At 37.4% G+C, this 113,061-nt stretch overlaps 5 protein-coding genes and 1 long non-coding RNA gene across 7 annotated transcripts; 5 read left to right on the top strand and 1 right to left on the bottom strand.

The window, feature by feature from the left end:
• The first annotated feature begins 32,648 nt into the window (after positions 1–32,648).
• On the top strand, positions 32,649–35,072 carry LOC148698437 (putative F-box/FBD/LRR-repeat protein At4g03220). The gene is made up of 4 exons (XM_088678091.1): positions 32,649–32,810; positions 32,987–33,499; positions 34,386–34,565; positions 34,737–35,072. The coding sequence occupies exons 1-4, from the start codon at positions 32,649–32,651 to the stop codon at positions 35,070–35,072; spliced, it is 1,191 nt and encodes a 396-aa protein (XP_088534217.1).
• Positions 35,073–38,210: 3,138 nt separating this feature from the next.
• On the top strand, positions 38,211–41,711 carry LOC137747963 (replication factor C subunit 3-like). The gene is made up of 11 exons (XM_088678088.1): positions 38,211–39,068; positions 39,170–39,280; positions 39,376–39,408; positions 39,611–39,782; positions 39,901–40,079; positions 40,199–40,335; positions 40,432–40,527; positions 40,848–40,917; positions 41,002–41,079; positions 41,180–41,306; positions 41,635–41,711. Exons 1-11 carry the CDS (start codon positions 38,211–38,213, stop codon positions 41,709–41,711), a joined length of 1,938 nt encoding a protein of 645 aa, XP_088534214.1.
• A 722-nt stretch (positions 41,712–42,433) lies between these two features.
• On the bottom strand, positions 42,434–51,531 carry LOC137747367 (protein transport protein SEC23 C). The gene is made up of 11 exons (XM_068487466.2): positions 50,513–51,531; positions 49,305–49,466; positions 48,137–48,279; positions 47,097–47,172; positions 46,843–47,018; positions 46,665–46,746; positions 46,050–46,127; positions 44,441–44,602; positions 44,067–44,330; positions 43,084–43,188; positions 42,434–42,736 (listed from the first exon to the last, which is right to left on the bottom strand). Exons 1-11 carry the CDS (start codon positions 51,407–51,409, stop codon positions 42,596–42,598), a joined length of 2,286 nt encoding a protein of 761 aa, XP_068343567.2. The 5' UTR covers positions 51,410–51,531; the 3' UTR covers positions 42,434–42,595.
• A 19,807-nt stretch (positions 51,532–71,338) lies between these two features.
• On the top strand, positions 71,339–79,354 carry LOC137748653 (MLO-like protein 1). Of its 2 annotated transcripts, none has more exons than XM_068488822.2 (13): positions 71,339–71,549; positions 74,414–74,945; positions 75,867–75,983; positions 76,096–76,156; positions 76,406–76,497; positions 76,851–76,925; positions 77,032–77,120; positions 77,271–77,320; positions 77,463–77,503; positions 77,813–78,022; positions 78,119–78,186; positions 78,307–78,367; positions 78,793–79,354. In XM_068488822.2, the coding sequence occupies exons 2-13, from the start codon at positions 74,517–74,519 to the stop codon at positions 78,898–78,900; spliced, it is 1,401 nt and encodes a 466-aa protein (XP_068344923.2). In that variant the 5' UTR covers positions 71,339–71,549; positions 74,414–74,516; the 3' UTR covers positions 78,901–79,354. The 2 variants fall into 2 exon arrangements, 1 of the variants encoding a protein (XP_068344923.2); XR_015955271.1 differs by lacking the exon at positions 78,307–78,367 and adding an exon at positions 78,416–78,486 and having other exon boundaries at positions 71,397–71,549; positions 78,793–79,011.
• A 5,786-nt stretch (positions 79,355–85,140) lies between these two features.
• LOC148698436 (uncharacterized) lies at positions 85,141–86,098 on the top strand. Its single transcript, XR_015967065.1, has 3 exons — positions 85,141–85,582; positions 85,683–85,897; positions 85,980–86,098. It is a non-coding gene; the product is annotated as an uncharacterized LOC148698436 (long non-coding RNA).
• A 7,067-nt stretch (positions 86,099–93,165) lies between these two features.
• LOC137747046 (UTP--glucose-1-phosphate uridylyltransferase) lies at positions 93,166–99,422 on the top strand. The gene is made up of 20 exons (XM_068487047.2): positions 93,166–93,900; positions 94,006–94,094; positions 94,186–94,276; positions 94,432–94,492; positions 94,604–94,681; positions 94,759–94,809; positions 94,941–94,996; positions 95,372–95,444; positions 95,623–95,680; positions 95,805–95,851; positions 95,938–96,000; positions 97,158–97,190; positions 97,421–97,458; positions 97,540–97,615; positions 97,691–97,747; positions 97,838–97,921; positions 98,035–98,133; positions 98,218–98,322; positions 98,731–98,802; positions 98,893–99,422. Exons 1-20 carry the CDS (start codon positions 93,272–93,274, stop codon positions 98,917–98,919), a joined length of 1,887 nt encoding a protein of 628 aa, XP_068343148.2. The 5' UTR covers positions 93,166–93,271; the 3' UTR covers positions 98,920–99,422.
• The last annotated feature ends 13,639 nt before the right edge of the window (positions 99,423–113,061 follow it).

The following is a 113,061-nucleotide window of genomic DNA, read 5'->3' as shown; positions in this document are numbered from 1 at the left end:
AAGAACAATATTTAAAAAAGTATAAGACATATGATATAGGACTGTATAGAATTTCAGATGAAGAGAAGAAAAAAATTAATTTTAGAAATAGGAGTAGAACATATTTTAGGATTAAAAGAATATAATAATTTATTAGAATTGAAAGTAGAATGTAATCCAATAGAAGAAAGTACTACATCAGGAGTAGAAAATCTAGGATACATAGGTAGAACTAATCAACAATTTTTGAGACCAACAAATGAACAATATAAAGAAAAAGCAAGAGTAGATTACATAGAATAAAGTGTGATGAAACCGCCTAGAAAAAATAGGACTCCATATTTCAGAGGATTAGAACAAATTAACATAGTAGGAAATATATTAAATCTACATAATATAGATCCAAAAGATTGGGAAAAAAACTATTGAGAGATTGGAGAAAGGTTGTGTACATGCAACATTAATGTTAAATTTTAGTAATTCATAAAATATGTTGGATTACTTTGAGCATACTTTAGATTGTTTAGTTTTCGATTATTTTCAATCATGAAAAATTCAAAATCTAAAACAGCATCAGGTAGCTAAAACACATTTGAATATTGATGATTTTGTTACTTTGATTAAATAAGAATTTTTAGATCATAATATGACACACCCCGACCCAGAATGTCCATTTGGACCCTGAATCGAGCTGTGCTGCCCGACATCTGGAGGGTGACGAAGCCATAAAATGTGATAGTGTATAAAAAGTGAATAAATTTGAATCTAAAAGTGCCTAAGTACTAGAGTGCGCTACGAGTGGGAGCGAACCCATTTCACACGCGATGTCAGAGCATAAGTAAGGTACAATAGTGTGGGTAAGAATCATACCCTTAAAAGTAGTAGCCACCAATACTAAGATTAGCTATATATCCTCGTCGATACGAACTCAGCAGTTAAAACCTGAAGGGGTACAAAACAGAAAGTGTGAGTAAGCAGTAAAACCAAGCTTCCCAAAACTATTACCTTTCTAACCGTAATAACCCCTCACTGTAATTCCCTTATCGTTTTCTATAGGACAGTACAACATATATACATATATCCAAACCATACTCAGAAATGACCAAAGCCACGGTTTGCCATCAACTTCACCATACATTAATAAGTAGGCCAAATGAACTTAATCAATACAAAGTGATATATCAGTCAGAGTCATCTAAAATGACATGTACAACTTATCCATATCTCATCAATCATGGCTAGCATATAAGTCGGAGTCACCTATAGTGACCTGTACAACTTATCCATATCTCATCAATCCTGGCTAGTATATAAGTCGGAGTCACCTATAGTGACCTGTACGACTTATCCATATCTCATCAATCATGGCTAGCATATAAGTCGGAGTCACCTATAGTGACCTGTACGACTTATCCATATCTCCTCAATCATGGCTAGCCAATAGCTCAATAAGTATACCTGCACACGAGTCGGAACCACCTAAAGTGGTCTGTACGATAGAACTGGGTGTAAATAAATACGCTCAAGTGCTACGATCACGTGAAGACTGTGCGAATAATCGCGGGTCACCTACGAGTTGGAACCACCTAAAGTGGTCTGTACGACAGGATTGTGCACCTACCTTGGATCCAAGGTGAGCATAAGGTGCGGGAGGTGAACATCACGTGAAGGACTGTGTCCTGGCCACGGGCGGGAGCACTAACACCGGGGTGCAGGTTTATGAGCTCTCAATGCATCTCAATATAACATGTGCAACTCATGGCAACCAGTACGACAGTATCGAAGTTGCCTAACACATAACTGTAGTCATGTTACAACGCAATCGATTTAACTAATACCATAAACTCACCTGAACTTACTTGGGTGTCCTGAGTTCACCTTTGCACTTGAAAGCATTCCCAATAATTATATGCAAGTAATATACCTAATCAATTTAAAAGTGTCGATAGAACTCTTAATAATATGTACGATAAAAAGGAAAAGATCCACTCACCTGGAGTCCACGCTATGATCCTCTAGCGTACGTATCGAGGCGTCCTGAATGATCGGTCCCTGCCACGAAGTCCAAAAGTGGACGGAAGATGGTCAATTTTGCCCACAAAGCCGGCGGGTGCCTAAAACTTCCCGACGTCGATTCGTCATCTACGGTGGTCCAACGGGGTCAAGGTTGGTTGGGTTTTGCTCCTGGGATGATGAGCTACAAAGCCCAAGTGGTGCATCAACCATCGCTTTGTCGATTTTCCGGAAAATCGAAAAGGGTGGCCGGAGCACTATTGATTTTCGTCAAATTTCGTGGCCTCAAACCGCCACATACCATGGTTAATCAAGGTGGTTCTTGGGTGGGTTTTGAAGAGGGGAATGAGAGCTTCAAGATGGTGGTGGTGGCATCGAAAAACTTCACCGGAGTTGACCGGAATCGGCCTTGGAAAATGGGAACTCGTGGTGGTGCGGGTGGACGGGAAGCCACTTCCTTTTCCCTTCTTTCTTTTTTTTTTTTTTTTTTTTTTTTCTTTCCTCCATTTCTGATTAGGCTTCACCCCACAAAGTGGGGATTTAATTTAAATAAACACTAAATCTTGAATAACCAATTTCGAACGTCCGTAACTATACCATTATAATCCGGACTCGCAAATGACTTTCGCCTATACGTTCATACCAATGAGTACTACGAGGATATGCTAAAAGAATAAGTCCCACATCTCTCAAGTCGATGATCAACGGAAGTCAAAGTCCTTACCTCTAGGGTAATTTCGTAAATTCACGCTTTTAAAATAAAATAAAAACGTAAAATTTGGAACGGGTTGTCACAATCTACCCACCTTAAGAAAATTTCGTCCTCGAAATTTAAAATCATCAGTCCAATGTAGAATACTCAAAATTAAAGAGATATATGTATGTAAATACATACACGAGGAAGACATCAAGTTATAGCGACTACATAAAAGAGGATGACATTCCGTCATGATCGGAGTGAAGTGACTCTTCTTTCATGCCTCCAAATTCCTACTTTCCTTTTTCATAAACGTGTTCAAAGCATAACGCACTTCGAAATTAAGCATGTAATATTTTTGGGTCAAGCCCAAACAACAATTAACGAATTAAATAAGTAAATACAAATATTAACGTAGAATAATTTACTTGTTTACTTGCTTAACAACCCAACGAATAAGTTATCAATATTACGGTCTCCACCCCACAAAACCGACAATTCACTGTTGTCTTGATAAGCAAGTAACAATTCCCGAGGGTGCAATATTACCATCTTGCCCCCCAATGGGAAATACACATACTAGCCTCGATCGTACTCATTCACTACCTTCTGAGGCAACATCGTCAATAACATAAATTTTCTACATCACAATCTCAATCAAATATTTGTTCGCAATAATCTCTGTAAATCACAAGCTACACATACAATATTTGTATTATATTTCGAAGGATACCATACTCCTAAACAGGAATGTAATCGTAGTTACCCATAATTCTAACAAAAGTATGCGTCCATTAAATATGCGCTGCGCGTAAAATCTCCATACATCAACTCCAATGATATCATAGTTAACCCGAAATTGTAACTGTGGTTACAAGTGACTAGAATGGAGATAAGGATATACTGCAACCATGCTACTGGTGGGACAAACAAGATGCAACTCGTCTACAAAGGTCTGAGTAACTCATTTCAAACTAATCGCTAATCTAGGGGTAGATATGCAATACTAAACAACTTCTAATACTCAAAACCTTCATAACGACTTCCAAAGGCTTGGAAATGAAACATGTAACACGATGAAATATAATTACACCAAGATGATAATCTTGTCAGGTTTCTGTTTGCTGAATTTGTATAGAAGTCTAGGAGTACTTTTCTAAAAAATTCATCGTCCTCTGGACGCAATTAGAAAATTGTAGTTGCCCAAGGAAGTTTGAACTCCATATCCTCAATATCCCCACAACATTAATAAAAAGCGAGGTGCATCTAGAGTGAGGATTCATTTAGAACACATCAAAGGGAGCCTCGATTTTATCTTTTCCCTACTTCCACATTTGATCACGTCACAAAGAGAACTTCTAGATCACATCACCCAAAGAGGTTGACTACATCCCACTTCTATCTTAGTGGTTTTCACAAGTGTCTTGTTGTTGAAATTTCAACACCCATTTTAAGGAAATAACTATTGCCAATACTTCAGTTTTTTAGAGCAAGAAGAATATTGTTTTCTATTTACGTAAACAACCACCACTTGGAACATCATATAAGCGTATCATTGGTTTAGCATCATGAATAATGAATGTCCGCTAAACCAATAAACAAGGAGAGCTTTAAGCGATATATGAGGAATTTATGGTGCCCTAAAGCGCATGTGCTGATATTCAATCTCGAAGACGATCGCTTTGCTTTTAGATTCAACTCTCCTTATGAGCGAACCACCATCCTGAGGGGGGGCCTGGCTGTTTAATAAACAGGTCATTTTGGTTCTTGTGGAGGCAGGTAACATGACCAATCCAACTAGGGTTTCGCTGTTTCATCAAGAATTTTGGATTCAAGTGATGAGACTATTATTCTGTTATGTGACACACCATATGGAGAAGTTTTTGGGCAACCACTTAGGGGATTATTATTCACTGATCAGAGTACAAAGGAGGAACAGTTTGGAAGCATTCTCAGAATTAGGGTCCGACTGGATATTCGAAAACGGTTAAGACATTATGTGGCATTGCAGTTAGAAAGTCGGACGTTGAATGTTGAAATTTGATACGAAAAACTGCCAATCACTTGTTTCTTCTGTGGCATGATAGATCATGTGGAGGATCAGTGCAAAATATCATGGACGGCAGGACAATGACAATGCTAAACCTTATGGGAGGTGGTTTCAAGATGATGTGCTAGGAAAGGACTACAAAAAGCCTATTGGTAAATAGTATGGGCTATGACCTGATGATGGTTGGACTTTACAGGGGCAATCGTAGATTACATGGATGATATTATGAAAGAACATGTAGGGGCTGAGGACAAGTTTGGTGAAGGCAATTAGGATGGTGCTTCTTCCAAAGTACATAAGTAGTGGAATAGGGGCACGAATGAAGATAGTTTGGGATTGAACACGCATGTTAGTAATGTGTCTGAATGAAGGCAGTTACACTAGCTTATTCTTGATCTTAATGAAGAAGCTATGGTGGAGGATGATGTTATGGCAATCTTGCCATATGTGGCACTTAGAGAGCCTTTATTGAGTTCACGTCAACCATTGCTTTTGTTTGGTACTAAGATCCTGACGTCAAATGTAAAACAAGGCGTCTTTATTGAGCAAGGTAATTCACCTCAGAATATAATGAGTGTTTGGCGTTTAGGAGATAATGATGTTAGGGACATTGGGAAGGAAAGTTATGATCACCATGTTGAACCTACACTTTCGTTGGGATCTTATCCTTTCAACCTAGATCCATTCATTTTTGGAACTGGAAATTTGGTTAGAAAAAATTTAAAACAGCGTCCGGGGTGTAATACAAGAAGTAGGAGGCTGCACCGTAGCAAGTTTGTTCCTCCTGAACTGGGGAAACGTATGGATTAGGAAAATGATTATGTTAGAACATCCCATGCCACAAAGAAATGTGCTTCTTCGAGTTCAATGAATTTTACAACGGTTGAGGCTGACGAGGTTCAGCCTCACCGAATGCAATGCGTTGTACCAGTTGGAATTGCAGGGGGCTTGGGAACCTTCGTGCAATTTGAGCGCTTAAGAGACTCGATCTCTTTAAAGATCCCGCGAGGATTTTTCTGTGCGAAACTAAAAGCTCTAGAAAACATATGGAGAAGCTAAAATCACAGTTAAAGTTTGATTGTGTGCTTACGGTACCGAGTTCTGGTCAGCCTGGTGGCCTGTGTGTTATGTGGAAAGAGGAAGCCTTGATGCGAGATTTATACGCACACAAATTAAACCCTCTTTTTATCAATTGTAGTAAGTATGTAAGTAGGGATCGTTCTGGACCGGGGATTAGGAGGGATTGTTAATCACTTGGATTTGACTCAAAAACGTAAAAACACAATATAAAACACTATACTAGACTCAAAGAATGCAAAACTAAACTTTAAAACACTAAAACAAATCAAAAGACTCAAACATCACCCAAAACACTCAAAACTGCCTTAAAATCACTTTCTGGGCAGTTTTGAGCACTTTGGTGAATTTGGACGAATTTGTGTAATAAATTGAATCAAAACACTTAGAAACATAAACTAAGATACTTTCTAACTAAATTGGACAATAAAGTAAAGGGGGATTGAGTTTTGGACGAAATTAAAATAAATGAACAAATTCTAATTAAAACAGAATGTAAATATGAAAATGATAAAATGGAATGAATGGATGATAGAATAGCTAAGGGGTTCATCTCCACACATGTTACACTTGCATAATAAAATGATTTCCAATTGCATTTCAATAAACCATGAATTCTCAACGCTCCAAGTTAATTAGGTCCGCTTAAATTAACTTTCAAATCTTCCTAACGTTATTGAATTGGATGATTGCATACGACAACCCAAAACATTCCCCACAAGTCCCCTACATGATTGCATAATAGAGATACAAGCAAGAATCATTACGCTCTATGAAAATTATAAGTGTTGACGAGGCATTCGTTACTATGGAATACGCATGAAACTTATGCCAAGAATTCGTTTAACGCGATTGTTTATAAGCAACCTCCACTACTTGTGAATATAAGTTCGTAACTATTAGGTGAAACTCACTTATATTCTAGCGTCATATTCTTGCATGAAAATTAAGTGTGCACTCTCAATAAACATACATAAATAAGCTATCAATCAAACAGTTAAACGAATTAAATCCACAACTTATGAAACGCAATTAGAAGTAATCAAATCAAAATGCAAGCATAAACATATATTTCGAATTCCCCCCTAGCCAAGGGGGGTTTAGTTGAATTTAAACATTGGAATCAAAGAAACACCTAAACATTCCAACAACTCAAACTTGAATTGTATGAACGTTTAGGCCCTCTTATCTTCCTCTTCGTTGTAGCACAAGGTCTAAGGATAGTTTGATGGTGTGAATGGTTTGGGGAGTGGTTGGAGTGGCTGCAATGGAGGAGAAAAGTGTTTTGGTGGCTGCTGCAAGGGTGTGGAGAGGTTTTGACGAATTTCTGGAATATGGAAGAGTGAATGAGAATGAATGAATGTTGTGTGAAGTGTGTATGGTATTTATAGGGAGAAAGAGAGGGAACATGACAGCTAGGAACTTGGTGGAAATCTGAAATGGTGATGGGAGATGCATGTGGCTGATTTATGCATGTGATTAAAGGGTGGGAATGCATGTGCTTTGACAGAAATGAAAGGGAATGCATGTGCAATGAGTGTGGAGTGAATGATTGAATGCATGTGGCTGATTTATGAATGATTATGGTTGCATGTGGGTGGAAATGCATGTGGGAATTAAAACTAGAGTGAATGATGATGAATGCATGTGGATTAAAGAGAGAGAATGTGGTGTAATGATGAAGTGGAATAAGTGCATGTGGATGTGGCTGATTTGATTTATGGAAGATGCATGTGGATTAAAGATGAGTGAATGATTATGGGTGCATGTGGATGAATGTGCATGTGCAAGGTTGTTGTTGTGATAAGTGATAAGTGTATGATATGATAAGTGAATGATATGATAAGTGAATGATAAGATAAGTGAATGATATGATAAGTGGATGATAAGATAAGTGAATGATATGATAAGTGGATGATAAGATAAGTGAATGATATGATAAGTGGTGAATGATAAGATAAGTGAATGATATGATAAGTGGATGATATGATAAGTGGTATGTTGGAATGTTATGCACGGCTAAGGATATAGGAAAGGTTTAAATGTCCTAAAACTAAAGGGAACAAGGTTCCAACACTTTGGTCTTCAATTAGGTCTTCAATTTCGTCCAACACTTTGGCTCCAAGCATAAGCTATCCATCCTAAGCCCAAAAGTGCTCCAAAAGTCTCCAAAATGCATCTTTTTGCTCCTTTAGCCCTTTGGACCTACAAACACACGAAAATAGCTTAAAGTACTAAAATAACTAAAGAAACATAACGTAAATGCACGAGAACAAGCCATTTAAGTCGCATGAATATGCTCCTATCAAATACCCCCACACTTATCATTTGCTAGTCCTCGAGCAAAACAAAACAACAAAAGAACACGAAACTAGACAAAACGAACAAAACACAACCTACACCTTCCAACAATCGTCTCACGGATTTCCAATGCACATGACAAGTTAAAAATCATTAGTCCCATAGATTTTAGTCATCTTCACACTTAAGTACATTCTTAATCATAGTCACCACATACTATTTCACAATTAAGCATTTAAAACCATGTTTTGAATGTAGTAACATGCCTTAGAGAATTTGCTCAAATCCTTACAAGAATGCACTCTATTTTCACACAGATTTTCTGACTACACACCCTACACTAGTTATATGTGAGAGATTGATGTAAACATGAAAGACTAGTATCTCACATATGTTATAACAAAGAAAGCATTTTCTGGATTTACGATAATGACATGAATATGATCTCATGAATAGAATGCTCCTACTTAGAATGAGAACCAGTGATTCCATAAGCTCATATCAATTCCAAACTCCACATTATTGAACACATAACGATCAAGATAGAAGTCAAAGGGGTGTAACGGGGCTAAAGGTGTTTGGCTAACAAAGAAGGGATATGGAAAACAAAGGTTCTTAAAGAAATAGCGAGCAAAGCATTTGAATTAACTTAGAATTCACTTTTGAATGAAAACTCAACTTTTGAACAAAAAGGGAGAACAAGCTCTTTTTTCTTTCTTTCTTTCTTTTCTTTTCTGTTTTTCTTTTTCATATGTTTTTCACAATTTTTTTCTTTTCTTTTGACTCTCAAAACATACATAAACGCTTAAGAATAAAACATTCTCCCCCACACTCATTTTCTTTCATAATGTACTCAAAAGGAATTCATTTAAGTCATGCTCACTATCATTTAAGAACAAGGGTGTGGACTGTCCTACACTAGGCTAGGTGAGGATAATGTGGGTAAACAAAGAATAAAGGCTAAACAAGGCTCAACGGGGTTAAAACTTACAACAAATACGAAAATGGGAAGTAAGGTTATTTGGCTATGGTGGCAACTACACAACTTCATCTTGATATATGTTATGCAATTCAATGTCATGCTTTGAATGAAACGGATATAAGTTCTAGCATTTAGTTTTATCATGATACAATTGCATTCTAAGTAGCAACCAAGCAAGGAATAATGAGATCATGCAACAACTTTAGAAAACAAAGAATCACAGAAAATAACTCTCCAAAGAAGGTAATGGCTCGAGTCTCACAGGGTTGTAGCGTTTGTTTGAGTTCCTTCCTTCAAGCATGTTACAAAAACGAATTTTTCTTTTATGATTGCATGTGAAGTCATACATTATAACCATATCCAAGCATATACCAAGAGTAAATCAAACTTTTCTCTATGTTTATAACTCTTTTTAACCGTCATGCAATTACAAACCAAATCCTTATCATTGTGTTGGAAGGTACCCTAAGACACAAACACACAAAAACGACTCAAAACACTCTTTTTAGGCTTTTTAAAACATGTTTTTCAAATTTTTATGTGATTTTCGGAGTTATAAAAACAAAACATACTAAAACACTCTAAAACAACTTAAAAACACCTTAAAACAGCAAGGAACAACATTTGAAGTTATGGGTGATAAAATCCCACGAATTTGCATTAAATATACTTAGTTACCCCCCACACTTAAATCAAACATTGTCCTTAATGTTTTAAGCATAGATTCACACAAAACATAAGTAAACACACAAAAAGCAACTAAACATACTAAACATGGCAGAATGTAACTAACAAAGAGAAGAGTTTAGGGACGCAAATCTGGTTATGGAGTGTAAATTCCCTCTTCTCCTTGATGATTGCATTGAGGCTTTGATCTTTGTGATTCCACAGGCTTACTCTTGAACTGGTTTCCGCCCATCGTTGATTTTCCTTTGTGCTACTCTTGAACTGGGCAGCAGGATTCTTTTGGTCTTCCCCGAAGGTCTGAGCTTACCCCTTTGGTCTGTTTCTTTGTTCAATCTTTCCAATTCGTATTGAAAAGGGTTGGAGGATAACTCAGCCTATGTTTGTCTCCACATGCTTCAATGTATCATTTTCACTTGCCTTACTCACTCCCCTTTGCAGAAGTGGTCCCTTCTCTGAAAGTGTATCAACCGTTGAAGATGACTACTCGAGAGCAACGCTAGGTAAGCAATCAGGAATAGATTCCAGGCAGTTGGCTCCAGATCGGAAGACTGACTCCAAGTGCCGGCTGATTGCTTCTTTTACTTTGCCATGCGAGTAAGAACAAGGACAAAGAAAAAGACAGGGAAAGAGCATGATATGAGATACTTTTGTTTTTGACCTTGATGATATGAGATACCTTTGCTTTTGAAGAAGCGGTGAATGAATCAGCACACTTCAATCCGCCGTTTCCTCCTGGGTCATCTGTACTTTAGGCATCTAGTATCATCTTTGGGGAAGAAGAAAGCATTGAGTATTTCGAAAGGCTTTGCTGGGAGTGCGCCCTCAGAGGTGAGGGAGAGTTGGGCATTTTCTTCAGGTTTGCCTTGCCATAAAAGATGAAGGTCGACATATATAGAGATAATATCAAGTGGTGGTATTGTTCTTTTACCCTTGTCGACAAACGTTTTGATCCCGCAAATCCGGCTTTTTGAAATAGTGGCGCCTCATCGATTTCTGAACGACGCCCCTTCGATTTCTGGGCAGGCGCCCCTTTGCTTTCTGAACGACACGTAGTAGTGCGGATGCGGCTCCTTTTGACAAAGCTGCACGCGTTTTCTGAAAAGCAGAGAAAGCGTCGCCGAACTTTGCGCTTGTCGGCTAAAGATGTGTAGTTGCGATGATGGCCTCCACGTGTTGTTTGAAAAGAAGAAATCTTTTGACAAAGTTGAACGCGTCTTCTGAAAAGCCGAGAAAGCGTCGCCTAACTTACGCCGGAAATTTCGGCTTTTTGAATCGGTGGACGCGTCGCCTTGGCTTTTTATAGAGCTATCGATCACCACAACAAACACACTCTGAAGATTTCCTATTCTTGAACATCGTCTCCGGCCCTTTGAAATTTAACTCCATCCACCCCTTCTCTTTGAACACTTTTGAAAAATGGCAAACCCATCGAACCTTAGCTTGGAATTGAGCCTTAGCAGTGATACGGGCGCGCCGCGTCAAGGTAACGTATGGCGCCCTTCTTTCTTATCTTCTAACGGTCCTCTTATAGGTGAAGACTCTGTGATGCAGGATGCCACAACAGCTACAATAGTAGCTAGGAACCTCCTCACTCCAAAAGATAGTAGGCTGCTGTCAGGACGGTCCGATGAGTTGGCCGTTCAAGAGTCCCTCGCACTTAGTGTTCAGTGTGCGAGTTCTGTGTCCAACATGGGCCAACGCCTGCTTGCCCTCTCCCGTCAGGTGGAATCATTGATGGCAGAGGTGGAAAGTCTTAAGCAAGAGATCCAGCAGCTTAAGTACGAGAATAGAAGTTTGCATGTGCTTGCAAATAACTATTCGTCGGGCATGAAGAGGAAGCTTGATGAGCTGCAAGAATCTGAAGGTCGGATTCAAGGTGACCGTCAAAGGCTTGCGGCTTATCTCCAGAGGCACCTTTTTCCTGGGTCATCCAGCGTTTGGCCAAGTATTGAGGCCTGGAATGCTCTAGCTCCGATGCCTCCCGCTACGATGCCTTCCGCTCCTATGTCTTCTGCTCCGATGCCTTCCGTTTCGATGTCTTATGCTCCTACGCCTTCCGCTTCAAGAGTATTGCCACGTAGTGGGGCTTCAAGCAAACAACCTATGTGAAGGCTACATCTGCTTTATTTTATTTTTATTTTTATTTTTTTTTATTCTGAATCAATCGGCATGGAATTTATCTTTGAATGGGCGGTGATACTTGAAATGATCCGGTAATGGTTTAAATTCAAGATTGGATGCCTGAATCATTAACAATATGTTAGTATAAAAGAAAATTGAAATTGGAGGAGGTGGCTTACTTATGTGCTCCGACATGAACTCAAGGATAAACACATCTTCTTTGAACATTTCAGGAACTTTGCCCTTGGACAGATTTGATGTGAGGATTGGTCCTTGTCTTGTGTCATAAAATTCAACTTCTTTGGGGTTGTTTGCCTCAAGAACGTCCTCTTTGATGAATTCATGATATTCCCTACTTTGCACCTTTGGAAGGGCTTCCAAGATGTCTTTTTCACTTTCTTCTTCCTTGGAATTCATGAACCTGCAAGGAATAGGGATATTTGTTGGAATGGGGTTAGAACTAATTAAATTTGGAACAACCTTGCTTGAATTAGATGGCGTAGGAGCAATAGGTGCCTCCGGCAAAGGTGTTTCCATCCTTGCCGTGGGTTGGGTGTATTCCTCTTCCTTGTGGTTTGATTTTGATGGTTGAGGGTCCGTTCCAACCTCCTTGTCACTTCTCAACATGATTTCCTTGGCAGTTTCAAATTCTCCCTTCGGATTTGCAATGGTTGAACTAGGGAGTTCGCCTTGGTCTCGAAACTGTCCTACGAACTCCGCGATCTGCCCAATTTGCTTTTCCAAGTGGTCCAACCTTTTGTCTTGATTTTGGCCCTCCTTGACTTGATTTTGTGAGCCCTGCACCAAACAAATTAATTCATTAAGCTTTTGATTATAATCTATTGACGAACTTGAGTTTGGTTGGGCATATTGAATATGAGGTGGCTGCCAATATCCTTTTTGTTGAACATTTTGAGGTTCCCACCACATAGAAGTTGAATGATCACTCCAATCCGAATTGTAAGTATTGGAAAACATATTATTCCTTGATTGAAGATCAAATGTACCAACGTTTTGCATTTGGGACCTTTCCATGAGCTGTGACAAAAGAGAAGCATTATCAAGTGCCATGTTGTGCTTCTCTAGTACTTAAAATCAACAAACAAAACACAAATCAAAAACTAAAACTAAAATACATAACAGAAACGAACAATCCAAGAGATTAGCAAATTTACTAATCCCCGGCAACGGCGCCAAAATTTGATGCGAGATTTATACGCACACAAATTAAACCCTCTTTTTATCAATTGTAGTAAGTATGTAAGTAGGGATCGTTCTGGACCGGGGATTATGAGGGATTGTTAATCACTTGGATTTGACTCAAAAACGTAAAAACACAATATAAAACACTATACTAGACTCAAAGAATGCAAAACTAAACTTTAAAACACTAAAACAAATCAAAAGACTCAAACATCACCCCAAAACACTCAAAACTGCCTTAAAATCACTTTCTGGGCAGTTTTGAGCACTTTGGTGAATTTGGACGAATTTGTGTAATAAATTGAATCAAAACACTTAGAAACATAAACTAAGATACTTTCTAACTAAATTGGACAATAAAGTAAATGGGGATTGAGTTTTGGACGAAATTAAAATAAATGAACAAATTTTAATTAAAACAGAATGTAAATATGAAAATGATAAAATGGAATGAATGGATGATAGAATAGCTAAGGGGTTCATCTCCACACATGTTACACTTGCATAATAAAATGATTTCCAATTGCATTTCAATAAACCATGAATTCTCAACGCTCCAAGTTAATTAGGTCCGCTTAAATTAACTTTCAAATCTTCCTAACGTTATTGAATTGGATGATTGCATACGACAACCCAAAACATTCCCCACAAGTCCCCTACATGATTGCATAATAGAGATACAAGCAAGAATCATTACGCTCTATGAAAATTATAAGTGTTGACGAGGCATTCGTTACTATGGAATACGCATGAAACTTATGCCAAGAATTCGTTTAACGCGATTGTTTATAAGCAACCTCCACTACTTGTGAATATAAGTTCGTAACTATTAGGTGAAACTCACTTATATTCTAGCGTCATATTCATGCATGAAAATTAAGTGTGCACTCTCAATAAACATACATAAATAAGTTATCAATCAAACAGTTAAACGAATTGAATCCACAACTTATGAAACGCAATTAGAAGTAATCAAATCAAAATGCAAGCATAAACATATATTTCGAATTCCCCCCTAGCCAAGGGGGGTTTAGTTGAATTTAAACATTGGAATCAAAGAAACACCTAAACATTCCAACAACTCAAACTTGAATTGTATGAACGTTTAGGCCCTCTTATCTTCTTCTTCGTTGTAGCACAAGGTCTAAGGATAGTTTGATGGTGTGAATGGTTTGGGGAGTGGTTGGAGTGGCTGCAATGGAGGAGAAAAGTGTTTTGGTGACTGCTGCAAGGGTGTGGAGAGGTTTTGACGAATTTCTGGAATATGGAAGAGTGAATGAGAATGAATGAATGTTGTGTGAAGTGTGTATGGTATTTATAGGGAGAAAGAGAGGGAACATGACAGCTAGGAACTTGGTGGAAATCTGAAATGGTGATGGGAGATGCATGTGGCTTATTTATGCATGTGATTAAAGGGTGGGAATGCATGTGCTTTGACAGAAATGAGGGAATGCATGTGCAATGAGTGTGGAGTGAATGATTGAATGCATGTGGCTGATTTATGAATGATTATGGTTGCATGTGGGTGGAAATGCATGTGGGAATTAAAACTAGAGTGAATGATGATGAATGCATGTGGATTAAAGAGAGAGAATGTGGTGTAATGATGAAGTGGAATAAGTGCATGTGGATGTGGCTGATTTGATTTATGGAAGACGCATGTGGATTAAAGATGAGTGAATGATTATGGGTGCATGTGGATGAATGTGCATGTGCAAGGTTGTTGTTGTGATAAGTGATAAGTGTATGGTTATGATAAGTGTATGATATGATAAGTGAATGATATGATAAGTGAATGATAAGATAAGTGAATGATATGATAAGTGGATGATAAGATAAGTGAATGATATGATAAGTGGTGAATGATAAGATAAGTGAATGATATGATAAGTGGATGATATGATAAGTGGTATGTTGGAATGTTATGCACGGCTAAGGATATAGGAAAGGTTTAAATGTCCTAAAACTAAAGGGAACAAGGTTCCAACACTTTGGTCTTCAATTAGGTCTTCAATTTCGTCCAACACTTTGGCTCCAAGCATAAGCTATCCATCCTAAGCCCAAAAGTGCTCCAAAAGTCTCCAAAATGCATCTTTTTGCTCCTTTAGCCCTTTGGACCTACAAACACACGAAAATAGCTTAAAGTACTAAAATAACTAAAGAAACATAACGTAAATGCACGAGAACAAGCCATTTAAGTCGCATGAATATGCTCCTATCAAGCCTAGCTTTCACTCCACTTATATTCTTCGAATCATATTGATTTTGAGGTGGGCAGGTGGGAGATGCCTTTCACTAGAGAATTACGTTCTTTTATGGCCATCCAGTTGAATCTGAGTGATACAAATCTTAGGAGTTGCTTCAACGTCTCAAGGAAAATTCGTCAATACCTTGGTGTTGTTTGGGGGATTTCAATGAATTTCTCCAAGCTATTGAACATGAGGGTGGTGATGTACGAAGCAAAAGGCAAATGGAAGGATTTCAGAATGCATTGATGAATTCTGAACTAAAAGACATGGGTTTTGTTGGCAACAAGTTTACTTGGGTAATGAAAACGGGTGTGGTATTAAGGTTTTCCTTGATAGAGCGCGCCACACAGAAATGGATTGATTTGTCTTCGGGTTTCAAAGTTGTCCATATGAAGCCTACGTCCTCGGATCATATTTTGATCATGTTGGAGTGGGAGGTCAGGAAAAGAGCAAAGTTTAAGAAAAGTTTCTGATATGAAGATGGTTAGTCAGTGCGGGAGGGTTGTGAAATAGTGGTACAAGCAGGATGGTCTACAAATTGCATTGGATCCCCTATGTATTAAGTTACGAAGAAGATCAAGGTGACGAGGGTGCATCTGTTAAAATGGGTAAAGGACACTGAATGTTCAATTCCTGGTGAAATAATGGCAACGAAAGATAAACTACAAGCTTTATTTGGTAAGGCGTTCACTAAAACAACTATTGCTCAATGGCATGATTTGTATACTCGTTTACACTCGCTATTGGGACAAGAAGAGGCATTTTGGTGTCAACGGTCCAAAGAGAATTGGCTGCATCTTGGGGATCAAAATATTAGATATTTTCATCAAAAAAAATCTCGACGACAACGAAATGGGCTGCACAATTTGTTTGATGAAGTATGGCAGTGGCATGAAAGTAAGGCTGGAATGGAATCAGTAATTGTGGATTATTTTCAAAAATTATTTGACTCCACGGGTGTAGCAGATGCTTCTGCAATTCTAAGCGCGATTACACAGAAAGTCACAGCCTAGATGAGGCAGAGTTTTCTGTTACCATTTTCTGAGGAAGAAATAAAGTCTGCTTTGCTTCAAATGCACCCTACCAAGGCGTCCGAACAAGATGGAATGACTCCTGGGTTTTATCAGAAACATTGGACAATTGTTGGCCATGATATCTGTAATGAAGTACGCTATCTTCTTTCATCGGGGAGTATGCTTTGGAAAGTTAATTTTACGCATGTAACTCTTATACCCAAGAAAGCAGACCCAACCTCCATGACTCAACTCTGGCCAATAAGTTTGTGTAATGTGATATACAAAATTTGTTCCAAAGTGGTCACGAATAGATTGAAGCTTATTTTACCGAATATCATTTCGCCATCCCAAAGTGCCTTTTTTTACTGGAGATTAATATCCGACAATTGTTTAGAAATTGCTCACTTTATGAAAAAAAAGAATTGGTTAGAATTATGTGATGGCGCTGAAATTAGACATCAATAAAGCTTATGATCGCATCGAATGGACGTTTTTAGAACAAATGATGAAAAGATTGGGGTTCGCCAAGGAATAGATTACTTGGATAATGATGTGTGTCACTTCAATTTCTTATTCATTCAAGCTTAATGGGGAACCAATGGGATTCGTACAACCTAAAAAAGGTATTTAGCAAGGGGATTCATTGTCTCCATTCATGTTTGGGATTTGTGCAGAAGTTTTTCCAGCTTTGTTAGATGTGTGGGAGGCTCAAGGACGATTACTAGGGATCAAGGTATGTAATGGTGTGCCTAGTATTCATCATCTACTCTTTCTAGATAATAGCTTTATTTTGCCAGAAGTACTTTGCAGGAATGTTGTGAACTGAAGGAGTTGTTAAGATCTTATAAGTTGGCTTAGTTGTGTGGCGTTCAGTGCAAATGTGACTGATGTGGATGATCAATTGCTTGCCGATTGCCTTGGTATAACCCAAGTGGATTACCGTGATCATTATATTAGGTTGTCGGTTTTCATTGGTAAATCCAAGAAGACTATGCTCGCATATATCAAAGATCAGCTCTGGAAAAAACTACGTAGATGTTATGGGAATCTTCTAAGTAGTGCTGGCAAAGAGATTTTAATTAAAACCGTGGCCCAGGCAGTCCCTTTATATACCATACAGGCCTTTTTACTTCTGAAGACATTCTATGATGAGTTAAATTAAATGGTTGCACAATTTTGGTGGGGGAAAAAAGTTGGTAAATGACGTATTCACTGGGTGAGTTGGCAGAAGATGTGTAAGCCTAAATGTGAGGGAGGGTTAGGCTTTAAAGATTTGTACGCTTTCAATCTAGCTTTGCTTGCTAAGCAAGGTTGGCGTATTATCCATCAACCACACTATCTTATTGCCTAAGTCTTTAAAGCTCATTATTTCCTTCCAATGGATTTTCTACAAGCCATGGTAAAGCCAAATTTGTCCTATTATTGGAAAAATATAGCAGCATCTAGAGTGTTGATTCAGCATGGAGCTCGATGGCAGGTGGGTGATGGTTTGAATATTAAAATTTGGGGTGACAACTGGCTACCACGAGATAATTATGCAAAAGTGCTCAGTCCTTTACTTGTAGGAGTACATTCTAATCTTACTGTGAGATCTCTTATGGTGGACTCGAATCGTGTTCGATGGAATACGCATTTGGTATCTCAAATGTTCTTTGAAGAAGAAGCCAACCTTGTTATGAGTGTTTGTTTAGTCCACCTGATGAGTTGATTTGGATTAAAGACCCCCCAAAGGAAATTTTATGACTAAGAGTGCATATTTCGTTGCTCGGACTTGTAGTGAAATTTGTGGTGATGTATCGATTAGTTCAATGATGACGGCAGAGATCAAGTTTATGTGGAAGGCTTTGTGGCATGCTAAGGTACCAGGTAAAGTCAAAATTTGTATATGGAGGGGTTGTTTGAACGCTTTACCGACTAGAGTCAATTTGAAGATAAGAAAGGTACTTGTGGGTGATTGTTGTCTCTCCTGTGATAACAAACCTAAAACGATTAAGCATGCTCTTGTATTGCTCTTGAACAACGATGACATGGTTCTCTAGCCCCTTGGGACTATAAACTATGCAGCACAGAGATGTTGGGTTACAAGATTGGTTAGCTCGTTTGGCTTATTCTCTCTTAAGGGAGAACTTTGATTTAGCGCTTGTTTTGATTTGGAATATTTGGAAAGCTCGTAATGAACTATTATGGAAAGGCTCGATGTTACCACCACAGGAAATCCAGTTGCAAGCTCACGCTTGGTTGTTGGAATTTAAGAAGTGGAATGAGGTGCAATCAATGACCAAGGCTGACAATGTGCTGAAATGGAGGAAGCTGGGGGAAGGATGAATTAAATGTAATTTTGATGGAGATTGGGATGAACATAAGGTAGTGGGAGGCGTTGGTGTGGGTATCAGGAATGTGGTTGGGGGTTTTATTGCACTCACAATTTTGAAGTTGGCTGGTATTACATCACCTATGCTTGCGGAGATTACAGCTGCTCCTGAAGCTGCTTTAGTTGTTCAACAATTGCAGACTGAACAGATGATATTGGAAAGAGATGCTCTATTGGTGATAGTTGCAATCCAAAATAATATGGCGGCTAATCATGGGCCATTTGGGCATTTGATGGATGATACATGAAGGATCCTACAATCTTTCCAACTGTGGAAATCAAACTTTATGCAAAGAGATGCCAATATAGTGGCTCATCAGTTAGCTAGACTGAGTTTAACTTGGAAGCATCCCATCTCTTGGTTTGAAGAACATCCTCATGTAATTTATGATCTTATTTTGGAGGATAATTTTACTTATTAAGTTTGATGGTGCAGGACACTATTTTTCCCTTCAATCGGGTTGATTCTCGAGAAGGTTTTTATTGAGGCCCATTGTTAGCACTATTTCATCTGATTGTATGTTGTTCCCATTATGAAATGAATATCGTACTTGAATTTCTAAAAAAGTATACCCCAAAATAAGAGCCTAATAACAAAAACATTAGTACATTACTACAGAATACCAAATGTTCAAGGATATGCAAAATGAAGGGAGTTGCGTTTCATGAGATTTGGAGGGTTTTAAAAATCTAAACGACCATGTAACCATCGTCTAAGCGTAAGGCATGCAATTATTAGCGTTTATAAATTATATGTGATTTCACATTTTTCAAATCTATACATTAATGGTTATTCATGAGTGTTTGTATGGTTTTAAATTACTTGATATTTTTATTTTTAATGTGTTTTATAATTTTTTTTAATCTCACACTTTGCCTATATTATATTATATAAATAAATGAAAATTAAATTTTTTAAATTTATATATAATAATAATACATATTTAACATACAATATATATATATACACACACATTATGATTATTGTATTTTATAATATGTTATTTTAGTAGTTTAAAAAATTAAAATATATTGTTGTACTAAAAAAAATTAAAATCATCAAAATAACTTATTTTTTTAACGTGTTGAAATGGGTTATTCACATATCACTCTCGCGGTAACCTGTTAAGGACCCGTTATTAACTGGTTCTTATCGTATGACCTGACCCGATCAGTTATTGTGTTAACCCGAAATATGTTATTTTCGTGTCATTTACATGTCCTGTTAATGGATCGTGTAACAAATTGTCAAGTCTAAAATTTACGTGCAAATTTTGTCTTTCAAAGAAATCTTCCATACTTCCAATGTCTTAATTTAAAGGATTGGAATGGATAGTCAAATGATATTATGGTCAAATGGTAGGTTTGAACTTGTGAATAAATGGTCCCCCAACTTTAATCAAATTGGAGCAATGGTCCCTCAACTAAAAATCTATTACAATTGGTCCCTCAACTCATCAAAATGTGTAGCTATGATTATTTTCATCAACTTCATTAGAATTTTGTCAAAATGACTTATGTTGGAAGAACCATTGCTACAATTAGGGTCCCTCAACTCATCAAAATGTGTAGCTATAGTCATTTTGTCAAAATGAGTTATGTTGGAAGGATCATTGCTACAATTGGGTTAAAGTTAAGGGACCATTTCTCCAGTTGGATTAAAGTTGACAAACCAATGGTAATGGATTTTTAGTTGAGTAGGGGTGCAACTTGGGTTGGGCTAATCCGAACCCGTCCATGTCCAACTTGACTTTAAACCCGAACAAGCGGGGTTTTTTTAGCTATAACCTGCCCGAACCCAATCCAATTTCAACCCGTTCATTGATTGAGTTGAGTTGAATTGATCATTTCCCGTCCATCCCCAACCCAACCTAACCCGATTAACCAAACCTAATCTCACCAGATTGTAACCCATATCAATTAATGCTCATACTACACCCGAGTGTGCCAAGTCCAAAAACCAACGCCCTTACTAATAATTTTTTTAATAAATTACCCTTTATAATTACTTAAGCTATTAGGGAATAAGAGGTTTTGATTAGTCAGCCCATATTCGTAGTCTCTAAATCCTAAAGCTTTATAGTAGATTGATTTATGAAATTAGAGTTAGCTAGCTTTGATGCTACTTGGCTTATTTTTTTAGGAATTATTGGAAACTAAGTTGTTACAAGATTAAACTTGTAAAAGTTGGGCAATCCAAACCCAACCCAAGTAAACCGTAACCCAATTAAACTCGAGCCCAAATGAACCTCAATGAAACCTAACCTGAACCCGAACCTGAATTGTAAAAGTTGGATTAGATTGAGTTAACATTCCAACCCGCTCGACTCGAGTTATACCCCTATAGTTGAGGGGCTAGAGTTGCGAGTTTTGATGAGTTTAAGGACCAATGATAATGAATTTTTAGTTGAGAGACCATTATTCTAATTGAGTTAAAATTAAAGGATCATTACCACAATTTACACAAATTATTAAGATGACGTGACTTACCTCAAATTCTGAACCTACATATATATATATATATATATATGTTGTAAAACTGGCGATGTGTGCAGTGGAATAAATAAACAAGACACAAAATTTACGAGGTTCCTCTACAGTCAGTGTGACTGGAGTACTTCCTCGGGGCAACAGTGGTGCTTTCATTATAATATGGAATAATAAGATTAAAAAGATAACTTTGTCTATTATCTCCTCCCTTCTTCCTCCCTTCTTTCTTCCTCTACCAGTCGTATGTCTATCTGTGCATATTTTCTCTCCTTGTTCTCATCCATTTTATAGACATGGCTTTAGATAAAGTTGTGGTGGGATAAACAGTGGAATAGGTGGCCATCCACAATGAATGGTTTGTGAATTACAACACTCCCCCTTGGATGGCCATAAGTTTTCAATTGACTTGTTAAAATCTTGATCTGTTTTGGATGCTCCCCCTAATGAGTATCTCCCCCTAATTTCAAATTCTTTAGGTTGATCATTGATCCTTCTGCTTTAGTCTTTTAGCGGGGAGAGTTGCCAAATAAAGTGTTTTACTTGTTGTTAACTTTCCACAGGTTTTTTCTTGAACTAAGCTGTAGGACTTTCTGCTAGACTTACACCAAAGGTCTGAATTTACTCCTTTTATCTGGAGCGGAATTTGATTCAAGGGTGGTGGCCACCACTTGATCTTGAATCAGACTTGTGTTTTCTTTAAGATCCTTAGGACTTGTCCTTGAATGAAATGGAACCACGAGCAGCTCCACATGACAAGTGATATTCAGCTCCGTCGGGGATGAATCAATTCATGTTTTGTTGTGCTTGTCTCCACATGCTTCAATGTATCATTTTCGCTTGCCTTATCTGTTCCCCTTGCAGAAGTGGTATTTTCCTTATGCAGGTTTGGCATCTTCTCTTGCTGTATTTGTCCTCTGATGCAGGAGTGGAATGTAAACTGTGCATTTGAAAAGTCCTTCAGAACATCACTTCTCAACGACTCATCATGCTTGGCAGCTCTAATCATTATATCAGTAGCTTGAAAATGAGTACTCAAGAGCAATGATAGGTAAGCAATCAGGAATGTTTCCAGGCAGTCGATTCTTGACTGGAAATTTGATTTCAAGTTCCGACTGATTGCTTTATTTCTCCTTAGTCCTCCAAGTGAGAATAAGGACAAAGAAAAGGATAGGTAGATTGCATGATATGGGATACGTTTGCTCTCGCCCCTGATGATATGAGATATTCTTGCTCTGGTGTGACTTATTTGAAAAGGTATTCTCGGAGAGGAAGAAAATTGAATATTTCGAGATGCTTTGTTGAAGATGCATTCTCAGAGAGGAAGAAGAGTTAGATATTTTTGTAGGTCTGCTTTGTTATGGAAGATAGAGATTGACATATATAGGGATTTCCCAATAACAGACAGTGGTGTTGTGCCTTTACTCTTGTTAGCAACTATGGTGTAATTAGAACAATAAGATTCATGCGTTTTCAACTTTATTAGAAATCTTTGACAAAATTGCACGTGATATCTAAAAGCTGAGATTGTGTCTGAGAAATGTTGACGAACTTTATCCTAAAAATCTGGCTTTTGAAATTCGGAGAGCGTTGTCTCTTCGATTTTTGAACAAGTGACCATGTTGCTTCTTCTTTTATAGAGACATTAATTGTGCTCAAAATGTATGCTAAAAAAACTACTGCATGTAGAATTTTCCCTTTCTTGCACTTTTGAGATTTTATCTGACCTTCTTTTTCTTTTATCATTTCTGAAAAATGGCTTGCCCATCTAACATTTGCTTAGATTTGAGTCTTAAGAGTGGTACAAACGAGCCGCGTCAGGATAATATATAGCGCCCGTCCTTCTTATCTTCTAATGGTCCTCTTACGGTTGTGGACTCTATGATGAAGAATGACCTAACCGCTACAGTGGTAGCTAGGAATCTTCTCACTCCCAAGGATAACAGAATCCTTTCAAACTGGTCTAATGAGTCAGCCGTTCAAGACTCCTTGGCTCTTAGTATTCAGTGTGCGGGCTCTGTTTCTAATATGGGTCAATGCCTACTTGCTCGAACTCACCAAGTTGAATCATTGATGGCTGAGGTGGCAAGTCTTAAATAAGATATTAGAGGGCTCAAGCACGAGAATAGAGTGTTACACATGCATGCAAATAATTACTCGACAAGCATGAAAAGAAAGCTCGACCAGTTACTAGAATCCAAAGGTCGAACTCAAAATGACAATCAGGGGTTCGAGTCTTTATTCCAAAGACACCCATTGTCTCACCCGTCTGGAGTTTCACCAAGTACTGAGGCTCCAAATGATCAACCTCTGGTGCCTTCCCCTTCTGGGGTACTTCCGAGTACTGATGCTTCACATAAGCAACCTTTGTGAAGGTTCCCTTCTGTTTGTTTGTTTTAACTCATGTGTATATAATTTCTTGGAGATATTAATAGATAAGCTTTATTTCATTTAATGTATTATACCAAATACAATAAAGCATATACTTCACTAAGATGTGGTACTTCTAGACCAAATATCAATTTATCTTGACCTTCACGAAGATAAATGATCATTTTTAGTGTCTAAATAATTTGAGTATTCAACTCATAATCTTCAATCCATATGATTCTTTATAAACATCATGGATAAGATTCGTGTTGGCGTATTGTTTGATTCTGCAGTTCAAGACAATATCTCTCTCAACACTTTATAAACTTTCTAAACTTTTCAGGAGTCTAAATCTAATATTATCGACTCTTGCAAGAGATTTTAGTATGTTACAACAATATCATAATGATAGTACTTACTAAGTCAATTTATATCATTCATTGGTGTTTAAGTACATATTTTATGCTTTACCCTTCCAAGGTTTTCTTCCAATCTGAATCCTTCAGGGATTTTCTACACTTCATGACATATTTTCCTTTGTAATTTATACAAAGAAACTTGCTTCCATGTATATTTGAGGGATTTATTTATGGAGATATGATGTGGGCGACTCATAACCCTTCGTATATAATTCTCCATTCATATGAACTTGTTTATAAGAGCATAATTTCAGGTTTCAATTAGTAACCTTGTGTCATATCATGTGTGTAATTCACTGTATTACAAATGTCCATATGTAATCTCATTTGGTTCAACATCTTTTGGCTATTTGTATTATACACACAGACACACACACACACACACACACACACACACACACACACACACACACACATATATATATATATTGGTCCATTTTTCCACGTTCTTACAAGATTGTAATGGGATTGCCTTTCTTCATTTTTGGCAAATAATATTTCCTTTTGGCGACGAACAAAAGAACGTGACTCAATATCAATACAGCTCATTGATGAATTTAGTAGCTACTTGTAAAAATCAAAATTACCATTGGTTGTCATCAATCATTGATCCCATATTCTCATGTGCAGGCACATGCATAAAAGCTTTTCTTTTCTTTGGATATCCATTACCTTTTCAAGGGCATTACACTATTTCTTCCAAGATGGTCATAATTTAGAGAATGCAGATCATAACCTCCTCTAGAGCGTTATATAACTGGGATTTTAATCTCCACTTCCAGGAGTTGAGTCATTGGAACCTATACGTCTATCATGCTTCATGCATAAGACATCAACATTTCCATGTCCGCAGATTGTCCTTTTTGGAACATGTATCCATACGGTGACTGTCATGCTTCCAGCATGCAACAGTTATGCTTTGGGAATGCAATAGTTCAGTAGTGTCATATTCTTCTTCTTTCGAAGTACTGAACCTTTTGAATCTAAGGGTCTGTCACGCTTCAGGCTTGTAACAGATTTGTTACCACATTATTTTGTCCAACAGGAACATCAATTGATGTAGGCACATTTGCAACAAGTATATATGATTTTATTACTTTCGTTGCATCATTAAATGCATCTGACATTTGATTTGCATATCGTTGCATTGTTCAATTATTCTCACTTCGTTTTTATATTGATTGCTTCATGAATCAAAATAAGACAAATTCTCTTCGTTCTTCTGGAATAGTCTTTTCTCATCATTCTTCTGGAATGATATTTTCTCATCATTCTTCTGGAACGATGTTATTTTCTCTTCCTAACGGCAGGAAAATTGTCTTACCAAAATCCTAGTCTGCAAGTTGCGCGGTAAACATATTCCCAGTCAAAGGTTCCAAATGTCGAATGATAGATGGTGAATCAAATTCAACATAAATTTCTAGTTTGCCTTCAGGCCTCATTTTTAGTACATTGTGGCAGTGCAATAAGCACATAGATAACATAATAAAAAAAACTTGTACATGTGTAATGTTTGGCTAGTGCTCAAATACGAGTTGTACTAAGAAATATTGATAGTTGATAACTGGTCTTAACCAAACTTAATAGTAAATTATGTATAATGGTATGTCCACATGTAGAAAAACTTGCAATCTCGTTTTCATGAGCAGAGCGTAGGTAATCAATTTCATCCGCTTAATAAATGCTTCTGCTAAATCATTATAGTATGAACATGAGGAACATGGTGTTCAACATCAATGCCTAATGACATGCAATAATCATCAAAACTTCGAGATGTAAACTCTCTAGCAAAATGTATCATACATCAAGGAACTTCTGGTCTTTATTTAATAGCCTATGAATTGGGACTCTCATGGCCTTTATTACAATTAAGTTGTGGCACTTTAGCTCTTTAAACTTAAGATACTTATCAAGAAACTTCATGTCTGATCTTGAGGATGTAAGGACTTCATTCCTGATCTTTTTGCATGATGGAACTTCGGGTCTAATCATTTTATGTGATGAGGATTAAGAAACTTCAGGTTCTTATTTGATCAAGGAACTTCGGGTCCAGTATGTACTCATCGTAACAAAAAAAAAGAAGTAAAATAAATAAATTAAAGCAATAGGCGGTAATTCCAACCATGATAAATAAATTGCTTTAAATAAATAAAACTTGTGATAGGGCTTTAAACCAACAATATGCCGAAACAGAAAATGCAATGATTAAGTCCTTATCTTTTGCTTTTTTCTTTTTCTTGGTCTGCCATTTTCTTTTATTTCATCCCTTTTACTTTCATTATTATTTCACAGTTCGAAGTCATTTTAGTTATCCAAGAAATAATAGTAACACTAATTTCCAATTGGTGTTCCTCCTTTGGTGAGTTTCGAAAAAATCGAAACAGTTCCCATAAGTTTTGAAGTCAAGAGTGTCTGTAACTTATGAGAAGATCAAACTGTTATATTTAGTTCAAATTTTAGTATGATATGCATAAGAGGATACTGAACAACTTTCGTGTAGAAACAATTTTGATCTGAGCTACCGAAATGGATTTTTGGTACTCATAAGGTGCCTGTCCAATTTTTTGCGGAAATTGGAAACTGGTTTGGTATTTCAGGCATCTATGATGATCGCACCGTTGGAATTTTTTGAAAATGTGATATGTTGTAAGTACTGGGCGGATGAACAACTTTGAAGAAGAAAGTATTTCAATCCAAGGTCTACAAGTTGGAGTTCCGAGGTTGTTTACATGGCTTCAGATTCTTTACGAACAATGGCGTAGCCACCTACAAGGCTAAGATGGGCTGTAGCACAGAGAGGTTTTCTGTAAGGGTAATGCTATCCATACACTCATTTTTACTTTTTACACACCTCTCTTAATTGCCGGTTGTTCGAATCGAATGAATTAAAAATGATTACTAACAAAATATTAATAAGGCTGTGTTGGAAGTAAAATGGGTTTGTGAATAGATCTATTCTTTTGTAAACTCATGCTTATAGCCTACTCAATTTCAATACAAATTATTATTTAATGTATATTTAGTAGAGGAAAGGTAGTAAATAATACGTTTTCTGCTAAAAATTATAAATTAGTTCTATCTCTAGTCCCCCTTTATTCTATTCTTTAAAGAAAAAATCATTTACCCTATGTAATGTAGCTTCTGTGTTTCTTACTTAAGAAAATATTAATAAAGTTCTTTAAATACACAATTAAATCCCTATCTCCGCAATTCTTGACTTTCCGTTGCAATTTTCCAATGAATGTCACCTTTGGTATGATCTTAATCTCTTTATTTACTTATTCTTGATTTAATTAGTAGGTTAATTATTTATATGGTCCTTAAATTTATCGGTTAGGATTATGATTTTGAGAATAGTTTATATTATATTGTTGTTCATTTATATTGATTATTATATAATTTTATATAAGCAAAAAAATAAACATATAATTTTATGGTATTATTTTGAGCTAGCCCGCCCAAGAAAAAAATCATGGTTTTGCCCTTGTTTACGAATTTTGAGTTTGTACTCTTTAGTTTCTGCCAAGGATGATATACAATCATACAACATATATATATATATATATATATATTTGCTTCAGGGAAATCAGTAGTACAAAGATTTTATGATGAAATGAAAAGATTTTCTAATCTGTGAGATTCCAGGCAACATAGGTGAACATGATTTGTGGCTTTGTGCTTTTCTACTGACACGAAAGCTTCTCGTGCTGATAACGTGTTGTAAAACTGATGATGTGTGCAATGGAATAAATAAACAAGACACAAAATTTACGAGGTTCCTCTACAGTTAGTGTGACATGGAGTACGTCCTCGGGGCAGCAGTGGTGGTTTCATTATAATCTTGAATAATAAGATTATAAAGATAACTCTTTCTATTATCTCCTCTCTTCTTTCTTCCTCTACCAGCCGTATGTCTATCTGTGTATATTTGCTCTCCTTCTCATTCATTTTAAGATAAGGCTTTAGACAAAGTTGTGGTGGGATGTCGGACTTCGATAAAGGTAGGATGGTGACTCGAAAGGCGGGCAAGTGGGCTCGGGGCGGTGGCGGCTGGCCTTCAACAGCCGCAGGCCAGCCATGAGTTATTTCTTCTGGAACTGTCGTGGGCTAGGGTCGGACACGACAGTCAGGGCTCTCGATGGGCTTATTCGTAAAAAAAGACCCTCTATGATCTTTTTATCGGAGACTAAGATGAAAGATCATAGAATGCTAGGGGTGAGGAGGAGATTGGGTTATGTTCATGGCTTTGATGTTCCGCCAGTTGGAAGTTCTGGAGGATTGAGCTTGTGGTGGGAGAACAATCTGGAGGTTAATATTATATTTTCGTCCAAGCATATTATTGATGCTGTGATGAGAATTAAAGGGCAAATACATTGGAGTCGGATTACGGGTGTGTACGGAACGCCGTATAGAGTTGAGAAAAGTCTGTTTTGGGAGTGGATGGTTAACCACTTTACCCCTACGGACATTCCTTGGATTTGTGGCGGGGATTTCAACGAATTCCTGTGGGATCATGAGAAGTCTGGAGGAGTGGAGGTTTTGTACAACAGGCCAAGGTTCCTAGAAGAGTTTCTGTCTTCCTCTCAGTTGATGGACTTGGGTTTTAATGGGCCGGCCTTTACGTGGAGAGGGATGAGAAAAGGGGATTGGGTGGAGGAAAGGTTAGACAGGGTTATAGCGAATGAGAAGTGGCAGCAACTCTGGCCGAACTCCCAAGTTATGCATGAAACGGTCTTAGCATCGGACCACTGCCCCGTTATTCTTAATTCTAATATTGAAGGGCAGAAAGGAAGGAAGATGTTCAGGTTTGAGGCGTATTGGGTCTCGGAGGAAGAGTGTAAGAATTTGGTGGAGAAGTGCTGGGAGCGGCGGCATAATGGCAGCCCTGTCAATAGGTGGGTGAGTGCTTTAAACGATTGCCGTTATCGTTTAAGCAGGTGGAATCGCACTAAGTTTATGGGGCGAGGTAGCAGGATCCAGGATCTTCTTTCCCAGTTGGATTTGCTCCAGCGGGACTGGGGACCAAACTATGATGAGATAAGGGAGATTTCTAGGCGGATTGATGAGCTAAGACTCCAAGAGGAGAGTTATTGGTGCCAGCGATCGAGGGTAAAATGGTTGAGGGAGGGGGATGCTAACACTCAGTTTTTTCACTCTTCAACCCTTCAGAGGCGGAGGAGAAATAAGATAGTGAAGCTTAGGGATGAGAATGGGAACTGGGTGGAGAGTCCGTCTCAGGTGCGCCAATTGGTGGATAATCACTTCACTTCAGTTTTTAGCTCGGCAGGGGACCGCAATTGGGGGTCGTTGCTAGATTGCATTAATCCCTCGGTTTCGCCAGATATGAATGAGGCGCTAATTGCACCAATCACGGAAGAGGAGATAAAGGTGGCGGCTGGGAGTATGGGAGGGCTAAAGGCTCCTGGCCCCGATGGTTTCCAGGGGATCTTTTATCAGACATACTGGGAGATTGTGAGGGAGGGTGTTTCTGCTTTAGTTAGAGATTTGATTCAGGATGCGGCGGGTTCGAGTTTGATTAATCAGACCCATGTGGTGCTGATTCCCAAAGTCCCGAATCCGGAAGTTGTGTCGCAATTCAGGCCGATTAGCCTGTGCAACTACTCGTACAAAATCTTGTCAAAGATTCTTGCTAACCGGTTGAAGGTATTATTACCTAAAATTATCTCTCCTTCTCAGAATGCTTTTGTGGCGGGTAGACAAATTCAGGATTGCATTGGCATAGCGCATGAAATGTTTCATTATTTGAAGGGAAGGAAAGCTCGGAATAGATTGGAAATGGGGATTAAACTTGATATGCAGAAGGCGTATGATAGGGTTGAATGGGATTTTTTGAATGCGGTAATGGAAAGAATGGGTTCTTGCAGTAGCTGAAGATCGTTAATTAGTGGCTGTGTTTCGTCTGTGAAGTTCGCTGTTCTCCTAAATGGGCAGGCTGGCAAGTCTTTTGTGCCCTCGCGGGGTCTACGTCAGGGGGATCCTCTTTCTCCTTATTTATTTATTTTGGTGGGGGAACTTCTATCCAAAATGATTCAGGGTGCGGTTGACCAAGGTAGGTTGGATGGTGTTAAGATGGGTGGATCCGGACCCGTGATTTCTCACCTCTTCTTTGCGGATGATACCCTTCTGTTTTTGCGGGCTGATATGAAAAACTGCCGGAATTTGAGACACCTGCTGGACAATTTTTGTGTGGCGTCGGGGCAGAAGGTAAATTTGGAGAAATCTAATGTATATTTTGGGGCTAACGTTCCGAAGGTGAATGCTGATTAGATGGGGAACGCTCTTGGTATGACAGTTGTAATCAATCCGGGAACATATTTGGGGGTCCCTGCCATTTGGGGTCGGTCGAAAAAGCGTGGTCTTGCCTATGTGAAAGGAAGAGTAATGGAAAAGCTACAAGGGTGGAAACAAAATACTCTTTCCCGTGCCGGTAAAGAGGTTTTAATTAAGGCTGTTATCCAAGCTATCCCGGCATACCCAATGTGCATTTTCAAATTCCCAGCCGCTGTTTGTAAGGAATTGGATGCGTTGGTGGCTGGGTTCTGGTGGGGATGTAAGGAGGGAGCCCACAAGATTCACTGGGTTTCAAAGGAGGTTTTGGGTTTGCCCAAAGATATGGGTGGTTTAGGCTTCAGAAATTTTCAGGAATTTAATGATGCTCTGCTTGCTAAACAGTGCTGGCGGTTAATCACGGAACCGGATTCGTTGTGGGCAAAGGTGATTAAGGCTCGGTATTTTCCACATTGCTCGATCTGGGATGCGAAGAAGGGTGGACGGGCCTCTTGGGCGTGGAGCAGCCTCATCTGTGGCAGGGAAGTGATTAGGGAAGGCTCCCATTGGCAGATCTTGGGTGGCCAGGAGGTGCGGGTGTGGCAGGATAGGTGGCTTCCATCCTTGCCCCTTGGACACCCGGTGCCGGTAGGCCAGGTTGCGGTTACTCCCAGTTTAAGGGTCAGTGCACTTATCTGTCCGGAGTCGGGGCGATGGAACATTAGCTTTTTACAGCCTTTCATATCGGGGGAGGCTATGCTGGCTATTAAGGAGACGCCTCTTGGAGATTTAAGTCGTAAAGATAGGCTTATATGGGATATGAGTAAAAACGGTTCTTATTTGGTCAAGTTGGGATACAGATGGCTGCAAGGAAGATCGCTGGCGAGAAGGGATTTGCGTCGGCCTTCTGTTCGTGGGGTTCCCAAAGCGTTTTGGAAGGGGATTTGGAAGCTGGAGGTACCCCCCAAGTTGCGGCATTTCTTGTGGCTTACTGTTCACAATTGTCTTCCTACTCAGTATGCACTGTTCCGACGAAGGTCCTCTCAAACCTCTACTTGTCCTATTTGCTGCTGCCATGATGAAACCATTGAGCACATTTTCCTTTCTTGCTCTTGGGTTGAGCCAATTTGGTTTGGAGGGGCATTGGGCTATAAAATGGATCGTCTTTCTCTCCCTTCTTGGTCGGAATGGATTCAGGGGGTTTTCTCTCCGAACTTATGCAACTCTGGAGATATAATGTGGAGACAATCTTATATTGTTTTTACCTGTTGGTGCATATGGAAAGCTCGCTGTGATTTTGTTTTTAAAGGGGTGCCCATTAACCCGGTAAAGGTCCTGGCTGCTGTCTCGGAGATGGTGAGCTCTTTTTATGGTGCAAAGGCAAAGGCTGGGGATAGAGGAGGGGGCGACGGCAGGAGGAACTCGCAGGTTACGAGATGGTGTGCTCCGGCCTACCCTTATGTGAAGATTAATGTGGATGCTAGCTGGTCCAAGGCATCAAAGATGGGTTTTGTTGGAGTGATTGTGAGGGACATGGAGAGTAAGTTTGTGGCTGCTGCGCGGCATCCTATTACTGCTCCTTCTGCTGCAGCAGCGGAAGCTTCTGCGTTGTTGCACGAATGCATGCTTGGTGCAGAGTTGGGTGTAAGGTATGTAATTCTGGAATCAGACTCCTTGGATGCGATTAAATGTCTTTCTATCTCTCTGTCTATGGGTAGTTGGGAGGCATACCCGGTGTTGGCTCGGGTTAAACAGTTGGGGGGGGGGGGATTTCATTGATTGCCGATGGTCTTGGGTGCCACGGTCTGCTAATGGCGTGGCTCACAAGATTGCATCGATTGGTTTTTCGGAGATGAGTGATGTCGTTTGGGTCGTTAGGCCCCCATCTTCGTTGGTCTATGTATTGAACAATGACGGATTACCGTGCCCTCATTAATGGGGTTGTAGTGGTGCTGGGGATGACGCCTCTACTTGGTGGAGGGGTCGCTGTGGTTATCCCCTGACACTGCTTGGTATTGTTATTATGGTTGCCTCTCTGTAGGCTTATTTATGATATGTTTCTTGGCTTAAAACAATGGATTGGTAGTGGGATAAGTGGCCATCCACAATGAATGGCCTATGGATTACAACAAAATATATAAATGTCGTTTTTTTTTTTCTATTTTTTTGGTCAAATATATATCGATTAGATAAATAAAAAAAGAGGACAGAAAAACAAAAAACAAAAAAAAAAAAAAAAAAAAAAAAAATCGAAGCTCTGTTAACCATTTCTCTTCACTGTTACCCCGCCTGCGGTACCAACCCAAACACTTTCCACCTGGCCAAGCCGAGAACGGCGATGGCGCCAGAGCGACAAATCGGAAGAACCCTCGAGGTTTTCCTTCAATTTGGACGGCAAACAATCGCTAATCACTCAAAAGTTGAACAATCAAAATGTGGGTTTGCTGATTTGATGTCTTGTCTGTCACTGTGTGAGTTCGATTTGGATAGCCATGGAAAGGTAAGTCTCAAAAACCCAAAGAAAACCCTGAAATTTTGATCTTTTCGTTTCCCTTTAAAAGTTGAAACAAGATCTGAAAGAAAGAATCAAAATTTGGTTGGTTACCCTGAAAAATTAACCATTGAAACCATTGGTGCAAAGATTATAGAGGAAGAAAAGACATTCAATGATGGAAGAATAGTGATAGAATCAGTAGTCTTCCGGCTGACATACAGCACCATATACTCTCCTTTTTACCCATCAAATTTGTTGCACGAACCAGTGTTTTATCTCGAAGATGGAGTTCTCTATGGGCATCCTTTCCTATCCTAGACTTCTACAGCATGAACCCCTTGAAATCCCGGAAAAAGAATTTTGAATTCATAAGTTCATTGCTGCAACGCCGCGATCAAAACTCTAGGATAAAGATGTTTAGGGTTCAGGGTCATTTGAGTTGTTCTTGTTTGCATGATTGCATTGATTGGGTGGTAAGGCATAGCATTGAAGAACCTACACTTGAAATCAGTTTGGGTGACAAGTTCGATTTGCCTATCTGTGTGTTCAGCTGTGATTCTGTGAGAAGCCTCAATCTGATGGGCAATAGCCCAGCAATTTCAGACTCACAGTTCGGGTTTCCATCTTCTTATGTCGGGGCTATGAGTCTTCGCTCCTTACGTTTAATATTTGTGGAGATCTTGGAGAGTGCTTCAGTTGGGTGTTTACTTTCAGGTTCTTCATTCCCGTTTCTTGAGAATTTGAGTTTAATGGATTGTCAAGGAATAACTCATCTAAAAATTAAACATTCAACATGTACAAGTTGTCGGAATGCATGCAAACAGCCTGGAAGTTTCTGGATTGAAACTGGAGAGTTTGGACGTCAAAAGTTGTTTCAATTTTTGCCCCAAATCTGAAAATCTTTAAATGGGTTGCTAATTTCAACATTGAGATCATTGAAATCTTTAAAAGCGAATCTATCTGGTTGGCTTCAGCCCAATAGCGGAATGACGAAAAGGAGAGTTGCCGTCAATCTTCTCTGTGCATTATCCGAAGTTGAGAACCTTTGCATAGGCCCTGATTATCAAAAAGAGACATAATCTTGTACGTCTTTCAATTTACTACGTAGATATTAGAATGTTTACACTTGCAGCCACCCTAGCTAAACTGTTTGTGCTTCTGTTAAATGTCTAAATGGGCTAGTACATGGGTCCACTTTTGGAACTCAATCAAACCAGTTTTTTTCCCTCTATGTTGGGACTTAATGGAATGCCCAAACATTTTATTGTTTGGTCTTTTCTTATTGTAGTTTCTCAAACAGAAAGTAACCCCAAAACTTGTCATTGTGTACTCAACGCTAGAAGAAAAAATACACTTATGCGGAGTGTACACTGTGATTTTTGGACCACCATGTATTCTATATATACACACACGTATGTGTGTGTAAAAATATTGTATATATGGTTTTGTATTGTTTGGGCATGCCAGAGATCTTGGTTGTGATCTACATAGATACCGCACCAAGTTTTCCTACTTACACTTGTGACATTCTTTCTTTCTTTTTAGTCATCGTACATTTATGTAGCTTATTTAATTTTGCAGATTTTGTCTGAAATTTATTATGGAGGTGGCCTACGGTTCTCATTTATGAAAGTTAAGACCATGCACATTTCCTTTGGTTCTTTGCAAAAACCAGATATCCCAGGGCTTGCTTGCCTATTCAAGAGCTCTCCCATGCTCCATTCTCTCAGAATTGACGTAAATGGTCGAGAAGACAATGCTGTAAGTTGTGAGCCTGTGGCATAACTTTAATTTTATATTTCTAAAATTCTCTGATCCTTTCATGTGTGTGTGTTTATATTACTTCTGCGCCTTAAAGTAACCAGAAAATGACAATCCTGTAATTACTTATTCGACACTCTACTCACTTGGTACTTCAAAATCAAATTTTAGAGATGGATGAACATTTTATTGGACAATGCTGATTGCACTGAAGAGGAATACTGGGAAAGTCAAGCTCAAACTTTGAGTCACTTCCTATGCCACTTAAAGGTGGTGAACATTCATCTTTACGAAGATATGATCTCTGAGAGTGTGATTAAGTTTGCAAGGTTTTTGCTTCAACATGGAAGCGGCTTGCAAAAAATGATTCTTTCTACTTTCCAATGCTTTGGTAGCAACAAAAATCCTTGGGAGAATAGCATTGTTTTACTAGAGGGCTTGCCCCGGTCATCTGCCAACGTCGAATTCTCAGCTTCTTTTTCTCCAATTGTTTTTTCTGACTCTTAGAATGCAGAGGATGGTATTAGGCTTGAATTCCAGGAGCCATGTCCAAAGAACCAGCGGTGCCGTCGTAGCTTGACCGTGGAGACACCTTTTTGACGTTGTCTTCTGATATGGCGAGCGTATAATTTTGGAGTTTAATGTTTATTGCAATATTGGGAAAGATTGTTTGTTGCAAAATGTGAGAGTAGATTTCTGCTTTTGGGTGTTTAATTTTTGATTGCTAGTTAATATCTCTCTCGTTTCTCGGTTGTCTCTCTGCGTTGATATGGAGATGCATCTGTGTTGCAATATTTTGTAATGTTATATTACATGTATTTCTGCTCCCTGCAGCTCCTATTTTGTTAGTGTTATTATGACTGAGTTTACTCTTCAGCTCTCTCTCTGATATGCATAAATGGTGTGTGATCTAACTAGCGAATCAATATGTGGTGGCTGCGTCTTCTGATGCTGGTACGGTAAATGAATTTACTGTACCAGTAAAACAAGAAGAGAAGATTTCGAGAATTTATGACCGTTTATTGAGTAAATCTCGGAATAAATCCCCTTGTCATCATGGTTTCTTGGAATTGGAAGGGTTTGAGCCGTCACTATAGTATCCCATTATGCACGATGATGATGATGTCTGGTTTTCAAGGCACAATCTCTCAAGATTAGTGTTTCGGCGTCTGCGCACTTGGGGCGTGGAACGCATGAGACCGCCGAAGACGGACAGACGCCGTGGAAACTCGACACGTGGTGTTTTGTGGTAGTCGAGGGGAAGTGGTGCAGATACAGGAATCGAGTCCATTAAATTATCAAGTTAGTGGGTCTTAAGTAACTCAGAACGATTAGCCAGGTGTCCTTGGCCGAATAGTGTTTTCACTTCTTCAGAACCTCTTGGCCTAAGGTTTTAGAAGCGAGTGGGCAACGTATGGGACCCAAAATAATAGATTTGAGCCGAGTAAGATAATGGGCTTAGCCTAAAGTTAGATAGGAGTCCCAGTCTGTTTAAATAGAAGCCTATCCCAAAGTGGATTGGCCGAGTTTGAATTAATGACTGATTTCGTGAGAATATCAGCTAAGTCTTAGTTTAGTCAAGAGTCTTTAAAGATCAAGATGGCATAGTAAGATTCGTAATATTCCAAGAATGTGATTAGAGCAAGAAATGAATTGAGTACCAAGGAAAGATGAGGTTCAGAGTCACAAGTCTAGTAGGAGTGACCAAATTCGATCCAGATGGGAAGATGATTTGTTATTGGACGAAGATATGCTGAGGAGATGCAATCCAAGTAGGATTCTACTTTGGCACCAGGAGACCTTCAACGTAACACACAAATCTGCCTTGCACAAACTCTTGCTCTACGCGAAACCCTCTCATCTTTGAGAAAACATTGACCTTCATAACTTCGTCAAGCATACCTTGCAATTTGTAGAAATAGTTCTGGAGCTGTGGAGTCAAGTGATCGAGGAGTACCTTGCAATTTGTAGGAATAGCTCTACTCCAAGTTCCCATCAGCAATGAGCCTTTGAGTCCCTATTGGAAGATGTTGACTCCTTAGCTTCTTGACAAAGTAAGGTGTAATCAAGTTATCCCGTTCGACACATTGAAAGCCAAACTTTTATTGAACTTCACAGAAACTAACAGCTTTGTCTTCAAGCTCTAGAACCCAAAGGCCGAGACGAGTTCCTTCCTCGACTGCAATTGCAAGATAAGAAGTTAGCAGTGCGTCCAACATCGCCACTGCAATCATTTGCTCACCAATCGAGCTCGGTCGTTGAGTTGGCACGCCCCGCATTCAACTAAAGGACGCAGTTAGCTATTGACCTATGCGCCACGTAGGTTATGTAGTTTTTAGGGTCAACACAATCCTAATAAAGTTTGCCAGTTACTCGGCATTCATTTTGTTGGTTTGAAGCAGACCGTGGTTTTATGTAACCTTTAGATGTTGAGGTCACCTATATTTAGTAATTCCATACGTCATTAGTAGCTAGATTTCTTCTACTAAGTTATCACTCATCAAACTGAATATATTATGTGATAAACCTAAAAATAAAATAAAAAAATTTGTCGTTGAAAGTTAATCCAATCCGAAATGACACTGTTTGCGAAACCAGCATTCGGTGTTGCAAATTTGCTATCATGAGTTCCTGAATTTAGGGTTTATACTGTGGATTGGTAGAGCTGAATGATGATAGATTTCTTTTGGCACCTGTGGAAAATGTGGGTGAAATCAAATAGTGACAGAAAACATAAAACAAACCAAAAGGAACATTTGATTTGAAGGCTAATGTAACCCCAAAATCCAGAATCTACATAGGATGAAATTTCATCTCTCCATAAACATTTTTTAATTATTATTGGTTTACAACCTGTAAAATATTGGATATTGCAGCAGAATTGTCTTGTTCGTACATCAAATTAAACCAATAAAATATGCCGCATTTTGTAGTTTAAAAGAAAAAAAAATTGTGTTGATAATTACTCTGATAATTAAGTTTCTCTTTATTGTTTGCAGAAATTAAAAATATAAATAATTGTCTGGCATGTTCAAAGCATATAAGCTCCCAAGCAAGAAGAAATCAAAGCCAGATTTACAAATTTGGCAGCACATGTTGAAGCACGCCTCACATTGGTCATATAAGATTTTTGAGAGACGGGTAAACTGTTAACACTAATCTTAACGCCGATACTGATATTGTCTCATAATATGCATCGTACCATCTGTAAAAGTATGGAAAGGTGGTTCAAAAGTGGACCTCAAGTGCAAAAGCAAATGCTCTTAACCAACTGAGTTACAAGTCACTTATAATAAGTTGAGGTTTATACGAAGGCCTTGATCAAATTAACAGTAGACCTATTCAATACGAGAGGAAGTTTAACTTCATAAAATTTCCGATGTGATACGTGACCCCATACTATTTAAATTTCTCTATGAGTCCTAGGCGCATAGTATATTCTATATCGGCCGGCTGCTGCATGTTTTATAGACTCAAAATATAGTTTATCAGGCCATGAAGATATCGTTTTTCTTCGTTAAATTCATGGAAACCTCTTCGGAATCTCCTTCATAAAAAACGAAAACCGAAACTCCAATTCTCGCAATCATCATATTGTCATCCGATACGAAACAATTGAAGTTGCAGAGGCAGCTCTGCCGCACAATGCCAAGCCCGTCAATCATCTCCCGCTCTTCGTCCTTCCCACGGCTCAAAAAAGCATGGCCTTCGCAGTACACTCTCCCGGAAAACCTCCCTCCTGCGAACCACTCTGCATGCACAGCTCCTGCGTCGAAGATCACTTCTGCCAAGCTTTCCTGGAGAAGGAAGTTCAGAAAACTTATCAGGAAGAGACGGAATTCGAACTTCACAGAGCAAAGCCTCGAGGCTCACAATAACGCGCACATTGTGAAAGATGTGAACAAGCTTCACAAGAGAGTAGAGCAAGTTAGTCTTCAAGACTATTGTAACTTTGAGATTGATGAGGAAAGAAGCTCAAAATATAGTCCCTATTACATTAGGGGACTCACGTATCCGAACTTCGTTGTCCCTAAGCATCCAATTAGTACTCCCGGGCGTGAAAGCCATACCTCTCATGGTTCTTGGAACTCAATCTCCACCTTCTTTTCGGGGTTCAAAATGCGAGAGTGGAGCTCTTGCTTTGGTTCGAAAAGCAAGAGCAACAAGCTTAGGCCGGAAATGTACACCGCAATGAAACCCCTCAAACCACCTGTAGTTAACTCCTCATCATCGACAATTACAGAGCTTTCTTTGGTGGAGGAGGAGAGCAGAGAGAGGAAGAAGGTCAGGACGAGTAGCAACGAATCTAACAAAGAGAAGCCATTGAGGAAAAGAGTGCGATCAGGAGGAGCAGCAGCAGCTGATGTTGATGCGCCGAGAAATGATCAAATTAAGGTGATGAGTGAAGCCGAGAAGGAGTATGCATGGGCAGACAAGTACCAGCCTCTGTGCTTAGAAGATTTCATATGCAATAGAGACAAAGCAACTCAGCTGCAGGCTTTGGTATGCATGTACATCAACAACTCTTCTTTTTTTTATTTTATGCACTTCTTTTATCTTATCAACTACTCAAATTAATTTGTGCATTGAAATTAAAAACACAGGCCAAAGAAGGAGGATGTGGACATTTCATATTTGAAGGACCGCCAGGAGTGGGGAAGAGAACGATGATCTGGGCTATGCTTCGAGAGGTTTTTGGACGCGACACAATACATGTATGTAGATATGATTCACTCTGTTTCACGTTGATTTATTTGCAGCTTTTATTCATGTCAATCTTTTAATTTTTTTCTTTGAAACATATTATCAGGCCAGAGAAGAGTTCAAGGCATTCAACCTCAAGGTAATTTACTTTATCCTCAATATTTACTTGATCAATTAATTTCACCAACATTTATATTAGTACATATAACATTCTTGGGTGGATTTAGGGGTTCATAATCACAAATGACAATTAGTCTGTAGTTAATCACTCTGTGCTGCATGATATAACAAAACATCGACCTTTTACTCGATTTTTCTTCTTTGTATCTTTCTTCTCATAGGGTGAAATGGTAGGTAGTATAGAAGTACATGTAAAGCAATCTCCTCAACATGTAGAAGTGAATCTCTCTGAACTGAAGGGCTATGAAAAGCATGTGATTGTCGAACTCATGAAGGAAACACAGGACAATACGCTGAACAAATCTATGCCGTGCAGCCTTGACAACTGCCGAGGTATATATATTTAGATTAAAATCAGTACAAATTGATTTACTTCTAAAACTAAGCTGAGTAAATTGGTGCAGGAATAAAGCCTTTGCCTATTTTTATACAAATATACATGTTTGTGCAGCAATAATATTATATGAGGCAGACAAGCTATCAACCGATGCCCTGCTGTATATAAAGTGGCTTTTAGAAAGGTATAAAGGGTGTAATAAGATATTCTTCTGCTGCTCAGATGTCTCAAAGCTTCAGGCAATCAAATCGCTTTGCACAGTCTTTGAACTTTCACCTCCTTCGAAGAATGAGGTGGGAAACTAGTAAATCGTAACAAGGGGTACATAATTATGTGTTTCCTGAATTTAATATGTTTCAGTTTGCTGTTTTCCAAAGAGTTTGATCATTTAGTTTACTTTCTGCATTTTCAGATTGTTGAAGTTCTAAAATTCATATCTAAAAAAGAAGGCATAGATTTGCCACATGAATTGGCTGAAAGGTTAGCCCAAAATTCTAAGAATAACATCCGTCTAGCCATTCGTTCATTCGAGGCTTCTTGGAAGAAAAGGTAATCAATAAGGAAAAAACTAGTTTCCGTCAACTGTTTTTGCCACTCATATTAATTTACGTGTTCTTGGTGTGCTCTGAAACGGTGTACATGCAGCTATCCTTTTAAAGAAGATCAAGTAATTTTGACAGGTTGGGAAGATAATATTGCAGATATTGCCAAGAATATGATTGAAGAGCAAAGCCCAAAACAGTACGCTCCCTTGAATTGTTGGCTATATATTTTGTTCTTAGTACAAAATATTCTGCAGTAAGAGTAAACTATACAATATGTGCCTCGGAAAACTCAGTTTGCCTAGTTCTCAAATTTCCGAGATACATATTATTGTATGAGCCTGTTATATACAAGTTTATAACCTGCCCCTCGCGATATTTAGTGAATCTCACATCCTTTGTTGTGAGATGGCGGTACAAAAGTCGAATGGAGCTTAGCCCAGTTAAACTGTAGAATAGATTAGAATTAAGATAAACTTTGCAACTTCTGCAAATGAAATGATCTGCATCTTTTGGCAGGCTATATATAATCCGCGGAAAGCTTCGGAATCTTATAGTTCATGGCGTATCTCCCGAATTCATTTTCAAAGTAAGCACATTGTTGCCCTTATATTAGATGTCTGTAATTTAAGTAATAATACTATGAAGCAAATTTGTTCTAATTCTTATGCAGTCCCTAGTAGCAGAGCTGAAGAAGTATGTGGACAGCAGCCTGCAGGATCGAGTTGACAGCATGTATGACGAATACAATGTACGAAACTTACAAACCTTACAGGCCAAATTGTTTTGATAGGTGTTAAATAATGAACTACTAATGTCACCAAAATATGGTTTTCTCTTGAATCATGCAGAGGAACGACAAATATATGTTTGAGAGTGACAAAGCATTGGCACTCAGTCGGCACGATCACGGGGAAACGGGTAAAAGGCCCGCCGAACAATCTATAAAGTACGTTCAACAGTTCTTGAGAATTGAAGGTAAAACAACTGTTGGAAAGTTAATATAATCTCATGAACTGGTTTGATTTGTGTTATATATGTAGATGCACGGAAATGTTATATTGTCATACTGCGTGGCAACATAAGATGCTTATATTACTAGACTATGAATCTAGATCATTGATTGGGTTGATTCAGATTTGAATGTGTAGTTCAGATTCACATTCTGACAACATAAGTCTGGCAAGAGGACGTTGCCCTATAAGCGCATTATGTGTATATAACACAAGCATTGCAATGTCCATCACAATTGCAATCTAAAGATTTGCCACTTCTTATACATAAATTTATTTTCATTCGCTCCCAGAGTTTATAGCCAAGTTCATGAGCAGCTACAAGGGTTGCTTAGATTCCAAATCTTTACCCGGTCAAGATCCAACGTAAGGAGACTTCTTATCGTCAGCCAAACAACTCGCGAAGGAATTACGTACCCTAAAATTTCCGTTGGGGGAGCTTCCTCTTTTTTTTTTTTTTTTTTTTTTTTTCTCCTTGTTACATATGATCTTAGTACTGCTGCGGCTGGAAACCATTGGTTTTCTTGTAAACTTGAGATCATGGCTTAAACTATTATGGAGTAGTGTGGAAATCAATAAGGTGTAGTAATATGACAAAAATGTTTGTCAACAACATTTTGAAGTAAAAATAATGTTTTATTAAGCAGTGTATATTATTACCAGCTAGATATTCTCCAACGTGTTGGGATGAGAACGAGAATAAGTTCAAGATTCGATTCATTTTCTCGGACGTGTTGGGATGAGAACGAGGATAGGTTCAGGATTCGATTCATTTTCATTGTAACACGAAAATAACATTAAATTTTGCTTTGGCCATGCATCAAGGATGATAAGGGTCACTCAATGTCAAAATTTGTACAACACTTAAAATCGTTACATAATTGGCAATGCCAAACACAACACTTGGCCAAACCAACGTGACGTAGAAATTCGGGCTCAACGGTTTTGATCAGTTCCATAACAAACACCGGCACACCACTTTATCGCGGCAGGCATGGATATGAGAAAAAGAGGAGCTGTTCGTAGAGGGAATCGAATTCCCGACGCGTTCGGAGATACTGTTGATATTTGGTTTTACAACAAGGTATTGCATTTGATCAAATACATATGAATTATTATGAGAATAGAAGCATAACAAGCTTCCGTATATTATAGAGCCCAAACCAAATCAAAATTTAAATTAATTCGTATGCCTTACTGTACAAGCAATTGAGAAAACAAATGCTACAAAACTGCAGGATACCTTCTTGTGTATCATTGAACTGCTAATCTCTGGAGATGATCCAAGAAGACCTCGAAACTGACATCGTCGGTAAAGATCACATCCCCTCCCGGAAGTGGAGCTTCGTTGTTATAAGTCGCAGAAGGATTCAACTTTGCCAAAAGAAAACGGGCCTGTGTAATTACATAAAGGAAGGGGGATCAGTGACGCCAAATGAGTATCTAGTGAAAAACAGGTTCGTTCTTATTTTCCTATTGACTTGTGCCAAAACAAGGAATGATGACAACGGATTCAAACCAAGAATACCCTGGAATAACGTATCAAAATATCAATGCCAGAAATATAATTCCTCTCTATAAATCATCAAAGAAAAAGAGGCTTGGTTCGTAAAAAAATAACACAATGACAATACCTGGGCCAACTCATACGTTAGAGATGATTGTAATGCCAAGGCATTTTTACCACAGATATACAGGTTTTTTTGTTTAACGTCCATACTACAAGATAGCATCAGAATTACCTGAGAACCATGCTGATCGCAAATCACCAGGCGGGGTACTGGAAATCTTTCCTTAATAATTTGATCTCCATCATCACGAGGAGCTTGTAACAATTGAGCAAATGCCTGGACGCAGATATCTGTTTTAGTGGACGTAATATTTTGAAGAAGTTTTCTAGCATTGAACCTTCTACTTATATCAGAATTAAAAGCAACAGTTTCCTTCAAGGGTCTTTATTTGTTTGAACTTTGGAGTAAAAGAAACAGAACAAAATAAAAACTGAATCTGGCTAATTCGCAACTCGTCATTTTATCGACTAAAACAAATAAGGGCCATATACAAGGATAATAGATAAGCCATTGAGCCGAAGGCAAATTTTGAATCCAATATAGGATTGGCCTATGCAAATATGAGTTACTTATGAGACTCAGTGAGGTAGATGAGTAGGTCTGATTGTCCATGATAAGCACCATGATAAGCACCAAAACTTGATAGTTGATCATGGAGTTTTCGCTTTTACCGCAGAAAGACGTAACAAATTATAGTATTACATTGCACAATCAAGTAGTCATAAGTCAAAGGCAGTTAAAAAAATTGTTCCAAAGAAAAACAGATGGAAAATTCCACATTATGCCATAAATAATCAAGAGCTTTTAGTGCTAATACTAACACATATACAGATCAGTCTGCTATCTCAAGGCAGGGTCATCTCTAACCCAAGGGAGTGGCTTTAGTAACAAGTTGCAATGTTTTACTCTGTTTTCATCCAGTATAGTTCTTTATATAAAATTAATCAGGAATCATGCAAAGAGGACAATGCATCTAATGTTTGATCTGCTGGATATCTAGATGCAGCCTTCATTATATTTTATATCACGATAAGGGTGAACTTAGTTGTGAAGGAAATGATCTTTTAGATTCACCTTTTTAGACTTGAAACATAGATGCAAGGCAAAGACAAGCTGTTCAGATCAACTTTAACTAAAAGACGGCAAAACATTACCTGATGTTCTGGGAGATCCTGATATCCAGCTTTCCGCCATTGAGCAATGGTTGAACCATGAAAAATAACAACAGTAAAGTATGCGTCTAAAAGCAGAATCCTATCTGCTGCAATGGCAGCGACGTCAAGAAGTGCTGGTTCTGGGCCTGAATGAAATGAATATGAAATCAACGAAGGCTGAAGCATCACAACTGAGTTGGTAACATTTTCTCGATTGAGGATCATTCTGAAGTATGCTGTTTCATCTGGGCTGTTGTTAAAAACCTGCAACACAAGTTCAATTGACGTTAATCACAATATCTATACAATAGATAACAACGATAAGAACAATGCTGAAATTAGAAGTAATGTGACATACACATAGAGGTATATACCTGCACAAATTGAGAACGCCGTAAATGAAACATAAATTGAGGGAAGATTGAAAACCGTGGAGATAAACTGAAAGAAGAGGGACTGTCCTTTTGGTAATCTCCAAACCGAGAACACATGTGTATCAATGATTTATCCAACCATCTTATAGGGTCAAACTCTGCCTGGATATTTCATGAAATGACAAAAAGATTAGTGAAGCAATCAGTCATATTTTACAAAATAATACACACACATGTTATAAAACATCAAGAGTGCTGAAAATCACTTCTCACGAAAGCAACCCAAAACGTATTGATTAAAAGGATACGACTCTTTTGCGATTTTACCACATCAAATATGCAAAACAAATAAAGTACTATATAGCATGGTTGTATTGGGCACTGACGTATGTCTCTGTTCATTTCTATTGCCAGTTACCTTGTCGCACTAGAGTTTGGAGAACAACTATTCAAAAGCTCAAATGGAAAAGATTACATTAAGGAAAATTATCACATGATGTATGCTTTCTTTTGGTTTTCTTATATAGAGTATTCTTTATATGAGAATGATTCTTCACAGAGTGATGTGTGGATAATAGATTATAGCAATTGTCTATGTTAACTTCACACAGAAATTTGACATCGCCACAAGTCATCAGCACAATAATCCATTACAATTAGGACTACAAGGTGATGAGCTAAAAATTCCATTATTTGTTACATCTTCCACCGTATGTTTTTGGTCTTTACATTGACACAACATTTTACCATTCAGCTACAGCCATTGGATTTAAAAATAAAAATGATACTGAAACTAAGAGTGAAAATATCTATGGTTCATTGTTGTTTTTTTTTCTGCTGAGAGTCAGCATCCCAATCTCTAAATCTAGACCTTGTCAGCATGAGTGATCGCTGTTTCATTTCCTTTGCATGTCATGCACATGTACACGCAGCAATCATATAGGCTTTAATAAATTACGCTTTTTGAAACTTCAATATCTATTGATTAATAAATAACAGATAAAAATGAAAGCTTCATTTAAATGTCCTGTGATGAATTATCTTAAAACTAAAAAACTCCTTCAAAGAAGAATAAAGTGATGAATTGATGTATTCTTTATGGGATTTGGAACTCCATCTGTAGTTTCAACCTTCCCAGGATGACGGCAGACTTGAAAAACAACCTATAGGAACTTTAACCCAAAAGGAAATAAATTTTCTTGCATAAACATTTCTCAGCCCTGTATAAGTTCAAAGAAATATGCCTAGGAGGCTTTCAGGTTCCAGAGCGAGAACAGACAAGAATTTCTTTCTTCAACATTCAAATAAGCTCCATTACCCATGAATCATGTTCAAATTTTCTTCTTTCTCTAACTTTAGTACTTGCGCATATTCGGTTTTACCCTTGTTTTGTTTGTTGGAGTGTCTGTCAGTGACCATATAGATATGAGAGAAACAGATAAAGGGGAGATGGAAAAATGGAAGCGGCAATTCAAATTTTTTTGGGGGTCAATATCACCATTTCCAATTAGAAAATTTACAAAAGACAATCTAATAAGATTTGTTATCAACAAATTTGGGTTTCAACACCTGAGACAAGTGTATAGAACCATGTAATAATAAAGATTACCTCAGTTTCCATTTTGAAAGAAACTAGGCGTGCCATGACTACAGCAGCTGCTTCTTGGTCAAATCCAGCAATCAACTCCTATTGTATAAACCAGTAGCTTCAGATTACAATTTAAAAGAAAAGAAAATGATACTTGAGGAAGTAAAACCAAATTCATGAAGCTGCAATAACTAGTATGTAATCCCCCCCCATGGCATCAAAACTATTCCAAATCTATAACAAACTATTATCTTCCCCTCATAATCAATGAAAAGTCAAAAACTAAAGTCATGAAACTAAAAGGAGCGAGAGAGAGAGAGAGAGTTGCATATATTGTTTTTGAAGCAGTTCAACAATGAAAGAAGAATTTCCTCTAAATTATGACAAGGAGCAAAACGCCCATACGTCCAACCCCATAGTCTCTTTTGAATCAAAGGTTTTACTTATCAAAGAAATATGGACATCAAATTCAAATAGAATATACTTAAACATTGCAATTCGAAAGCGGTTGTGAAGGTTCAGTAAAAGCAAAGTTTTCCATGATGAAATACCTTCATTATATCAGACACATTATTTAATATTTTTCTTTGCAAGTAATGCATCATATATTGAGGACAGCGAGTACTGAAAACTTGCCTGAAGGCTTCCAGGTCCAGCAACCCATCTTCTTGATAGGGTCGTAACACGGAGTCTCATTTGACCACTACTATGCTGATAACTGTAGCAAAATATCTACAATCAGTAAACATATTTCCTTCTATACTAGGCACAAACAAAAATAATAGCTCAAAGTCTGTGAGCAAGGAGTTCATACTAAGTAAGAAACTGGAAGTAAAACTGATTGCTAGTGGGTTGAACAGTAGCATCTGGCATTTCCTTCTTAACAATTTCAAATATTAGACATAAAGATGTCGCTTTGTCAAGGCCACACATCTTCCATGCACTAGTGCTCCCCTGACCAACAACCGTGTCCGAGCACAAAGGACCTTTCTGCACAAGGTCACCAGTATAAGGTTTAAGAACATGACCAGCTAAAAAGAGAGATCAACAAAATACTGTTGATTATACCTTCTCAAGAGATGCACAAGGACCAATAATGCCCTGAACTTTGACATCTTTTGAGCAGTTTATCTCAAATATACCACTGCATCAAAGATAAAAAATAAGAATGCCAGTAAAGATTTGTCACAAATTTAAACATCTACATAACATAGAAACAACGAAAATTATTTTCAGTGTTATGTCCACCGCACCTTGGCACAATATAAGGCACTCTTTTAAGGAGCAAATTATATGAAAAATTACTGGAGTTAATGCCACGTTATCAACAAATTTGTTATAACTAAAACTAATTCATTTTCTTTTCAGAACAATAAAAACATTTAACCTTGTCACAAATAAAAGAAAAAACTAAACTGCAAAAGCAAATCTTATATTCCTAAATTATTGATCTGAAACTATGCTCAACAACAAAGTCACCACACTAGACTAGAAAGTACCTGACAAAATAGTATCTGTACCATTCCACTGATATATAAGCAAATTATTAATAGTAAAACAAACGGGTGAAGATATATTTAGCAGCTGTGCAAGATGTACAGAAAAAGAAGACATCATGTTGCAAGTCATATACACAGCATCATATATTACATTCTAAGAAAGCATAGGTACAAAGAAACCACAAAAAACTTCAATAAGAAAAAACTATCATAGATAAGTTTGCTTCACAACTGCAAAAAATGTTTTGGGAATACAAAGGCCCCAATTGGGGTTGTGAAAGTTCTAATACACCTTTAGTATCACTGTGACCTTTGAACTACACCTCTGGTTTTGTTCTTTTGTTAAAAACTCCTTTTTTTTTTCCAGGTGAATGAACTTACTTCCTAAAAGACTTACAAAACAGAAGAGTATGTTTTCAATTTTCACAAATAAATAATATAACATATACATGTCAAGAAAGCCAAAGCAGAACATAAACACAAACGACATTCCAAAAGTTTACAAGCAAGAAGCGCAAGTTTTCTAAATCTACTGGGAAATGTTCATAATGAAATTTGAAAATAAACAACAGCAATTTCCCATTTTGAGATTGACCAAGGAAACCATACTTGGATGATAAACCAAGCTCATAATCACCCGACTTAAAAACACGTCTGAGTGAGTCCTTAAACACCGAATGGCCAAAACTTTCAGCAAGTACAACTAGTCCTCCAGTTCTTTCAACTGCAATTTTAAGTTCTGCGATCCCCACCTGAAAGGGGAAACAGCATGCAAAAGAAACAAGAAATAATTTTAAATGAACATAAAACACCAACAAATAAGACACCTTCAATTTAATCTGTGGAACCCAAGTGTACAAGCTCAAGAAGCTTAATAAATTGTTTAACATCAATTCTTTTGGGATTAGGATTCCCCTACATATCAATTAACAATAACATATTACCTACCCCATCCGAAAAGAAAAAGTAACATAAATAGATGTCCTACGCATGTTAAACATTTTCTGTTACATATTATTGTATTGCAATAAAGATTTATAACAGGCAAATTAAATGTCCGAACGCCAAAGATTACTATAGTTGGCAAAGATTAAAAAGAAAAACATTTAGTAACATTGGAGGTTCTATCTTGTTCCTGAGATAGGGTAGTTGGAGGATAGACAACTGGGATAAATGAAATGTTGCCATCTTTCGTAAGTGGTAGTGGAGATTCCTATTAAAAGAATTCTCTTTGGGATAGTTTTCTTAAAAGAAAATATATACTTAGTGGAACTCTAATATTATGGTTAAAGGGTCTAGTCAAGGACATTGGAAACATATTTCAAAGGGTACCTTTCCCCTCTCCATTATCTTCGTGCAATGATGGGGAGTGTAGAAGATTAGTGAGACTGGTGGTAGGAGAGCCTCTTTTCTATGCATCCTATCCGCATCTTTACAGGCTATCTAACTTTCATAACATATCCATGGAAAATGTATGCTTCTTCTCTTATCCAATAAGTTCGAAATATCATTTTGTAGAATTTGAAAGACTTTGAGGTTAGCGAGCTTTAATCTTTACTCTTCTTTTATTACAGTAATTCATTACAAGTTGTTAAACCATATAGAATATGTTGGAAACTTGAATCCTTGGGGCTTTTCGTGCAATTCTTCTTTTTTAGAATTGGTATGAATACATAAAAATACAGAAATGTATGGACTGATTCAAGATGAAGGAAAAGAAACAAAGTACTTGGATAATCATCGCTACAAAAAAAGTAGAGACAAACTTGAAAATCACCTGGTCAAGGGCACTAGCAAAAAGATCAAGAACATGTCCTTGGTTTACAAGCTGCCTTGACAGTCCCTCATAGAACTTCACTGCTTTATGGAAGTGTGTGGCAGAATCTTTATCTAGGTCCTTGTGAGAACGAATGGGTTCAGATAGGTTTTTCGACACAATCTACAAAAGATCGCAAGCAGAAAAATCAGTGTAACAAGTTAGTAATTAAAAAGGTAAAGTATAATTGCCATCATGCTATGGCAAAAGAAACATCACGCACTACATGGTTAAACTACCTAATAATTACCATCTCAACCATTTAAATTAAAATTTGGAGGAAAATAATTAAAAATCAAGAAACTTTGAAAACAAAGCATATAGAAGAGGCATACCATATATGAATAGATTGTCAACAGTTATGGTAGTGGCATACTGGCCATAGGTTTAAACAATCACATGGTACTTATAGACCATATCCATGAAAGAAAGGGGAGGGCGAGGGGTGAGCAGTTGGAAAACGCAAGTCAAGGTAGTTCCACTTGTAGTCAAGCAAAGAACGTTCACAGGGCTAAATGTGAAAAAGATAAGGACACCCTTAGCCCCACTTTCATTGGCCGTGTATGTTGAGCAAAACAGCCAATTAGACAAGCCAAAATGCGATATTACACACATATTACTGAAAAAGCTTTACAATTTTCCATCCAACCCTAAGCATTTGAACGTACATAGAGAAAAACAACCATTTGCATAAGTCAAAATGTCAGAAAACACATAATGCCAAAAAGGAATTATAAACTGCCAATGTTCAATAACTAAGCATTTGCATTAGCCCGTTTTGTTTGTCATTTCATTCTCTAATCTCTTAATCGCAATGACCCCTTTAAGGAAAGCAGTAAAAAAGTAACAACACCGAAGGACCAAAAAGCGAGATAAGAAGACAAAGAAACAATTTAGGTAAAATAGGTCCCTTATAATGAATTCTAGTGATCCCAAGTAGCAGTACCGCTGCCAAAGAAGTTCCTTAGGAAGCAAACCATATAAAATCGACCACAACCTTCCAACCAACTACCAACCAGGGATAAAATCTCTATCTTCTAAGTTTTGGTAAACTTATCAATTCTTGTTAACAGTGATCTTTGTAGCAAAAAACATTTTAGTATCAATCAAGGAGACTCTATTATCTTAAGTTTCGGTGCCAACAAAAATAAATAGTTAAGAATCCTTACAGCACCCATGCCTTCTGTGGAAGGCCCGCCAATAAATGCCATAATCCGAGCCCCAGAACCGGGCACGCAAGCTCCCAACAAGCTGGCCGCAACGCTAAGGGCAGTGCTGGTGCATCGGGTGGCCCTCTGATCCGCGGGCACTGGCCAAGGGTCCTTCTGCAACTCCTCCAACACTGAATTAAGTGCAAACTCACAATCCGAAGCGGGCAGCAAAAATCTGGCAATGCTCTCGGTGCTCAACCCGTCACGGTGCCCAGCAATGACCCCAGTAGCCGGTTTCGGCTTCTTGAGAAAGAAACTCATCTGTTCAAGCAACTGCTCCTTGTTGACGTCCTTGGATCCTTTGAAAATGTAAGTTTTGGGGACACCGGAGAAACCCAATTCGTGGACATGAACGAAGGTCCCGAAAGTGATGAGCCCCACGAGAGAGTAGTCCGGGAGTAGACCCAGAGCCTGAGACAGAGCGGACTTGAGGAACGAGAGCTCCTCCTCGACCATGCAGGTGTCGACGACGAAAATGAAGACCGGAGGTGAGGTGGGTTTCTCGAGCGACGAGTCGTATTCGATGGTGGTGTACTGGGGGAAGAGCTCGGCCGGGAGGTTCTCATCAGAGATGGAGGCGTAGTGGGGAGGGAAGTGGTTGCGGGTGAAGCAGAAAGGGCAGATCCAGATCTTGGCGGCGTAATCGACGGTGGAGAATGGGTTGAGGACGGAGCGGCAGGTACGGCAGCGGAGGGCAGCGTAGGGGAGGACGGGCATGGAGGGGAATGGCTTGATCGGAGTGTAAATGGCGGAGACTGGGACTACGCTGTTGGTGGACTCTTGCTTCGTGCCTGGGATTACGTTCCATGGCATTCGAACCCCGTCTTGGGATTCGAGGTCCAGAAATTCACTCATTGTTTTCTGCAATTCAGGATTTGCAGGTGGATTGCAGGGAGTGTGAGAGTGGAATTCTGGGTTCGTTTTGTCTGTGGAGGGAGAGGACCTAATGAGTGCGTTTGTTGACGGGGAGAGAGAGAGGGAGAAGAATGGATGGGCCAATGTTTAGAGGATCATGAAGCCCGTTGGTCTTTTTGGACTTGACTTCCCGTTTGGACTGACAAATATAATAAGCCCAATTTGTTCGGCATAAATTATTTCATTTCCATACGAAACAAAACTCACTTTGTCTTCCAGAGCTGTAAAAACGTTACATAACTTCTTAGGGTGCGTTTGTTGTCCTGATTATTTTGGACTAAACTAGTTTTTGTGATTAAGTTGGACTGGCTTATAATAGATTAACTTAGACTAACTTAGCGAAGCGTTTGGTATAATGTCGAACTAAAAGGCAAGATGTAAACAAACTATAATATTATATATTATTTATCACATATATAATAATATTTTATTATTTTATCTAATAATATTAATTGAAACCTTTTCTTTTTTTTATGTTAGGACTTGTCCCTAATTTTACTGTATTTTATTTCCAAAAGAATTAGTTGACCCATTCTTTTGTCGTATTTGTGTAGTACTCACTGTTACGAACACATAAACGCAAGCACAACTAAATTCGGAACTATAACGAAGATTTTTCGAATTTTGATACATCGAGGGTAATTCAGTAATTTCATATTTCGAGAGATATTTTATGATTCATCTTTAGTGGTCTTATTTTGTGAGCCACTAAGGCCCACATATATTTCCTTGTTCCCCGAATCCCCTCTTCCCCATGACTCTCTTTCTCCCTTAGCTCTCTCTCTTAAACTCTATTTTCTCTCTTAACACCCTCATCTCTCTTTGTAACTCTCTCCCTCTTAGAGAGCACAGCCAATATACAACAACAACGACATCACCTTCACTATCAGCGGCTCGCACTCCAACGAACACCACCACCCTCAGAACCTTCACATCACAAACCCAGGCTAGGCCGAGGTCCCACATTCCCCTTATCTCGCTACACAGTGACACCGCCATTGTTCAAGGTTTCTCGAGGTGAGTTCTTGTTGTTCCCGGCGAAGGTAAGCCTCAAAAACTATCTAGAACTTCTTAGATCATGTTTTGGAGTACGATTAGTGTAGTTTTAAGAGCCTTGGTGATGTTTGAACACATGAATAACTTGGGAAGCCATTTCCCAGTTTTTAACGAAGTCTGCGAGTTTGCAGGCCATTTTTCGACCAAACCATGATGAGTTAGCCATTGAGAAAGGTATCATTCCCTTCGTCTCGTCGAGAAGTATGATTTTTATTTTTGAATCACTCGATTTCATTGAGCATTGAAGAAGTTATATCTATTTGAACTTTCCCTAGTTTTTGATGATCTATGTGACTTTTAGGTGAGATTCAGGCTTTTTCTAGCTTTGTTTTGATTTATTATAGGTTGAATTTGGTTAAGAAACGACGAAATTATGAAAGTTTTGAAAATTTCCCAGTTTTCCAGAAAATTTTCCAATTTTCAATGGGTTTTCCGACAGACCATGTCGACCCGACCTATTGACCCATTGACCTGACCCGTTGACCAATTGACCTAACCCAGATCTAGTTGGAATATTCCGACATTGACTTTTACGAAGTTTGCCCAAGACCCTTCTTAAGGTATTTCGACACTCTAATTCCAAATTCACGCTTCGTTTCCCCAAATTCAATCATTTTAGTAGGGTCTTACTAATTGGTCCTTTTAAGTGCTTAGGTGCGTTTGTTAATGGCGACCCCATCCTCCTTAGTTTAAACGGCTGTTCGGTGACAAAATATTTATGAGTGGACCCTTTCTAAAATGCATGATTTTATAACTATACATGAAATGAGTTATCGGATTTACGCTTTATAAAATATCATGCTTTATTGAACTTACGTTTACTGAAATATTTATGAACATGGTTTATGATGATGATTTGAGCTAGAATGCTTATATGGATTTATGATATGATGTTTGAGCTATTGAGCTCCGATGATATGATTTGGAAAGATTATATTCATGGTTTTCTATGCTTATTTAGTTGGTAATCACACGACACATGCACACAACACGAGTACATACCTGTCTATGGCCATATAACACAGTTTGTGCGCTTTGAGATTTAAGGTACTTGATGATTATACTCCCACCTTTACTAGTCAAGGCTAGTGTTGGTGTGCTATGTTTTTCTTCTCTGGCGTAATCCAGAGTCATACAGCTTCATCTTCGGGTGATGGACCATATTTTCTTCACTGGCATAACCCAGTGTCATATTTCTTCACTAGCGCAACCCAAAGTCATACAACTTCACCTTCGAGTGATGGACCATATCTTCTTCACTTGCGTAACCCAGTGTCATAGATATTCACTTTCGGGTGATGGATATGCCTTCGGGTGACTATGATACCACTAATGAGCACACTATATATGATTTATGTTTTACAAAGGTTTTCATGGCATGTTAGGGTTTTTGGAAAATCCTATTATATATTATGCTATGAAGTTAGTACGTTTGAAGAGAAGTTGGTTTTAGTTATTATTTATATTAAACTTGGTCCACTCACCTTTTGTTTTGTGCCTTTTTCAGGTCTTAGAAATAGGCTTATGATCTTGGCGTTGAGGCATTCCCATATCAGTAGCTTCGAGTCCTCCTCTCGATGTTGGACCCCTTTCTTTGTAATCCCACTTTTATATAATATTCCTTCCGCTTATAATCTTAATTAGTTGTAAGCTCTTAACATGTTCATGCATTTTCATATTTTTAATATTTAACGTTACGTATTTTATTTACATTTGTTTCTTTTTGACACAAATTGCATGCATCTATTACATGTTCTTAGCATAAGCACGTTAGAATGGTTTTCGTCACCCTCAGATGTCACCCAGCACATGCCCATCCTGGTGATTTGGAGGATACCAGGATTGAGGCGTGTCATTTTCCCTCTGACTCCATCCTATTCTCTCATTTCCTCTATCTTTCCAGCAAAATGCAGTCGTTCAAAACAAGGTCATGACAGATCTTTCAAAACAAGCTCATCCTCTTCACCATCTTTTCGCTGTCAAGCATCTCCACCTTCCTCACCCCTTTTTCTCCCAAAAATTTTCTAATCTCTCTCCTTCCTCTGATATATGTGTTGGCTTTTCCGTCTGCAATTCCAGAACAAGATAGCCATCTAATTTATGGGAAAAAAGGAAGAATGCTAGCAGATTGGCTTCTCCTGTTATTGTTATTGTTTTGCATTTTTTTTTTATGGAACTTTAACCAAAAGCTTCCGGTACCATTCACTTTAATGAAAAACCACATTTTTACACTAAAAAGTCAATCTTGGTACTATTTATTTTACCCTTTATTTTGTCTTTATCGTTAAAACTCAAAGTTTTCAGACCCTTTTCATTAGTTTTCCTTTTCTTTTTTTTTTTTTGTCAAATTTTGGTTGTTTGATTTAAGATTTAGGCAATGGGTGGGGCTGGATTTTAGATCTGGGGGTGAGCAAACAGAGTTGCAAAGAAGAATGCTTGCAAACGAAGCAGTGTGCAAGCGAAGTAGATTTAGAGGCGGGATTAAAAATCCCATACATTTCGGAGGGACTCACTAAGACTAACTAGCAAAGGACTTAGTCGGGGCGAGTTCGACTTAGTCTCATTAACTTTAGTCCTTATTCGCACCAAACACGACCTAGCAATCCCAGTTAAGCCAGTCCAGTCCAATAAAGTTTAGTGAAGGCAAACAAACGCCTCTTTAAAGCTCAAATTTGTGTCTCCCTTTTTTAAGAGTCAGCCAACTCCATCCAAGTCTTGTTATGTTGAGTAACGTGAAACAAGTATTTTCATCATTTTCTATAAAATTGTTGATAATATATATAAGGTTAGAATCAAGGAACAAATATTTTCATGGGTCAGTGTGTCAACAAAAGGCGGCAACATGTTTTGTTGTGACAAATGATCAGGACAGATTTTGGGTGCGGGCTCCATCAACATGGATGGGGCTACTATTTCTTAGGTGAAGGTTAAGGCTTTGAAGGAAGGTTTGGCCTTTGCTTATAAAAAAGGTTTCCCTAATTTACAGGTGGAAAGGGACTCCAAATTGGTGAATCAGGCAGTCCTTGGCCACTAGGCTGTTCCATGGAGCCTTGTTCATAGGGTTGAGAAAATCAAAAGACTAGCCAAGAAGTTCAATGTTTTCAAGTGGAACCATAGTTTTAGGGAAGCAAACTTTGTGGTGGATGTTTTTGCCAAGTATAGGTTATGTATTGCATCGAATCACATTTGGGAATATGTAACTCCCCAATTTGCTTCTCCTGCCTTAATCTTTGATTGTATCGATACTAGTTTTACTCATGGTTCCTCTCTTTAATGAAGTTTGATTATCAAAAATATATATACAGTTTTTTATCACAAATGGTTCGTACAATTAACTACCACACATCATTTAACCCTTGTCATCCAAATTCGTTAAATTTTATGTTAGTTTATTGATGTGGTAGATAAGGGACCCACACAACCATTGATTAGGAGCCATGTAGCCATATTCTAGAAAAATCAATTATTTGAAATTTAATAAACAATTAGAAACCAAATAAAATAATTTAAGAAATAAACGAAACATAAAAAACAATGATTTGGCTATTGCTTAAGCTCTGTGTGTTTGGCCTATTTTATTGGATAGTTGTAATGGATCTATTTTATTTGAATTTTTTCTTTTGTGTCTTTTATTTTTTTTTCTTGGTATTAAAGACAAGTTTAAATTATAAATTGAATTATAATAGGGATAAAAATAATTGGAAATAGTTGAATGTTTAAAATTGGTGTTAATGTTATTATATAAACAAGGTATTCCCTTGATTTACAATCCTATCATTACAACAAAACAATAAATAATAAATAAAACCGTTGTATTAAAACAAAGAACTATAGCATCCCTTCTATCTTTAATCCCATCACTTTTTACTTCCATCTTTAAAGAAACCCTTGAAATCAACTAAACGCTAATTCAAACAAGCACATAAAAACCAAAGATGCATAAGACATAAGTTCAAGGACTTCCTGTAAAGTCTAGTCTTAAGTGCTTGGCTTTCCTTGTCAAATATTGTAATTGAACCATCACACATGCTCAATCTAGCTTTAAAATATACTCAGATTATGAGTTGTTGCTGCTGGAGTAAATGTTCAAAAATTGGCACATTTCAACTCAAAGGTTTGTTCATGCATGTCCATCACATATCTCCTTTTTTGTTGTATTCTATCTAGTTTGATTGTCTAGTCAGTTTTGCGCGCTGACTTTCAGTCGTCTAGACACATAGATTAAGACAACCCACATGGGCTGACTAGCACATTTCTGATGGTAGTCAATTTCCGGCCATTAATCTACCTAGATCTCTTTTGCAGCTGAGAAGTGTCATTGGGACAAGTTTGCTAATGGAAAATAAAATTTCCTTAGGTATATTTACTTCTAGGGTTTCAGATTGTTCTTGGGGGTTTAGAACTTAGTTTTAGAGTAAGAGTTGCTTTAAAGGCTTAAAGCTTGCATCTTCTCCATTTATGAACCTTAACTGCCAAACCTTCCTCATGCATTAAACACCCAATCATTGCCTATTAGGGTTGCATTGTTTTAAGGGTTTGCTTTTATGTCTTGGCTAATTTTAGGCTTTAAATTCGTTTTTAGACCAAGCTTTTGGATTCAAGTTAAATTATTCCTTCAACAGTTTAATTGGAGAATATGACTAGTCATGTGAATCCAGATTTCATGTGCATATCATAAAATCACATCACATCATTGATCGTGCTGATCTGGGTGCCAAAATGTGATGAGCTTAGGAAGAGCTGCCACTTCATGAAGATTGAATGAGTCCATCTTGTGTAAGGTAAGGTTGCACAAAGGTAAAGTTACTCCATAGATAAGGATCTAGGAATTGAGTTTGTGTGATCTTTGTATGAACCTTTATTACACTAATGGATTGGACTTAGTGGGGAGTCCCCGATTTTTTAACTCAATACTGGGTTTTTTTGACAAAAAATATCTTGTGTTCAAGTTACATTTATTGAGTTCAAGTTATGCTTATTGTGTCACACATCCTACACACATATACATTGTACATATATTTGTTAAACATCTAAATGGTATGTGTTTATTGTTATGCTCACTTGACACATTGATAACATGCAACGAACTACAACCTTGCTGACTATGATAGTTTTTGGAAACTGAAATTGGTATTTGAATCTTAGATTTATTGAATAACAAATCTATCTTAGTTGAATAGCGGGCTTGACTAGTCAGTCCAGTGGATTATAATTTTTATAAATAGGTTATTCCACCTGTTACCAATTTCAATTGGTATCAGAGCATTGTTCTAGATATACACATAATGATCTCTGGGATTTGCTGGTATTGGGTGGAATCTCACCATGGATCATGATCGTGTCAGTAACTCATGCAATACACCTCCATTCTTTGATGGTACAAATTATGCTGCTTGGAACGAGAAGTTTCAGATATTCCCTGAGGCTCAAGATCTTATAATTGTTGATTATCTCACTCTTGAGTGGAAGGCTCAATCAAGGCTAGTCAATGGAGAATCTTTGATTAAGCCAAAAGATAAATGGACTCAAGGAGAAATTGCTTCAGCCATGGCTAACAGGAAAACAAAAAATGCTATTGTTTTTGCCATTTCGTCTAATTAGTTTTCTCATGTTTGATATAGCACAACAGCCAAGCAAACTTCTATTAACTCTGAATTCTTCATGAGGTTAATAAACAAGTGAGAGATTTAAAGCTCTAAATGGCCATTTCAAAATTTGAGGATTTGAGAATGCTTGAGTCTAAGACTTTCTCAGTTTTCTTTGAGAAAGTTGAAATGTTAACAAATGAAGCCTTAGGTTTGGGGAAGCTTATTGATGAAACAATTGTGGTTCAAAAGATTTTGAGATGCTTGCTCAAGAGATTTCATGCTAAAAAGGTTGCCATTCAAGAGTTTCAGGACCTAAATGAGATTAAGCTTGGAAAATTTGTTGGGAAACTCATTACCTATGAGAAGAAGCTTGACATGGATGAAAGTGACTCCAAGAAGAGAAAAGAAGTAGCCCTTCAAGGTGTTGAAAACTGTGAGGTTGTTGGTGATGTGTGTAGACATGCCTCAGAAGATGATCTTGCCTTATTTGTAAAGCAATTAAGAAGGATTCTCAGAAATAGAGGAAATGTTTCAAAATGATTTGGTGAGTCAACAAATAATCAAGAGAAACAATCCTCTAGAGTGAAGAATAAAGGGTTTGTTAGAAAAAGTGACAAAGGTTTATTGAAGGTACCTGGTCCATGCTTTGCATGTGGTGGAAGTGGACACTGTGCTGCTGATTGTGCGAACACCAAACTTCTTGGTCAAAAGAGCGAAAAGGTAATGATGGTTGCTTGGAATGATAATAATGAACAAGGTTCTGTGCATTTTGATAAGTGGTCAGATAATGAAGAAAAGGTTGTTGTTTTTGTTGCTTTAATTGAGGAAGTGTCTCTGAGTGATGATGATTATGTCCTGAATGGCAATAAGGATATGTGTTATGATAAATTATGCATCAAGTATAATTCTCTCTTTGATGAGACTTTTACTATAAAAGTGGAGAAAATTGAGATAACTAAGAAGGTTGCTGAGTTGCAGAAAGAAAATTGGTTATCTTGAGGCTCATGTTGAGGAGCTGAATAAGAAGACTTCTAATGAGGCAAATGATAAAGTTATTCATCTCACTATTAGGGCTAAAAAAATTGACATAATGCTGAGTATTGGGAAACTATACGGTGACAAAAGTGGTCTTGGTTATGTAGAAAGTGACTCAAGTTCTATTCTCACCAAAACAAAAGTTGTCAGAGAATCTAGACCTATATCTTAGAATGTCAAACCAGGTCCAAAGACAAGATCTGTTCCTACATGTCATCATTATGGTTAAGTTGGTCATATTCATCCAAAATGTAGAAAATTGTACTTTGGAAAGACCAATTTGCTAAAGGATCAAGTGGATCGTCTAGTCACAAAATTGCTTAGCTCGTTCATTTTTCTTTATCTGGAAATTTTAAGCAAAGTTCAAAGTAGGAGCAGAACTACTCAAACATGTGCCTTGTTGTTCTAAATGCTCTATCTGCTACCAAACCAAATGTGTGGTATCTTGATAATGGGTGCTCTCATCACATGACTTGAGATAAGGAAGCTTTCTCATATCTTTCCCCTTTTGTTGGTAGTGGAGTTGTGTTTGGTGGTGGAGATAAGTCTCATATCACAGGAATGTTAGCTATTTTGATAGGTTGAAGTCAAATCTCATTAGCATTAGCCAGTTGTTTGATGATGTGGCTAATGAAATATGCTCCTTAAAAAGAGGGTGTCAGATTGTAAATGAACACGGAAATAACTTGCTTATACTCTTGAGATCTGGAGACAATTGCTGCATTCTTGATATTTCTGAAATTGCTGAATACTCCAAGTGCCACAAAGCCATTGATGATGCTAGTGTTCTGTGGAATAGGAGACTTAGGCATGTGAACTTCAAAGACCTCAAGAAGTTGTCCAAACATGAGGTTGTGAGAGGGCTGTCACCTCTTTCTGTTTCTGACTCATATGTTTGCGGACCATGTCAATTAGGAAAGCAATCTAGGATGGCACACAAGAAAGTGACTGACATCAAAACAACTAAGCATCTTCAATTGATTCATATGGATCTTGTTGGACCAATTCAGACCTTATCTCTTGGTGGCAAAAAGTACATCTTGGTAATTGTGGATGACTAATCTAGATTTATATAGGTACGCTTTTTAAGGGAAAAATCTAATACCTTTCAACAGTTCCTCACTGTGTACAAAGTAATGTTGAATGAATCTCTGTTTAGCCATCTTGCTCTAGTCAAAATCAGAACTAATCATGGAACTGAATTTGAGAATGCTCACCTTGATGATTTCTATTCAACCAACGGCATCAACCATGAGTTTTCTGCTCCAATCACTCCTCAACAAAATGGTGTAGTGGAAAGGAAAAATCGTGTTTTGATTGAGATAACTAGGGTGCTACTCAACCGCAAAAACTTGGCAAAGCATTTTTGGGCTTAGGCAATGAACATTGCCTGCTACATCTCAATCGCGTGTTCCTTAGACTGGCACTAATATGACTCCCTATGAACTTTGGAGGGGTAAGAAGCAAATGGTAAAATATTTCAAAGTCTTTGGGAGTGTGTGCTATATTCTACGTGATCGAGAACATCTTACAAAGTTTGATACTAAGAGTGATAAATGAATCTTTTTGGGGTACTCCAACACAAGTCGGAGTTCACAATCTAACGACAAAGACCATCATGGAGTCCATAAATGTCAAGATTGATGACATTGATATCCCTTCCTCTTTGGCAACTGAAAGTGATGATGTGTTATTTCCCTCTTCTAAGGATAATGGTGATGTTTTTGGTTAGTCAAGTATGGTGTTAGAAAGTGACAATGAGAGTAAAACAAGCACTGATCAAGACTCTTGTGTCCTATTAAATGACAAACCAAAGTGGCCCAGAGGTCATCGTGATGAGGAAATTGTGGGTCTGATTGACAAAGATGTTAGAACTCGAAGACAAATAGCTGATGAAGTTGCAAATGTTTGCTATGTCTCCCAGGATAAGCCTAAGAATATCAAAGATGCTCTAACTGATGATGAATGGATCTTAGCCATGCATGAAGAGCTAAATCAATTTGAGAGGAATGAAGTCTGGTCCCTTGTTGATTGTCCATTAAACACTAATATTATTGGGACAAAATGGATTTACAAGAACAAGTCTGATGAGTCAAGGATTGTGATCAGAAATAAGGCCAGGCTTGTCGCTTAAGGATACTCTCAACTTAAAGGTATTGATTTTAATGAAACCTTCGTTTTTGTTGCTTGTCTTAAATCAGTTAAACTTCTATATGTTATTGCATGCCATTTAAAGTTCAAACTTTTTTCAAATAGATGTCAAAACTGCATTACTTAATGGATATCTTAATAAAGAGGTCTATGTTAAACAACCAAAAGGCTTTGAGGATCCTCACAAGCCAGATGGAGTGTACAAACTGAGGAAGGTTTTCTACGGTCTTAAACAAGCCCCACGTGCTTAGTATGACAGGTTGTCGTCTCATCGTCTTACTCATGGTTATACTTGTGGTTTTGTTGGTAAAACCTTGTTTGTTAAAAAGGTTAAATCTCATGTTGTGATTGCTTAAGTATATGTGGATGACATAGTTGTTAGATCTACTTCTGATTCTATTGTGAAACAATTCATCGATATGATGACAAGTGACTTTGAGATGAGTTTGGTTGGTGAATTAAACTATTTCCTTGGACTTCAAGTGAAATAAGAAAAGGATGTTATTTTCATCTCTTAAACAAAGTATGCGAAGAATTTGGTGAAGAAGTTTGGTCTAGAAGGTCAAAAGCAGCTAGATCTCCCATGAGCACTTGTGCCAGAATTCACAATGACTCAAGTGGGGCAAGGATGTTGATCAAACTCTGTATAGAAGCATGATTGGAAGCTTACTCTATCTGACTGCTAGTCGACCAGACATCATATTTGTTGTTAGGGTGTGTGCACGGTTCAAAGATGTCCCAATGATTCTCACTTACAAGCAGTCAAGATGGTCATCAAGTATATGAGTGAGACCACTAATAATGGACTTCAATATACTCATGACATCAACACAAACTAGGTTGGGTACAATGATGCTGATTAGGATGCGTGCATGGATGATCGGAAGAGTACCTCAGGGGGGAACTTTCTATGTTGGGAACAATTTGGTTGCTTAGCACAACAAGAAGCAAAATTGTGTCTCTTTATCTACTATAGAGGCAGAATATTGGTTGTTAGAGCTATTACACTCAACTGATGTGGATGAAATAAATGCTCAGTGACTATGGTATATCTCATTCCACTTTTCTTGTTTATTGTGATAAAATGAGTGCAATTGATATCTCTAAGAACCATATCTAACATTCGAGAACCAAACACATTGACATTAGGCATCACTTCAGTAAAGATCTAGTGGAAACTAAGATTCTTATAGTAAACTTTGTGCTAACTGAAAAACAACTAGCTGACATATTCACTAAAGCCTAATCAAAGGTATGAAGATCTTCAACGGTCTATTGGTCTTTTTACAATGAATTGAATTGTTTGAATAGTTACGCTTTCATGTTGTGTCTGTCTTGTCAGCATGCCCATCAGATACCTTCGTTTTGTTTCTCGATATGCTTATCTTAATTATCATACATTCATGACATTTTTGGGATTATCCTTGGTTAATTATTCACTGTGATGTCAAAGGTTCTCCCTTTTATCTTGATGGCCTCTGAAAAATCATTTTTACAATCATCCAAATCTAGTGGTGTTCTTGAATTTAATGTTGCTTTAGTCCTAATTGAGTGGTAGTTACTTTACTTACTCTATAATCTGGACCATATGCCAATTCTCTTCTTTTTCTCCTCTCCCCAAATCAAAACAAAAATTCAATTGGGAAAGTGTTTTATGAAAAGGGTGTCATCAAAAGAAAGTATATATTATCAAATGGGAAAATCCCTTCATTTTGGCCTTCCATGCAATGTCATAAGTAGTGCTTCAAGATCCCCCTCCGTAGGTCATGTATCAAATTCTCTTAAATATCAATGGTGATTCATCATTTTTTCACCTTCATTCAAATGATCTTGGCATTTCTCAAATTGATGCCTCACTCAAAGTTCCTCATCAAAGTGGCTTTTCCTTTAAGGCTTATGCCTTACTTTTTTGCGAGTCTTGTCCATTACCCATATTATGTAGGAATTGTTGTTTCTTAAGGTCAATGAATTATTAAAAGCTTGATTAACTTTGAAAATGCTTTGAGATTAAATGCTTGGTTCTATGACTTTAAGATGGCTATACAAAATCCTTTCCCTCATACCTTGACACATCAACGATTACGAGCTTGTGTAATCTCATTATTAATGTATGTGTATGCTTTTGAAGATTTGTCGATTGAGAACTGCATTGCACGTTTACTTTTTGTGTTCTTCAAATTGCATATCTCTTAGAAGCATAGATATTCAAGCTACATCATAGTTCATTCTCGTCTTGTGGTTATGTCATTAGTAGTTTATTGGTGCAAAGTTTCATCTGTTATCTTGATCTCTATCGTCTTAATGAGCTGCCTTCAGTGGCTTGGGTACATTTGTCTATACTTATGCTTAAATTTTTGTGTCAATGGTCATCTCTTTTGTATGTTGAGTCACTGTTCCTCGTTATTTAAATGAAGTTATGATTTGGTATTATGGGGGAGTGTGTTTTCATGGAGTTCGTTTTCATTGCATGCATTCTTTCTGGGGGAGTTTCCATTATGGGGGAGTTCAATCACATCGCATGCTTCTTTTCGTGCTTACTTGTTGCTTGTCTATTTGTTGATTCACCATGCTTGGGCATATCCATATGATATATTACAATTTCTTTATCTACTGTGCTCTTGTGGTTCTTATCATGTGTTTGTGAAGCAAATTTGACTCTTATGTGTGGTTTCCACCATTTCTTTGTCTTACCATGACAAAATGGGGGAGAAAATATACTTTTCGTTGTGTTTCATACCTTGCAAGCCTTTTACCCATGATAAATTTCACTTGTCTTGTCAAGAGTTGTTCTTTTGCATGAGTTATTACATGGTCTTCTTCTGTTGATTGTTGTTCTCTTGAGTGTGGGTTTTGAGTGAAATTAGTTATAGGCTTGGGGTATTTTGTCAAGGAAAGCCAAAAGGGGGATATTGTAAAGTTTAGTCTTAAGTGTTTGGCTTTCCTTGTCAAATATTGAAATTGAACCATCATACATGCTCAATCTAGCTTTAGAATATACTCAGATTATGGGTTGTTACTGCTGGAGTAAATGTTCAAGAAGTGGCACACTTCAACTCAAAGGTTAGTTTATGCATGTGCATTTCATCTCTTTTTTATGTTGCATTCTATCTAGTTTGATTTTCTAGTAAGTTTTATGTGCTAACTTTCAACTGTTTAGGCACACAGATTAAGACAACCCACATGAGCTGACTGATGCCTTTCTGATGGTAGTCAGTTTATGGCCATTGATCTACCTAGATCTCTTTTTGCAGCCGACAAATGTCTTTGGGATAAGTTGGCTGATGGAAAATCAAATTTCCTAGGGTATATTCAATGTTCTAAAAATCACCCTGGGCGGCAACCTAGGCGGCGCCTAGGTGTTCGGCAGTGGTTGCCTGATGCGATTCTAGGGAAATCGTTACAAAAATAGGTGGGTATCTAAGTGGCTGCCTAGGTGCTCGCTAGGTGTTCTAGGCGACGCTATAGACAGTTTGAAATTCTCGCCATAGCTAAAGGCTCTGCAACTATCGTCATCTCGAACTCTTATCAGATCTGCAACTCCCCTGTCGAACTCTCATCGAATCTACAACTCCAACTTTCGCAGCAGCATCTGCACCTACATCGCAACTTGTGTATGCATCTAAATCTAGCCTTGCTAGAAGTTTCTGGATAAACTAGAGAGAAAGAGAAAAAGAGAAAGAGAAAGAGAGAAAGAGAGAAAGAGAGAGAGGGATATTTTATGGGTTTGTGTGTTATGGGTCACCTGCTGATAAGATATTAAAGTAGGAAGAGATGTGTAGAAACAAGGAAACAATGCTTTTCTTTGCCACGTCTGTAGCATTAGAGAATAAATTATTTTTTTATAAGAAAACAAGGATGTTATTAATTGAAAGGCAAAGCCCAATATTGAATAAAATAAAATAAACAAATTCCAATAATGAATTAAATGTGTAGGCTGAGTAGGCACTAGGCCCCAGATCACATCCCAACTGGCGCCTAGCGTTTTTTACAACCTTGGGTATATTTACTTCTAGGGTTTCAAATTGTTCTTGGGGGTTTAGAACTTAGTTTTAGAGTGAGAGTTGCTTTAAAGGCTTAAAGCTTGCATCTTTTCCATTTATGAACCCTAACTGCCAAACCTTCCTCATGCATTAAACAGCCAATCATTGTCTATTAGGGCTGCATTGTTTTAAGGTTTTGCATTTATGTCTTGGCCTAATTTTAAGCTTTAAATTCATTTTTAGACCAAGCTTTTGGATTTAAATTAGATTCTTCCTTCAACAGTTTGACTGGAGAATCTGATTGGTCATTTAAATCCTGATTTCATGTGCATATCATAAAATCATATCACATCATTGATCGTGTTGATCTCGGTGCCACAAGGTGATGAGCTCAGGAGGTGCTGCTATTTCATGAAGATCGAAGGAGTCCATCATGTGTAAGGCAAGGTTGCACAAAGGTAAAGTTACTCAGTAGATAGGGATCTAGGAATTGAGTTTGTGTGATCTTTGTATGAACCTTTGTTTACACTAGTGGATTTGACTTAGTGGGGAGTCCCTGGTTTTTTAACCCAGAGGTGGGTTTTTCCGGCAAAAAATATCTAGTGTTCAAGTTACGTTTATTGAGTTCAAGTTATGCTTATTGTGTCATACATCCCACACACATACATGGTACATATATATGTTGAACATCTAAATGTTATGTGTTTAATGTTATGCTCACTTGACACATTGATGCAATGAACTACAGCTTTGCTAACTAGGATAGTTTTTGGAAATTGAAATTGGTATTTGAATCTTAGATTTATTGACTAACAAATCTATCTTAGTTGACTAGCGGGCTTGACTAGCCAATGCAGGGGATTATAATTTTTATAAACAGGTTATTCCACTTGGTACCAAATTCATTTACTTTCTAAAATTGTAAACCCTAGGGGTCCCTCCTAAGCTTTATGGAAACTAGAGGTGTATAACAAATCTGTTGTACACTTCTAGGTTATTAAAAAATAAAAAATAAAAAATAAAATGTGTTTAGTTTTACTTTGATTTCAATTATGAAAAAGTATGAGATATACAAAATTAATGTGAATACAATTTTTTTTTATTATTATTATTTTTTATTTTTATGATTGTTAATAAACACATGAATGGGAACCATTTCCATTCTTTTCAAATCATTGGTTATTAGTAAACACATAAATTCAAAGAGGAACCTCCTAAAATTGTAAATTCCCGGGTCCTATCATAACTTTATGAAAACTAGAGGTGTACCATAATATATGCCAAAGTTGATGATTGTTGCATATGTGCAGCTATAGGGCACACTTCCTTAAGTTTCGAGACATCAATCTCATCCATATCTGAATAATCATCACAGTCGAGTATATTACCAACCGTCCAATCATAGTGTCCATCAAATTTAACTTCAATTATTACAAGTCAAAATATTAAAACAAAAATTAAAACTTTCTTAATAAAATAAAGACTAAAACAAAGAAATACAACTTATTTATTTTAGTAGTAAATTTGCCATTCAAAATTTGTTTGTTCTTCTATTGAAATATCCTCTTTAGAAAATTTTGCTCTCATCTGGAGAAGCGATTTAATTTTTATGATATTAATAGCTAAATGACTTGAATGGGCATAATATTAATTTATATATATATATATGGACACTTTGGAAGTTTTTTAAAGTGATTGTGACTGTAGAGGTATTTTGTTGTAGTTATATAGCTTAATACTTTTATTGAGACTATAAAGGTATTTTGTTGTTGTAGTTATATAGCTTAAAACTTATATTTAGAGTAGTTACATATTTACATCTTTGTATTTTGACCAAATTTAAGCAAAAGGGAAAGAAAATGTCTCAGAAACTATATCATCTAAAATTTCTTAATGGCACAACTCATTTGACAACTAATGAACAAGCTAACCAATTAAGCAAAATAGGAGAAGAAGTAATCAAACCGACTATCACTTATCAAATTTGAGACCTTTTTACTTATAAGTGGGAGGTCTCAAGTTTATTTCTGTAAACAGCGAATTTGGTATCTAATTCTCGTTGATATAAGGCTAAGGACTTCAATATTTGCAATGTGGTGCTAAGGAAATGAGTATTTCCTTGTGTGTCTGTTTCCAGTGAATCTTTAACGAAATTTCTTTGGAGACTTGGTCGTTGGTATGTGAGTCGGAACATTTTTTGAACCCTTTTGTCAAACCCTATGCGTCAGAGTTTTTTTATTGGACTACCTTGGTTGGCTTAGTCATAGCATTTCCACATATTGGAGCTCAAGTGGAATAAAATTCCTCTTGGGGATTACCTAGTCTCAATGCTCCCTTTGGACTTGTTAACATACAATGTTGCAGAACATACTTGTCGTAGTATGTTGGTCCGATATGAAAGTAGTCGTACTCAGGGTTAGAGTTCAAAGCTACCTTCAGATGATTTTTGGGTCACACTTTCAACTATTCCCTTGAATGGCATAGGGCACAAGTTTAAATGTTATAACCCACAACTTTACTAGTTGAATAAACTTTTTGGAAGCCGAATGGTGCATTGAACTTCCGGGTTAGGGCACCATGTGCATGTGCCTGTAGACGTCAATCGTTACCACGCTTATTAGGGGTTGAGTCCCCTAAACTCCTAACCGTTTAGTATGGATGGGCTAAAAGCAACTCCTTTAACAGTGTTGTTTTAAATTTTAGACTTGCATTCGTGCGAAGTTTTCAAAGTTTATGCTTTGTTTAGAACAAGTAAGGTATTCCTTGCATCACCAAAAATAAAAGAAAAAACAAACGTTGAAATCATGATAGATAAAGTTTCTTTATTCATGGCAAAAGTAGGATTGATTGACAATCAGGGAAGGATTGCCTCCATATCTCTGGAAAGGAGAATCAAATCACTGATGTAGTTCTAAGAAAAATATGATATAATGTAAAAATTATATTAGGGATCGCTTTTGATGATAAGTTTATGGTGGGGCATGAGGAGATGAGTCGTCCATTGACTTGTCTTCATATAGACGACTGCATTGAGATTGAGTCCAGAATGGACTGCCTACATATCCTAGGAAGGGAATCAAATCGCCTGTAGTTCGGATTTGGTAGCTTGTTTCGCTTAGGCCACTTGGAGACGTCTGTGAGGTGCTTGCCTTTTACCAGTATGGGCTATTTCTCCCAGCATTGGTTCTTCGGTTTCCATAACATTTGATCTTCTACTGTTTGCCCTTATGGCTAGATAGTGGAACAAGAGATTGTCGAAAGAGGGTATCTTGCCCATGCGATGCAGCCATTCTCGACCGAGATGACATTGTAAGGAGATGGTAGTCCATGACAAAGAAGGTCATCAAATGGTCGGACAATTTTGCATGTACCATAAGCTATATTGTCCTCCATAGTGTAAAGTAGAGTCCTATCAAAGGTTTGGATAATATCCCTTTTAAAGCTAACTCTACCGTGGATGACCATCCTCTTAGCCGCGCCCCTCGGTAGACCATCATCTCAACCGCACCCTTAAAGAGGATGTTGCCTTCTGATCCATTATGCATCAAAACTCGGCCTACCATGGCATCAAAGATATGCAACTTGATGATGAGAGTGCCATCGAGAGGAAAATGGGCAGTTCCTGGTCTCGTGACGAAGGTCGCGGGAATCTTTTGTTGGTGTATTTCACGTACCACCTTTCTTCCCTTATGTGCCTTTTGGAAGTGTTCTTGTTTTCCTTCTATGCGGCTGACTCGGGAAATGACCACCTTCCAAAATACCCGATCGAGGGTAACCCTTAAGTTCTTTGCAGCTTTCCATGGTGTGCTTTAGGGACGGGTTCTTGGGTTAACATGCTTGGACCTTGACCGATCGTATTTGAGGTTGCTTAGATGGTCGGATTTTCAAAACAGGTGACGACATCTTCGATATTTTTTATCTTCTCATCTAGCTTGGAGAGTCATACCTGCTCCTTAATTTGTAGAGCTTTCTGAAGATCTTTCACTGACACACGTACTTTCAGCACGTCATCCCAGACTTGATCCATGAAAGAGGTATCTTCATTATATGGGTTTGTGGCTTGACCATAGAGTGAACGTCTGGGTAAAGTTTCTATATGGTTGAGTGGTCTGGCCTAGAGGAATAAGAGTTCACTCTCAATAAAAACACCAACAATTGGAATGTGTTTCAATAAGTGTGGAGCAAAAGTTTTCTCATGGGTTTAATGTTTAATTCCTGGTACCATGGTAATGTGGTATCCCGGATATCACGATGAAAATACTTTATGAATGCTAAGTTTGGGAGGTAATGTTTTTCTGAATCAATGTTGCCAATGGAGCTTTTGAGCTCTATCCTGGGCTCACAAGACTGTCCGTCACTTATTTCTCCTATAAAGTTTGTCTACTTTAGAGAAGTTTATCAATTAGGACTTTTCCATATACGAAGAAAAAACAAAAAAGAAATTGTATTACAATGAAAAACAAAGCTTGAATCATGGAAAAGACATGCCTCAATCCTTACCAAAAAACTTTAAGGCTAGTCTCTTTTTGTGACTTCTTTTCTCTTGCCAGTAGTTAAGGACTCTCCGAGTGCATCGTGCACTGTGCCTCATGTTGATAAGGGTAGATATCAAAGCTTTGTGGGGATATTAATTTATTTATCTCATACTCGTCCTAATATTGCATATGTTGTGAGTGTTGTAAGTTAGTTTATGCACTCACTAAGTTAAGATCACATGACTAGGGTAATGCGAATTTGGGAATATCTGAAGTCTGCACCCGGTAAAGGTATAATTTATGGAAAACATGGGCATCTAAAGGTTAAGAAGTTTATAGATGCAGATTGAGTTGACAATGTTATAGACAGACGATCTACATCTAAACATTTTCCTTTTGTTGGAGGTAATTTAGTTAAGTGGCGTAGTAAGAAACAGAAGGTGGTGTCAAGACCGTCTGCTTAAGCTGAGTATAGGGGTGTGGCACACGGAATATGTGAACTCCTTTGATTATGTAAACTTTTGAGATGCCTTATTTTTTAACCAAAGGAGGCAATGAAGTATATTGTGACAAAAGTCTGCAAGAGATAACAGATAATTTGGTACGACATGATCGAACAAAGCATGCGGAGGCTGATTAACACTTTGTTAAGGAAAATCTTAAAATGAAGATTGTGTCTATACCGTTTGTGAATTCAGAAGAGCGGTTGGTTGATGTTCTTACTCATGTTGAAGACTCAATTATCAAGTTGGGTACGTATGATATCTATGCACCAACTTGAGGAGGAGTGTTAATCTGAGTTTTAATTTGTAAATATTCTAGGAGTCTTATTTTAGTTAGGATTAGGATTTATAATTTGATTGTAATCCTTGTAATTATATTTTTTGTAGATTAAGACATATGTGCCTATATGTTGTAAATCCTAGAGAGATGGATAAAATAACAGAATATTTTTGATGTATTTTCTGTGATCTACAAAATATGGTTCAAATAAAAAGTATCTCTAGCATCACCCAACGGAAAATGTTAGTTCATACAAAGTGGAAATGTCTCCATTGTTTAACTTTTGTTTTTTCTTACCAAATCTGGCCTCTAGGGCTTTCCACACTCACGTGTCTTTATTTGTTTTTTTTCTCTTAATTGTGTATCACTTGGACTTATATTGGTAGAAAATTAAACAAACAATTGCTTCACTTAGATTAGTGTAATTTTGTTGTTGTTGGATATCGTTCTCTTCCCCTTGAAACATCTGTAAACTTCTCGACCGAACGACTTAAGCATTTGCATGCGAGAACAATGGTGAACCAAAGACACTTATCAGTTGACATATACAAATGCCAAGTAAATTAATATGTTCAGCTTTTTTTCTTCTTCTTTGTACCTTCATATACGCATATACAAATGTACATACACGAATGGATGCATATACATATACACATACGTACATATATATATATATATATATATATATATATTATATAACACAAATATTCTGAAAATAAAAATTAATTAGTTTTACAACAAGATAATTTTCTTAACCCAGTTCGAAACAAGATAAAATATCTAAAAATAAAGAGAAAAAGTGGGAATGCATTTTAGTTTTTGGAGTATAAATAGAAGGAAGCGTTCATACCGGATCAAAATTATGTAAAGTTGGTATTGTTCTTAAAGTCGTAAGCGGCCATTGTTAAATTCAGATAAAAGGCGTTTACGGCTTTAGAACAACAACGATCAGGTCACGCCTTGTTCGTAAGCAACTTTGGTGCCTCTCTTGGTTTCACAAGCCAGAAGCCAGGTTTCTCTTATCCCTCCTCTTGTTCATAAACTTTCCATTTGATCGTTTTATGTTTTATGCATGTTATAGTTCAAATGGCTATAATTATGTATATGACCATTCAGAATCTTATCCACGATAATATGACCTTCACATACGAATAAGATTTCTTATATTAATTATACAATTTTCCCAGTAATATTGTATTATATTTTGGCTTAATTTATAGGAAATTGAGTAAAATGATTAATAAAATCTTTACGTCGTATTGTATGGACATATAATACCAACATTTTTTTTTTGTTAGATGGAGAATGAGAAATGGGATTTAAGATTACGGGTTCGAATACACCCAACATAACAAACTAGATAATTATACTGAATTATCCAATTCTGTGCTGGAAAATATAGTGCGTTTTAATGATTAAGGAAATACATATTATGGTGATATCAAACAGTTTATTTTGTATCAAGAATATATGTTATTTACAATAATACGTGTTCTTTTTTCTATACTTTAATTTTGATCGAGATTCGTAATGGTGGTATTTGTTTTGTTTTCATTAGCACGTACACATGATCTGATGCGACGATTTAGGCTTTGAAATTTATAATACGAGGATAAGCAAGCTTTAGACATTAATCAAATAATGTTAAGCCATGTAAAGCATTCAATTGGAGAGTTGATATTGTTTTACTATCCTATTTCAATTAAACATTACACGAAATCGTGACTTTCCTCCATAAGGATTCAATTTGCTCTCTGGTCCCAATTACACTTTTTATTGTATCTAAACATGTGATAAGTCCAAAACGAAACACTAACAGACTGCCTACTTTCAAAATACAATTTTGACTTAACTTCAAGACAACATGGGCATATACATCACCCGTGTCTTGAATTTCTTTATTTATATATTTTACTCAGTGATTGGCTTAAGTAGGCAATAATTTTTAGACCTGGTATTCGTGTCGTGTTTTTTGTGTTCGTGTCGTTTTCGTGTCATACTCGATAACTTAATGGGTCGTGTCGTGTAATACCCATTAAAGGAAACGGGTAATATGAGCCGACCCAAAATCAACCCGTTAATATTATTAGGTAATATGACTCGACCCGTTACCCGTTAAGAAAAATATATTTTAAATCAATAAAAATGAAAAATGAAAAACATAATGTGACCCAAAAAAATGTAAAACATAATACTAAATTAGTATATACATACTAAATTTAAGAGTTGACCCCTTCATGAAAGTTGTAAAGCTTTTCATTACAAGTGATTACATTTTTCACACTTCTACAATAATTATGATTAATTTTATTAATTTTTCACTCAAATAAAAAACATTGTTATGAGAGTTGGAGGGTTTTAAAAATCTAAACGATAATGTAACCATCGTCTAATCGTTGATGTTGCAATTATAAACGTTTATTATGCTTTTACATATTTCAAACTTATATATTAATGATTACGAATTTTGTTTATTTTGAACTCCCTTAAAAATACTATTCATGAGAGTTTGTATGGTTTTAAAAATTCAAACGATCATATACCCATCCTCAAAGCGTAGAGGAAGCAACTACGAGCATTTGCATATTTTTTCATATTCTTCGCACATGTAAATTAATTATTATAATTTTTTAATGTGTTTGGTATTTTTAAATTACTTGATATTTTTATTTTTAATGTATTTTATGATTTTTTGTGACATCCCACATCGCCTAGGGGAGTGATCCTTAAATGTATATTCTCATCCCTACCTAGCGCGAGGCCTTTTGGGAGCTCACTGGCTTCGGGTTCTGTAGAAACTCCGAAGTTAAGCGAGAAGGGGGCTAGAGCAATCCCATGATGGGTGATCCACTGGGAAGTTGCTCATGAGTTCCCAAAAACAAAACCGTGAGGGCGTGGTCAAGGCCCAAAGCGGACAATATCGTGCTACGGTGGTGGAGCGGGCCCGGGAAATGGTCCGCCCCGGGCCGGGATGTGACATTTTTAATCTCAATCTTTGCCTAGCGATAATATACTATAAAAATAAATAAATAAATAAAACTTAAATTTTAAAATTTATATAGAATAATAATTAATAAACAATATATAAATATTCATTATATCTATTGTATTTTATAGTAAGTTTTTTTTAGTAGTTAAAAAAAATTAAAATCATCAAAATAACTTTTTTCTTATCATGTCGAAATAGGTTACATGCGTGTCACTCTCGTGTAAACCTGTTAAGGACCCGTTATTAACGGGTTATTATCGTGTGACCCGATAATGACCCGATGGTTATCGTGTTGACCTTAAACACGTTATTTTCATGTCGTTTACGTGTCATGTTAACAGGTCGTGTAAGAAATTTCCAGGTCTAATAATTTTAATGTGAACTTATGGAATCTCATTTATTTCTTAACAAGTAGGACTCTAACATGTGTACAGACTCATTATTCGCGAACAAACTTGGTGAAAAAAAAAGTTGGTGTTCGTGACTTCACAACCAAAGTCGTAATTAAGATTTTTTTTTTTTATTGAAATAATAATATATTTACACTAAAGGGTGGTGCGAATAAAATGGTTTTCATCTATTCACCCATGAAACTTAAACTTAAAACATTTAACTTACAAGTGAATGTTGTTTAAAACCATTAGAGTTAGCAAGGTGGGTAGAGTGATAGATAGTAATTACTGCAATTTAATCCGATTAAATCCCATAAAATTTGATATTGTATTCAACAATTTTTTGCGTACATTTTGAAGTGTGAGAAGGACAAATAAAAAAATTTCACATTTTTGGTGCAATATTACAAATTCAAATTTTCCTGCCGATTCTCTTGCCATAAAAATGTTTGTCCATACATGCTAACTCACAACAAATTGATTGTGAAAACGCAGGAGAGGAGACTCTTAGAAAATACAGAACAAGAAGAAAGAAGAAGAAGAAGAAGAAGAGAAAAGGTCCCAGAAAGAAAAAAAAAATTAAAATAAAAGGGTAAAAATGGCTGGTGGTGGAGAAGGTCCAACGCTACAGTTCACGCCAACATGGGTGGTGGCGGCGGTGTGCACGCTGATCGTGGCTATCTCTCTCGCTATGGAGCGTGCACTACACTCCGGCGGCAAGTACTTGAAGAAGAAGAAGCAGAAGCCACTGTACGAGGCTTTGCTCAAGGTGAAGGAGGAGCTGATGCTGCTGGGGTTCATCTCTCTCCTCCTCACTGTTTTTCAGAAGAGGATCACCAAAATTTGCGTGAGCCCTCGGATTATGGTCAAGTGGCTGCCATGCAAACTCAATCACTATGACGATCATCTGAACGGCGAAAAAACTGCCCATTACTCTGCCAACTCCGTGTTTGGTGGCATTCTTGGACCTACCAGGAGGCTGCTAGCTGCCGGGGGTGAGGCTCAACGAGGTTACTGTGGCAAAAAGGTATCTTCAACATAACCCAAAACCCTGTTTAGTTTTTATTTTTATCTTTTTTAGTTTTTTATATTTTATATATTTTGTGCTCCTATATATGATGATCTTATCAATGTTTAGTGTCGGATGATTGGCTATACCGAGTATCGATCAGTTTATGGTACCTAGTGCTTTTTTGTTATTTATCAACATTTGAGCAAATATCAACACGATATTGATAAGAATTTTGGTATCTGGTGTCAAAGAAGTTTTCTCTTATTTCAATTTATTTGCTACAGTGGTTGGGATTTTTTTAAAGTTTGCTTTAATTTTTGAAATTTTCTGTGTAACTTGTCTGATTTATTCATGTGTTTTGATATTCGTCAAATGGAGACTAATGAACTTGTAGTACTGGTTCAAGAGTGTGCCAAATTGGAACCCATTTGACTGAGTTCGAAGGGGTTTTGGTTGTAAAATTGAAGCCTCTTTGATTTAGATTGAAAGAGTTTTGATTCTAGAATCAAGGAATGGTTCACACCTGAAACACTTTTGAGAACTGCAGTAAAATGAATCCGTTTTTTTTTTATTTTTTATCACGATTTAATGAACTGAGTAGTTGAGAACAAATTAACAAATAAATGATCTATTTTATTGAAGCCATGCATGCTGTCTATGATAATCTTCAGGGAGATAAGACCAAATGATAGATAGATAGATAGACATACCCAAATGAGATACAGCTACAATGCAAGTTGATAGACATAATTTTGGAAGTTCATTTTCCAGAATAGGAATAGAGGACCTCATTGGGCATTCCATGAATGATTTCTTTATGTTTTTATGGATTTCAAAAAAATAAAAAATAAAAATTAATGTTTCATTTTCATTGTATATGCACAGATACATAAAAATTATTCGTTATGACTTTTCATTTTTTTTTTTCTCCCGCAGAATAAGGTGCCATTGCTATCAGTTGAGGCATTCCATCACTTGCACATCTTTATCTTTGTCCTAGCCATTGTCCATGTGACCTTCTGTGCTCTCACTATTGTCTTCGGAAGTTTAAAGGTGAGCTTAGACCGCTGATTATCTTTCTTAAACCTTTACTTTGACATTTTACTGTTGGGGTTTTAAACGCAGCCCTTTTCATAACACCCTAGATTTTGTTACCATGATTCAGATACGTCAATGGAAAAAATGGGAGGATGAAAATGCAAAAGAGATTAGTGAAGTAGATGAAGGTATGAATTCTTGCTGTGTTTTCTTTTGATATTTGTTATTGACTATGGGATTTATGTGATGTCCCAATTGCATGTTTATGTGTTCAACATCACAACTAGTAGGTTTAATTCCATTAGAAAGTGCACTGCGAGTCTTCAGATGAGCAGTCTGACTGACTTGCAGAACTACATTCGCATTTGGAAAGGCTTTGCGCCATTGATCTTCTTGTTGCTTGTGTATTTTCCAATTCGGGGTTTGTGTTGGTGCAGCTCAAACAAAGATTACCCATGTTCAGGAGCATGACTTTGTCAAGGATCACTTTTGGGGTATCGGTAAAAATTATGTTTTCATGGGATGGCTGGTAAGTCATTTCTGTTTACAATTCAATCTATCTACATATATAATTCTAACTAAGGCTAGAACTTACACTAGAACTTACGAATGATAAAATAATGGTTGAGTTTAGTGCATTTCTTTTACTTTTACGATAAGAAAAGAAATGTTGCTTATTTTGTTTTCCCAAATGCCCATGATACCCAACGATTTTGGTGAGTCTTACACATTTATGGGATAAGAACTGTCAAGGCATCTAAGACATTATACTTAATACTTCAGATTCATTTAAAATTAGAACGATTTTTATTGTTTTTCCAACAGAAATACTATAATTGTAACAAAGCGTTTTGTTTGTTTGTTCTTTCTGCATATGTCCAGCATTCTTTTCTCAACCAACTTTATGGATCAGTGTGCAGATCAGATTACTTGACTTTGCGATTGGGTTTCATCTCGGTAAGTACCTTACAAGAGGTTGATGAGTTCTAATGTAAGTATGTTTACTGTCTCGGTCGGCTTCTAACATATGTTATATTTTTCATCTTCATTATTTCTACTACAGACCCATTGCAGGGGAAACCCTAAGTTTAATTTCTACACATACATGGTACGCGCACTTGAAGATGATTTTAAAAGAGTCGTCGGTATCAGGCAAGTTTTATATGACATATTTTTGCCATATTGAAGTTCCTTGTGTATTAATTTGGTTAATTTTCGAGAAGTTTATTATTTATAACCAATCCGTCCTTTAAAATGGTTTTGATTCGTTTTGATTCACCATATGGTTTTCGTTGGCTGCAGTTGGTATTTGTGGATATTTGTCGTCCTCTTCATGCTTCTGAATGTTGATGGTATGATTCTTGTTTCAAACGAAACGACCTCCCTTTGACTTTTTCATGCAGTTTTTGCAGTTGTGGCATAGATTGCATTGCCCGCCTTCAAGTTGAACACCATCGCGATAATTAATGACATTCTTTTCTTTTTCTTGTGCAGGATGGCATGCATACTTCTGGATTGCTTTTGTTCCTTTCTTTGTAAGTAGTCTTGACGTAACCTTGCTCTCAGGTTTTGTGGCTCATTCACATGTGCATCATTTGCATGTAAACTGCTATACTTGCAGATTCAAGCATTTCATCTAACTTCAATTACATACCAGAGTGACATAATGGTAACTTTAGCTATTAGCAGGTAGCTAAATAAGCAGATGAACGTTTCCATTACATTTCAGTCACCGCGCCATTTGAGTTGTGCATAATGAAGAAAACTAATTGCTTCTCTTATCATCATTCATCTGATTTCAGTTCCTTATTATGTACTCAATCTTTTCTTTCCTATTTCTCCAGCTTCTACTTGCTGTCGGAACTAAGCTGCAACACGTAATCACCCAGTTGGCTCACGAGGTTGCTGAAAAACATATCGCCATAGAAGGGGAACTAATAGTTCAGCCATCAGACAAGCACTTTTGGTTTGGCAAGCCCAAGTTTGTTCTCTTCTTGATCCATTTCATCCTCTTCCAAAATGCTTTCGAAATGGCGTTCTTTTTCTGGATATGGGTAAATGCAGATTCTATGATCCACAACACACCGTATGACTACAACTAAATTTCTTATCGAGATTGAGTTAATCAATCTGCTTATATTCTTTTGCAGGTTCAATATGGTTTTACATCTTGCATAATGGGAAAAGTAAGATACATTGTCCCCAGGCTTGTTATTGGGTAAAAATCCAAAGACCTTTCCCATCGTTCTTATAAATTTTCATTCGAAAACATTCGAAGAACATTTATTTAACATTTCTTACTGCTAATCTATCGCCTTTTAATTCTCTTTTTCATTAGGGTGTTCATTCAGGTGCTCTGTAGTTATAGTACTCTACCACTTTATGCGATTATAACGCAGGTGTGTCGAGTTTAAAACTAACAACTGTACCTTCTTTTTTTCTGGAAGATGAGGGTTTGGCAAATTTAGTCAAAATTTGATGTTGATGGACGAAAACTCCCCTTACTCGAAGCTTGCCCGTAAGCCTCTTCAAGGAAGACTCAAAGCGGGTTTGATTACGTTTAGAAGAGTCGATACTCGAAGGGGCTTTAAGAAAATACTTAAGGGAGTGTGTTTTGTCAACAATCATCAAATTTTGGCAAACTCACCCTAAGAGAAATAGCCATTTTAAACAGATTGTCGTGAGTTTTGGCCACTATTCTGAAAATGGCTATTTTTCATCAGGGTGACTAAATTTTGTCTATTTTTCGAGGTGATTGTTAAAGTTCCTCATTCTTTTTCAAAATGTTGATTATATAAAATTCTGTTTCTGCAATGCAATGCAGATGGGAACCAATTTCAAGAAAGCAATGTTCGATGAGAATATACGCTCAGGACTTGTTGGTTGGGCTCAAAAGGCAAAGAGAAGGAAGGCGAGCATCGACGCATCTTAATCTAGCACTGGTTCCGTTGCGGGAGTTTAGCTTGGCAAACTTGATCAAAAGACAACTACGAAAGGCTATACATCTCTTCCTCACACGATATATATTTTTTGTAGAGTCAAATATAGCTATAGTTGTTCGATGTATGTGTTCCTCGCACAACTTCCCTTGCGTGAATGATGAACCCTTGTGTTAATTTTGAAAGGTGCCTTAGTTGAGCCTTTGTTAGTCTCTCAAGCTCTCTTGTTAAGTGCTCCTAGCTCTCTTGCAAAGTTAATAGAGTGTCAGGCATGCCACTGTTGGCCAAGACCAACAAATTGTAGATTGATTTGAGTGTTTGTAAGTCATTTGCTTGTGCCACCAGTTAAATGAGCTTCTTGTTCAAAGGATTGTTATGGAGGGGGTTGAAGTCCATAATAAGTCATTTTCTATGCCCTGAAGATAAAGACTTTTAATTCATGTTAAATGCCAAGTTATTATAAATTAGCCAGCAGTAGTGTAAATTACTTCGTAAGTGTTAGCCGGAAGAAATAAGACAGAAGGGAAATATAAACAAACATTGAATAGATATTTAGGATCAAAAGTTTACAGGAATCCATAAAATGTTGATGAAAATAACAGCAACATCCATGAAAAGATGATAACTAAAACATTCGATATCAAATACAAGTATTTAAACATAGTTTAAACCTATTCGGGCAAGATCAGCTGCACGTTGGGGCAAACTCTTTGCAGCCACAAGGTACAAGCTTTAATGAGGGAAAAGGAAAGTAACAACAAGGAAATTGATACTTAAAATGGGAAACTAGCAGGGTTAAAACTAAAAATATAGTGGCTGAAACTACAAAAAAGAATGTAAGGAATGTGATAGAGCTTTTAAGAGCCTTTTTTGAAGGTTGAGTTGAGTGTCCTTTTCTTCTTGTTCTTCTGCTGCTTTTATAGAGCTTTCTTCCCTGTAAACTATGCTTTTCTGGATCCGGTACGTCCCCATTTCTGCCAAGTGGCTGATGTAATTGTTGGCAGAGGATGAGTTCCCACTTGAACAACCGTTATTTGATCTCTTTGAATTTACGAACTTTGCCATCATAAGGCACTTTCCTGCAAAATCCCCTTCGAGTCTGATCAGGAGTAGGCTTGCCGCCAAAAATTGCCACGTCACAAGTATTTTTTAAATATTGGGCTAATTATTGTTCAAATGTGTAAGAGTTATATACGCACCAAGCAGTGAGCTGCTTTCGAGGGAATTCGCTATGGCATTATAATACATTATAATACAAAAATAACCGATTTTAAGTCAATACGATAATTAATTGTGTCATTATCGGATGACCCGTTAAGAATCCGTTAATAATAGGTTCTTAACGGGTATACACGCGGGTAACACGTAGGTAACCCGTTTCAACCCGTTATGAAAAAAACATTATTTTGATAATTTTAAAGTTTAATTACTAAAAGATTTAGTATAAAATACAATAGTCATATTAATATATACAATATATTCTATATTAAATATATAGTTTTACATTATTATTCTATATAAGTTATAAAAAATAAAAAAAAAGTTTTAGTCATTATTTATTTTTATTATGAGAGTTCCTTATTATCATTACTAGGATAAATTTTATTTAACATGTTGTTGTCCAAAATTAAAATAAATTAGTATAGTATTTGTATAGGCAAGAACTAAGAAGACATACGTACAAGTATGAAAAATGTGAAAGAATATATAAACACTCATGATTCATCATTATTCCTCCACAAGTAGATAATGGTTACACTTACATTATCGTTTAGATTTTTAAAATCCTCCAAACCCTCATGAATAATGTTTTTTATTTGAGGGAAAAATTAATAAAATTAATAATAATTATTGTAGAAGTGTAAAAAATGTAAAAAAAAATATATAAACAATCACTCATAGTGACAAGCTTTACAACTTTCATGAAGGGGTCAGCTTCGAAATCCAACACTATAATTCATAAACCTTAAATTTATATTTAACCGTCGATTGTCATTTACGCTTTATTCTTCTTACTGAATTTCATTTTTTTAATTTTCTTTTTTGAAAACATGATCATCTGGTTGATGTAAAAAGATGAACGGTTCAAATATTTAATATCACGTTTCGATAATTACGGTTAATTGAAATATGAGTCAATGTCATATAGTTTGTAGAAACTTTATAAACATCAAGCAATATTTTCACTAACCGTAAAACTCTGAACATAAAACTCTAAACCGTTCATCTTCCTGCATCCTCTAATAGATGTTAAGCTCTTCACGAAAGTTGTAAAGCTTGTCATTACGAGTGTTTACATATATTTTTCTATATTTTTTACACTTCGACATTAATTAAAAAACTATTAAAGACTTTACTTAAATAATAGCTGTGATAGCTCGTCTCGGAAATAATTTAAGGATGATGTGAAAAGACAGAAATACCCTTGAGCGTTGGGTGTGTGTTTTGTGTTTTGGATAAGAAATTTGACCCAATTAGAATAAGTGTTCTTTTGTTTTGGTTTGTTACATTTGGACCACACACCTACACCCACATCATCTTCTCCCGTGCTCTCTCTCTCTCTATCGCAGACTCTCTCTCCTTCTCATTTGTACGGACGGGACTCAAAACCCTTGCAAACGTGACGGATCGAAGTGGAAAATGGTACCTTTGTGTTTGTGAGGACCATACGAGTTCAACCATACCAAATTCAGGTAAGGAATCCTTCGATTTCACGTCGAACCATGAGCCTCCGATTTTGTCACTGTTCATGCACACATGAAATATTGATTTTTAGGGGAATTTGAAGCTTATAGGAAGCTTAGTGAGGTCCTCAGGAGCTCGGAGTGGTTCGTTGGGTGAATTTAGACGGTGGGAAAGCTAGTTTTGAAGTTGGCTAGTTTTTCTCGAATTTCTCCGGCGAGATCCCTATGATCTTTGAGGTTTCAAATAGGTATAACGTTATTCTACTCATCTCCAGCTTTCCATTGGTGCAAATTTCATAGAATATGGTGAAGAAACGAGTGAGAAACGAAGGTTTTAAAGATTTTTCAGTTTCCGGCGACCGGTGACTCGCCGGAGACGAAGACAGAATATTCCGTCAGTTTGGATGAAAAATGCTGACGTCGTTAGTCAGTTTTAATGGAATCCGTTAGGGTTTAACGGAATATTCTTGACGGCGTTAACTGACGCCGTCAGTGTGACTGTCATGTGGCCGCGCGTGGGGGCGCGTAGGTCCGTGCATTCGCCGGCGTGTTGAAAGGCGTGGGGCCTCAAAAAATTATTTTAAAAATATGGGAATGTTCATGAGGTTGAGTAGATCACGTTGGTATATTCAAACACTCCATTTGAGCATTGTATGAGAAGTTATTACCTAGTTTTGGTTATGTGCTTTAATTAACGTTTTTATAGTTATTTCGCATATAGGTGAGACCTATCCTGAGGACGAGCACATTCACTTAAGGTTCAGGGGTTATGACCCTTCCACATATCAGTGAGTGGGCTTTTGGTTTTCCGTATATACCTATATACTTGTGGTTTTTCCTAGGAAATGAAATTGAACGTTTATATGTTTTAAAATGCCATGCATAGCATTTGCCTATTTATTTATGCATTAGTAGTTGCATATAGGTATGCTTGGTAAGTTTATAGTTTATGGTTGTGAATTAGTAGTTGTGTGAGATGCATTGAGAGCTCATAAACCTGCACCCCGATGTTAGTGCTCCCACCCAAGGTAGGGCATAGTCCTTCACGTGATGTTCACCTCCTGCATTACACTCTCATCTTGGGGTCCAAGTTAGGTGAACAGGCCTATCGTATAGACCACTTTAGGTGGTTCCGACTTGTAGGTAATCCACGATTATTAGCACAGTCTTCACGTGATCGTAATACTTGAGTGTATTTATTTACACCCAGTCTTGTTGTACAGACCACTTTAGGTGGTTCTGACTTGTGTGCAGGTATAATTAGTGAGTTGTGGTTTTGAGCTTTAGATTCAGCCATACAGGTCACGTTAGGTGACTCCGGCTGACGTGTTATTTACATTGATTGACATTACCTGGATTACTTACATTTTATGTTGAGGCATTCGACATGGCATATTTCTGAACATGTTTTCGATATATATGTATATTTTATTTTCTGGGAAACTATACAGGTTTTACAACGAGGTTAGAACTTTTGATAATGAAATGATTTTGAAAAGCTTTGTTTTGCCCACTCACACTTTCTGTTTTGCGCCCATCCAGGTTCTAGTTTGGATTACTCTTTTGGTGGCTTACGGGGAATCCACGACATCTCTGATAGATTATCACCAGTGTAGGACCACCTTTGGGTGTAGTTTAATTAGCGTTTGTTTCTCTGGACTGCACTTAGGTTATTTTGCTCTGACCATGTTATCACACTTAAACTTGCACTTGTACTTTAACTAGATTGTTTAATAGTTTGGTTTGTATTTATTTGGAATTTTATTATCATTTTTGCTTTCGCACTGTGCACATGGCTACGTCACCCTCACATGACGACCAGCACGCCTTGATTTCGGTCGGGGTGTGTCAATAGTCGTAAGATAAATGAGAATAAATCTGTACCATTGGATTCTATTTCACTTATATTATTAGAACTTTTTTGGACAAAAAAACCCCTTCTCTATTCCATTATTTTCCAATTTTACCATCATCAAAACAAAAGCCCTAATCCCTTTCTCTCTCCCCATTCCCATAACCCTCTCTTCCGATCCCGCCGTCTATTTTTCCTAGTCTTTCTCTCCCGCAGTATGCTCAGTTCTTCTAGTAGCCTCTCTTAGTCTCTCTTTTCTCCTCCCTCGTGCAATGGACGGAATCCTCCTTGTCATCTCTGGTCGTCTCTACATCTCTACATCTCTGCATCTCCATTCTCCAGATTCCACTCCAGGTTCGATTTTGTCTCTACATCTCTGCATCTCCTTTCTCCATCCTTTTAAGTTCTTCTTTTTTCCCCATTTGTTATTAATTTTATGTTTTTTTGTCCGTATGTTCTTTGTTCAAAGGTTGGTTGGTTGGTTGTCTTTTTTTAATCTTTTAAATTTGTTGCTATCATTCTATTTGGCTTTTTTGAATCTCTTATTGTGCATCACCTTGGGGTTGATTTTTATACTTTCTCATTACTTTTTTGGGGATATTAAGTTACTATCAACTTCTGTCAACATTTATTCATATTAATTGTTCTATGGCAAGCATTTGCAGTTGGATTGAAGAAACTTGGAATCGTGGAAGTTCAAAGCCTTCCCTTCTTTGACACTGTGAAGGCTAAGGTTGCTGACGCACATGCAATTTCGAATGCTGCTAACAAGCTTGGATTAAATTTGAGAGTAGTAGACTCGAGCACTTTAAGTTTTTTATTTTTATTTTTGTGATTATCTTGCATCAATTATTTCACTAAGCCCCAGTTTGGGGTTGAGGTGATTTTTTAAAAAGCTGCCATGAAAAAAAACTGATAAGAATTTTGGTGTTTGGTAAACATCCCAAAACAGCTTTATTTCAAAGTTTCACATGAAAAAAAGCCAAAAAGTGGAAGCTACATTTTGCAGCTTCCAGAAGCCGCTTATTTTTCCAAAACGCGGAGCTACAGTACCCAATTAATGAATTTTTTCAATTTACCAAAACTGCCCCCTCCTTTCTCCTTTCTCCTTCTCCCGATCCTACACTCTGCACTCTCTCCTTCTCTGTTGCAAAAAACTCCCGCCGCTGCACTCTACACCCCTCTTCCCTCCCGCCGCTGCACCTCTTCCTCCTCCTTCTCCTTTTCGTTTCTCTCCGTCACTCTCAACGCCACACCGCCGTCGCCTTCCAGGTACCAACTACTCGACTTGCTTTCAATTTTTACTATAATTAATTAATTAAATTTTTAGGTTAGGGTTTGGCTGCTCTTTTCTTTTGCTGCGTTGCAATTCTTCTTATCCCAGATTTTGTTTCTCGTAAAATTTCATACCCTTATTTTGGTTTTTCCATTTTTTCGATTTTGCCCTTTTCTCGCCTGTGTTCTCCTCTTCGTTTCCCTATTCTCCTCTTCCTTCTTCTTCTCCTCCCATTCGTCGATTCGACTAGTTATCGTTGTTCACCGTCTATGGATAAATCTGTAATATTGTTGTATATCGCTGCCTTGGCAGCTTCGTTTCGATTAGTTTCTTCTTCTGCTCTCTGCCCTCACGAGTCCGATTTCTTCCGTTACAGCCTTCAATCTCAATGCCCATCTCGATCTCCCCCCACCCACCCCTCAAGGTGTGTTTTACACTTCCGATTTCTTACATAACTGATTAATTATTCATTTATTTGTTAATTTAATGTTTCTTTTGTTGTTGACTCTGTTGATTATTGAAAATCTCTTACTTTTATGGGTTGGTGATGTCTGGATTCAATTTCTTTTAGGATATTGTTTCAATTTTTAGTCAAATTTGGTGATTTAGAATGCTGGGTATTTTGGTTTTCAAGGTTTTAAATGCAAAAGGATAGTTGCTGTGATGTGCATTAGAGTGATGAAAGAAAAGATGAAATTTTGAAAGAATTTGGATTTGTTAAGTCGCTGTATTTGTGATCAATGAGCTAAAGAAGGAAATTAGTTGATGGTCTTAAGCAGCTTGGTGTGGATGCTGATTGTTTTCTTGGAACAAATTGCCCTCCTGTCCGTGTGATTGGAAATGGAGGCCTTCCAGGGGGGAAGGTGTGGTTTGCATTATCTTGTATATTTATGGTTGTTCTGTAATGCCTGCAGTTTTGATGCACTTAATCAATTCAATCCACACTTTATCTGTTGTTTTCAGGTGAAGCTCTCTGGATCAATTAGTAGTCAGTACTTGACTGCTTTGCTTATGGCAGCTCCTTTGGCCCTTCAAGATGTTGAAATAGAGATTATTGATAAACCAATTTCCATTCCGTATGAGGAAATGACTTTGAAGTTGATGGAACGCTTTGGGGTCTCAGTGGAACACAGTGATAGTTGGGATCGGTTTTTGATCCGAGGAGGTCAAAAGTACAAGTATGTTTTATTCAATGTATTGCTGAACCACTATGTGATATATGATTGCATTGTGTAACAAAATGAAAAATATATCTATCAGGTCTCCTGGAAATGCTTTTGTTGAAGGCGATGCTTCAAGTGCTAGTTACTTTTTAGCTGGTGCTGCTGTCACTGGTAGGACTGTCACTGTTGAAGGCTGTGGGACAAGCAGTTTACAGGTAATTTCTGGGACCAATATCTTTTCTTATTCTGTTCATTTCCCAGTGTATGAATGATAGATTTTCAGATTGATGGGCCAACCTATTTCCCGATCGTAATTACACATTTACAACCATCGCTTGGATGATTTTCAGATTCATGTCCCACACCTTCATATGCTTATTACTTCTCTAACATTTTTAGGACCTAAATTTCAGCTCGGAGCAACTGTTGAAGAGGGACCAGATTACTGCATAATCACACCGCGAGAAAAATTAAACGTGACAGCAATAGACACGTATGATGACCATCGAATGGCCATGGCTTTCTCTCTTGCTGCCTGTGGAGACGTTCCAGTTACTATCAAGGATCCCGGTTGTACCAGAAAAACATTCCCCGATTACTTTGAAGTCCTCAAGAAGTTTACCAAGCATTGAACAGCGGTTATAAGATATATTTATCTGTAGATAGGGAGAGAGAGGGATCGTCCTTGTGCCTCTACAGCCAAAGCAGTGCAGATGGAAGCCACACTTGTTTCAGTTTCTCTTTATTCCCCTGTAATTTTGGATGATTTGTATTTGCGAGTTGAGCTCGTTATTGTTTCTAATATTTGTGATCCGATTCTACTCAATAATAGTGATTCATGATTTGGCACTGCACATGATTTGATTCATGAAGAATACCAAAATTATGAAGTTGAAGGATCACATGAGATAGAAGCATTAAGAAATAGAATAGCGGCAAGTTTGATGAATGCATCTAATTAGATTACTTTTAAGTACATTAACAATATTGTACTAATGAATTCTAACTATTCAGTCTAAAATATTTCAATTGAAGTAGTTTGTCATACTAATTAATATTTAAGATAAAGTTTATAAATATGTTTGTTTTACAAATAAAGTATATTTAGTAATTCACCTTTATTGGTTAAGAAAATTAAATTAATGGCACATCTAGTATTATACCCTTTTTGGTCATTTTACACAGTCACAGTTGTTTTACATAAAAGTTTACCAAACACTATCATACTGCTTTTTTTTCCAAAAGCACTTTCACAAAAAAGTTTACCAAACACTCTGCTGGCTTTTTTTCACAGCCGTTTTTTTTCACAACACAACAGAAGCAGCTTTTTTTCAAAGCACAGCAATACCAAACCAGCCCTAAATGTTCTCTGAGGACGGAGGATGGAGTGCTTTTACTTCATGAGGTTACTGAATGTTAAACTACCTTCAGATCACTGTTTCGTTTGACGAAACAACTACCTTAGAGGACGTTGACAAGCCTTTTAAAGCTTTTGCTCTGAGCAAGCCTGTAAGTGTTTTATATCTTTACCATAAAGTTGATATTTTCAATTTATTATATGGAGTTTTAACGAAAAGCCTACAATACTGTTCACTTTAACGAAAAACCACATTTTTACACTAAAAAGTCAATCCTGATCCTATTCATTTTACCCTTTATTTTGTCCTTATCGTTAAAACTCAAAGTTTTCAAGCCTTTTTCATTAGTTTTCCTTTTATTATAATGTTAAACTTGCTGCTATAGAAGAGTTAATTTCTGGTAGACAGATGATTATAGTGTTGTTCCTATTATGCATAAAGTTGTGGTAATAATATTGTGAACATTTTATATTTTGTAATGTTCTTAATTTTGCAAATCTTTTGAACATTTGATATTTTGTAATGTTCTAATATTTTTTTATTATGCTCCTATTTTGGGTATGTAAATATATATTTAAAAGAAAAATGCGTTTTTATGTTTTGGATGTGACAATATGGTATGTATATACTTATTTAGTATTATGTTTTTCATTTGATTATTTAGTAGTTTAAAATATATTTTCCTTAATGGGTAACGGATCGGGTCATATTACCTGTTAATTATATCGGGTTGATTTCGGGTCAGGTCATTTTACCAGTTTATTTTAACAGGTGTTACACGACACTACCCGTTAAGATATCAGGTATGATATGAAAACGATATGAACACGAAAAACACGATACGAATGTCAGGTCTACATGGCATGAGCCTAATGTTCATTTTTTTTTAATCCAAACAATAGTTCTCACCACGCTCAAGATTATTAATCCGCACAAGGGAACATAGAAAAACTAAATTATCAAATCATTTTTTTTATCATATAATTTCTATAGCCCCTTGCTCATTTAACATGACATCTGGGCATCAATAGAGATACATCGACCCTTGCTCACTTATCACCATGCAATGTTAAACGAGCAAGGGGCTGTAAACCTTTTTTCTTAACGACTCCACTCAAAATTGTTTGGAAGCATTAGTGACATCAGTTTTACCCAGGACACGCAAAAGAAGTATTTTGACCTTACTAGACGGGTGAGGTCAAAAAAGCTAGGACATAAGGGTAGAGTTCAAGAGAGCAAAATGTGTTTAGGAACGTGAATATAGAAACCTTAATGGAAAAATCTATGGAAGTATTGGAAGTTACGGTGAAGAAAAGGATAAGTATTATGTGCCTCCAAGAAACTAAGTGAGTTGGTCTTAAGACAATTTATATCGAAAACTCAGGTTTTAAGTTTTGGTTTTCAAGCATAAACAAATCAAGAAACAGTGTTGGCATTATCATGGATAAGACCTTAACCAAGATGTCGTAGATGTTAAGAGGGTCGAGGATACAATTATAGCAATCGCGCGTATGCACCTCAAGTTGGATTCGATAAGACTCTGAAGGAGAAAGTTTGGGAAGATCTAGGAGAATTGGTTCAAGAAATCTCTCAAACGGATGAGTTATTCATAGGAGGAGATTTAAATGGACATGTGCGCAAGGAGACAACCATTTTGGATTTTCCCATGGCATAAAATCTCTTTTTAGTCAACATATTCTTTAAGAAGAGAGAAGAACATGTGATCACATACAAGAGTGGGTCATCAAAACACAAGAGATTTCTTTTAATGAGGAAATGGGATCGTATAACTTGTAAGGATTGCAAACTTATACCAAGAGCGAGCCTAGCTAATCAATATCGCTTGTTGGTGATGGACATACATAGCAAAAGAGATAGAAGAAAGAACAAGGCCTTGAAGTGTCCAAGAACTAGATGGTGTAATCTAAAAGGAGAAAAAGAAGTCACTTTCAAAGAGAAAGTACTCGCCCAAGGCGTTAATGATACAGAAGGGAACGCTAGCCAAATGTAGGATTCTATGGCCAGTTATATCTGAAAAGTTGCAAAAAGGGGTATTAGAAGAATATAAGGGTTTTGCCCTACATCAAAAGGAATCTTGATGGTGGAATGAGGAGGTACAAAAAAGGTTAAGGCTAAAAAAGAATGTTGTAAAACCTTATACAAGTATATAATCGATGAAAACTGTGAAGGTATAAAATAGTGAAGCATGTTGTGAAAGAAGCTAAGTTAACGGCTTTTGACGATACGCATAAGTGATTAGACACCAAAGAAGGAAAGTTGGATATCTATAAACTAGCTAGAGTAAGGGAAAGGAAGACAAGATACTTGAACAAAGTAAAGTGCATCAAGGATGAAAATGAAAATGTTCTAGTTACGAAGAACGCGGTTAAAGACTGATAGAGACCTTATTTCATAATCTTTTCAATGAAGGACACGAAATGAGTACTTCTTTGGGAGAGTTGAGTAACATAGAAAATGTAGAAACTACACCTTCTACCACCGAATTAGGAAGGAAGAAGTGGTTGTACCTTTGAAAAAGACAAAGCATAGAAAAGAAGTAGGCCCCGACAATATACCGATCGAATTGTGGATGATCTTAAGAGAGACGGGTATAGCATAGGTCAAAAACTTTTCATTAAGGTTTTGAAACCGAAGAAGATGCCAAATAAGTGGCGAAAAAGCACTTTGGTGCTTATCTACAAGAATAAAGGTGTCATACAAAATTGCATGAACTACTGGGGTATTAAGTTAATGAGACATATAATGAAGCTTTGAGAGAAAGTAATTGAGCATAGGCTGAGGCAAGAGACACGGGTCTCAGAAAATCAATTTGGGTCCATGCAAGTGCGCTCGACCATAAAGACAATCTATCTCTTACGAAGATTGGTGGAACAGAGATATGAAAAATGATTTGCACATGTGTTTTTTAAGATTTGAAAAAAAATCGTATGATACAATCCCAAGAGAAATTCTTTCAAGGACTCTAGAGAAAAAAGGATTACAAGTAGCATATATCCAAACAATAAAGGATATGTATGATGGAGTAAGGATTGCAATAAGAACTTATGGAGGACAACATGAAAGATTTCCTATAACCGTAGGGTTACACCAAGGCTCAGCCTTAAGTTCTTATCTTTTTGCATTGACAATGAAAGAGTTAACATGACATATTCAAGATGATATCCCTTGGTGTATGCTCTTCACAGATGTATAGTGGTGATAGATGAAACTCATGATGGAGTAAATGTGAAGTTTAACCTATAGTGGGAAGTGTTGGAATCTAAAGGTCTTCGCATAAGTAGGTAAAAAACATAGCATATGAAGTGCAAGTTCAATGCGAAGGTGGTTCAAATGAGATACGAGTGAAGATTGGAGATCAAGAAGTACCAAAGAGTGAACACTTTATCTTGGATCTATATTGCAAAAGAATAGAGAATTTGATGGGAATTTCAATCATAGAATAGAAGCTAAAGTGGAAAAGTGCATCAGGTGTGTCGTGCGACTGCCATATGCCACTAAAGCTCAAGGAAAAACTTTATAGGATGACAATAATGCCAACAAATCTTTATGGCATGGAATGATGAGCAATCATGCATCAACATTGCAAAAAATGAGTGGAGCGGAAATGGGAATGCTTCGTTGGATTGTGGGCACATGAGAAAAGATAAGATTAAGAATGAGGATATTAGAAGTAACATAGGAATATCTGCAATCAAAGATAAAATGAGAGAAAATTAGTTAAAGTGGTTTGGAATTGTGAACTGAAGACTTATAGATAAAGTAGGAGTAGTTGTAGTCGAAGATAAGTTAAGAGAAAATCGATTAAGGTGGTTTGGACATGTGAACCGAAGACCTATAGATGCTTTGATTATAAGATACGATTATGAGATAGAGGCTCATGGCAAAAATGGTGGAGAAAGACCTACGAAGACGTGGAAAAATGCTGTAAGAAAAGATATGAAGTACTTGGAGCTAGCGGAAGACTTAACACTAAGTCAAGTGTTGTGGCATTCTAGAATTCATACAACTGACCCCATTTAGTGGGATAAGACTTTATTGTTGTATATATAACCGGTTTGCAATGAAGAATTAAGTTCAGGAATCAAAGTATTATAATTATGTATATTTTTCCCTCATTTTTGCATGCATAATTCTTTATTTTTCTTAACAAATTTTATTTATTTATTTATTCTTTATTTTAAAAGGAGATTAGCTGGTGACTTCATCACGGTAGTTCACCCTTTTAGGGTTCAGGAACGCTCACAAAGGCATTTCAGCCTCCCCCTGGCCACCATCGTGCAATTCATCAGCATCAAGAATCAAACCCAGGATGTGCCGTGTGGAATACGGGCCTAAAATTCATCCCCAACCATTAGGCCAATCTGTGGCAATTTCTTAGCGAATTTTATCGAATGTCCCGGTTTTGTCTTGGAATTGTCCATGTATGTATTTCTAGCACACCAATGGCTTTTGCTAAGTGTATTACTTTTAGGTTTATGATCTAACTTGAAAACTACTAGAATGATCGTTAGAGATACGAATAATATAAGGGTTTCATTTTTCATTTCAGATCCATCAAACTACTATCACTATTTCAAGAATTGAACACTGTCAGTATTTTCTAGAACTGAACATTGCCACTATCACTATTTCTAGAATTGGCACTATCATTATTTCTAGAACTAAAAATTGCCATTGTCGCTATTTCTAAAACTGAACACTGCCACCATGACTAGTTCTATAAGTGAACAATGTCACTATTTCTAGAACCAAATATGAAAGTATCAATTTTAAGGAAGTACTTGCATAGAAAGAAAGCTCATAAAGAGAGGATTAAACTTCTCTCTTGGGTCGAGGATCAATTCTGCCAAGTTTGGTAAAAAATTGCCAAAAATTGCCAAAAAATCGTCACCATTGGAGAGCTTGATGTCTCTAGACATTGAGGCCTGATTTGGTACTAAGGTGATTCTGAAAAAAGTTAGTATAAAAAAAAAAGCTGAGAGTTGGTTTTGTGTTTGGTAAACATTCAACTTCAGCTTTTTTTTCACAGTTTTGAGTGAAAAAAAGCCAAAAACAAGAAGCCGCAAAACCCAGCTTTGAAAAACCGGCTGTTTTTCACATCTGTTTTACATAAAAGTTTACCAAACACTATAATACTGCTTTTTTTTTTTTTTTTTTCAAAACCACTTTTACAAAAAAGTTTACCAAACACTCTGCTTTATTTCACAACTGCTTATTCTTACAGCATAGTAGAAGCAGTTTTTTTTCAAGCACAGCAATACCAAACCAGCCATGAATTTCAACGTGTGGGTCTTCTATTAGAATAACGAAGGCGTCGATACAAACTTGTAGCCTATGACCTTGCGTGATTTATGAAGAATCTAAGATTGGAAATAAAAAATGAGATGGAGGAACACAAGCAGCAATTAATGTGTTTCCAGCGTGAAATAGACCAAATAAACGGGCAAAGGCTTGCCTTCATGGAAAAAAATCGAAAAACTCATTACTTGGGCCAGTCTTATTAAGATGGTTTGATGTTGGGTTTGTCTTAATCATTAAATAAAGTTATTAAGATACTTTTCATTAAGATTGAAAGTTTTGAAATCTTTTTTATTAGTTTCCTTAAGAACATTTGGCTTTATCCATCTTTACTACAGATACCAATAAAAGAAATAAACTGGAAAATCCATGTCTCCGCTCTACTTCATTCTCCAGCGAAAATTCTTCCTCATCTATCACTCTCCGCTCCATTTCAAATCTTTAGCAAAGGTTCTTCCTCAACTTGTCTATATATAACATGGTTGTCCTCATTTAACACAATTTTAAAATTCAAGGACCACCTTGAAGAAAACTTGGAGGAGGAGGACTAATGTGCAAAAGTAACAAAAAATTGGAGGCAAAAATTGACGACCCATGGATCACGAGTCACCCGATCGACCCGACCCACTTCTTCTCCCCCTCCAAATTTCAACGTTTTCGTTTCACCATTTTCAGCCGGAAAAAGGAACCCAGGTAAACCCTAACAAACGCCATGACTCTCCACTCCATAGTCATACAGAAGCTACTCAGCACCAACGCCCATTTGGGCCGTCGTGTCGCCGCCCACCACTTCAAGCAGTTCACCTATGGAACCCGCAATGGCATGGCCATCATCGACTCCGACCGCACCCTCATCTGCCTCCGCAGCGCCGCCGAGTTCATCGCCGCCCTCGCCCAGCAGAAGGCCCGCTTCATGTTCGTCAACACCAACTCCCTCTGGGACGAAATCATCGAGCAAATGACGAAGAAGATTGGGTGCTACAGCCCGTCCATGAACATGCTCTGGCGCACTGGCGGCTTCCTCACGAACAGCCACAGTCCCAAGAAGTTCAGGTCTCGCCATAAGAAGATTTGCTTCGGCCCCACCCAGCCCCCGGATTGCCTTGTGGTTTTTGACACGGATCGAAAATCTTCGGTGATTCTTGAGGCTGATAGGTTGCAGATTCCAATTGTTTCGCTTGTCGATTCGGCAATGCCATTGGAGTACTATAAGAAGATCACCTATCCGATTCCCGCCAACGACTCGGTTCAGTTCGTGTACTTGGTGTGCAATTTGATTACCAAGACGTTTCTTCTTCAGCAGAAGAGGAATGGTGCTGTTGCAGCGGACGAGGGGACGAGGTGGGTGTCGTGTTGTTTGTGTTTATTGAGTTGCGCTCTAGGTGTTTGATGTTTTGCTCCAGTGAAACTTTGTGGTGAAATTTGATTGTGTGTGTTGTATTGAAGGGAGCAAGTGGAGAGTATAGAGGAGAGTAAGACTACTAACAAGGCTGAGTTGCTTGTGCTTCCTTACAACTTGTTACCCATTTCTCCTGGTAAAATTATAAACATTATTCCTTTAAGAAATTTCACCAAAAGCAATCAATTATTTAAGGAATTTCATTTCGTGCATGTATGAGAGCGCAGCTGTTGAAGAAACTGAGGAGCTCTTAGACAAGCTTGTTGTGCTCAAGTTCAATGGAGCTTTGGGTACAAATATGGGATTCGATGGCCCCAAGTATGCACTCATACTCAATTAATACACTTCTTTTTTTTCTTTCTGTTCCCAGTTAATTGCATTCGTAGCCTAAATTGGTATACTTGTTCTGCCAGTATTGTTCTTGGTTTAGTTTTGGAGAAAATTTACTGTAATTATATTTATTTCTAATTCAGGTCTGCTATTGAAATCCGTGATGGGTTGACATCTTTGGACTTAATTGTTAAGCAAATTGAGGTCAGTTTTAACCACTCTCTCATTTCTCTTTGTGTTGCTTTCAAAATTGCATAATTTATTCTATGATCTGCACTTCAGATATCCTAATATCACTGCTCCAATTTCTTGCAGTCTCTCCGTTCTAAGTACAGATGCAGTGTTCCTTTGCTCCTGATGAACACACCAACGACACACGAAGATACCGTCAAGGTGACATTGGCATTTATCTGTAAGTTCATACTTTTGGATCCTATGGTTTTTTACTCATTTCAGCTTGGGTAATGTAGGTCTTGGAGAAATATTCCAATTCAAACATTGATATCCATTCTCTTAAACAGGTTTTCAACTCTAACTTATATTTTATTTGTATAGTAGTTTATGTTTTTTTTTTTTCTTTCTTTCCCTCTTTGGGTTATTGGAAGCTTGGATTAGGAATTACTTGTGAATGTATGTGTTCTAATCAATACAGACCGAACAACCACAGCTGAAGTCACATGGAGTAGGACGGGGTGATGAAGATGAACTGTAAGCCATCTTTCTTATGTCTTTTCGACATTTTTAATTTTTTTCTTTAACTATAACATAAAAAATCAGTTTGATGTTGATAGCAGACATGACACATTTTCAGATAGATTAAGTGTTATTAGTTCCTGGTGATTTGCAGTGTTTGTCCTGGTGTGAGGATAGGGATATTTTTGTGTTCTTTTACTTCTTTTTTCATGTTCATTATGTGCACTATCTAGGGATCTATCCATATAGACAACTGTAATATCTAAGTATACCATCTAATACATCTCTCATGCCCGTACCATCACAAATTGATTTCTTTTGACATTTAATATATATATATATATATATATATATATATATCAATTACACTCCTTTTGTGTATATGTGAAGGTATCCTTCTGGTCATGGAGCATTGTTCCTTTCCCTTGTCAAAAGTGGAACTCTTGATGTCCTATTATCACAGGTATATATAGTAATGCATCAGTTCTGAAGCTCTTTTTGTTTTATTTTTATTTTTATTTATTTACATTTTCATCTTAACTACTGAGAAACATCAATTTGAATCAATGCATAAAGAAGTACCTGGCGAGAGGTGGTATCTAAAGGTAAACTTGACTAACTTCTTCAGCTTTCCTTTTCAGGGTAAGGAGTATATCCTTCTGGTTAACTCAGACAACGTGGCTGCTACAATTGACCCAAGTATCCTTGTCATAGTTTTTTTCTTTTATTAGTGTTGTCCTCTGTCATACTTTCATTTATTTTGTGCTTTTGATCTTTTTTGGGCTTAATCGTAGACCCTTGTGTCCCTTAAGTGGGTGTATAGAAATTTTAAACCATTTGATTGAAAACAAAATTGAATATTGTATGGAGGTAACAATCAACCCCCTTCTTTTTCTTAAGTTTATTTTCTCATTTTCTGTGGTAATATTGTAAGTGCGAATTTACCCTTCCAACAGGTCACACCTACCTCTTATGATTCAGATTTTAGCAACATTGGCTCACGCTTACAGAAGATTGAGGTAAGTTGTATATATGGTTCTATATAACCTTCCTCATATCTCAATCCAATAAAATTGTGGTCGGAGTGCTCAATGGTAGTATTTTCAAAGGTGGTTAACTTTTTACTTTTTGTATAAATTAAATTTTGTGATGCAATTTATAAATGGTTGAGCTTTTGAGTGATAGGTTAAACTTGAAATTCTTTAATGAATCCACATCTTGTATGGGTCCTATTTTTCCTTCATTTTAAGTTGGTTGTAAAGAGTTAGATTCAAGTTTAGGGGAAGCCTTGAAAGGAAGCAACTGCTTAGATAAATTTGGAAACCTGTTCATAAAGCTGGAAGTTGTGCCGTAATTGACCAGAACCTGGGGTTCTAGATTGAACTACTGAAAAGTTATTGTCATGACTGAAATTCATATTAATCCAAATGATTGATCATATGATGAAAGCCTTTAAGCTTAATGACGAGAGTGAAAGCTTCCTTCCATTTGTGCTACGATCCGTCCAGTGTGTAGGGAGTTAGATTGGAGGATATAATCTTTTGATATAACCTTTTCTTCCTTCGCTCTGGATAGGAAATAATTTTGAAGTATTATTTTTTACCAAAAGAACATACACTTGGATATGTTTATGGTGCAAATTCGCAATCCAACTGGCTGCTGATAGTTGGTTTTAACTACATATTGGTGATGAACATAATTATCTCACCCACACTAACTTTTGAGAAGATGAGTTGTCAATAACTCAAAATCCAAATATGTTCACAATTCAAAAATGCTATATATTTCTTGTGAGCTAAGGCACATTGGATGGCTGATAGCCTTGCTAATTGGAGCTGCAACATGGATTTGGGCTTTTGTTATTTTCATTTTAAGGACCCTCCTGAATCCTGATTGGATTGGTCTGCTGGGTTATGGAAGATCTGTTAGGCCCGTTTTATTGCCGAGATAAATTGATTGTTGGTTCCTAGAAGTGAACTTTTTAATCCGAATTTGCTTCTAATCCCAAATGCTCTATGATTTGTTGAAGTAAACTTGTTTTTGTTAACTTGGCTTTGGTCTAAATATTCGTTGTAATCATCTTAATTTGATGTTAACTATTGACGGATAAATTTTATTTTGGTCTTAATATGTTAAATAATAGGTAATTAATATTTCTTCCCCTAATATTATGCAGCTTGCGGAAATAGCTCAGAATTTTGTTAAACATGTAAGTTGTGACTTATTCCTCTTCTTTTTGATTTCCTCTTTTGGTTTTGCTTTGTGACATATTCCTCTTCTTTTTGGTCTCCTCTTTTGGTTATGTTTTGTTTTATATCTCTCTTTCTAGGTGTGAAATTCTATTTTGTGCTGATAATACTTGGTATGTTTACTTATTAACTTGATTTTATTTAAATGATGACTCACTTTCTGTGTTATGTGCTTGTTGATGCATCCAAGTCAATGGACAAATTCAAACTTCTTGATACTGGCAGCTTGTAAGTTGAAATAGTCGGTCTTTTGCATTGCTTCTGCAACTGAATAATATGTTTAATTCATATTTGTGCTATCTTGAACAGGTGGGTCAATTTGAAAGCCGTTAAAAGGCTTTTGGATGCAGATGCAATAAAGATAGAAGATATCTCTGTTTCAAAGGTACTGTACCCCATAATCTGTAGAACTTCCCTACATTAACTACTAATTACTAAAAATACTACTTCTTTTTAACAGGGAACGGAGAGTGATCAAGTTCCTTTGCAAGAAACGGCAGCTGGTTCAGCAATACGGGTATTTTTCGTCCGATGATCAATACTTGTCATTTCTTTTAGTAGTTATTGTTTCAATGTTCTTGTGTAATTTAAATTTTATGTCTACCAGTTCTTTGATCGTGCTATTGGTGTCAATGTTCCCCATTCTCGATCTCTTTCAATCAATAAAACATCAGACCTACTCCTTTTAAAGGTGATGTTAACACTTCTCTAACCCATATGTTTAATATTAACAAGTGAAATGGTACTCTCTCTGGAGCTTCAAATTTATTGTTTTTGTTTTATCTCATTTATATATTTCTACAGTCAGATATCTTCATCTGCGATGGAGGAGTTCTAGTTCGGAATATAGCTAGAACAAATCCCGAAGATCCTGTTATTGAATTAGGACCCGAATTCGAAAAGGTAAAGATTTGTTTAACTGCAATTTTCATGCCTTTATCTGTTGCCATTTGTCTTTAATAAGTTCATTTATTTTATCTCCTTCAGGTCAGTGACCTCCTGAGCCGATTTAAGTCCATACCCGATATTATGGACCTGGATAGATTGAAGGTTACTGGTGATGTGTGGTTTGGAGCTGGTATAACTCTCAAGGTATTGTCAATGTACTCCTGGAATTTGTTTCAAATTTGTATGAACTTTGTGCCCAAACATAATATGAATTGTAACCTTTTAGCTTTGTGGAGGTTATTTTATTTTCTTTATGATATTGGCGGTAAAACACCTCAGATTCTTACTGCTGGAAAACAAATTGCTAGCTCTGGCTATCTATCATTATACGTAGGACTCAGGGCATTGATATCAAAGCAGAACATATGTACCATGCACAGGACTCGTATTCATTCAAGTTCATTCATTCATTTATCCATTCATATAAAAATTGATTTTCGTGAACAGCATATTGCCATCAATCTTTCCACTGTTTCTCTCTGTTATTTGTCGATCCAACACCAACACCAACAGTATCTCATTTCTTTTCTTATGGTTGATTTACTTCTCAAGGGGAAAGTAACTATTGTTGCAAAACCCGGGATGAAATTGGAACTTCCTGATGGAGTGGTGATAGAGAATAAGGTCAGTCATTTTTATTTATTTATTCTTTGTTTATCAGGCCTCTGTGATTTTCCACGTTTATCTGCTAAACTATTCTGTTACACTGCCCAGGACATCAATGACCCTTCAGACATTTGACAAGGAGACGAGTTGCTTGGAGAATGTTGACGAAAATGAGTTAAACCTGCCGAACATCTTCCTCCAGAGTCCTTATAGGCAGCAGCATGCTTTGACATTGCTACAGATTCCATTGAATATTCCATTATTTGTTTTGAGAAACAGAGAGAAATGCAGAGCGCAGGCGCGGTATTTATTTTGGCTGAGAATTAGAGAGGTCGCGTGACCAAATAAGCTTCGTGTTAAATTGTTTATTGGAAGAGGTGCGGCGAAAGGTTGTAGAATAGTTCCTTTTGGTTAGTTTACTGATTGATTTTCAGCTGTAATCTGATTTTAGCCGTAAGTGCGGCGTAAGGAGCTTAGCCAAGTTGTTCTTGTTCCAAGTGTTCTTCTAGTATTGTTCATAGTCTACGGGCTTATTTATTTTGGGTGCCAAACGCATTCTTTACTTGCCTTATTGTAAACTTGCGAAGTAAGTGCAAGTTACCTTTGAATTCTAGGAGAATTTTTTAGCATGATCGTCAGACCGCTACTTGTTGGACCCATATGGTTTACCAAGGGGGACACATTTTTCCTATTTACCCTTCCCACTGCCCTCTTGCTGTGTAATCCACCTACATTTTGCGTGGTGACCCAAATTAACAAAAGAATCTATTCTATACTCTTATCTAATTAGATGCATTCAAGAAAAAGGAAAATAGGATCCGTAGTTTCAGTTGAGAGACCTTTCAAAAAGGAGGATATTTTTGTAGTCCACATTGTATTTCAACATCTAACTATTTATCCTTTTTAGGCGTTCCTTCAAAGATCTTCTCTATCAATATTATTCAAAATTGGAATTCATGTGACGGATCAAATAACGGTTATTTTAGTGTTTCTTTAAAGCATTGTATTCGTCTATATCCTTAAGTATAATTGAATGTCTAACTGATTTTATATCCTTAAGTATAATTGAATGTCTAACTGATTTTATATTTGTTTAATTTTTTTTTTTTTTTTGTAGTGACTATACATTATCTATTCCAAAATTGAGGAGGGATTTGACTGTAGCTTAGCTACAGTCAAATTTTTGTCACCAAATCTGTGATTGGGTTGGGGTTTGGGCTGGCCCCTTTTTTGCATCGGCTTCATTGGTTTTCGGTAGAAGCCCAGCCTTCAGTAAATTTAACGACAATTCTGCCCACCAAATCTTAAAATCCAACTGTGGGGATGATGGGTTAGGAAGGGCAATTTTGTCCTCTACTTTTTGAGCGAATTGGGGTAGGTTTGGCTTGGTTGTCATTCAATGAGGTTTCAGGGATGCAGGCTATGCCGCCTTTGACATAGAGAGAGATATGGGAGGATTTGTTGCGAGGGATTTCAGGGATTGCATAAAGAGGGAGATGGGACAAAGGGTGTCCATTGCAGAGAGAGGGATTTCAGGGATTTGCAAATCCTTCCCCTTCACACAGATGCGCCGTTTCTTTCTCATTTCTCTCCAATTAAACTTCTCTTTCTTTCTCTTCATTTCTCTCAACCTTTAGCCCCAACACCGCTCACCCCCATTCTTCTTCTTCATCTCTCTTCAATTTCTCTTAACCCTAGTCGTCCCTCATCCAATTTCTCTCAACCATGGCCTCCATTTTAGGCGTCGAGTTCACTAAATCTGGAGAGCTTTCTCTTTCGCCTGCAAATGAAGGTGGTCTTGTACGAGAGCCCGTGGTGGACCACCGCCAAAAAACCCTACAAATCCACTATGAGTCAACTCATAGCAGTTGAGAACGACTTGCGTGACGTCGACCGCCACCGCCACCAGCTCATCGGCTCCACGCATTCTCAGGTATTCAAGTTCTTTTTAATTTTCTGGGTTTTTCTTTTTAGTGATTTTTTTCCTTTTTTTTATTTATTATTTTTTAATGAGAATGCAGGTTTGGGATTTAGCATTTGATTTTCTCTGATGTGATTTTGAATTTATTATGTGGAAATTGGGTTTCATCTAAAAAATCTGAATGTTTTTTTTTTTTTTTTTTTTCTTTTCTGATGAGAATGCAGGTTTTGGATTTAGTACGTGATGCGGGATTTATACGCACACAAATTAAACCCTCTTTTTATCAATTGTAGTAAGTATGTAAGTAGGGATCGTTCTGGACCGGGGATTAGGAGGGATTGTTAATCACTTGGATTTGACTCAAAAACGTAAAAACACAATATAAAACACTATACTAGACTCAAAGAATGCAAAACTAAACTTTAAAACACTAAGACAAACCAAAAGACTCAAAACAAGTTTAAAAGACTCAAAACTGCCTAAAAACACTAACTAGGCAGTTTCTGACCTTAAACCCAATTTTGGACGAATTTAAGATTATGGCTTGATTCAAAACACTTTAAAACATAAACTAAACAGATTCTAAGCACTAAAGAACAAGAAAGTAAAGGGGGGTTTTGATTTGACGAAAATTGAAATAACAAAACAAGTTAATAAACTAAGCAGATTGTAAAACGAATTTGGATTTAATGAATGGAATGAAGGCTAGCTAAGGGGTTCATCTCCACACATGTTATACTTGCATACAAGATGATTTTCGGTTGTGCTTTCGATGAGTTATGAAACTCAACACCCCGGGTTAATTAGGTCCGCTTAAATTAACCGTCAAGTTTTCCTTAAGTTAATGAATTTGATGATTGCATGCGACAACCCAAAGCATTCCCCACAAGTTCCCTACATGAATTGCATAATAGAGATACAAGCAAGAATCATTAAGCATCATGAAAACTATAAGTGTTGACGAGACATTCGTTACTATGATTGCATGAAACTTATGCCAAGAATTTATTTAACGCGATTGTTTATAAGCAACCTCCACTGCTTGTGAATATAAGTTCATAACTATTAGGTGAAACTCACTTATATTCTAGCGTCATATTCATGCATGAAAATTAAGCGTGCACTCTCAATAAACATACATAAATAAGTTATCAATCAAACAGTTAAACAAATTGAGTTCACAACTTATGAAATTCCAACCAAAGGTAATCAATTCATATTGCAAGCATGAACATGTATTTTGAATCCCCCCCTAGCCAAGGGGGGTTTAGTTCCTCATACTTACAAGATAAAGATAAGTAAATTTAATCATTGAATATCAGGGAGAGAAAACACCTAAAAATTCCAACAACTCAAACTTGAATTGTATGAACGTTTAGGCCCTCTTCTCCTCCTCTTTGTTGTGGCACAAGGTCTAAGGAAAAGTTTAGGTTGGTGTTTGTATGTGGAATGGAGTGGGGAGTGATTGGGTAGTGTTTTGGAGGGATGGGGAGTGGTGGAAATGGAAGGGAAGAATGCTGGAATTGGAAGGGAAAAACACAAGTTTTGCACGGCAAAGCTTGTGTTTGTTGTTTTTTTCTTCCTTTGTTTGTGTGAATGCATGGGTTTTTATAGGAGGAATGGGAGAATATGTGGCTGATTGTTTAAGAATGCATGTGGCTCTTATGATTGAGAGTGCATGTGGCTGAAATAATGATGGAAAAACAGCTAGGAAGAATGATTAAAGAGGGAATGCATGTGGAAGTGTGGCTGCAATGAAGGATAAAAGCTGGAAAATGGAATGGGATGCACGGCAAGGTGATGTTTGGTGCTGGAAATGAATGGTTTTGCTGGTTCTAAGGCTTTGTTTGATTGGGCTAGGCTCTTTGTTTTATGTCCTAAAGTGCATACAAGGCTTCAATTTCGTCCAACACTTTGGCTCCAAGCATAAGCTATCCATTCTAAGCCCAATTTTGCTCCAAAATGCTCCAAAATGCACCTTTTTGCTTCCTTAGCCATATAAACCTAGAAACACACGAAAATGGCATAAAGGACTAAAGTAACTAAAGAAACACAACGTAAATGCACGAGAACAAGCCAATTAAGACGCATAAATATGCTCCTATCAAATTCCCCCACACTTAGCTTTTGCTAGTCCTCGAGCAAAACAAAAGAAAAGAAACCAAAAACAAAACAAAACACAATCTAAACCTTCCAACGTGTATCTCAGGGATTTCAAATGAACATGACACAATATAGAACATCATTCCCACAACATTTAGCTTTCTTTACACTTCAACAAACACTTAATCATAGTTACCATTCACTAGTTCGCATTTAATCAATTAAAACACATTTTGAATGTAGTAACATGCCTTTAGAGAATTTCCTCAATTCCTCACTAGAATGCACTCTATTTTCACACAGATTTTCTAACTTCACACCCTACACTAGGTATATGTGAGAAAATTGATGTAAATATGAATTCTAACACTCACATATGTTATATCAAAGAAAGCATTTTCTGGATTTACGACAATGACATGAATATGATCTCATGAATGGAATGCTACTACTTAGAACGAGAACCAGTGATTCCATATGCTCATACCAAATTCAAACTCCACATATTGAATACATAACATCAAGATAGAAGTTGAGGGTTGTAACGGGGCTAAGGGTAATGGCTAACAAGGAAAAGCAAAGGACAAACAAAGGTTCTTAAAGCAATAGGAAGCAAAGTAATGAAATTGACACTTAAACTCACTTTTAATGGCAGAAATCAACTTTTAAACACAAGGGAAGATTCATGCGCAATTAGGGTCAAATTCACTCTTTTGGACCCTTCCTTCAATAACCAACACTTGTGAGAGCATTCTCACATATTTTTCAACTCTTTTTTTTTTTTTTTCAACACTTTTCTATTTTCTTTTTATTTTTTTCCACGAATTTTTTTTTTTTTTTTGTTTCATTCTTTGGCCGTGCCCTATTATCTTCCCCCACACTCATTTTCTACAATATATTGATCAAAAGGAGTTCATTCTAAATCATGCTTCACTATCCTTTAAGAACAAGGGTATGGGAAGTCCTAATCTAGGCTAGGTAAGGATAATGTGGCTAACAAAGAAAATAAGCTTGAAAAGGCTCAAAAAGGGGTAATCCTACAATACATGTGAAAAGGGATAGGCTTTTTGGCTTTGACTTGACTAACAACTTCATCTTATTGTATGTTATGCAATCAATATCATGCTTTGAATGAAATGGGCATGAGTTCTAGTATTTGGAACTATAATGAAATGCATTCCAAGTAGCAACCAAGCAAAGAATGATGAGATCATGCAACGGCTTTAGAAAACAAGAAATCACAGATTTATACTCTCCAAAGAACGTTATAGGCTCAAGTCTCACAAGGATGTAGCTTTAGTTTGAGTTTCTTCCTTCAAGCATGTTACAAAAACTGATTTTCTCTTTGTAATTACATGTGAATTCATAAGCTATAACCATAACCAAGCATAAACCAAAGCATAAATCAACTTCCAGCCATGTTTACAACATTCTTTAATAGTCATGACATTAAAAACCAAATCCTCATCATTGTGTTGGAAGGTGACCTAAGACACAACAAACACACAAACACAACTCTTTTTGGGTCTTTCAAAGCAATTTTTTTCAAATTTTTAGGGGATTTTCGGATTTTTAAGTCAAAAACACTCTAAATTAGCTTTAAAACACTTAAAAACAGCAAAGAACAACATTGGAAGTTATGGGTGATAAAATCCCACGAATTTGCATCAACAACATTAGTTATCCCCCCACACTTAAATCAAACATTGTCCTCAATGTTTCAAGCATAGACTCACACAAATAACAAACAAACAAACAAAACAACATCTAACAACCTAACATGGCAGAAACAAAATCAACAACAAAGAGAAGAGTTTAGGAACGCAAATCTGGAATTGGAGTGCTTTCTCGGTCTTCCTTTATTGAATGCATGGGTTACCTCCCAAGTAGCGCTTGCTTTAACGTCGTACAGCCGGACGAAGTCCTCATTCACTCCTTACTAGGGCCCACGGCTTCCAAGGGTATGTCATCCATGGCATGCTCCACAAAGGTGTCATAATAGGGCTTCAAATGATGCCCGTTCACCTTGAATTTGTGTCCCGTTTTCAAGCTTTGGATTTGGAACACACCATGAACAAAAACATTAGTAATAACAAATGGTCCAATCCACTTAGAACGTAACTTACCGGGAAACAAACGTAAACGGGAATTGAACAATAGCACTTTCTACCCAATTGAGAATGATTTCCCACGGATCATGTTGTCATGGAAAGCTTTGGTCTTTTTCTTGTAAATGCTTGCATTATCGTACGCCTCGTGCCTTATCTCATCAAGCTCATTTAATTGCAATCTCCTTTGACTTCCCGCTTCATCGAGGTTCATGTTAAACTTCTTGATGGCCCAAAGTGCTTTGTGCTCCAATTCAACGGGAAGATGGCACGCCTTGCCATAGACAAGTCGAAAGGGGGACATCCCAATGGGGGTTTTGTACGCCGTACGATACGCCCAAAGTGCATCATCTAACCGTAAGCTCCAATCCTTCCTTGTTGGCCCAACTGTCTTCTCAAGTATTTGCTTGATCTCTCGGTTGGAAACCTCGGCTTGGCCATTCGTTTGAGGATGGTAAGGTGTAGAAACCTTATGGGTGACATGGTATTTCCTCAATAACGCTTCAATGGTCCGATTGCAAAAGTGTGACCCTCCATCACTAATGATCACTCGTGGCATTCCAAACCTTGCAAAAATGTTAGTTCTAATAAAATCTGCAACCACTTTAGAATCATTAGTCCGGGTGGCCTTGGCTTCCACCCATTTTGACACATAATCCACTGCAAGCAAAATATACATGAAACCATACGATGAAGGGAAGAGACTCATAAAATCAATGCCCCAAACATAAAAAATTTCAACATTTAGGATAGAAACCTGCGGCATTTGGTCCTTTGCACTAATACCACCCATTCTTTGGCATTTATCACATGTTAAGCAAAACGTTCTAGCATCCTTAAAAATACTAGGCTAATAAAATCCACTTTGTAACACCTTGAGGGCTGTGCGTTGTGTGCCAATGTGCCCTCCACATGCATATGTGTGACAAAAACTCAAAATTGAATGACATTCAGAATCATGCACACAACGACGTATAATCTGATCGGGACAAAATTTCCATAAGTATGGATCATCCCATACATAAAACCGTGCATCATGCCTAAGTTTGTCACGTTGGTGCCTATTGAACTCACTTGGAATACGTTTTGACACCAAAAAATTGACTATATCGGCATACCAAGGTGTACTAACCTTTATGGACAGCAATTGTTCATCGGGGGATGTCTCTGCAATGGGTAGGGACTCCTCATTATGCACCATTCGGCTTAGGTGGTCAGCCACCACGTTTTCACTTCCTTTCTTGTCACGAATCTCGATGTCGAACTCTTGAAGTAACAATATCCACCGAATTAGCCGGGGCTTGGCCTCCTTTTTGGTGAGCAAGTACTTTAGAGCTGCATGATCAATGAAAACAATTACTTTAGTACCAATTAGATATGATCAAAATTTATCTAAAGCAAAAACAACGGCAAGAAGTTCTTTTTCCATAGTGGAGTAGTTCAACTGGGCATCATTCAACGTTCGTGAGGCATAATAGATGACATGCGGCCTCTTGTCCTTTCTTTGTCCCAAAACAGCCCCTAAAGCATAATCGGACGCATCACACATAAGCTCGAACGGGAGGCTCCAATCCGGGGGAACAATAATGGGTGCCGTGGTCAACAACTCCTTGAGTTGGTTGAATGATGGCGTGCACTCCTTAGTGAATTCAAATGCCACTTCTTTTTGTAGGAGACGGCATAGTGGTTGTGCAATCTTAGAAAAATCCTTGATAAATCGCCTATAGAATCCTGCATGGCCAAGAAAAGAACGGACCTCTCTAACCGAAGTAGGAGAGGGTAAGTGACGTACAAGATCTATTTTAGACTTATCAACTTCAATTCCTTTTTCAGAGATGATATGACCCAAAACTATACCTTGTTTAACCATAAAATGACATTTTTCCCAATTCAAAACAAGGTTAGTTTCCATGCATCTTTTCAAGATTAAAGTGAGATTATGCAAACAAGCATCAAATGAGTCTCCAAACACACTAAAATTGTCCATAAATACTTCAATTATCTTTTCAACATAATCAGAGAAGATACTTACCATGCATCGTTGGAAAGTGGCCGGTGCATTGCATAAACCAAATGGCATAGGACGATATGCAAAAGTACCAAATGGACAAGTAAAGGTGGTCTTTTCTTGATCATCCGGCGCTATGACAATTTGATTATAACCTAAATAACCATCAAGAAAGCAATAAAAAGAATGACCGGCTAACCTTTCAAGCATTTGATCAATGAATGGTAAAGGGAAGTGATATTTCCTTGTTGCGGCATTTAGCTTCCTATAGTCAATGCACACCCTCCAACCGGTTTGAATGCGTGTAGGCACAAGTTCATCTTCTTCATTCTTCACCACCGTGACTCCGGACTTCTTGGGAACCACTTGGACTGGTGAAACCCAACAACTATCCGAGATGGGATAAATGACGCCACAATCTAGTAACTTGATGATTTCCTTCTTCACTACTTCCATCATTGGTGGGTTGAGTCGACGTTGGGCTTCCCTTGATGGTTTGGCGCCTTCTTCCATGAGAATTCGATGCATGTACGTGGTAGGGCTTATACCCTTGATATCGGCCAAAGTCCACCCAATGGCTGTTTTGTGCTCTTTGAGAACCCTCACCAACTTCTCCTCCTCTTCATCCGTGAGTGATGAAGCTATAATGACGGGCAATGTGTCTTGCTCTCCCAAAAACACATACTTCAAGTGATTTGGCAACGGTTTGAGCTCAAGGGTAGGTGGTTGTTCTATAGAAGGAAGCAACTTATTAGTTGAAATTGGAATGGAAATTGGACTAGGGGACTTACCTTGGAGCCGGGCAATGACTCTAGGGCTGCCACGGTCTCTATTACATCTTCATCAAAGGCCACGGCATAATTGTTCAATTGTATGCCGTGGGTTGCTATGGTGCCCTTCATGTGACCCTTCGTTTCTATGCCATTTGTAATGACCGTTTCAAGTGCATCTCCATGTAATTGATCAAGGTGTACCTGCGCCAAAGAATCAAGAATATCAATAGAGAAACATGAGTGATCATCATTAGGAAATTTCATAGTTTCAGAAATATTGAAATCAATCACTTCCCCATCGAATTCCATCGTTAAAGTGCCTTTAAACACATCTATCTTTGTTCGGGCTGTCTTCAGGAAGGGCCTCCCAAGAAGAATCGGCAAAGATGGAGCATGGCTTGTTTCTTCCATTTCAAGAACGTAGAAATCCGCCGGAAATATCAAATTATTCACATGCACTAAGACATCTTCCAATACGCCCTTTGGATAGGCATTAGATCTATCGGCCAACTGAATAATTACACCATCATTTTTCAATTCACCAAGGTTCATTGAAGCATAAATAGAATATGGCATGACGTTAATTGAAGCTCCTAAGTCTAACATAGCATGTTCGAACTTAGTTTGACCAATAATACAAGGAATTGTAAAGCTACCTGGATCTTTGCACTTTGGTGGTAACTTCCTTTGTAAAACAGCGGAAACGTTTTCACTTACCCTTACTACCTCTTTATGTGACGCCCTCTTCCTTGTAGTGCACAATTCCTTCAAGAACTTAGCGTATTTGGGCACTTGCTTTATGGCATCTAGGAGCGGGATATTGACTTGCACTTTCCTAAACGTTTCAAGAATGTCCTTCTCATGCTCCTCCTTCTTTGTTTGCAAAAATCTATGAGGGAAAGGAACATTGGGTGGAACGGGGTTAGAATTAATGAAATTTGAACCCAACTTACCTTTGGTGGCCGAATGGGATGCATTGGATGAATTTGGGTCCTTGTGTGCTTGCGGCAAAGGAGGTCGTGTCCTTGCCGTGGGCTTCCCTTCAGCCTCCTCTTCATGTTGCAACGTTTTTCTTCGTTAGGACTTGTTGTGGGTGGTGTAGATGTGGTGCCAATATCTTTTCCACTCCTCAAAGTGATTGCTTTGGCAGATTCGAACCCTCCCTTTGGATTGACAATGGTTGAGCTTGGAAGCTTGCCTTGGTCTCGGAATTGTCCCACAAACTCCGCAATCTGCCCTATTTGCTTCTCTAATTGGTCCACCCTTTTGTCTTGGTTTTGCATCGCCTTGTTTTGATTTTCTTGTCCCTGAGACAAACTAGTAAGTAACTTAAGAATTGTAGCATTATCTAAAGACGTACCTTGATGGTTTTGGCCGGATTGTGGTTGGTTTTGGTCTTGGCTGTGGGTTTTGGTGTAAAACCCTGGGGGTTGTTGTCTAAAGCCTCCTTGTTGTTGAGGTTGTTGTCTAAAGCCTCCTTGTTGTTGAGGTTGTTGGGGCTCCCTCCACTTGAAGTTTGGATGGTCTCTCCAACCCGGATTGTATGTGTTGGAATATGGATCATTCCTTGGTTGATTGTGGCTTGGAAATCCAATGGCATTTGCACTCTCCCATCCCCCATTCTCAATCAATTGAGGGCATCTTTCCGAAGGGTGTCCTTGGATAGAATATACACCACATACAATTGGTCCTTGTATCTTCATTCCTTCGGCCATCTGAGACATAATAGAAGTAAGATTAGCTAATTGAGATTGAATATCGGATTGAGAACTTACCTCATTCAATTGTTGCCGTGGGGGTCCCTTTGCCCAAGTCCTTCATATTGTTGTGCATTTAGAGCACGGTTTACAATTAGGGTCTTGGCTGCCATAGGTGTTTTGTCCACCAATGCACCTCCCGCCGAAGCATCGAGCATTTGCCTTTCAATGGGAAGAAGGCCCTCATAGAAGTATTGAAGGAGAAGCTCCTCCTTCATTTGATGTTGAGGACATGATGCAACAAGGGTTTTAAAACGCTCATAGTATGCCGGAAAAGATTCTCCTTGACTTTGTTGGATTCCGCTAATTCTCTTCCTCAAGAGAATGACTCTTGAAGTAGGGAAGAACTTTTCCAAGAACGCTCTCTTCATGCTTTCCCAAGAAGTCACTGTCCCGGGTGCCAATTCATAAAGCCAATCCTTAGCCTTTTCCACAAGAGAGAATGGAAAAGCTTTCATCTTCAAAATATTCCCATCAACATTAATGGGTGTCATGCTTGAGCATACAACTTCAAACTCATTCAAATGCTTGTTTGGATCTTCCATGGACAGCCCATGGTACTTAGGAATATGATGCAGCAAGCTTGACTTCAATTCGAACTCATCGGTCTTGCCTTGAGCCGCCCTAGGATATTGAATACATAGGGGTGCGGCATTGTCCAATCCCGAAGCGGAAAGTTCCTTGATTGTTCGGTTGTCCGCTGCCATGTCTACTTCACCCACTCTTGTCGTGGGTTTCTCTTCTTCAGATTCAGAAACGGATTCGGAGCTTTCACTTGATTCGCTAGGTTCTGGGTTCTTTCTCTTTCGTCTCAATTCTCGCTCGAAATCGGCGTCAAAGTCCGAGATATGTTCACGAATCGGATGAGAATTCCGAGTTATAAACTAGTACCTAAAACAAGAAACAAAACAAGATTAAGAATCTGGAATAAAATAAAAACAAACGAAAATAAAACAATCCAAGAGATTAGCAAAGTTGCTAATCCCCGGCAACGGCGCCAAAATTTGATGCGGGATTTATACGCACACAAATTAAACCCTCTTTTTATCAATTGTAGTAAGTATGTAAGTAGGGATCGCTCTGGACCGGGGATTAGGAGGGATTGTTAATCACTTGGATTTGACTCAAAAACGTAAAAACACAATATAAAACACTATACTAGACTCAAAGAATGCAAAACTAAACTTTAAAACACTAAGACAAACCAAAAGACTCAAAACAAGTTTAAAAGACTCAAAACTGCCTAAAAACACTAACTAGGCAGTTTCTGACCTTAAACCCAATTTTGGACGAATTTAAGTTTATGGCTTGATTCAAAACACTTTAAAACATAAACTAAACAGATTCTAAGCACTAAAGAACAAGAAAGTAAAGGGGGGTTTTGATTTGACGAAAATTGAAATAACAAAACAAGTTAATAAACTAAGCAGATTGTAAAACGAATTTGGATTTAATGAATGGAATGAAGGCTAGCTAAGGGGTTCATCTCCACACATGTTATACTTGCATACAAGATGATTTTCGGTTGTGCTTTCGATGAGTTATGAAACCAACACCCCGGGTTAATTAGGTCCGCTTAAATTAACCGTCAAGTTTTCCTTAAGTTAATGAATTTGATGATTGCATGCTACAACCCAAAGAATTCCCCACAAGTTCCCTACATGAATTGCATAATAGAGATACAAGCAAGAATCATTAAGCATCATGAAAACTATAAGTGTTGACGAGGCATTCGTTACTATGATTGCATGAAACTTATGCCAAGAATTTATTTAACGCGATTGTTTATAAGCAACCTCCACTGCTTGTGAATATAAGTTCATAACTATTAGGTGAAACTCACTTATATTCTAGCGTCATATTCATGCATGAAAATTAAGCGTGCACTCTCAATAAACATACATAAATAAGTTATCAATCAAACAGTTAAACAAATTGAATTCACAACTTATGAAATTCCAACCAAGGGTAATCAATTCATATTGCAAGCATGAACATGTATTTCGAATCCCCCCCTAGCCAAGGGGGGTTTAGTTCCTCATACGTACAAGACAAAGATAAGTAAATTTAATCATTGAATATCAGGGAGAGAAAACACCTAAAAATTCCAACAACTCAAACTTGAATTGTATGAACGTTTAGGCCCTCTTCTCGTCCTCTTTGTTGTGGCACAAGGTCTAAGGAAAGGTTTAGGTTGGTGTTTGTATGTGGAATGGAGTGGGGAGTGATTGGGTAGTGTTTTGGAGGGATGGGGAGTGGTGGAAATGGAAGGGAAGAATGCTGGAATTGGAAGGGAAAAACACAAGTTTTGCACGGCAAAGCTTGTGTTTGTTGTTTTTTTCTTCCTTTGTTTGTGTGAATGCATGGGTTTTTATAGGAGGAATGGGAGAATATGTGGCTGATTGGTTAAGAATGCATGTGGCTCTTATGATTGAGAGTGCATGTGGCTGAAATAATGATGGAAAAACAGCTAGGAAGAATGATTAAAGAGGGAATGCATGTGGAAGTGTGGCTGCAATGAAGGATAAAAGCTGAAAAATGGAATGGGATGCACGGCAAGGTGATGTTTGGTGCTAGAAATGAATGGTTTTGCTGGTTCTAAGGCTTTGTTTGATTGGGCTAGACCCTTTGTTTTATGTCCTAAAGTGCATACAAGGCTTCAATTTCGTCCAACACTTTGGCTCCAAGCATAAGCTATCCATTCTAAGCCCAATTTTGCTCCAAAATGCACATTTTTGCTTCCTTAGCCATATGAACCTAGAAACACACGAAAATGGCATAAAGGACTAAAGTAACTAAAGAAACACAACGTAAATGCACGAGAACGAGCCAATTAAGACGCATAAATATGCTCCTATCAGTACGATATGATGCTTATGAATTGTAGTAAGATAATAAGATGTGACTACTCATTTCTGCGTGAAGATAGTGATTTGTGATGCAATCCGTTGACCACTTGTACTGCTACCTTCACCAATCCCTTACTAAAAGACTGCTCAAACCTCACACTCACATGGAACTCTTCCTGGTAAGTCTAGTAAGCTTGTGAAAAGGTTATGCTCCTAACATTTCGGTCAGAATCGAAATGAATTGGGCGCACACTTCCACTGAATCGATCGATCGTGAATTCCTCATTGATTGAGTGAGAAACCATGTCGAGCAGGCTATAAGAATACTCAAGAATTTGAGAGTCAAAACAAGTCTAAGGATAATTCGTATTTCACAACTCCTGTGAGAAATTTCAATTTCCAATGGTCGCAAACCCTTTTTGGAAATTGATGAGAATAATGTCTATTACCGAAGAGTCTCCCAAGGAAGTATTAAATCTAAACGAAGTCAACACTCGCTGAATTTGGGGTGAAACTAACAATTGATGGTTAGAGAACTTGACTTCGTCGTTGGAGTAAGCAAGAGGGTTATCGATAGAACAATTGCCGAGAATTGTTCTAAAAATCCACACGAATTTCCTCAGCAGGAACGAGTCCGAGAACATTGATTCGATCCTACCAATTACCACTTACTAAACTTCATAACAACCATCATTTACTTGCTTTCTCCAGCACGCATTTCGAAAGTTTCAAGTAGTTTCTAAAGAGATATGACTCTG

This window comes from Pyrus communis, chromosome 2 (genome assembly GCF_041283825.1).
Source record: "Pyrus communis isolate YQ-2024b chromosome 2, ASM4128382v1, whole genome shotgun sequence".
Classification (NCBI taxonomy): domain Eukaryota; kingdom Viridiplantae; phylum Streptophyta; class Magnoliopsida; order Rosales; family Rosaceae; genus Pyrus; species Pyrus communis.
The sequence above is the reverse complement of the archived record's forward strand: the minus strand, read 5'-3'. Positions and strand labels throughout refer to the sequence as shown.

Bases quoted from the DNA above. Each gene is read 5' to 3' on its own strand.
- LOC148698437 (XM_088678091.1), top strand. From the start codon at position 32,649: ATGGCGCCAGAGCGACAAATCGGAAGAACCCTCGAGGTTTTCCTTCAA. The intron at 33,500-34,385 runs GTTGGGTGTTTA...TTAATTTTGCAG, and splicing joins AGATCTTGGAGAGTGCTTCA to ATTTTGTCTGAAATTTATTA. The intron at 34,566-34,736 runs GTAAGTTGTGAG...ATCAAATTTTAG, and splicing joins ATGGTCGAGAAGACAATGCT to AGATGGATGAACATTTTATT.
- LOC137747963 (XM_088678088.1), top strand. From the start codon at position 38,211: ATGCCAAGCCCGTCAATCATCTCCCGCTCTTCGTCCTTCCCACGGCTC. The intron at 41,080-41,179 runs GTACGAAACTTA...TGAATCATGCAG, and splicing joins GCATGTATGACGAATACAAT to AGGAACGACAAATATATGTT. The intron at 41,307-41,634 runs GTAAAACAACTG...ATTCGCTCCCAG, and splicing joins ACAGTTCTTGAGAATTGAAG to AGTTTATAGCCAAGTTCATG.
- LOC137747367 (XM_068487466.2), bottom strand. From the start codon at position 51,409: ATGAGTGAATTTCTGGACCTCGAATCCCAAGACGGGGTTCGAATGCCA. The intron at 47,173-48,136 runs GTATGGTTTCCT...TCTTTGATGCAG, and splicing joins GAGCTTGGTTTATCATCCAA to TGGTATATTTGAGATAAACT. The intron at 44,603-46,049 runs GTAATCTTTATT...TGAAATATCCAG, and splicing joins CTTTCAAAATGGAAACTGAG to GCAGAGTTTGACCCTATAAG.
- LOC137748653 (XM_068488822.2), top strand. From the start codon at position 74,517: ATGGCTGGTGGTGGAGAAGGTCCAACGCTACAGTTCACGCCAACATGG. The intron at 77,504-77,812 runs GTAAGTAGTCTT...CTATTTCTCCAG, and splicing joins TTGCTTTTGTTCCTTTCTTT to CTTCTACTTGCTGTCGGAAC. The intron at 78,023-78,118 runs GTAAATGCAGAT...ATTCTTTTGCAG, and splicing joins CGTTCTTTTTCTGGATATGG to GTTCAATATGGTTTTACATC.
- LOC137747046 (XM_068487047.2), top strand. From the start codon at position 93,272: ATGACTCTCCACTCCATAGTCATACAGAAGCTACTCAGCACCAACGCC. The intron at 94,810-94,940 runs GTTTTCAACTCT...TAATCAATACAG, and splicing joins ATATCCATTCTCTTAAACAG to ACCGAACAACCACAGCTGAA. The intron at 95,852-95,937 runs GTAACAATCAAC...CCCTTCCAACAG, and splicing joins AAATTGAATATTGTATGGAG to GTCACACCTACCTCTTATGA.